Source organism: Mesoplodon densirostris, chromosome 2 (assembly GCF_025265405.1).
Source record: "Mesoplodon densirostris isolate mMesDen1 chromosome 2, mMesDen1 primary haplotype, whole genome shotgun sequence".
NCBI lineage: Eukaryota > Metazoa > Chordata > Mammalia > Artiodactyla > Ziphiidae > Mesoplodon > Mesoplodon densirostris.
In genome coordinates this window covers 111,038,003-111,166,103 of record NC_082662.1, presented here as the reverse complement: position 1 = coordinate 111,166,103, position 128,101 = coordinate 111,038,003, and the positions used below count along the sequence as shown (strand labels likewise).

Below are 128,101 nucleotides of genomic sequence, written 5' to 3'. Positions count from 1 at the left end.
GTTGTTTCTAGGTAAAGTGAATAATCAAAATGATGAAAAGTTAAAGGGTAAACGTGTACTGGTGTTATTTTGCTGAGCTTTTTCTACTGATCTCCTCTACTGGGAGCTCTTTTTGATGGTTTACTGCACCCGCTTTATCTCCAAAACTGCAGCAAGAGAGCCAGAGGTAGCAAATCTAGTTAGATTTTAAATGAAACTGAAATGAAAGTTCACTTCCTCATTGTGGATACCTCATGTGACAAGTTCCAATTTCTTTTTAAAGTCACTTTAACTGAAGTCTCTTTGCTGCCTTTGAAATCTTTGGAGAGAGCTCACCATCAAGCATTCTTAGTATGGGAGCACCTGCTGGTTCTATCATGTACGTACTGTCTGTTCTTTTTCTCCTACTTGGTCCTTAAATCCTTCATTTGTGTTTTTAGCTTGCTCTGCCTGCCAGGTTTTACATCGTTTTTTACAGGAAGTAAACTAAAAGAATCATTGTTGCTCAATTTGCCTCTTCTTTTTTTTGACTAAAAAGAGTCTATTTTTGAAAAGTTAATGTCTGCTTAAACATCTAAAGCCTGAGGCGGACACATAGCTTTCTTTGGAATATAATTTGAAGATTTACATGGTTAAAAATCCAGCTGTTTTGAATTAAAAAGAAGTGGAAAAGAAAATAGAATCCAGTTTGAGGGAGTTAGTCACTGAATTTCTGTTGAAGTCTCTTTGTATTAAATATAGAAGTGGTGTTTTCAAAAGCAGTTAATCTCTTCTTTTGAAATAGATATTTTGATTTTTAGGGGAAAAAAAGGTTAAAAGGTAAAAATGATCCAAAGATGGGAAAGCAATACGCAGGAGTTGTCTTTTAACTATCTCTGAAGGTTGTGGATAGACCAGTTAAGAGGAGCTCATGTATTCAAAAATTATGAAGATAAACTGATTTTTCAAAGGTATGCATTCTTCTTAAGGATTTTTTTTTTTTTCTGGAAAGGAGGAAAGAGGATTTCCCTTGGTTAGATTTGTTGTCAAATCCTGTAAAATCCCTGCTTCCTCATCTCCACATCCCCCCAAACTTAGATGTAAATTTGGCTTACCAGATATCTGGAAACTTTTTGAAAATCACTTTTAAAGTGCTACTAAGAATTGGAAGTGGTATTTCAGACAAAAAACTGCAGTTACTCCCTGTCACTATATAATCCAGAAAGTTTCCTGCATAATTCTGCTTTGTAATATTCTGTCCCTTTGACAAGCTCTGCATTCCTACTTTTTGTTGTGAAAAAAATATGGTCACAATAGATGCAGCTAACAGCTACTCTTCCTCTGTTACCTTTCCTTTAACAGAATGAAATGGCTGGTATGGGTGCTCCTGCTCTGCTCCTCTGTGATGGCACAGCAGCACAGAGATTCCACTCTGGATCATCACTGGGATCTCTGGAAGAAAACCTATGGGAAACAATACAAGGAACAGGTAGATGGGCTGCCACTTGAGCAATTTGCTTTTACTCAAGTACCCTACATATTGTGACAAGCAGTGTTTTCAATAAATGTTACACACTCCTCTCTTGCCAGATTCTGTTCTTGGTACTAGAGATACAACAGGAAACAAAATAAAGCTCCTGTTGGCTTTTTTTTTTTTTTTTTTTTTTTGCGGTACGCGGGCCTCTCACTGCTGTGGCCTCTCCCATTGCGGAGCACAGGCTCCGGACGCGCAGGCTCAGCGGCCATGGCTCACGGGCCCAGCCGCTCTGCGGCATGTGGGATCTTCCCGGACCGGGGCACGAGCCTGTGTCCCTTACATCGGCAGGCGGACTCTCAACAACTGCGCCACCAGGGAAGCCCTGTTGGTTCTTTTAAAATAAATTTATTTATTTTATTTATTTATTTTTGGCTGCGTTGGGTCTTTGTTGATGTGCACGGGCTTTCTCTAGTTGTGGCGAGTGGGGGCTACTCTTCGTTGCGTTGCATGGGCTTCTCATTGCGGTGGCTTCTCTTGTTGCGGAACACAGCTTCTAGGCGCACGGGTTTCAGTAGTTGTAGCATGTGGGGTCAGTAGTTGTGCCTCACGGGCTCTAGAGCTCAGGCTCAGTAGTTGTGGTGCACGGGCTTAGTTGCTCCACAGCATGTGGGATCTCCCTGGACCAGAGCTCGAACCCGTGTCCCCTGCATCGGCAGGCAGACTCTCAACCACTGCGCCACCAGGGAAATCCGAAAGTTCCTGTTTTCATGGAGCTTACATCCTAAAAGGAGAGACAGGAAAGAAGTAGAGAAAAACAAAGCAAGGAATGGGGGAGTTGGAAGGGTCCTGTGTGATGCCTGTGAGGGGTTGGGAGTGATTATTTTATACATCTGATAGAATGGTCAGGGAAGGCTTCACATATAAGTTGACATATGAGCAGAGAATGGATAGAAGCCAGGGAGCAAGCAAAGTAGAAAACGGGAGTGAAAGTCCCAGGCCAAGAGGGAAGGAGTGCATGTTTGAGGAACAAAAAAGGCCTCTTTCAGTCCCTGGCATAGAGAAGCACTGGCAGATATTATTTCTTGACTCTCACTTCCCAGTTTGTACTTTTATTTTTATTTCAAAACATACTTCTTGATTGACTTTAAGATTTTAACCCTGGTGCTTCAAATAACTAAGTCCTATAACTGTATAATATTTCTGAGTTTGTAAGCAAGGATTATATATTTACTTATTTGATGTATGGTTTTTGTATAAAAATGGTCTGAGTTGTTTTCTTAGTACTCATGAATTTCACCCTCATCCACTCCCCTTTAGGACCAGACCTTTAATTTCAACGTTAACTAGAGCTAGATGTGCAGTTAGCACCACTATTTGGTTAAATGAATATTATCTCGCTTTTTAATGATTCTAGTCCATCAGGAGGAATGAAAATGACTTTTGATTAATATCTTACCATTAAAATGTATCTCCAAGTTCTCTTCTTTTTTTTTCTTTCCTATACTTCATTAGATTTATTTTTTCTTTATTTCATTTTTTCCCTCTAGTGGTTTGGAAGTATATCTGTACATGTCCATTACTGGGGTAACAGTAAAATCTTGCTCCAAGACAGAGGGACTGCATCCAGACTTACTACCTAGAACCAGGGCCTAGGCCTGGGTTCTAATACTCAATGAAATGAGGCAGAAAAGAGTTATTGCTGACTGCTCATTGGGCTATGGCTTGTCGTAAACTCCAGCCTTGGGGGTGGAGGTGAGGGTCAGCGATTCTAGGAGGCACCATGTACATTGCATTCTATGTAAATGAAGCTCCTGGAGGGCAACAAAATCAACAGTCTGAATATGAATTCACTCTGGATAAAATTAGGATAATAGGACCAAAATTATTTTTAAAACTATGTATAATGGAATAACATCTGCATGAATGAACAAGAAATTGTGAAATGTATTAGAAATCCAATTAGAAATCTCAGAAATGAAAAAAATATAGTCATTGAAATAAGAACTCAATAAAAGGGATAAACTCCAGACTGGAAAGAGCTGGATAGAATCAGCAATCTGAAAGATAGTACTGAGGCATTCATCAAGAAGGCAGCACACAAAAATAAAAAGGAAAAACTATGAAAATGCAGGTAAAGAGATGAAAGAGAGTTTGTGGCTCCATCTGATGGAATGGTGGAGAAGCAATATTTGAAGAGATACTGGTTGAGAATTTTCCAAATAGGAAAAAAAATGTTCCTGAGTCCTCCAGTCAAAAGTGCTTTCCAATTTAAAGTACCCAAGAGAGTAAAATAAAGAAACCCACACCCACAAACATGTAATGAAGCTGCAAAACATCAAAGGGAAAGAAAATTGCAAAAGTTACCAAAGTTAAAAACATTACAACAATTAGACTAAACAGACCTCTAATCTGCAATAATAGATATCAGAAGACAATGGAGAAATATCTTCAAATAACTGAATAAAAAGAGCTAGAAGGCTTCCCTGGTGGCACAGTGGTTGAGAGTCCGCCTGCCAATTCAGGGGACACAGGTTCGTGCCCCGGTCCGGGAAGATCCCACACGCCGTGGAGCGGCTGGGCCCGTGAGCCATGGCCGCTGAGGCTGCGTGTCCGGAGCCTGTGCTCCGCAACGGGAGAGGCCACAGCAGTGAGAGGCCCGCGTACAGCAAAAAAAAAAAAAAAAAAAAAAAAAAAAAAAAGCTAGAAATTTATAATCAGCTAAACTATTTTTCAAGAGTGAGGGTAAAAAAGAAAATATTTTTAAAAGACCTATAATTAAGTGATTAAGTGAGTTTACCATTTACAAAGGATATACTTCAACAAACTGCAATTTCTAAAAAAAAACTTTTTAGCAAATTGAGGAAGTTCATTGTGTATATCTAAAATGATATTAATCACCATCAGAGCAATTAAGAGGAAGAGTTAAGATTACTGTGCAATTTTACCAGTTATATTGGATATATTCATTTATTTGTATGCTCCCAAACAGATCCACACTTAATAGAATGCTTCATAATATGTTTATTTTCATTATTGAACACACTTTTGAAGGATTCAGTATAACTATGTTCTTTTTCCTTATATTTTAGAATGAGGAAGTAGCACGGCGTCTCATCTGGGAAAAGAATCTAAAAACTGTGATGCTTCACAATCTGGAGCATTCAATGGGAATGCATTCATATGATCTAGGCATGAACCACCTGGGAGACATGGTAGGTAAATTATAAATAATCCTATTTTCATCTCTGGGTAAACAGGATTTCTGTCTCCCCAAAGGCAATTTGAAGGTATACAACAAAGGAGTGTTTTCTGTATGTGTATAAAATTAGAAAACAGAATTTAAGGACATAAGAATTTGTACAGATTCCTTCTTTGGTCCTACTGTGATCACTTTCCTTAACAAATCCCTTCTTTAAAGGAGTATTTTTAACTCGCAGACCACTGTTACTTTTATTTTTATTAATTCTAGAAAGCATTACCTAAAGGCTACCCAAAATATTTTAGAATGTTACCATAGTTATGTAAGTCTAAATTGATAATTTAATATGGTCCACTTGCTTTCTTAATGGGGGAGTGTGGGTATTTAATATCACAAATCATCTCCCATTAGTTATTAGATTCTGTTCTACCCTACAAAACTTTTTCACTGTGGCCAAAATTAAGAGTCATAGTACCCCTTGGAAAGGAACACCCTAAGTAGCTTAAATGCAGGAATCTCTTTTATAATTCTTTCTCACAAGGAAAACCAGTTTAGTCCACTTTTTAGACAACCCTTTTATAAAATTCTGCCTTGCTTTGAACCAAAAATCCGCCTCTCTGTAACCTAGTTTTTATCATCTTCTTCTTCTCCTTCCCAATGCCTAACTGTGATGTTAATGGCAAAGTGTAAGACTAAAGAGACCCAGATCATTCACCTACCAGATAGTTACCTATGTTAGTCACAGCTACCACTTGTTTCTCTTAGTTGTTAAATATATTCACAGTTACAGTTATCAGGATATTGAAAAGAAGGGTATAAGTGAAAGGAGCTATGTATATATCTTTGTAGACCAGTGAAGAAGTGATATCTTTGATGAGTTCCCTGAGAGTTCCCAGCCAATGGAAGAGAAATGTCACTTACAAGTCAAACCCTAATCAGAAATTGCCTGATTCTCTGGACTGGAGAGAGAAGGGGTGTGTTACTGAAGTGAAATACCAGGTGAGTATTGTCATCCCAGGCCCCAGTTCGAGATCTCTCTTCCTTAAATACTGAGTCTAGCTACCTAATCTGGCAGTGAATCTCATAGTCCCTTAGGTTCCTTTCTAAGTATGTTTGCTATTCTTGTCTTCCCAAGTACATTGTGAGCTCCTGAAGGGCCAGGACCACATATGATACTTTTTGTATTCCCCACAGTGCTGAGAACATCAAAGGTTAGAGCCATCAATATTAGACTAAGGAAAAAACTGTGAATTAAGCAAACAGGTCTTTAAGACAGACCTTTAGTGTTCATGCTATCCATCAACTGCGCTGGACCCTCCACCAAACCAATTACTTGAGAAATAGTATCATGTGTGTGAGAGAATTTCAATCAGGAAGTTTATTCCTCCATCTCACTTATGAATTTCAGGGTTGAAGGAGAGGAAAAACTAGAGCTAAGAGTGGCCTGTAAATTGTAGTGGTCAAGTTAATTCATGACTAGGCTTATGTTGTTAGAATAAGAAATATATGGACTTTATAAATTTGTTCCTATGTTTTTGTATTTCCTTTAATTTGCTTGTAAAGAAAAAAGAAAGAAAGCTACAAAATCCTAAATTAGTTAGGGACAACTAAGGATAAAACACATGTATCACCTTAGAGGTCAGGATAAGGGAAAAGAATCAGTGTCCTGGGCAGCTGCTCCAGCTTGTGACCAAAGAAGAATAGAAAAATTAAGAAGTGAATGATACTGCTAATCTCTTATTCTTTTCCACTTAGATATTTTTCTTTCAACTAGTTTTGGGTTTCTTACTGGAGCTTCCCTAAAACAAAAGTATAAGAAGACCCAATAAACTACATATCTAAGTGTTAACTATAAATAATTTAATGAAATACTTTCTCTGGGTGCTTGCATTTTAGCAGGTGATTTTGCTTTGGCCAAAAGTAAATTGAATTTGCTTCCTTCCTCTAGAGAGCAGAGTGGGATGAGGTGGAGAGAGAGAGAACAATTATGATGTGGCTTAGAACACTCTGCACCTTTTTAAACTAAAGCAACTTTGTGTTTTTCTGTTTGTTTATGCTTCCCTGTAAAATATCTTATGACCAAAAAAATTCTATAGCTAAAAATGTCTGAAAAATGCTAACCTTATGTTTCAGGCATTATTTGGCAGGAGGAAGAGTATTTTAGGTCAAGGGAATCATCCCAGTTCCTCTCAAAAATCACTTTACTATTAGCATTTATCTCCCTTACTATGGGGTAAAAATAGCTGGGATTTGGTACATGCTCAGTAAGTACTGTTTCTTAATATATTTGAATATGGCAATTATGCTCTGAGCTCAGCCATTCGTAAATATTTATTAAGGTTAGACCTTGCCCAGAGAACAATCAAGTATTTGGTCTTCATTGCCATGGCCGAAGGGAAGACGAAACTGTAGTTGGGGGAGCTCTTCCTAGAACTGCTGAAAGCGCTGACGTGTTGGGAGTTGCCCAGTTTGTGTTATGGAAGTCATCCTTACTGACTCTGTGATTGCCCTTGTGACTTTGTCTCTGTTTTAGGGCTCTTGTGGTGCTTGTTGGGCTTTCAGTGCTGTGGGAGCCCTGGAAGCACAAGTGAAGCTGAAAACAGGAAAGCTGGTGTCTCTGAGTGCACAGAACCTGGTGGATTGCTCAACTGAAAAATATGGGAATAAAGGCTGCAATGGTGGCTTCATGACAGAGGCTTTCCAATATATCATTGATAACAACGGCATCGATTCAGAAGCTTCCTATCCCTACAAAGCCATGGTGTGCCACAAGCAAACTTTTTGTGCTGCCCCTTGACCTCATGCTATCCCTCCAACTCACTGTACTAAACTTATCACCAAGCCAATTGCTTGAGAAACAGTGCTGCTTGGTGTGTGTGTGTGTGTGTGTGTGTGTGTATGTGTGTGTGTGTGTGTGAGAGAGAGAGAGAGAGAATGAACCTCCATCAAGAATTCTTAAATTCTCAAGAGTTCTCTTTCTTATGCAGCAGCCTACTTAATTTATCAGTGGCACAATGATTTTTAAACAAGCAAGCAGAGTTCATGATTAAAAATAGATTTTCGGGCTTCCCTGGTGGTGCAGTGGTTGAGAGTGCGCCTGCCAATGCAGGGGACACGGGTTCGTGCCACGGTCCGGGAGGATCCCACATGCCGTGGAGTGGCTGGGCCCCGTGAGCCATGGCTGCTGAGCCTGCACGTCCAGAGCCTGTGCTCCGCAACAGAAGAGGCCACAACAGTGAGAGGCCCGTGTACCGCAAAAAAAAAAAAAAAGATTTTCAGGGACCTCCATGGTCCAGTGGTTGAGAATCCACCTGCCAATGCAGGGGACATGGATTTGAGCCCTGGTGCAGGAAGATCCCACATGCCGCGGAGCAACTAAGCCCGTGCGCCACAACTACTGAGCCTGTGCTCTGGAACCTGCGAGCCACAGCTACTGAGCCCGCGCTCCTAGAGCCCATGCTCTGCAATAAGAGAAGCTACCGCAATGAGAAGCCCATGCACTGCAACAAAAAGTAGGCCCTGCTTGCCGCAACTAGAGAAAGCCCACGTGCAGCAATGAAGACCCAACACAGCCAAAAATAATAATAATAAAAATAAATTAATTATTAGAAAAATAGATTTTCAGCAAACCTTCCTTAAAATTCTTTCTGTATATCTGCCTGGTATTTAAACTTTTTTGTCCCACAACCTCCTATCCTCAACCTTATTGTCAGATCATCAACCATCTTTCTTCTACCTACTAAAAAGCTAAATAATGCTCTCCTCCTCCTTGCAGGTTCATCACACTTTTCTTCCATATGACAGAAAATTCAGAAAAGACAAAAAAATCATTCAAAAACTTCTTACATTAACCGCTATTTTTTTGGTTTATTTCTTTCAAGTTCTTTTTCCTTTTAAGCATTTTAAAAACATAGTTGTATACACAACAAACATGAATTTGTAAACTCCCCTTTCTCACTTGAAATATGGTGTTTTTAAACCAATATTTAAACTGCAGATCATTTTTTTAAGACTGGTTTATTATGTTTTGATTAAAATTTGTTATATTTAGATTTTTATTTTGAGACTTGTTCTGGCATTTAAAAAAAATTATGTTATTTATTTATTTATTTGCTGTGTGGGCTTTCTCTATTTGCGGTGAGTGAGGGCTACTCTTCATTGCGGTGCGCGGGCTTCTCGTTGCAGTGGCTTCTCTTGTTGCAGAGCACGGGTTCTAGGCGCACAGGCTTCAGTAGTTGCAGCTTGCGGACTCAGTAGTTGTGGCTCACGGGCTTAGTTGCTCCACGGCATGCGGGATCTTCCCGGACCAGGGATTAAACCCATGTCCTGCACTGACAGGCGGATTCTTAACCACTGTGCCACCAGGGAAGTCCCTAAACTGCAGATCATCTTGCAGGTATTATACCATCAAAAAGATCTTAAAGCTCTAGTCTCGAGTCTTGATGTAGTATGCCCCTAACAATCCACGTTAGAGTCTGAGAGACATTACCCTGGTAAATTTGTACATATGAAGATGTATACAATTTAAAGCAATAGAATGGTTCTGTATTTCCTCTTTTATTGGTGAAACATAGAACTATTAGGGTTTGGAAGATTTTATGTTTCTTTAAAAGGAAGAAGCAGCCTTAGACACTTGAAAAGACTAAATGAGGAAAGAAAGCATATTTGAAATCCAGACTTAAGATACTGTCAATTTATAAAGGAAGTTGAAGTATACTTCTTTATCTGATTTATCCTTTTCCCACAGGATGAAAAGTGCCAGTATGATGCAAAAAATCGAGCTGCCACTTGTTCAAGGTATACTGAACTTCCCTTCGGCAGTGAAGATGCCTTAAAAGAAGCTGTGGCCAACAAAGGACCTGTGTCTGTTGCTATAGATGCACGCCATTCTTCTTTCTTCCTCTACAGAAGTGGTAAAAATCCAGACATGTTATCCTCGTGCTTTTTACTGCCCTTGCACCATAAGAAAGAATATTCTTCTTCCCCATCACTATGCCTCTGGATGCTTAGATTAGGTTAAACGGAATCCTCCGCCTCATATCATTTCATATACATATTTTTATACCCAGTTCTAATTAGTAAAGTAACAGTTGTCAAAATTTACTAAGAGTACAGGCCAGGTACTATGCTAAATTCTTTCTGTGCATTATCTCATTTAATCCTTACAATAGCCCTATTTTACAGATGAAAAAATTAAGTCTTAGGTTAACTTGCCTAAAGTCATAGAGTCTGCAAGTGGTCAGCTGGAATTAGAAACCATGCTGCCTGACTCCACAGCCTGAGCTCCTAGCTGCTGTAGCCGCTGTGGTACAACACAGTAGTGTACAAGGAGGGCGCCCACTAAGGGTAGAGCGTTGTATTAGACAAACTAGAAAGTTATCATCTTTTTTTTTTTTCAAACCTCACCTTAAAGATCATTTAATTTAGTAAAGGATGAAAATGTATAGAACAAACAATTTAGGAATATATACATAGAAATACAACAATATAAATTAAAAAATAATTAGAAAAATGTGTCAGTTCATCAAAGAAGATTTCTGAGGGAGCTGTGATTAGACTGATGCCAAGCTTGGCTAAACAAACAAACAGACAAACAAAACAACAACAACAAAAAAACCCTGAGAAATACAGCATTGATGGCAAAGAATCATGAACTCTAAATAGTTTAAATGTGAGAGTATATGTTCCTGACATATACCGAAAACAGTCTAATAAAATAGCATTTTCAAATGTCCTTCATTGCCACACATCACTTACTCTTTTTCTCTACCCATATTTTATTCTCAGGTGTCTACTATGATCCCTTGTGTACTCAGACTGTGAATCATGGTGTACTGGTGATTGGCTATGGTAACCTTAACGGGAGAGACTACTGGCTTGTGAAAAACAGGTACTCACACTTGAACGTATATTTAAGTAAAATCAGGAATTTGAGGGAGCCTCAACCAATGCTTTCTTGTGATTATGGTCATCATGATATTGAAAATGGTGAATATTTATAGCTTCTTATAAAGTGACATTTTAAATTACTCAGAATTCTTCACTTCCTATTCTGTGGTCAGCTCTTGGTTTTCATGGTTTATCTTCTACAATACTTCTCTGATCATTCCTTGTTGGTCTCCTTTATGAATACCCATTCCTCTGCTTAGCCCCCAGTTATTGGTCTTTCCTCCAGGGCTCCATCCTCTGCCCATTACTCTTCTTATTCTACATCTTTCTTGGATACAATCATTCCATTCTTATGATTTCAGCTATAACTATATGCTGATGGCTTTCAAATCTCTAGCTCTAGCTCTGACCTCTGCCCTGAACTTCAGATTTATTTATCAGGACACATGCACTTCCATGTATCTTAGTTTCTCCAAACTCAGCATGTCCAGGGAACCCGGTGCCCTCCCTACCATTTTGTTCCTTCTCAGAACTTCCCATCTCACTAAAAGGCAACGCTACACAACATAGTTACCCAATTAGATACTATGGATTTGTCTTAGATCCTCCAGACCCAATCAAGCAACAAGTCGAACTAATTTTACCTCATATCTGTCCTTGATTTTGCCCCCTCTCCATTTCTTCTATTATTGTTCTAGTTGAGACATCTCTTGCCTGGACTCTCCCTGTAACCATCTAACTGGTCTCCTTTACTCTTTCTTTTTCTTTTTTAATTAAAAAAATTTAAATTATTTTACACAATTTTTAAAGGTTACTTTACATTTACAGTTATTACAAAATATTGGCTATATTCCCTGGCTTGTACAATACACCCTTGAGCCTATCTTACACCCAATACTTAGTACCGCCCACTCCCCCACCCTGCCACTGGTAACCACTACTTTGTTCTCTATATCTGTGAGTCTGCTTCTTTTATATTATACTCACTAGTTTATTGTATTTTTTAGATTCTACATATAAGCAATATCGTACAGTATTTATTTTTCTGTCTGCCTTATTTCATTTAGCATAATGTCCTCCAAGTCCATCCATGTTGCTGCAAATGGCAAAATTTTCCTTCTTTTTTATGGCTGAATGGTATTCCATTATATATATACCACATCTTCTTTATCCATTCATCTGTTGATGGACACTTAGGTTGTTTCCATGTCTTGGCTGTTATAAATAATGCTGCTATTAACATTCGGGTGCATGTATCTTTTTGAATTAGTGTTTTTGTTTTTTTTGGATGTATACCCAGGTCTCCTTTACTCTTAAATCTGTCTTTTATACTGCTTCCAATCTGGTTTGTCTAAAATATAAGTCTGGGCTTATACCTCTTATGCTTAGTACCATTCATTGTGAGATGAATGTTCCCTAGTAGAAAAGATGAGTTGCCTATGTCTGGTCCCTACCTGCCTTGCCAGCCTCAACTCCTGGCACTTGTCTCACATTTTTCATTCTAGTTATATTGAAACATACACAGTTATAGTTCCCATACATATCATTTTACCTTTAATATCTTCATATCTTGGTTATGCTGGCCCCTCTGCCTGAAACATCCTTTCTCCTCACTTGGTTTATTCCTCCTTTCCCTTCAAAACCAGCTCAGGCATTATCTATACCAGAAAGTTTTCCCTAAATTCTTGGGCTAGGCAAAATGTCTTTTTTTCTATGTTCCTAAAATATCCTATGCATACTGGAATATTTTACACATTATATTTAAATTGTATGTTCACCTAACTGTCACTCCAATATTCTGTATGTGCCTTTGGGGCAGAGATTATGTCCTGTCTTTGAATCCTCATCACAGTATGTGGCACCTAACAGCCCCTCAATACATGAATTAGCTGACATCCATAAAACCCATAAACAAAAGTAATGTAGCTTTCAGAGGGAAAAAAAGAGGAAATATGAAGAGATGAGACTTAAACGTGTCTCCTTGTATTAGTTTCCAAGTTTCTCCTTGTATTAGTTTTCCAGGGCTCCCATAACAAAATATCACAAACTGAGTGGCTTAAACAACAGAAATTTATTGTCTCACAGTTCTAGAGACTAGAAGTCAGAAGGGCTGTGACTTTCCTCCAGCTTCTGAAGTTTTGCTGGCAATCTTTGGCTTTCCTTGGCTTGTAGAAGCATCACCTGATCTCTGCCTTCATTTCCACATGACATTCTCCCTGGTGCATGTGTATTTCTGTCCAATGTTCTCTTTTTATAAGACCGGTCATATTGGATTAGGGCCCACCCTAATGACCTGTTCTTGGCTAATTATATCTGCATTGCTTCTATTTCCAAATAAGGTCACATTCTGAAGTACTGGGGGTTAGGGTTCCAACATATTAATTTGGAAGGGACACAATTCAACCCATAACCCCCCTCAAATCTTTACTGGAAGTACCTAGTCTACAGATCATAAGTAAACAAACAAAAAGGTACTTTCCTATCTTTTTCATGTTGTGGCCCACAAAGATGATAATATTTGCATGGCCCATTGGGAAAGTAGTTGAGGTGATTAATATCTTGGTTCATTTATAACCCATTCACAGTACTGATCAGCTTGGGTCTAGACCGGTGATAACTTTTTTAAATGGAGCAATACTTTCATATATATATATCTTGTTTACTCCCTACAGTAGGTATTGTAAATCCTCTTCTCTATTGAAGTTTCTTCTTAAAGATTATATATCTTTTAGGGTTTTAATTCAAAACCTCTTCTTAGCACTTACTAATTTAACAAGCATTTTCTAGGCATCTACAATGTGACAGACATTATCTAGGCCTTGGAAATACAAAAATTAATGAGAAATCATCCTATCCTGTAAGGGCTCACAGTCCACTTGGGAATTAGATGTATTTTTAAGCAATAAAATACAACACATCATGGTATAATATGTCTAAATGGCTATGGGGCCATAGAGGAGATGCCTAACTGCCTAAAGCTCCAGAGAGAAGGCACTACTTGCAACAAGTTTTCAGATGAAAGGAACTGCTCATGTGTTGGAGGAGGGAAGTAAGTTGCCCAATGACCCAAAAAGGATATGCAATGGCACAGAAATGTGAGAGACTTCTCTGCTTTATAAACTCTCTACTGCATTTAGTTCTATGACATCTATGACATATCACTCTCCTGGCTTGTTTTGCTATATCAGCTTTAGCCTCATTTCTTAGGTTATTTTCTTCCACCTGTCCCTTACACTCTAGCTCTAGCCATGCCAAAGCAAACTCCTCTGACCCTTGAGCTTCATCTATCACCATTATGTGAATGATACCCAGTTCACAATTTCTAAAAATTACCTTTCTACTAAGCAACAGACTTCTATGTCCAACTTCCAACTTTAGCTCTACTTTAAAAATCAAAATTCCCCACCCACCTGCCCTACTTCCACTTACAACACACATACACACACACACACACACACATATTCTCTCTCTCTCTCTCTCTCTCTCACTCAACAAATCTAAAATCAAATTCCCCCTCTCCCTATCCCAACTTGCCCTAAATCCCCCATCCATGAAAATGATTTCAGAGTAAGTTCAAGGGAAAATTATTCTCTATTTTGAGTAATACATCATCATCTTCAGATCATCAAAGCCTTGGTATCATCTTGGGCTCTTCCTTCTCTCCTTAAACCCACACAGCCCTGTCCTTTAGGCCTCTGAATCATACTTTATATGTATTTTCTCTTTTCCATTCCTAATGACATTAATTCAGATTCTCTTCCCACCCAGCTATGGAAGTATCTTCTTAAAATATGTATCATCCAAACCCAAGGTTAAAATTCTAAACAGTCTACCATTTTCATCAAAATAAAGTCCAAACTCCTGGCCAGGCGCTCAAGGGTCTCCACTAGGTAGCTTCCAACATAGCCTTTTACACTTTTCTTCCACTATATTCTCATGTACCCATACTCACACTCTGGCCACAGCAAACTACTTTCTCAGAATTCTTTAAGTTTAGAGACACTTAGCTATTTCTTTTTTCTTCTATTTTTTCTAATGATATTTTCTTTATTTAATTAATTAATTTTTGGCTGCATTGGGTCTTCATTGCTGTGCACGGGCTTTCTCTAGTTGCGGCAAGCGGGGGCTACTCTTTGTTGTGGTGCACGGGCTTCTCATTGTGGTGGCTTCTTGTTGTGGAGCATGGGCTCTAGGCGCAGGCTTCAGTAGTGTGGCACAAGGGCTCAGTAGTTGTGGCTCGTGGGCTCTAGAGCGCAGGTTCAATAGTTGTGGCACACGGGCTTAGTTGCTCCAAGGCAAGTGGGATCTTCCCAGACCAGGGCTCGAACCCGTGTCCCCTGCGTTGACAGGCATTGCACCACCAGGGAAGCCCTACTTAGCTATTTCTAATTTGTTACTTGTGCCGTTTCATCTTTCTGAAATGCCCTTAAAGCCCATTGTTCCCTACAGAAACCCCACTGTCTGTGGTGAAATGGGCACCCTTATACATTCTGGTGGAAGAGTAAAGTTTTACAGTCCTTCTTGAAAGCAGTTGGATAATATGAATAAAGAACTTTTTAAGTGTTCATATTCTTCATCCAATTATTTCCATTTCTTGTAATCTATATGAAGAAAATAATCCTAATTTGGGGCAAACTTCACACCTGACTTGTGTAAATTGTAGCATTCTTCTCCTTTAATAGTGAAAACTAGTAAGCAACCAAAAATGCCTAACAATAGAAATAGTGTTAAATAAATTATGAGATAATCAGTCCATGTGTTAGAAATTATGTTTATTCAGACCATTATTAATAACCTAATAAAATACTTGGAATATATGTTTAAATGAAAAAATACATATAAATACAACATTTATATACAGTATAAGTATTAAGTTTAAAATAGTATACACCATTTCCCTGATATATGTTATACTAAAGGACCAGAAGGAATTATACCAAATGTTAATAATGGTTGTCTTTGGGACCTCCCTGTCAGTCCAGTGGTTAAGACTCCGCACTTCCACTGTTCCACTGCAGGGGGCATGGGTTTGATCCCTGGTCAGGGAACTAAGATCCCACATGCCACAGCTTGGCCAAAAAAAAAAAAAAAAATCTAGGATCCCACCTGCCCCGCGGCACAGAAAAAACAAAACAAAACAAAACAAAAAAACCCAAAGGTTGTCTTTGTCTGCCTATACATATTTTCAAAATTGTCTTTAACAAACCACTTATTACTTTTAAAATAAAAAACCTTAAAAATCCATAAAATATCATTAAAATCCTATTCATTCTTCAAAAAAACCTACCTCAATGCTCTCTCTTCCATACCCCATTCATTTACTCAGAATTGTTTCTCTAACTTCTAAGCTTTAGCAATGCTTTATAAATTCTATTATAGCATTTAACAAATTGTACCTTCTGTTATAGCTATTTCTATAAATCATGTTCCATTCACTAAAATATAAACTCCTCAAAGGTAGAACAGTCTCTTGTTCATTTTTGTATCTTTGTTCATACATTGATTCAACAAACATATATTAGTACCTATCATGTGCCAAGCACAGTGCTAGGCAATGAAAAATACAGCCTTCCTATCATCCTTCAAGATACTCATAGTTTAGTACGTAGAGTCAAGGAAACAGGTGTGTGCATGTACAGACCATCGCAATAGAATGTAATAAATGCTAAGATGGAGGTATGCATCCGTTGCAGTGGAAGCACAGAATAAGAGTACCTGGCATAGTCTGGGGAGTCTGGGAGGGCCTTTTAGCCAGATTATTTGATTGAATCTTGAAGGATGAGAAAGAAATAACCAGACGAAAAAGGGCAATCAGAACAGACGAAGGTAAATGTGCCAAAGTCTAGAACTGAGAGAAAGTAAATGAGTTAAGGGAACTGCATGTTCTTTTATAAAGGTAGTAGTATAAGAAGCCTGTTAGAGAGAGATGTGAGATAGGAAGGGGACAAATTATGAACGACCACAGCGATTCTGACACTAAATCCCAGCAAGGACAGATTGGATATGGTCATGAATTTCAGGCTCCACAGAGGTTGACTCAAGCAAAACCCTCTTATATTATCAAACTTGCTCTTAATGATCTCTTAAAAGGTTAGATTCTATGTCATTCCAGTGCTACCAAGTTAACCTTAAGTAAAAGAATGTGGAGTCCTCCTCTATTTGGCTTCTTCTTTCTTATCTTCCTTTTGTTTACACTTAAACTTTTTGGTATATATATAACACTGATCCAATGTCCCTGAATTTTTCTCCCTTTCTGGACATGGGTATTTAGCTTCTTTTTATAATACAGTATAGCATAGCAAGTAAAAGCATTTACTTTGAAGCCAGGCAGAACTTGCTTAGAATCCTAGCTCCTTTACTGTCCGTGTGACCTTAGGCAGGTTACTTAATATCTTTAACTTTCAATTCTCCCATTTGTAAAATGGGAATAATAGTTTCAAGATTACTATAAGGATTTAACAAGATAATGTATATAAAACACTTAGCACATAGTGTCTGACACATAATATGTCCAATAAATCATAGTTATTATTTTTATTATTATTCCTCCTTTGAAGCTCTATAAAGAGAATACAATCTAATGCAGAAAACTATGCCCTTAGTAACATCCCAACCGTAAATGCAGCTAGAAGTTTTACAGAATGCTTTCAGAATGTCTAGCATATAGGCAAATGATTTAATACCAAGCATAACTGAGTAAAAATTATTTTATGGGGACCAAAATAATGCAAAATACCTTATTATACAACCCTCTGATGGTTTGACTTAATTCAGAAATAAAACTAGATCATCTAAGTGAGGAATGATGAACTACATATTTTTCAGGGACTTCTCCCTAAATATTAGGCAGTAGAGATTTTGAGGTTAAACTATCTGAGAAGATCCTTAAGTATTTGGATAGTCTATGTTTCAGTGATGGGCAGATCTATAAATCTAGAAAACTAGCTGAGCTAGAGATACAACTGCTATGTACTTAGAAAAGTTTAGGAGCCTAAACTTTGTCAGAAGGCCACCCCAGTCTAAGGGACTGCCCACAAGATGGGCCAAGATTGTCTTTGCGAAAAAAAGGGAGGAGTTTAATTTAACATACAGATCAATGAGTAATGCAGGCTCCACAGTTACTGGGCATGAGACAACTTTGGCCTGAGGAAAAAATATTAAAGGTATTAACTATGTGCCCATTAGAACCTTAAAGACACACACACACACACATGCATGCACACACACATACACACCCATGCATGCAAACACACACACCAAAAAACTAAGTAAGCACCCAGGACACCTTTAAGCAATATCTGGTGAACTCTCTAAAATAAATAGTTGCGAAATAGATGGGCCTCTAGGTCATGCGGTAAGTTGATGGATTGGGTTGGGGGTGGGTACAGAAATGACTCTTCTTCATCCATAAGTGGCATTAAGTTATTAAAATATAAGTTAGAAGAAAGAACATATTCCATTTTCCTTCACTGAAAACTGTTGAATGATCTTTCAAGAGAGCCGGATTTTTTTTTTTTTTTTTTTTTTTTGGCTGCGTTGGGTCTTTGTTGCTGCCCGCGGGCTTTTCTCTAGTTGTGGCGAGCAGGAGCTACTCTTCATTGGGGTGAGCGGGCTTCTCATTGCGGTGGCCTCTCTTGTTGTGGAGCACAGGCTCTAGGCGCGCGGGCTTCAGCAGTTGCAGCACGTGGGCTCAGTAGTTGTGGTTCACGGGCTCTAGAGCGCAGTCTCAGTAGTTGTGGCGCACGGGCTTAGTTGCTCGGCAGCATGTGGGATCTTACCGGACCAGGGCTGGAACCTGTGTCCCCTGCATTGCTAGGTGGATTCTTTTTTTTTTTCAATTTTTAAATTGAACTGTATTTATTTTTTTATACAGCAGGTTATTATTAGCCATCAGTTTTATAGACATCAGTGTATACATGTCAATCCCAATCGCCCAATTCATCACACCACCACCACCACCCCCCGCCGCTTTCCCCCCTTGGTGTCCATACATTTGTTCTCTACATCTGTGTCTCAACTTCTGCTCTGCAAACCAGTTCATCTGTATCATTTTTCTAGGTTCCACATACATGTGTTAATATACGGTATTTGTTCTTCTCTTTCTGACTTACTTCACTCTCTGTATGACAGTCTTTAGATCCATCCACGTCTCAACAAATGACCCAATTTGGTTCCTTTTTATGGCTGAGTAATATTCCATTGTTTATATGTACCACATCTTCTTTATCCATTCGTCTGTTGATGGGCATCTAGGTTGCTTCCATGACCTGACTATTGTAAATAGTGCTGCAATGAACATTGGGGTGCATGTGTCTTTTTGAATTATGGTTTTCTCTGGGTATATGCCCAGTAGTGGGATTGCTGGATCATATGGTAATTCAATTTTTAGTTTTTTAAGGAACCTCCATGCTGTTCTCCATAGTAGCTGTATCAATTTACATTCTCACCAACAGTGCAAGAAGGTTCCCTTTTCTCCACAACCTCTCCAGCATTTGTTGTTTGTAGATTTTCTGATGATGCCCATTCTAACTGGTGTGAGGTGATACCTCATTGTAGTTTTGATTTGCATTTCTCTAATAATTAGTGATGTTGAGCAGCTTTTCATGTGCTTCCTGGCCATCTCTATGTCTTCTTTGGTGAAATATCTATTTAGGTCTTCTGCCCATTTTTGGATTGGGTTGTTTGTTTTTTTAATATTTTAATATTTTTTTAATATTTTAAACAGCTGCATGTGCTGTTTATATATTTTGGAGATAAATGCTTTGTCCGTTGATTCGTTTGCAAATATTTTCTCCCATTCTGAGGGTTGTCTTTTTGTCTTGTTTATGGTTTCCTTTGCTGTGCAAAAGCTTTGAAGTTTCATTAGGTCCCATTTGTTTATTTTTGTTTTTATTTCCATTACTCTAGGAGGTGGACCAAAAAAGATCTTGCTGTGATTTATGTCAAAGAGTGTTCTTCCTATGTTTTCCTCTAAGAGTTTTATAGTGTCCAGTCTTACATTTAGGTCTCTAATCCATTTTGAGTTTATTTTTGTGTATGGTGTTAGGGAGTGTCCTAATTTCATTCTTTACATGTAGCTGTCCAGTTGTCCCAGCACCACTTATTGAAGAGACTGTCTTTTCTCCATTGTATATCCTTGCCTTCTTTGTCATAGATTAGTTGACCATAGGTGCATGGGTTTATCTCTGGGCTTTCTATCCTGTTCCATTGATCTATATTTCTGTTTTTGTGCCAGTACCATATTGTCTTGGTTACTGTAGCTTTGTAGTATAGTCTGAAGTCAGGGAGTCTGATTCCTCCGGCTCCATTTTTTTCCCTCAAGACTGCTTTGGCTATTCGGGGTCTTTTGTGTCTCCATACAAACTTTAAGACTTTTTGTTCTAGTTCCATAAAAAATGCCATTGGTAATTTGATAGGGATTGCATTGAATCTGTAGATTGCTTTGGGTAGTATAGTCATTTTCACAATATTGATTCTTCCGATCCAAGAACATGGCATATCTCTCCATCTGTTGGTATCATCTTTAATTTCTTTCATCAGTGTCTTATAGTTTTCTGCAAACAGGTCTTTTGTCTCCCTAGATAGGTTTATTCCTAGGTATTTTATTCTTTTTGTTGCAATGGTAAATGGGAGTGTTTCCTTAATTTCTCTTTCAGATTTTTCATCATTAGTGTATAGGAATGCAAGAGATTTCTGTGCATTAATTTTATATCCTGCAACTTTACCAAATTCATTGATTAGCTCTAGTAGTTTTCTGGTGGCATCTTTAGGATTCTCTATGTATAGTATCATGTCATCTGCAAACAGTGACAGTTTTACTTCTTCTTTTCCAATTTGTATTCCTTTTGTTTCTTTTTCTTATCTGATTGCCATGGCTAGGACTTCCAAAACTATGTTGAATAATAGTGGTGAGAGTGGACATCCTTGTCTCGTTCCTGATCTTAGAGGCAATGTTTTCAGTTTTTCACCATTGAGAATGATGTTTGGTGTGGGTTTGTCGTATATGGCCTTTATTATGTTGAGGTAGGTTCCCTCTATGCCCACTTTCTGGAGAGTTTTTTTTCATAAATCGGTGTTGAATTTTGTCAAAAGCTTTTTCTGCATCTATTGAGATGATCATATGGTTTTTATTCTTCAATTTGTTAATATGTTGTATCACATTGATTGATTTGCATATATTGAAGAATCCTTGCATCCCTGGGATAAATCCCACTTGATCATGGTGTATGATCCTTTTAATGTGTTGTTGGATTCTGTTTGCTAGTATTTTGTTGAGGATTTCTGCATCTATATTCATCAGTGATATTGGTCTGTAATTTTCTTTTCTTGTAGTATCTTTGTCTGGTTTTGGTAACAGGGTGATGGTGGCCTCATAGAATGAGTTTGGGAGTATTTCTTCCTCCGCAATTTTTTGGAAGAGTTTGAGAAGGATGGTTGTTAGCTCGTCTCTAAATGTTTGATAGAATTCACCTGTGAAGCCATCTGGTCCTGGACTTTTGTTTGTTGGAAGATTTTTAATCACAGTTTCAATTTCACTACTTGTGATTGGTCTCTTCATATTTTCTACTTCTTCCTGGTTCAGTCTTGGAAGGTTATACCTTTCTAAGAATTGGTCCATTTCTTCCAGGTTGTCCATTTTATTGACATAGAGTTGCTTGTAGTAGTGTCTTAGGTTGCTTTGTATTTCTGTGGTGTCTGTTGTAACTTCTCCTTTTTCATTTCTAAGTTTATTGATTTGAGTCCTCTCCCTCTTTTTCTTGATGAGTCTGGCTAATGGTTTGTCAATTTTGTTTATCTTCTCAAAGAACCAGCTTTTAGTTTTATTGATCTTTGTTATTGTTTTCTTTGTTTCTATTTCATTTATTTCTGCTCTGATCTTTATGATTTCTTTCCTTCTGCTATCTTTGTGTTTTGTTTGTTCTTCTTTCTCTAGTTCCTTTAGGTGTAAGGTTAGATTGTTTATTTGAGGTTTTTCTTGTTTCTTGTATAGCTATAAATTTTCCTATTAGAAGTGCTCTTGATGCATCCCATAGGTTTTGGATCATCGTGTTTTCATTGTCATTTGTCTCTAGGTATTTTTTGATTTCCTCTTTGATTTCTTCAGTGATCTCTTGGTTATTTAGTAACGTATTTTTTAGCCTCCATGTGTTTGTGTTTCTTATGTTTTTTCCCCTGTAATTCATTTCTAATCTCATAGTGTTGTGGTCAGAAAAGGTACTTGATATGATTTCAATTTTCTTAAATTTACTGAGGCTTTGGTGACCCAAGATGTGATCTATCCTGGAGAATGTTCCATGCACACTTGAGAAGAAAGTGTAATCTGCTGTTTTTGGATGGAATGTCCTATAAATATCAATGAAATCTACCTGGTCTATTGTGTCATTTAAAGCTTGTGTTTCCTTATTTATTTTCTGTTTGGATGATCTGTCCATTGGTGTAAGTGAGGTGTTAAAGTCCCCCACTATTATTGTGTTACTGTCGATTTCCTCTTTTAGAGCTGTTAGCAGTTGTCTTATGTATTGAGGTGCTCCTATGTTGGGTGCATATATATTTATAATTGTTATATTTTCTTCTTGGATTGATCCCTTGATCATTATGTAGTGTCCTTCCTTGTCTCTTGTAACGTTCTTTATTTTAAAGTCTATTTTATCCAATATGAGTATTGCTACTCCAGCTTTCTTTTGATTTCCATTTGCATGGAATATCTTTTTCCATCCCCTCACTTTCAGTCTGTATGTGTCCCTAGGTCTGAAGTGGGTCTCTTGTAGACAGCATATAGATGGTTCTTGTTTTTGTATCCATTCAGCAAGCCTGTGTCTTTTGGTTGGAGCATTTAATCCATTCACGTTTAAGGTAATTATTGATATGTATGTTCCTATGACCATTTTCTTAATTGTTTTGGGTTTGTTTTTGTAGGTCCTTTTCTTCTCTTGTGTTTCCCACTTAGAGAAGTTCCTTTAGTGGTTGTTGTAGAGCTGGTTTGGTGGTGCTGAATTCTCTTAGCTTTTGCTTGTCTGTAAAGCTTTTGATTTCTCCTTCGAATCTGAATGAGATCCTTGCCGGGTAGAGTAATCTTGGTTGTAGCTTCTTCCCCTTCATCACTTTCAATATGTCATGCCACTCCCTTCTGGCTTGTAGAGTTTCTGCTGAGAAATCAGCTGTTAACGTTATGGGGGTTCCCTTGTATGTTATTTGTCATTTTTCCCTTGCTGCTTTCAATAATTTTTCTTTGTCTTTAATTTTTGCCAATTTGATTACTATGTGTCTTGCCGTGTTTCTCCTTGGGTTTATCCTGTATGGGACTCACTGTGCTTCCTGGACTTGGGTGGCTATTTCCTTTCCCATGTTAGGGAAGTTTTCAACTATAATCTCTTCAAATATTTTCTTGGGTCCTTTCTCTCTCTCTTCTCCTTCTGGGACCCCTATAATGCGAATGTTGTTGCATTTAATGTTGTCCCAGAGGTCTCTTAGGCTGTCTTCATTTCTTTTCATTCTTTTTTCTTTATTCTGTTCCGCAGCAGTGAATTCCACCATTCTGCCTTCCAGGTCACTTATCCGTTCTTCTGCCTCAGTTATTCTGCTATTGATTCCTTCTAGTGTAGTTTTCATTTCAGTTACTGTATTGTTCATCTCTGTTTGTTTGTTCTTTAATTCTTCTAGGCCTTTGTTAAACATTTCTTGCATCTTCTCAATCTTTGCCTCCATTCTTTTTCCACAGTCCTGGATCATCTTCACTATCATTATTCTGAATTCTTTTTCTGGAAGTTTGCCAATCTCCACTTCATTTAGTTGTTTTTCTGGGGTTTTATCTTGTTCCTTCATCTGGTACATAGCCCTCTGCCTTTTCATCTTGTCTATCTTTCTGTGAATGTGATTTTTGTTCCACAGGCTGCAGGATTGTAGTTCTTCTTGCTTCTGCTTGCCCTGTAGCTTACTAGTGTTGGAGGGTCTCCTGCAGAGGCAGGGGGTGGCTGTGGCTCACTGCAGGGACAAGGGCACTGGCAGCAGAAGTTCTGGGAAGTACTCCTTGGTGTGAGCCCTCCCAGAGTCTGGCAGGTGGATTCTTAACCACTGCGCCACCAAGGAAGCCTGAGCCTGATCTTAAAGTAGAGTTAGGGTAAATGTTTTATACTAAACATTATAGGAATTTATATTAAATTCATACATACTGCCTCTTCTCCATGGAATTGAAGGCTGAAAAAAAGATGTAAAAAGAAAAAAAGTTATAGCCTAGTGGTTTTCCTTAGAGATTTCTCTATAAAGAGATTAAGAACGTGCATATTGGTTTATAACTCAGTACAGGTATTTATTACACCACTTCACTGAAATCACTCTTGCATAGATTGCCACTCACTTCCATCTTGCCTCATTAAACAGTTTTCAAAATCTCACCTTACCTGTCCTTAACATTTGATACATAATTACTCTCTCCTTTCTGAAACACTCTTTATTCGACTTTCAGGGGACCACATTCTCCTGGTTTTCTTCCTGCTCTACTTACTTCTCAGTCTCCTGAGTTCCTTAGTTCCTTTTATTACTTCTTGCTTATAAATATTAGACTGCCCCAGGCCTCAGTTCCCCCTCTCTCTAGGCTCACTCCTTAAGTAATCTCATTTAGTCTCATGGTTTTAAACACCAGGTACGTGCTGATGACTCTCACCTTTGTATCTTTAGCCCTAATCTCTCCCCTGAGCTCCAGATTCCATGTCCAGCAGTCTACCATCTGTGTGTCTATAGGTCTCTTTAACTTAACATGTTCAAAATAGAATTCTTGACTCCCTGCTACTGCCCCAATTTTCCGCATCTTAGTAAATGCCAATAGCACTTACCCCAGGCCAAAAAACATTGGAGCCATCTCTTCTTTCTTCATATGATAGCCTACATCTAAGCCATCAGCAAATCCTGTAATTTCTACCATCACTAATTATCCCAAACCTTATCACTTCTCAATATCTCTACTGTTACCACTCTAGTTCAAGCCACTGTCCATCTCTCTTTGTCTATTGTCAATCCTCTACACTGTAGCCAGAAGGAGGTTTTTAAAATCAGAAAGCAGATGTTATTACTCTTCTACTCCAGACCCTCTAATGGCTTTCCTTCACACTCAGAATAAGACCCACGTCTGTTAAAAGCAGGACATTATCTGGTTTCAGCCTGCCTCTCCAACCACCTCTCCAATTGCTTTCCCCTCTCTCACTGAGATCTAGGTACACTAGCCTGTTGTTGTTTCCCAGACACACTAAGCTTATTCCCAGCTCTTTTCCCAGAATTTTGCATCACTTGCACCTTCAGTTTACTTAGGTTTTTGCTCAAATATTTCCTCAGATAAGCATCCCCTGACTACCCCATCTAAAATGTAGCTCTGGGGACTTCCCTAGTGGTCCAGTGGTTCGAACTCTGAACTTTCACTGCTGGGCCCTGGTTCAATCCCTGGTTGGGGAACTAAGATCCTGCAAGCCATACGGCATGGCCAAAAAATAAAATAAAATAAAATAAAATAAGTAAAAAAAATTTTTTAAATGTAGCCCGGATTCCCAACACTCTGTATCCCCTTACTCTTTATTTTTCTTTATAGTACTTATCATATCATATCATATTATGTACTTCTTTGTTTATTATATGTTTCCCATATAGAATGCATAGGCTTTAAAAAGACTTTGTCTACCTTGTTTACTTCCATAATCCTAATGCCTAGAATAGTGTCTGGCACAGCCTAAGAAGTTCAAGGCTGCAATTTATTACAAAGGAAATTGGCATATATTTTAGAAAGAATATCTAATAAGTTAGTAGTCTATAATATGCAGAGAGAAGGTAGGGGGACAAACCATCTTGCTTTGTCACTGACTAAGGGGTTTCCCAGGCCATAGGACTTTATTTTTAAAACCAAGACAATCCTAGGGAAAGTGGAACTGTTGGTCACCCTAGAAAAACACTACATACTTTTAAAGGGTATGGACTCTACTTGAGTCAAATCAGATGGACTTATACTCGGATAAGAACAAAAATAGCTACCTCTACTTGTTGAGCATTTACTACAAACACTGTGCAAGCACTTTAAATACATTTTCTCATTTAATTTTTAAGGTAATCTATGAGATAGGCATTTTATCCCCATAACACGGAATAGGAAACTCCTGATACTGAGAGAGTTAAGAAACTTGCCCAGAATTGAACAGTTTGAGTGAAAAGGCTATAGAGTTGATAAAAATAAACAACTTGGTAAGGACTGAAATGAGCATTTGGAACTGACCTTGAACAGTTCTGAAGACAAGAATTTGTCCTCAAATATTTATTTAGCTTGAGATTTTTAATCAGCTGTATTTTTAAAAGACGGGTTAGCAGTACTCCGCCAAAAAAGAGGTCTGGGATCTACAAAGTTTGGGACAATTGATCTTGTCCAGATACTGAGTGGGATCTGGGACTCCTAGCTCTCACTGACTGAGTTCATATTACTACTCCTAAGAGCCTCAATTCAACTTTCATTACCAGAACTTAAGTCTAAACTCAGCTTATCTAAAATGTTTTACCTTGTTTTTAGGCAGTGAAATAACTATATAGTACGATATAGCAATATACTAATTATATAAGATCCTGGATGTTCTGGTTTGAATTTCATTCCCCATACTACCTCTCTCACAGGAAGATAGTATAAAAGTTACAGTAGGCTTTGGAATAAAACAACCCTAGATTTGAACGCTTGATTTACAATTAACCATCTGTGTGACTTTAGGCAAGCCACTTTACCTCTGCCAGTTTTTCTCTTTAGTAAAAAGAAGATAATACCTACCTCACAGGATGATGATTAAATGAGATAATATATGTTAAGCTGCTTAGCACAGAGAAAGTGCTCAATAAGTGGTGGCTATTGATATTAATAATAATAGCTTAGTCAGAATTTATTATTGCTTTCGCTTATCAAACCAGATATCAAAAAAACACTGCATCCATTGATGAGAGGTGACAGCGGAGTTTGGATTTTATTCTCAAGGTGTTGGTGAGGCATTAAAGGATTTTGAGCAGGGGAGTGGCAATAAATGAAAGGAATCAAAAAAGGAGCCCAGGGAATTCCCTGGAGGTCCAGTGGTTAGGACTTGGCGCTTTCACTACTGAGGGCCCTGGTTCAATTGCTGGTCAATCCCATAAGACGCTTGGTGCGGTCAAAAAAAAAAAAAGAAGGAGCCCATAAGAGAGTTTAAGAAAGAGTAACCAGAGAGAGAAGAGAAAATCAGGACACAGTAGTATCTTAAAGCCAAGAGAGAAGTGAGGTGAGAGTAGACAACTGTGTTAAATGGTACAAGAGAGAGAGAAATAAGACCAGAAGAGTCCAGTGAATGGCTGATACATAGAACATTTAAGGCCTACTGAAGCACCGTTATTTTAAATTATGCCACTTGTCTTCTTCCAGTAGTCCAGCATTTCTTAGTTTCTCCACTGCACGCAGAAACACAACCTTCCTTTGAGTCCTGAGCAAAAGTTTGCAATGGCTTCCCTCTGCCTATGGACTTAAACAAGTTCTTCAGTCTGCTGTTCTAAGCTCCGCACAATATGGCCCCAAACCAACTTTCTATCTTCTTTTCACACTACTCCCCTAAAGATGTTCAGTTTTCCCTTCAACTAAATTTCCTGATGCTCTCCAAATACAAACACAGTATTTCATGCTTTTATTTGTATACTAGTTATAGCACAATTCATACAGAATATGAATTCTGCCTCATATTATAATTATTTGTACACCTACAATTATAAAATCTCAGAATCATAAAAAAATTCACAAGTCATTTATCTTACAAGAATTTTGTCAATTTTTTCACTAGTATGTGAAAAATGGAGAAAAAAGAATATTTTGGTAAATCTTTCATAAATCTAAATTTATTTGTCTCAAAGGACTATACTTAAATTAGAGGTTATGTCCTCTTAAGTTTTGTTTTTGGTGTTAAACTGTCTTTTCTTTTACAATTTGATGGTGATAATAAAGGGTTTTGTTTTTTTTAATGTCTGTACTTGCTAACTTAAAAACTGGTAACTTTATGTCAATCTGCAAAATTTTTTGAAATTCTCAAAGTCCATGAAATGAAAAAGTGAGGAACCATTGATCTCCTCTAACCCTTATCTGACCCATGAATTCCCCCTGCAACATCTCTGACAAGTTATATACATCTCTAATTGAACACTTCCAGTGCCAGGGAGCTCATCTTTTCCCAAGGTAGCATATTCCATTTTTTACAGCTTTAACTATGAGCAAGTCTTACCTTATCTCAGCTCCACTTCCAGGTCAAAAAGGTGTTTGAGAGCTCTCCTTTTGAGAATCCCCTGCCGTGTGCCTTTTCCATAGTCGTCTCTCAAAAATCTTTCTTAATTGACACTCTCTAAAGAAATTGAAGTTTGACAGGGAATCATCACCTATGATCCCTATTATGCAAAAACAGTTAAAGATGGGGTCTTGGAAAGGATAATAAAACTCTTTCCCTGCAGAAATAGGAGGATTTAAAGGTTTAGGATGGACCTTATATTGTTTTCCTTAGGTATTAAATCTATTCATTAATATAGCATTAAAACCTACCAAACCATCCTTTGAAAATTGCCTAAAAGCCCTGGGGAAACTATTATATTATTTTGTTCTAATTTGGTTTTACAGCTTTTCATATATAATCTCTTTAGGAGAAAAGCAATCTAAGAGATAAAAGTTGATAATGTGATTTGATTATATTCATTTGTAATTTTGTGTTACTTCTTTTTCTAAAGCTGGGGCCTCAACTTTGGTGACCAAGGATATATACGGATGGCAAGAAATAGTGGAAATCACTGTGGGATTGCTAGTTATCCCTCTTACCCGGAAATCTAGAGGACCTCTTTGTTTTATAACAATTCAAGAAAGAAGAAACACTTTCTCACAATTTAATTTTACCTGCTGTAACCAGTAGAAATGTGTGTCATGATCAATGTATATTTACTGTACTAACAGAAAATATAGTTTGATTCATCTACTTTTTTAACTTTGCAGATCTTGGGTAACAGTTTGCTAAGTAAATTAATAATGTACTATAGATATAACTGTACAAAAACTGGTCAACCTGAGATAATCTGTCATGTTTTTCATTGTCTTATTTTATTTGTCCTTTTAAGTCCCCTGATATCCTGCTGAACCTCGATGGCATATAGATGCTTAATAAATAACTGCCTTTTCAACTTTGTATCAATACCATGAGTCAGGAGACAGATGGGCCCCCGGGGCAAATGGTTTGAGTTCTTTCCTTGTGGACTGATACTCCGACATGGGAATAACAGGACAATTGAGAGAGGAGGCTGGGCCCTGCCCAGACAGAAAATAAAAGACCACATATTTCTCATTCCTGAAGTCAGGAGACCTCCCGGACTACACATGCGCAGAAAGTCTCCTTGGAGGTCAAAAGGAGAGTGATGCCAAGTGGCCAAATCTACCCATAGGCCTCTTCGGTAGAATCCATCTTGGCTAAGAGATGTGCATGCACACATGGGAAAATCCTGAGCTATACCAAATTCAGACTTTGAACCAGGCAAATCAAAATGATTGGCCAAAGGAAACCTGGAAAGAATGCCCTATATAAGTGATTTAAACTGCCACCAGGGAGCGACTTTTTCTGAGCCCGCTCGTGTGTCTATCCACAAGTACTGCACTTTTTTCTGCAAATAAATACTTGTTTCACCACTTTCCATCTTTGTGAGAATTCTTTTTCTGCAACGCCACAGGGCCCGGACCTTTCACTGACCGCTGATCTAGTGCCTAGGATTTGGTGCTCTCACCGCCGCAACCCGACCTCAATCACTGGCGGGGAACTAAAACCCTGCTTCAAGCCGCTGCAGGCCGAGGCCACCCATACCATTCTTTTCTTATTCTTAGGTAACTATTATAATCTATCATGAGAATATAAATTGTAGTATGCTGGTGATATGCTATGACAACTTTTTTCTTTTAATAGATCTTTAACGGAGCATCATTGCTTCACAATACTGTGTTAGTTTCTGTAGTACACCAAAATGAATCAGCCATATGCATACATATGTCCCCATATTCCCATTCTCTTGAACCTCCCTCCCACCCTCCCTATCCCACCCCTCTAGGACATCGCAAAGCACTGAGCTGATCTCCCTATGCTATGCTGCTTCCCACTAGCTAACTATTTTACATTTGGTAGTGCATATGTGTCGATGCTACTCTCACTTCGCCCCAGCTTCCCCCTCCCACCCCGTGTCCTCAAGTCCCTTATCTATGTCTATATCTTTATTCCTGCCCTGCAACTAGGTTCATCAGTACCATTTTTTTAATATTCCATATATATGCATTAGCATATGGTATTTGTTTTTCTCTTTCTGACTTACTTTACTCTGTATGACAGACTCTAGGTCCATCCACCTCACTACAAATAACTCAATTTCATTTCTTTTTATGGCTGAGTAATATTCTGTTTTATATATGTACCACATCTTCCTTATCCATTCATCTGTTGATGGACATTTAGGTTGGTTCCATGTCCTGGCTATTGTAAATAGTGCTGCAATGAACATTGGGGTGCATGTGTCTTTTTGAATTATGGTTTTCTCTGGGTATATGCCCAGTAGTGGGATTGCTGGGTCATATGGTAGTTCTCTTTTTAGTTTTTAAAGGAAGCTCCATACTGTTTTCCATAGAGGTTGTATCAATTTACATTCTCACCAACAGTGCAGGAGGATTCCCTTTTCACCACACCCTTTCCAGCATTTATTGTTTCGAGATTTTTTGATAATGGCCATCTGACAGGCGTGAGGTGATACCTAATTGTAGTTTTGAATTGCATTTCTCTAATAATTAGTGATGCTGAGCATCTTTTCATGTGCCTTTTGGCCATCTGTATGTCTTCCTTGGTGAAATGTCTATTTAGGTCTTCCACCCATTTTTTAATTGGATTGTTTGTTTTCTTGATATTGAGCTCCATGAGCTGTTTGTATATTTTGGAGATTAATCCTTTGTCTGTTGTTTCATTTGCAAGTATTTTCTCCCATTCTGAGGGTTGTCTTTTGTCTTGTTTATGGTTTCCTTTGCTGTGCAAAAGCTTTTAAGTTTCATGAGGTCCCATTTGTTTATTTTTTGTTTTTATTTCCATTACTCTAGGAGGTGGGTCAAAAAAGATCTTGCTGTGATTTATGTCAAAGAGTGTTTTTTCTATGTTTTCCTCTAAGAGTTTTTTTTTTTTTTTTTTTTTTTTTCTTTTTGCGGTATGTGGGCCTCTCACTGCTGTGGCCTCTCCCGCTGCGGAGCACAGGCTCCGGACGCGCAGGCCCAGCGGCCATGGCTCACGGGCCCAGCCGCTCCGCGGCATATGGGATCCTCCCAGACCGGGGCACGAACCCGCATCCCCTGCATCGGCAGGCGGACTCCCAACCACTTGCGCCACCAGGGAGGCCCTCCTCTAAGAGTTTTATAGTGTCCAGTCTTACATTTAGGTCTTTCATCCATATTGAGTTTATTTTTGTGTATGGTGTTAGGGAGTGTTCTAATTTCATTCTTTTACATATAGCTGTCCAGTTTTCCCAGCACCACTTATTGAAGAGGCTGTCTTTTCTCCATTGTATGTTCGTGCCTCCTTTGTCGTAAATTAGGTGACCATATGTACATGGGTTTATCTCTGGGCATTCTATCCTGTACCATTGATCTATATTTCTGTTTCTGTGCCAGTACCATACTGTCTTGATTACTGTAGATTTGTGGTCTAGTTTGAAGTTGGGGAGACTGATTCCTCCAATTCCGTTTTTCTTTCTCAAGGTTGCTTTGGCTATTCGGGGTCTTTTGTGTTTCCGTACGAATTGTAAAACTTTTTGTTCTAATTCTGTGAAGAATACCAAAGAATTCTGTGAAGAATGCCATAGTTTGATAGGGATTGCATTGGGTAGTATAGTCATTTTCACAATACTGACTCTTCCAATCCAAGAACATGGTATATTTCTCCATCTGTTTATGTTAACTTTGATTTCTTTCATCAGTGTTTTATAGTTTTCTGAGAACAAGTCTTTCACTTCCTTAGGTGGGTTTATTCCTAGGTATTTTATTCTTTTTGTTGCGATGGTAAATGGGAGTGTTTCCTTAATTTCTCTTTCAGATTTTTCATCATTAGTGTATAGGAATACAAGAGATTTCTGTGCATTAATTTTGTATCCTGAAACCTTACCAAATTCATTGATTAGCTCTAGTAGTTTTCTGGTGGCATCTTTAGGATTTTCTATGTATAGTATCATGTCATCTGCAAACAGTGACAGTTTTATTTCTTTTCCAATTTGTATTCCTTTTATTTCTTTTTCTTCTCTGATTGCTGTGGCTAGGACTTCCAAAACTATGCTGAATAAGAGCGGCAAGAGTGGACATCCTTGTCTTGTTCCTGATCTTAGTGGAAATGCTTTCAGTTTTTCACCATTGAGTATGATGCTTGCTGTGGGTTTGTCATATATGGCCTTTATTATGTTGAGGTAGGTTCCCTCTATGCCCATTTTCTGGAGAGTTTTTATCATAAATTCGTGTAGAATTTTATGAAAAGCTTTTTCTGCATCTGTTGAGATGATCCTATGGTTTCTATTCCTTAATTTGTTAGTGTGGTGTATCATATTGATTGATTTGCATATATTGAAGAATCCTTGCATCCCTGGGATAAATCCCACTTGATCATGGTGTATGATCCTTTTAATGTGTTACTGGATTCTGTTTGTTAGTATTTTGTTGAGGATTTTTGCATCTATATTTATCAGTGATATCGGTCTTCCCTCCAAACCCTCCTCCAGGCCGCGTGGGTCCTGGGGGTATAAGAGGGAGGCTGAGGAGATCAGGAGAGGCAGGCAGAAGGGGCCCTCCAGGAGGAGCAGGAGAGGAGTGGATGGTGTTTGCCCCACCCACTCGAGCCCAGGAAGCCTGCTGGGCTGCCAGGTGAGGTCCCCCACCCTCTGAGACCAGGGGTGGGGGGTACACCTGGGCCCCTTCTGTTCCTGTTGAGCCTATGCCCCACCACCCACAGTCCCCAGCGCCTTTTCCAGCCTTGTGGGTCCCAAGCATAGGCCCCACCCACCACCCAAACCTCACCCTTGCTTAGGCCCTGCCCTCCACAGCCAAGCCTTCCCCCCCTGCTTTATTTTCCCCTCCTCCTCTTTTTTACTATTGTGGTACTGTTTTACCTTCTGGTTTTTGATTCATCTATATTTTTATTTTTATAGTTTTTCTAACATACCTGTTAGTTTCCTAGTCTAATTTTAGTTTTTACATTGGTATTGTTCTCTCTCTTTTTTTTTTTTTTTTCCTGCCCCACATGTCTTGCAGGATCTTGCTTCATGAGCTGTGGTGGGGCTGAAGCTCCTGTGGTGGGATCTCTGTGTCTGAAACACTGGACTAACAGAGAACTTCAGATCCCAGGGACTATTCATCAGAGTGAGGTCTGACGGAGGTCCTCATCTCAGCACCAAGACCCAGCTCTACCCAACAGCTTACAAACTCCAGTGTTGGAAGCCTCAGGTCAAACAACCAGGAAGAGAGGAACACAATCCCACTCATAAAAGAGAAAAGAAAGAAAGAAAGAAAAATGAGACAGCAAAAAAAAAAAAAAAGTGTTACAGATGAAGGAGCAAGGTAAAAACCTACAAGACCAAATAAACGAAGAGGAAATAGGCAATCTACCTGAAAAAGAATTCAGAGTAATTATAGTAAAGATGACTCAGAATCTAGGAAATAAAATAGAGGCACAGATTGAGAAAATACAAGAAATGTTTAACAAACATCTAGAAGAACTAAAGAACAAACAAACTGAGATGAACAACACAATAACTGAAAAGAAAAATACACTAGAAGGAATCAATAACAGAATAACTGAGGCAGAAGAATTGATAAGTGAGCTGGAAGACAAAATGGAGGAAATAACTGCTGAGGAGCAGAATAAAGAAAAAATAATGAAAAGAATTGAAGACAATCTCATAGACCTCTGGGACAACACTAAACACACCAACATTCGAATTATAGGGGTCCCAGAAGAAGAAGAGAAAAAGAAAGGGTCTGAAAAATATTTCAAGAGATTATAGGTGAAAACTTCCCTAACCTGGGAAAGGAAATAGTTACCCAAGTCCAGGAAGCACAGAGAATCCCATACAAGATAAACCCTAGGAAAAACACACCAAGACACATATTAATCAAACTAATAAAAATTAAATTCAAAGAAAAAATATTAAAAGCAGCAAGGATAGGGGCTTCCCTGGTGGCGCAGTGGTTGAGAGTCTGCCTGCCAATTCAGGGGACACGGGTTCGTGCCCCGGTCTGGGAAGATCCCACATGCCGCGGAGCGGCTAGGCCTGTGAGCCATGGCCACGGAGCCTGCGCGTCCAGAGACTGTGCTCCACAATGGGAGAGGCCACAACAGTGAGAGGCCCGTGTACCGCAAACAAACAAACAAACAAAAAAATGCAGCAAGGATAAAACAAAAAGTAACATACAAAGGAATCTCCATAACATTATCAGCTGATTTTTCAGCAGAAACTCTGCAGGCCAGAAGGGAGTGGCAGGATATACTTAAAGTGATGAAAGAGAAAAACCTACAACCAAGATTACTCTACCCAACAAGGATCTCATTCAGATTTGATGGAGAAATCAAAAGCTTTTCAGACAAGCAAAAACTAAGAGAATTCAGCACCACCAAATGAGCTTTACAACAAATGCTAAAGAAACTTCTCTAATCTGGAAACACAAGAGATGATAAAGACCCACACAAACAAACCCAAAACAATTAAGAAAATGGTAATAGGAACATACATATCAATAATAACCTTGAATGTAAATGGATTAAATGCCCCAACCAAAAGATACAGACTGGCTGAATGGATACAAAAACAAGACCCATATATATGCTGTCTACAAGAGACCCACTTCAGACCTAGGGACACATGCAGACTGAGAGTGAAGGGATGGAAAAAGATATTCCATACAAATAGAAATCAAAAGAAAGCTAAGTAGCAATACTCATATCAGATAAAAGAAACTTTAAAATAAAGACTGTTACAATGGATAAGGAGGAACACTACATAATGATCAAGGGATCAATCCAAGAAGAAGATATAACAATTAAAAATGTTTATGCTCCCAACATAGGAGCACCTCAATACATAAGGCAAATGCTAACAACCACAAAAGGAGAAATCAACAGTAACACAATAATAGTAGGGGACTTTAACACCCCACTTACACCAATGGACAGATCATCCAAACAGAAAATAAATAAGGAAACACAAGCTTTAAATGACACAATAGACCAGATAGATTTAACTGGTATTTATAGAACGTTCCACCCAAATTGGGAGAATACACTTTCTTCTCAAGTGCACATGGGACATTCTCCAGGATAGATCACATCTTGTGTCACAAATCAAGCCTCAGAAAATTTAAGAAAATTGAAATTGTATGAAGCATCTTTTCTGACCACAACACTATGAGATTGGAAATCAATTACAGGAAAAAAACTGTAAAAAACACAAATACATGGAGGCCAAACAGTGTGCTACTACATAACCAAGAGATCACTGAAGAAATCAAAGGAGAAATAAAAAATACATAGAAACAAATAACAATGAAAACACAATGACCCAAAATCTATGGGATGCAGCAAAATCAGTTCTAACAGGGAAGTTTATAGCAATTCAATCTCACCTCAAGAAACAAGAAAAATCTCAAATAAACTATCTAACCCTACACTTAAACAACCAGAGAAAGAAGAAGAAAACCCAAAGTCAGTAGAATGAAAGAAACCATAAAGATCAGAGAATAAATAATTGAAATAGAAATGAAGAAAACAATAGCAAAGATCAATAAAACTAAAAGCTGCTTCTTCAAAAAGATAAACAAAATTGATAAACCCTTAGCCAGAATCTTCAAGGAAAAAAAGGGAGAGGATGCAAATCAATAAAATTAGAAATGAAAAAGAAGAAATCACAACTGACACTGCAGAAATACAAAGGATTATAAGAGACTACTACAAACTACTATATGCCAATAAAATGGACAACCATGAAGAAATGGACAAATTCTCGGAAAGGTACAGTTTTCCAAGACTGAACCAGGAAGAATTAGAAAATATAAACAGGGCTTCCCTGGTGGTGCAATAGTTAAGAGTCCGCCTGCTAATGCAGGGGACACAGGTTTGAGCCCTGGTCCGGGAAGATCCCCCATGCCGCGGAGCGGCTAGGCCTGTGTGCCACAACTACTGAGCCTGTGTGACACAACTACTGAGGCCCACGTGCCTGGAGCCTGTGCTCCACAACGGGGGAGGCCACTGCAATGGGGGGCCCACCCACCGCAGAGAGGAATGGCCCCCACTCACTGCAACTGGGGAGGGCCTGCGCACAACAACAAAGAGCCAATGCAGTCAAATAAATAAAATAAATTTTAAAAAAAGAAAAGCATTAAAATATATATATATATATATATCTTAAAATATATATATATATATATATATATATATATATATATATATATATACAGACCTATCACAAGTAATGAAATTGAAACTGTGATTAAAAATCTTCCAACAAACAAAATTCCAGGACCAAATGGCTTCACAGGTGAATTCTATTAAACATTTAGAGAAGAGTTAACACTGATCCTTCTCAAACTCTTCCAAAAAATTGCGGAGGGAGAAACACTCCCAAAGTCATCTGACGAAGCCACCATCACCCTGATACCAAAACCAGAAAAAGACATCACAAGAAAAGAAAATTATAGACCAATATAACTGATGAACACAGATGCAAAAATCCTGAACAAAATACTAGCAAACAGAATCCAAGAACACTTTAAAAGGATCATATACCATGATCAAGTGGGATTTATCCCAGGGATGCAAGGATTCTTCAATATACACAAATCAATGAATGCGATACATCACATGCTATGGCAACTTAAAAAAAAAAACATTTATTTATTTATTTATTTATGACTGCATTGGGTCTTGGTTGCTGCATGTGGGCTTTCTCTAGTTTCGGCAAGGGGGGGGCTACTCTTCATTGCGGGGCGTGGGCTTCCCATTGAGGCGGCTTCTCTTTGTTGTGGAGCATGGGCTGTAGGCACATAGGCTCAGTAGTTGTGGTGCACAGGCTTAGTTGCTCCGCAGCACGTGGGATATTCCCATCCCAGGGCTTGAACCCATGTCCCCTGCATTGGCAGGTGGATTCTTCACCACTGCGCACTATGGCAAGTTTAATGGAAGAAACTGTTAGTTTATTCATGTCCTGAGATTGTATCTTTTCACATAAAAGGATTCAGTAAATGTTTTAAAATAAATGATGTCAAAGTAGACACATGCTAAAGAGACAATCTATTTTCAAGTGCTTTGTAATAATTATTTTAATGATCAACAATAATTATACTAATTCAAATTATTTTTATCTAGTCATTAGCAATGGGCCAGTACCTTCTGGGGACAAATTATTAGTCAACCTGAAAAAATAACCAAACTGCATTTCTTTAAAAATATTCCATTACTCATATTTTTATGAGTAATTCAGATTGATATTCCTCACAACTGCTCTAGATTAGTAGACAGGTTCTGAAGAGGTATCAGGAATTTTAAATTTTATAAGTTCATGTCTATGACATGAAAAATGTATGGGATGATGTCATTAATACATATTAAACTGAACTTAAACTAATTTTACTATCTTTGGTTCCCTTTCCACAAAGTACATTTTAAAGAACAAGAATTGCTCACTATAAAAACATGGTAATAATATATGAATATCATCAAAAGTGTAGAGAAATATTGTAGTTAAAAAGTATTTAGTTGGACTTCCCTGGTGGCACAGTGGTTAAGAATCTGCCTGCCAACGCAGAGCACACAGGTTCAATCCCTGGTCTGGGAAGATCCCACATGCCGCGGAGCAACCAATCCTGTGTGCCACAACTACTGAGCCCACGTGCCGCAACTACTGAAGCTTGTGTGTCTACAGCCCATGCCTCACAACAAGAGAAGTCACTGCAATGAGAAGCCCACACACCACAACGAAGAGTAGCCCCCACTAGCCACAGCTAGAGAAAGCCCGTGCACCACAGTGAAGACCCAATGCAGACTAAATAAATAAATAAATAAAATTAAGTTAAAATAAAAAGTGTTTAGTTGATTATTTTTTAATTTTTATTTTGCCCACAATTTTTCAAGCACTGTAAATGGAACAAAAACATACGTTCTTAACGTTTGTCAGTCTCATTAACCCTATGGACACCTTCTCAGAATAATGTTTGTAAATCCATAAAATAAAATACATAGAATTACAAAGGATGCTGATTATATTGAAATACAGTTATTAAAATTTTTAAATATAACTTTGTGCTATAGTAATAAACATGTTTCTTTTTTTTTTCAAGAATGCTTTCACCTTTATTTTTCTTGATATACTCAAGATATAGACATTTCATACAAACAGGGTTAAGTGACGTGTGTATGTTTTACATAAACCGGAGGCACAACCATGGCTAAAATAACACTTGGCTCAGCAACTTACATCACTGAGAAGAATCCTAGGAAGTTCACCATAAACATGCTTCTTTAAAAATGCATTAAATAACAAGAGTTAATAACTATCTTAAATTTGAAATAGTGACAAGTATAAATGATATTTGAAGATACCTGAAAAAACTGTAATGTGATACAAAAATATCTGAGTTTTCTTTGGGTGATAGAATTACAAGTATTGCTAATATTACTGTGGTTTATGAACTATGTTCAGAGTTGAAGGAAATGCTTTCAGTTAGAGGTTAATGAAAATAAAGATGTTATTGTCTTCCCCATAAAAATCCACAGATTTTCTGAATTCTATCCATGGATCCTTTAGGAATCCGTGGATCCCAGGTGAAGAACCTCTGAACTAGTAAGTAGAATAATGAAATATTTAACAAAAATCTTTATTGTATGTCTAATATAAGGAGAAATTTTTAGCCATAAGTAATTTCAAACATACAGAAATAAAAAGCCTTTTTTTTAAAAAATAAAAAGTTTACACAAAAAATAAAATAAAATAAAAATGTTAAATCAAAAAAGAAATTAACAAAAAGTCTTACTCTGGAAACTGTATATAGGATGATTTGAAGAAAATAAAAAGAAGAATACTAGCTTGAAGGTACTACAGCAAGTATATGTGTGGTGTTAAAACCTTGGACAAATTTTGTAACTGTGAAAAAAGGGAAAAAATTACAAACAAATCAAAAACAAAGAACAAATCTGGGAGACACCGGGCCTCCCTGGTGGCGCAAGTGGTTGAGAGTCCGCCTGCCGATGCAGGGGATACGGGTTCGTGCCCCGGTCTGGGAGGATCCCATATGCCACGGAGCGGCTGGGCCCGTGAGCCATGGTCGCTGAGCCTGCGCGTCCGGAGCCTGCGCGTCCGGAGCCTGTGCTCCGCAACGGGGGAGGCCACAACAGTGAGAGGCCCGCATACCGCAAAAAAAAAAAAAAAAAAAAAAATCTGGGAGACACCATAGAAGTTGACAAAACTTTTAACTGGATAAAAAAAAAGGTAAAGAAACAAGAGGACTTAAACATTCCAGAACTAGGAGTCCACTGGACAATGCCATCAAAAACATATAAGACTCTTTGGGGCTATTCAGACCCCGAATAGCCAAAGCAGTCTTGAGGGAAAAAAGCAGAGGTGGAGGAATCAGACTCCCTGAATTCAGACTATACTACAAAGCTACAGTAACCAAGACAATATGGTACTGGCACAAAAACAGAAATATAGATCAATGGAACAGGATAGAAAGCCCAGAGATAAACCCATGCACCTATGGTCAACTAATCTATGACAAAGGAGGCAAGGATATACAATGGAGAAAAGACAGTCTCTTCAGTAAGTGGTACTGGGGAAACTGGACAGCTACATGTAAAAGAATGAAATTAGGACACTCCCTAACACCATACACAAAATAAACTCAAAATGGATTAAGACATAAATGTAAGACCAGACACTATAAAACTCTTAGAGGAAGACACAGGAAGAACACTCTTTGACATAAATCACAGCAAGATCTTTTTGGTCCACCTCCTAGAATAATGGAAATAAAAATAAACAAATGGGACCTAATGAAACTTCAAAGCTTTTGCACAGCAAAGGAAACCATAAACAAGACGAAAAGACAACCCTCAGAATGGGAGAAAATATTTGCAAACAAATAAACAAAGGATTAATCTCCAAAATATATAAACAGTTCGTGCAGCTCAATACTAAAGAAACAGACAACTCAATACAAAACTGGGCAGAAGAGCTAAATAGACATTTCACCAAAGAAGACATACAGATGGCCAATAAGCACATGAAAAACTGCTCAACATCACTAATTATTAGAGAAATGCAAATCAAAACTACAATGAGGTATCACCTCACACCAGTTAGAATGGGCATCATCAGAAAATCTACAAACAACAAATGCTGGAGAGGGTGTGGAGAAAAGGGAACCCTCTTGCACTGTTGGTGCGAATGTAAATTGATACAGCCACTGTGGAGAACAGTATGGAGGTTCCTTAAAAAACTAAAAATAGAACTACCATATGATCCAGCAATCCCACTACTGGGCATATACCCAGAGAAAACCATAATTCAAAAAGACACATGCACCCCAATGTTCATTGCAGCACTATTTACAATAGCCAGGTCATGGAAGCAACCTAAATGCCCATTGACAGATGAATGGATAAAGAAGATGTGGTACATATATACAATAGAATATTACCCAGCCATAAAAAGGAATGAAATTGGGTCATTTGTAGAGACTGTCATGCAGAGTGAAGTAAATCAGAAAGAGAACAACAAATATCATATATTAACACATATATGTGGAAACTAGAAAAATGGTACAGATGAACTGGTTTGCAGAGCAGAAATTGAGACACAGATGTAGAGAACAAACGTATGGGATCCAAGGAGGGAAAGCCATGGGGGGTGGGGGTGGGGGTGGGGGTGTGATAAATTGGGAGATTGGGATTGACATGTGTACACTGATGTGTATAAAATTGATGACTAATAAGGACCTGCTGTACAAAAAAATAAATAAAATTAAATTTAAAAAACCCTGCTGTATAAAAAAATAAATTAAATTAAATTAAAAAAAACAGGGCCTCCCTGGTGGCGCAAGTGGTTGAGAGTCCGCCTGCCGATGCAGGGGATACGGGTTCGTGCCCCGGTCTGGGAGGATCCCATATGCCGCGGAGCGGCTGGGCCCGTGAGCCATGGCCGCTGAGCCTGCGCGTCCGGAGCCTGCGCGTCCGGAGCCTGTGCTCCGCAACGGGGGAGGCCACAGCAGTGAGAGGCCCGCATACCGCAAAAAAATAAATAAATAAATAAATAAATAAATAAATAAATAAATAAAACAACATATAAGAGACTCCCTCTTGCGAGAACACCAGCATCACAACTAACTGCTGAACAGTCATCCACAGGAAGACACTGGAACTCACCAAAAAAGATACCCCACATCCAAAGACAAAGGAGAAGCCGCAATGAAACGGTAGGAGGGATGCAATCACAATAAAATCAAATCCCATAACCACTGGGTGGGTGACTCACTAACTGGGGAACAATTATACCACAGAAGTCCACCCACTGGAGTGAAGGTTCTGAGCCCCACGTCAGGCTTCCCAACCTGGGGGTCCGGCAACAGGAGGAGGAATTCCTAGAGAATCAGACTTTGAAGCCTAGTGGGATTTGACTGCAGGACTTCGACAGGACTGGGGGAAACAGAGACTCCACTCTTGGAGGGCACACACAAAGTAGTGTGTGCATCAGGACCCGGGGGGAAGGAGCAGTGACCCCAGGGGAGACTGAACCATACCTACCTGCTAGTGTTGGGGGGTGTCCTGCAGAGGCAGAGGGTGGCTGTGGCTCACGGTGGGGACAAGGACACTGGCAACAGAAGTCCTGGGAAGTCCTCTTTGGAGTCCTTCCTATTGGACTCTGCTCCCTCTCAGGGCATGAGAACTCCCCATTCTGATCTCCCAACTCTATTTAATTGAGGTTTCTGTTCATTATTTACAAAACTCTAAGTGTAAGGGAAATATGAAGCAAAATAAATAGACCAGGGGATTTTCACTAATTTTGACCCTGAAAACAGGGTTCTGGTCTTCATTCCTCTCCTAACTGACTCTGGGAAAATCTTTTCATATCTGGGGTGGCTGTTTTCTAACTGGTAATGCAGACATACCAAAGTTTATGAGAAATTAATATATGTCTACACTACTAACACAACTTATATGCATGTATAACAATCTGCAAACTAAGAAGTTTGTATTACTAGACGATCTCCAACTACCTACCAGCTCTGAGTTTATTATTTTGCTTCTAAATGAGACATTAATTACAGTAAAGCTAACACTGTCCCCACAGACATAGCACAGTGGAAACATCTAGGTAGGAGACTGCTAGGGCAGCTGGTTTCCTGAAGACATAGGAACTGTAAAGCGTGAATGCAGTATGCGGTAGATCCAATAACAAAATCAAAAGTTAGAAAACAATCAGAAATTAATCTGACTAATTAAATGGCCGTTGAGAACACTTTGGTCACTGTAAGACGGCTATGTATATCGGGAATGCTTAGCACATGCAGTTAACCTTCCCCGGCTGACATGCGGCTTTTCTGGCTGAGACGAGTCCTTCAGGCTCTCGGAGTTCCCAGCGCACCTTGCGCTGCTCTTGGCGGGAAAGGTGACCCCGACCAAAGGTCAAAAGGCTACTGTCTCGCCTCCGCTGGCTACCGTTGAAGGAAGGCGCAAGCGCATTGGGCAAAGCGCGTGCCACGTCGTGCCTCTCTCCTGGTCGCTGCCGCCGGACCCTCAGACGGTACATAATACATGTTTGTTTTCTTTGTTAACTTTCTTTCCCTTTTCTTTTATTCTTTTGCTTTTTAATGTCTTTTCCTGTTACCTCCCACCTACTTTTAAGTTTCTTAACGTCTTAACGGTGAAACATTCGGGAGAGGGGGAAAATGTATACCTACTTTTCACAGAGGTTCTTGAGAATAGGTGAGCTCTGACGTCTGGTCTAGAATTATCACGATAAATTTGAATGTTTACAGTAAATAGACTCTTCTGTGAAGTCTTCTAGATGAATTGTCTGGTTAAGAAAGATGAAATTGGAACCAAAAAAATCGAAACTTACTTCAAAATATCAAAGAATTGAGAAAAATCAGTCCAAAATCTCTAGAATATTTTCTATTGCTCTTTTATGGTTGTTCCACAGAATAGGACAATGTGTTATATCCAGAGCTATGCTCAAGTTCAGGGGAGGAAAGTTACCTGATTTGGTCATTTTGAAACTACAAATTTAGAACAAAAATTAAGATTATTTTAAAGGATTTGGCAGGGGTAGTTTTTCATTACCTACCTGTGCAATGTTGTCAATGTTTGAATACTGTGAAGAAAAATAGAAGATTATGCTTTTTAAAACAGGTCTTTTAAAGAGCTTTCTTAATAACACTTTTATGTGAGGGTTGCTAATCAAATGGTTTAAAATTAGCACTTTACTCAAAAGAGTTCTATAGCAAAGTGAATCTGTTTTTGAAGATTCTATTTTAAGTTAAAAAAAATCCTGTCATTTAGTCACATAAAATGCTTTCTGACTTTACATATAGTAAACCAAATTAGTGATAAAAATAAGATCTGAAGTTAAAGCTTGTATTAGTGATAAAAATAAGATCTGAAGTTAAAGCTTGTATTTGTGTCACAAGGTTGAATTAAAGAAAATACTTTATCAGAGGATGGCCACTACGCAATTGCAGAGAACCCCCATGGTATGATTTCTTGTATTTTTTTTACAATCTTGTATTTTAATATATTTTAATTTAGCTAATTTTACTGTTTCTTGAAGTCTCACCTATTTTTATGTTTGAAAGTTAGAGTCAACTCTTTGAGGGTTTAATGATATCAGTAAAGTCAATGTTTTAAGAATGAAGATATTTGCTAAACTAAGTTGAATTAATGGAGAATTCTTTTGGATGCTTGATGCATTGTATTAAATTGCTGGTTCAAATTCAGTTCACATTAGGTATCAATGAATGCTATTGGGTTCCTTTGATGAAATTATCACTAATAGCAGTCCGCTCCTAGAAAATGAATTTTTATGCCCCACAGACAAAGATAAGATTGTCTTCCCTTCACAGATCTTGCATTACAGTTACCTGTGTTAAACCCAGTCAGTGACTAAAGAGAAAAATCAGTGTTACCTATCCATCCTATCCTATTATGCAGTTACAGTTAACCTGCAAGGGATTTCTAACACGATTCTTAAGCACTTTTTGCATGTTACCTTTAGGCTGCTACCCTGCAAACACCCTCACATTTTAGAAGCCACTCTGATTTTGGGGGGATTACTAACTGCTATGGTTAAGAATTCTTTGGGAAAGTACCATGCTTATGCAAAAAATTAGATCTACTTTTAAGTTCAGGAAGACTGTATTTTTAGTAAATCTAAATAAAATGTTTTAATTTCCCTTGAATTTAGAGTATGTTGGTATTTCCCAGTAAGATATCAACTGAGCAGCAGTCTTTAATATTAGTGAAGAGGCTTCTAGCAGTTTCAATATCCTGCATCACGTATTTGAGAGGAATATTCCCAGAATGTGCTTATGGAACAAGATATCTAGATGGTAATATAATGTTTATTTAAAGACTTTCTTTAAAGATGTTATTTTTATTTTGGCTTGCTCTAAAATGATAATTTTTGACTTAGAGATTTTGTTTTTATAATGACAGCTTTATTGAGTTATGATTCGCATATCTAACAATTCACTCATTTAAAGTACACAATTCATTGATTTTGGGTATATTCACCACAGTCAGTTTTAGAACATTTCATCACCTTAAAAGGAAACACCATACCCATTAAGTCACTCTCCACTTCTCCCATTTCCCAGTGCTAGACAACCACCCATCTGCTTTCTGTCTTTATGGATTTGCCTATTCTAGCCATTTCAAATAAATGAAATCATACAATATGTGGTCCTTTGTGACTGGCTTCTTTCACTTGGTATAATGTTTTTAAGGTTCATCCCTTTTGTAGCATGGATTAGTACTTCATTTTTTATGGCCAAATAATATTCCATTATATGAATATACCACATTTTATTTATCCACTCATCAGTTGATGAACATTGGGTTGTTTCCACTTTTTGGCTATTATAAATAATGCCACATTCCTGTACAAGTTTTTGTGTGGACATCTAAGTGATTTTTTAAAAGTATATTCAATACCTTTGAAAGCTCTTAATCATAAAAATTTCCCTTAATCTCTCAAGTATAATATCACCTGACATTATTCTTATAATGATGAAGTAAATAGTAAAAGCATCCTATTTATAGCCTCCTACAGTGGTAGTGTATGTTCTTGTGTTATTTTAAAGAAGTAAAAGTAATAGAGCCAGTTTATACTATAATACTAACTTATTGCCTAACACATAATGTATACCTAACATTGTACACCAACTCTGTGGGCAATATGTTAAGCACCATGTTATGTATGATATCTTGTTAGTTCACATTACAGACTTATGAGTTAGATATTATTCCTATTTTTCTGATAAGGAACCTGAGACTGAGAGACCTCATCCTTTCCACTATATTACTTGTTGCTTCCTTACAGGGCTCTGTCTGATAGCCTGTTAACTTCTTGGCCTTTTACAAGTATTTTACTGGGATAAGAGTCCATAGCAAATATGCTAAGACTCTTGGATAACAATGGCATGAAAGTGTTATATCTAAGTTTCTATAGCTTTTAAAATGGAAAAATTTTTCTACCCATCAACATGCATCCTAATCATTATGATGCCATTTTATAATAAGAATAAAAAGATTATTTGTTTCCATGTAAGCTTTCTTCCTTTAATTATATTAACATCAATCATCTGGAAGTTAATTGCCATTAATAATAAACCTATAACACACAGCTGAAGAAAATAATCTTCATTTAAATTTCTAGTTGTTTGCTAATCTTAAGTAGCTCTATATTCATATCATTATTTTTGCATTTAGATCTGTGTGTCAAAATTCTGAGAGAAGAGGAGAATTGTCCAGGATCTACACAGTTAGTGAAGTGGTAAGTGAAATACCTAATGAAGAAAATTATTTTTTCTTAAATCACATTTTTTTGTGCCTTGGATACCTTTAAGTGTTTAACCCAGTTTTAGCGATTCCCTCTTTAACTCTGGATACCATTTTTGCAGGTCTTTGGATTTTTGCGTTAAAATTTTACTTTGTTTCATGCTCCATGTGAGCAGGCTTCACTTTCCTATTATTGTTCCTCACAAATAGCTGCCAGATATTTTCTATCTTCCTTTCCTTCCATCCGCTATTGACATTTTATATTTCTGCCACATTGTTTTGTTTTATTATTTTAAGCTAGTTAATAAGAATGAAGCCTTAATAATAAAACTGTGTATTATTTAGTAATGAGATAATATGGAGACTTACTAAAAGAACTATTTTCTGGAAATGCATTCAGTCTAAAAATGAATCCTTGATTATTTTTCAGGCTGTTAGGATGCTATGATGCTTTACAGAAAAAATATGTAAGTCGGTATCTCCTTATCCTTTTTTTCTACAGTTTATATTCTACAGATGTAACAGCTGTTACATGTAGTAAAAGATTAACTTAAACTAACTTGGGCATAGGCCAGTCCAAAGCTGAAAATTTGAATATTTTATAGACTGATTTTCAACTCATTTAAAGCAAACAGAATTAATACTTAATGAATTTTGCCAAGTTTTGGTTGTTAACACTCATTTGTATTAATAACACATATTAACTTACAAAAACTTAATGAATTAAAAAGTCTTTTAAAATAGTTTATTCATTAGTTTCACATGCCTTCTATAATCATGTTTATACTAATAATTTAATAAATTATTTCTTCATGAGAGTTCAGAAATAAATTTACATGTAGTCTAGGTTAAATTGTGACAAGCCTTTTTGTATACTTACTTAGCTTATGTTTGTATCAACATATACAAAGAAGTCCAACTCTAAAAAAAATTATGAAAAAGATAAAATTTTATCCATGGTCACCAACCTCCCTCATTAAGACATAATGTATTTAATATTCATTAAATATGGAGTGCCTGCTCTGTGCTAGGCATGTATTCTAGGTAGGAGCTGGGTAAGCTAACAATGGTCAACAAGACAAAGAGGGTCCCTTCTATAATGGGAAAATAGTCAATAAAACAAGGAAATTAGATAACATCCAATAGTGTTAACTGCCATTAACATTTTAAGAAAAAGTATGTGGCAAGTGGAGAGATGGGGTAACTTTAGATAGGGTAGTCTGAGGAGCTTCTCTGAGGGGGTGATATTTAAGCTGAGACTTGAATTAGAAGAAACCAGCTAGGCACTGATTTTGGGAGAATATTCCTGACAGAGCAGCAAATGCAAAGAGTTGGAGGGGAGTATGGAGAGTTCAAGGAACAAACAGAAGGCCAGAATGATTAGAGTGTGATGAACAGTGCAAGAGAGCGGCAGGAGATGAACCTGTGGGGATGGACAGGGCCAGAGCATTCAGAGCTGTGTAGGTAAAGAGTTTGGATTTTGGGACTTCCCCGGAGGTCCAGTGGTTGTGGTTAAGACTTTGCTTTCCAATACAGCGGGTGCGGGTTCAATCCCTGATTAGGGAGCTAAGATCCCACATGCCTCTGGGCCAAAAAACCAAAACATAAAACAGAAGCAATATTGTAACAAATTCAATAAAGAGTTTAAAAAATGGTCCAAATCAAAAAAAAAAGGAAAAAAAAGTCTTAAAAAAAAAAAGAGTTTGGATTTTATTTTAGGTGTAAATAAAAGCCATTTGAAGGTTTTGAGTAGAAATGTAACATTATTTGATTTATATTCTAAATTAAAAGAAAAATCTCTCTGAACTGCTATTTAGAGAATGTACTGTAGAAGGACAATAAGAATGGAATTAAGGAGAATGACACTTAATCCATTACTACAGTACTGATAAAAAATAATGGTGGCTTAGACCAGGATGGCAAAGGAGAAAAATGAGAAGATTCAGGATATATCTGGCAGAACTGACTGGACTTGTTGACGATTGGTTCTGGAGTATAAGGAAAAGATCCAAATCAAGGATGACTCAGATTTTGGCAGATTACTTGAGTGAATGATATCCTGTGATTCTCTATTCCTATAGTCTCTAAATCCTCTTCCATTTACTAAATGAGCAGGGCCCTGAACTCTCTTTTTCTCTTTTCAAAATCAGTTCTCATATTGGTAATACTTAATGTGTTATTTCACAATATATATTTTCCTTGTAACTGGCAGTAATGCCCCTGTTTGCTTAAGTTAGTGATATGAATTTCAACCTTCAGTAAGTCAACTAGAAATAGATATTTTGGGGAATAGAGAAAGATATCTGAGGTACTGCTTTACCTGCATCATATGAAGTCTATTTAATGCAAGATTATTTTTATTAGGAATAAATGTTGAAATAGGACAAAGAATTCTTATGGTCTATCATGCACAAATATTTTATAGAATAAAAATAAGATTCTTATAAACTACTATGTATAAAATAAATAAGCTATAAGGATATATTGTATAGCACAGGGAATATAGCCAATATTTTATAATAACTATAAATGGAGTATAACATTTAAAAATTGTGAGTCACTATGTTGTACACCTGAAACATATAATATTTAAACTATGATAATAAAAATTTAATTAATTTAAAAAATAATAAGATTTTTGTTCTTTGTTATGTTTCAGCTAAGATTGGTTGTTCTAGCTGTAAGTATTTTTAAATTGTATATTCTTTTTTAAAGACTGTCAAATTCAGCCTTGCTTAATAAAATAACATTAAAACCACCTATTGATCATGTCACTTGATACAAACTACTGATCTATTCAATGGAAAAGTAGCTAATATTTTGAGGGGGTCATTTTGTATTTTGTTTTACTGAATTCATTTAATATTTTAGTCTAAACATCCAATTTAGTTCTCCTTGAATACTTAGCCTCTACAATTTACTAAATTATAAATTATTTTTAAATAGGTATACACTAATCCAGAAGACCCTCAGGTAAGTATGCTTAAGTTAGTAAAAAAACATAATGCCAAAAATAAAACCATAATGCCTCTAATATCTATAAGTAACCTAAAAATATAATATAATAATATCCAGTGCTTTTAACTGTGCTTTTATCAATGCACTTTCACATATATTTTCAAAATTTGAACCTCATAAAGACTTTTTTTAGGTAAGACAAGGCTTGTATTGTTATCTTTAAACAGATTAATACACCTACCACAAGAGAGATTACGTGACTGAGCCTAGGCCACACAGACAAACCATTAGAAATAACCTAAATCTCCTGACTTCTGGTTCTTTGCAATATTTTTTAATTATATTCTTTTTTTAGAATTATAAAATGTTTGAGTTTGAGAAAAATAAGATACTCATCCTTAATCTTTGAATATTCACCCCAATCCAGTCACATCTACCTGTTCATCTGACAATTAAAGGAAAGAAAGGGTTATAATAAATGAAAGGGAAAACCAGAGGACAAGAAACAAAGGGGAAAGATCTACTGAGTGCTTACTATTCCTAGGCTCTGTTCTTTGGGGTTTCATGTGCATTATCTCATTTATTCATTATAACCATCATGAGGTAATATATCATTATCATCTCCACTTTATAGATGAGGAAACCTAGACACAAGGTTTCTTGTGTAAGGTCATAGTGGCAGAACCAGAATTTGGACCTAAGAAGGCCAGTTCATGATCTGAGTGCTTACCCATTACACTATAGCTGTTACAATATCGTGTTTCATTCAGTCATGGAGAAGCAGATTTTTAAAAAAGAAAGAGAAAGCTAACCCCATCCCTAAGTGAGCAATGGAATATAAAGAAAGCAATAAAAGTATTAGAGCTTCAAGAGAGCTAGGAATATCTTTTCTTTGATACTACAAATTAAGCCTACAATTAATGCTTAATATATGCCCATGGTGACAAAATCATATGGGCAAAGGCTATGAATTATTTGATTGCTCAGAAACTAACTGTTCAGAAAATGTACAGAAAATGTACATCTGAAGATGTTTTATAGTTGCACATTTTTTCTTTCAGTAAAAGAGCAACATTGCTGGTGCACTAATATTTATTGAATGCTTAGTGTGCCAGATACTTTATTAAGGGCTCTATATAAATTATCCCATTTGAGAAATATTCATAGGCACCAATGAGATAGGTACTATTTTCAACCCCTTTTATTAGCTGGGGAAACTGAGACTTAGGGAGCTTAAATGACTTGCTTGTGGTTACCAAGGATTGAAGCCCTGTGCTTAGTCATTCTGCTGGAGGAAGAGATGTGCTGCCTCTCTCACCTGCCTGCTAAGGAGTTCCTTCCCTCTGGTATGTAAAACATACATTGCAATGACTGAGGGAATAACTATCTCTCCAACACTGAAGCCCCAAATCCCAGACCCTTGGAATTGACTATTAGGACTGGAAAATTTCAATGGACGAATAGGGATTAACATGCAGAAAAAATTAGTAAATAAATGGTGAGTCATACAAAAGCTATATATAGCTACTTGGCCACTGGTACTGTATATCAGATTCATAACTGCAGTATTTTCTATTTAAGACAATTTCAGAATGTTACCAGTTTAAATTCAAGTACACCAGTAATGGACCAATCATGGACTTCATAAGGTATTGTTCTATAGTTTTATTTTTGTATTACAGATTACCACTTATTAATACTATATAGCTAAACTTCAGGAATAATTCTGAAACTTCTCAAACATCCCCAATTAACCATCAAGGATACAAAATATCCTTGGAGTGGCTGCAAGCCAGAATTCTGTGGCTAATTATATACTGTTTTGATTGTGAAACAGAGCCAAAGAATAGGAAAGCGACTGTATGCTTAAGTTATTAGAAATACAATAAAGGGCTTCCCTGGTGGTGCAGTGGTTAAGAATCCACCTGACAGTGCAGGGGACACGGGTTCAATCCCTGGTCCAGGAAGATCCCACATGCCGCGGAGCAACTAAGCCCATGCGCCGCAACTACTGAGCCTGCTTTCTAGAGCCTGTGGGCCACAACTACTGAGCCCGCGTGCCACAACTACTGAAGCCTGCGTGCCTAGAGCCCGTGTTCCACAAGAGAACCCACCGCAATGAGAAGCTCATCCACCGCAACGAAGAGTAGCCCCTGCTCGCTGCAACCAGAGAAAAGCCCGCGCACAGCAATGAAGACCCAGTGCAGCCAAAAATAAAACAAATAAATTTTTAAAAATTAAAAAACAGAAATACAATAAAAGTCCATCATTTGTTTCCTTTAAACGTCTTGTATAAAATGCATATTAATTTAATATATGTAAATTAGTTTATAATAATATTAACAGTGATATTAATTTTTATAATAGTGGCATTAAAACACATTATATCACAATTTTTAACTTAACAACTTAATGCTTTAATGGGAATAAGAATCTCAAGTAGTAAAATGTGAAGTTATGTTATTAGAAGCCATGGGTACTATAAAAGAAATTAATGTGCGATTCTCTTCCAGTAAAAACCAAAGCGGTGAATCTAGTATGTCATCTGCTGACACCAAGAAAGCAAGTATTCTTCTCATTCGCAAGATTTATATTCTAATGCAAAATCTGGAACCTTTACCTAATGATGTTTGTTTGACCATGAAACTTTTTTACTACGATGAAGGTACTATTTCCAGTTCATCCTGTTTCAGTTGGTATCTGTATATTTTCTTGTCATTGAAACAGTTTCCATCCCAAATGTTTGTAAGCACCTAAATTGTTATATATTTTTTGAAATTATAAAATTTATATTTAATATCAGTATTTGAAAAAATATACACAACTTCTCCAGTGGTCTGAACATGTCCATGTGAAGTTCAACCTCATTCATAACTAAGGAAGTGAAGCAATGAGATACCATTTTTCAGTTATCAGATCAGTAAGACTTGTAAAATCATTGTTGACAAGGGTGTGGGAGTAAGCAGGTATTTTTGTATACTCTTGAGGGAATGTATATAGGTGCCATGTAACATTTTAAGAGGACAGTTTGGCAGTATCAAAATTTGGCACATTCTCTTTAATCCAGAAATTCTGTAGCTAGAAGAGTATATTGGAAATATACTTAGACAACCTTGCAAGGTTATATGTTTATGAGGATTTTCATAATGTATTGGTTAAACTAGGAACAAACTGGAAACAACCTTGAGTTGCTTATTGGAGAACTGAGTAAATAAATTGTGGTGCATCTATATAATAGTGCTGTGCAAGCTATTTAAAAGAATGTGCTGATAAATTGTTATCCAAAAAATATTAAAAACAGATTAAAGGGGCTTCCCTGGTGGCGCAGTCGTTGAGAATCTGCCTGCTAATGCAGGGGACACGGGTTCAAGCCCTGGTCTGGGAAGATCCCACATGCCGTGGAGCAACTAGGCCCCTGAGCCACAACTACTGAGCCTGCGTGTCTGGAGCCTTTGCTCCGCAACAAGAGAGGCCACGATAGTGAGAGGCCTGCACACCATGATGAAGAGTGGCCCCCACTTGCCACAACTAGAGAAAGCCCTCACACAGAAACAAAGACCCAACACAGCAAAATTAATTAATTAATTAATAAACTCCTACCCCCAACATCTTAAAAAAAAAAACATTAAAAAGTGATGTTAAAGGGCTTCCCTGGTGGCACAGTGGTTAAGAATCCGCCTGCCAATGCAGGGGACACGGGTTCGAGCCCTGGCCTGGGCAGATCCCACATGCCACGGAGCACCTAAGCCCATGCTCCACAACTACTGAAGCCCGTGTGCTGTGCTCCGCAATAAGAGAAGCCACTGCAATGAGAAGCCTGCACACTGCAATGAAGACCCAACGCAGCCAAAGATAAAAATAAATTAAATAAATTTTTTTAAAAAAGTGATGTTAAAAACAGCTAGGTACAGAAGAGTATGATCTCATTTGTGTTTTTTAAGGAGATATACATGTATTTATTATATAATGTAAATATTTATTATATATTTATTATATAAATATATAAAATATTATATACTTTACATGCATCGTATCTTCTAGAAGAACATAAAGCATCAACAATAATAACTAACATTTATTGAATACTTAACTCTGTGCCAGTTCTGTTCTGAGTATTTTACAGACTTTAAACCACAGTGACCCTATGAGGTAGGTACTAGTATTTACCCCACTTGACAGATGAGGAAACCAAATCAAGAATGACAAGTAGTTTCCTCAAGGTCACGTAGTCAGTCAAGTGTAGGGAAAAAAGTTTACCTTTAAGGAATAAAATAGGAACTTGGAGATAGTAGGAGAGTGATTTTTACTTTTTATTATATGTCCTTCTATACTATTTGAAATTTCTTTAATCTGCATATATTTTATAATAATAAAAATTAATGTATTTTCTTCAATTTCATGAACAGCACAGTTTATACTTACTTTTCTGCAGTTACACCCCCAGATTACCAGCCTCCTGGTTTTAAGGATGGTGATTGTGAAGGAGTGATATTTGAAGGAGAGCCTATATACTTAAATGTGGGAGAAATCCCAACACCTTTTCACACCTTCAAAGTAAAAGTGACCACTGAGAAAGAACGAATGGAAAATATTGATTCAACAATATTATCACCAAAACAATTAAAAACACCACTTCAAAAAATTCTTATGGACAAAGATGATTTCAAAGATGAACAGGAGCATTACATAAGTGTAAGTATATTCAAAGAGTTATGAAGAACAAGAGTAATGAAAGTTTGATTCAATTCTGAGGACTTTAATAGCTATAAATATTTATTACAATCATAAACTCAAGTTTGGAAGGGACCTTAAAGAAGGTTAAGGTTTGTGGTTTTAAAACTTTTTACCTGGATGCAAACAACATTATTCTCAGAAATTTAAAAGCACAACTACTGTGAATGAAGTAGGGAATGGTCCTAGAGGCCCAGCCACTCACCACCTCACCTACCCTCATGGTGGACTCTGAGGAAACCCCTTGGTCTGGAGCGTAATTTGAAAACCACGGAATTCCCTGGTGGTCCAGTGTTTAGGACTCAGCGCTTTCACTGCCAGGGCCTGGGTTCAGTCCCTCGTTGGGGAACTAAGATCCCGCGGCGCGACCAAAAAAAAAAGAAAAGAAGATCAATGAACTACTCCAATCCCCCAACTAATGCTGGAATCTTTTCTACCATACAATACCCCTACTAGGTGCTCATGCTTGAATTTCTTCAGGACCTGGAAATTCAGTGTCCTGAAGCAGCTTGGGAGTTCCTGGAAGGCAGGAAAAGTGTCTTATCTTTTTAATCCTCCTGTCCCTAACGCTTAGATTTACGGAATTCATTCACAGTATTGGTTGAATGAATGAATGAATTGAAGTATACAAAAAGCTTTTTTTGTTATAGCCTCACTCCCAGAAAATCTTTCATCATTAATATAATTTTTCTTTAATCTCATCTTTGTTATTTTCTCTCATCTCATTTTATTCTAAATTATGACCACAGTTCTTATGTATAGAGACTGACTATTCTGATTTAGGCTCTGTGGCCACATCCTTACAAGTAGAAAATTCAGTTTTTAACCAATTCAGTCAAAGAAGAAGGAATTTTCTTCCTAAAACCTAAATCCCAGTCTTGCCTTATAAACAAATATGGCTGGGATTTATGAAGCATTCTTTAAAATATTTAAAGCTCTTTGACAAATGTCACAAAGGGAATAATAATTATAGACATTAAACCTTTGCTATTTCTACCATACCATAACTGTGCTTATCCTTCCCCAACTCCCTGAAGAGGGTTGGGTCATATTCAGAGTTTATGCTAATATCTATACAGAAATTCCAGAGCTACAGAAGCAGTAACTTGTTGTGTGACCATGTCTAATTCAGTGCTCTCAAACAATAGTAAGAACTAAGTGTTCTTAGAACCATCATACATTTTTGAGAAAGTTGTATATTTTTATCATCTGCCTTAAAGCAACCCTGCAAAGTAAAAAAAAAAATAGGATTTTATACTTTGGATAAATAAGTTACCTTATTATAGTAATTATAGGGCCACTTTATTTCTAGCAAGTGTAAGGTCGTTGTAGTGTTATGTTATATTTAACCTTCACATAAAACAAATTTGTTCGTAAATATTCTACCCAGTTGTTTTAGTTTCTTTTTGAAATGTGTCCATCTTTTTCCTTCATGTAATTATGTAGGATAATTTTGACATTGAAACTAAAATGGAAGAGCAGAAGAAAAAACCTGGATCTTCTGAACTTGGAGGTGAGGAGTTAATGAAAATGTAAATTAATTCACTTCCTATTCAATCTTATACCATTTTAAGTTTTTTTTTTTTTAACAGAACCAGGTGTAGTTTGTGAAGAAGATGAAACTATGAGGTCTAAAGAAAGTCCAGATCTTTCAATATCTCATTCTCAGGTATAAATTTGACAGTTCTATCTCACTTCTAATTTGATTTTTTTCAAAAGACAGGTGCTTATATGCTTATTTAGTTATTTCTCAGATTTTCTTATATTCTAGGTCTTTTAGAAGAAAATTAGGTATTAAGAATGCTTATTAATAAAATTTGAGAATTATACATTGAAAAGTTTTGAGTATATTATTGGTTGATTTGTTTAGTAATGAACCTAAATACTGTTCAGAGAATCTCAGAATTTCAGAGCTAAATAAAATCTTAAGCAATTATTAACTCCACCACTCTTTGTATTTACAAATAGGCTATATAATACATTTTTGTTGCCTTGGAGCAGAACATGTTTAATTTTGTTTTCTACACACAGTAAAATCCTGAAATAACATTTAGATGAAATCAACATGAAAATAATGGGACTGATGATTGTCTGCCTTCCTTTGCGCAGCCCTTCTCCAATGGGGGTGGGCTGAAGTTCTTATCTTCTGGAAGAGTGGTGCCTAGTGATAATTTGGGACTTCCTGAATTCAGTGAATTGTCAATTGTGTACAGTGCCAGTTTCACTATCTTTACCTTTGCACTTTTTATGACAGTAAGAATCAACACAAAATTACTGGTTTTCATTAACTCAACATAGCAAGACCCTAAATTTATGTGATTGAATTTTTGACCCCCATTATTGTTATGAAAAATTTTATTATATTATTTTATGTGGTTTTGTGTAATTATTTTCTTTTCTAGGTTGAGCAGGTAGTCAGGAAAACATCTGAACTTGATGTGTCTGAAAGCAAAACAAGAAGTGGAAAAATCTTTCAGAATAAAATGGTAAAAGCATCTCTTTAGATTTGTTTTCCATTCTAACCTTGTAATTTCCCCCCATATTTGAGGTTATTTTGCTTTTAATACTTCATTTATTGGACCAACGTTTGGTAAGCACATACTATGTTTCAGGTACTTTACTAGGTGCTGGAGGTATAACTTGTTCTTAGATGAGAGTCTAGTAATTGGAGGTCAACAAGCAGTGATACAGGGCCATAACAGCAGTCTGAATAGGCTACATAGAGGTACAAAGGAAAGAATGGTTAATTTTACTGAAGGTACAGTAGAGAGAGGAGGGACTTCCCTGGTGGCGCAGTGGCTAAGAATCCGCCTGCCAATGCAGGGGACACAGGTTCAAGCCCTGGTCCAGGAAGATCCCACATTCCCCGGAGCAACTAAGCCCGTGCACCACAACTACTGAGCCTACTCTCTAGAGCCCGCGAGCCACAACTACAGAGCCTACGTGCCACAACTACTGAAGACCGCGCGCCTAGAACCCGTGCTCTGCAACGAGAAGCCACCCTAATGAAAAGCCCGCATGCCGCAACAAAGAGTAGCCCCCGCTTGCCCCAACTAGAGAAAGCCCATGTGCAGCAATGAAGACCCAATGCAGCCAAAAATAAATAAATTTATTTAAAAAATAAATAGAAAGGGGAATCCAGGAAAGGCTTTGAGAAGTGATGCTATCATCCAGACTCCCAAGGAAATTTCCTAGAACACCAAACTGTTCCCGTGTTCTATATTGTAAATGGACTATCTTGTTAATAAGACATTAAAAATGACTGTTTTATGTATATCTTACATAAAGTGAATCTCTTATTTTTTAAGAAAAAAAAACCCACTGCTTTATTTTAGTTTTTGGTATGAGTTGTACTGAATAGAAATTTGTATTTTATTTAGACCCTTAAGTTACTCTCAAAGGTTCAGAGGTGAAGAAAAAGCATTCTGTAAAATGTAAGGAAACAAATAGCACACTCTAACAGTGGTATGCTGGAGCATTTGTTTCCAACTCTTTATTCAGTGACATCATGTTGACAGCTTGAAACTGGACATGATGAGAGATTCATAGCATGGAAATCAGCAAACGCCTCAACCCAGGATTTCTTTCTCCCAGAGAACTGGTTGTTAAACATTTACCAGAACACCACTGATGATAGTGCCATTTTTAGGTGTCCTTTTTTTCCACATTCTCGATGGGAAGTTAGAATTGGTAGAAGGCAGCGTTCAAACTAGTGTGCTGAGAAAAGCAAGAGATAAAAGAATTTCAAAAATTACTACCTCTAGCAGCAAAATGTTCTTCCTAGGCAGCTTCTGTTTAGGATGAGTATACTTTACTATCCTTTACTCCACCAAAGTACTTCTGTATTTGAGAATAATGACTGAATTATGGTTAGAAAAGGGCAGGAAATGAAAATATTTAATAATATATATACTAAGGAAGTTATCGTTGAAAAGGACATTTCAAGCATCAGAAAATAAATATGTACTTTTAAAGAATAATACTATGACAGCTAATAATTTGTCACCATCTAATATTCATTTTAAAAACTGCATATGTAGCATTATTCACAATAGCCAAAAGGTGGGGAAAAAAACCTAAATGTTTGTAACAGATGAATGGATAAACAAAATGTGGTATTCATACAGTAGACTATTATTATTCAGCCATAAAAAGGAATGAAGTACCAGTACGTGCTACAACTTGGATGAACCTTAAAATCATTGTTAAGTGAAAGAACCCAGTCACACACACACACACACACACACACACACACACACACACACTATATCTATATCTATATCTATATCTATATCTATAGATATATATATAATATGGTTCCATTTATATGAAAGTCCAGAATAGGGATTTGTATAGAAACAGAAAGTCTTAATGCTGGCGGGAGGATGGGGGAATAGGGGAGTGATGGCTATAAGGGTATAGGATTTCTTTTGGAGGATGAAAGTGCTGTAAAATTGACTGTGGTGATGGTTGCACAACTCTGTGAATATACTTAAAATCACTTAATTTTGTACACTTTTAAATGGATGAATTGTATGGTATCTGAATTATATCGCAGTAAAGTTGTTTTTTTAAAAACCACATATAGCTGCCTGCGGTTGAAAAAGCATGTTGGTTGTTCTTTGAGAAATAACCAATTAGTAATTATTCTATCTTTTTGGAGGCTAATGGAAATCAACAAGTAAAATCTTCTAAGGAAAATCGGAAGAGAAGTCAGCTTGAATCTGCGAAAACAGTAAGTCTTATAATAATATATAGGCTGAATAAAATAGCAAGTATCAGAATATCATCACTATAGATTAAATTTAATGATAAATATGATTATATTCCTGGATATACCTCAGAGCTCTGGTATCCAAATCTTGTTTAAATATATTTGATTCTAAAAAATGGGGTGATTTTAAAATAAAATATGCTATATAGTTTATTAATTTTTCCATGTAAACATTTACTATCTTATTCCATGAATGATTTGAAATAGTTGGAGGAATTTATAAAATAAAAATCAATGTCAGGGGACTTCCCTGGTGGCACAGTAGTTAAGAATCCGCCTGCCAATGCAGGGGACACAGGTTTGATCCCTGGTCCGGGAAGATCCCACATGCCGCGGACCTAAGATCCCACGTGCCGCGGACCAACTAGGTCCGTGCGCCACAACTACTGAGCCTGCACTCTAGAGCCCGTGTGCCACAACTACTGAAGCCCGCGTGCCTAGAGCCCGTGCTCTGCAACAAGAGAAGCCACTGCAATGAGAAGCCCGCACACTCCAACTAGAGAAAGCCCATTCGCAGCAACAAAGACCCAATGCAGCCAAAAATAAATAAAAATAAAATAAAATTTTAAAAGATCTATGTCAGGAAAAATATGAAAAGAATGAGAAAATGAGAGTACAAGAATATCCAGGCCATTTTATTTATATAGAATTAAAATTGGGCCACAGATTTGATCTGAGCTTTCTAGAGAAAGTAGAAACAAGGTAAGTTACCAAATCCACATGTTCTCTAAAACTATAGCATCTCCTCCTAGTACCTTAGAAGAAAGAAAATTTTCCTGACCTAAATCTTGTAACAGTTGTCTTATATTTGGAACCTTATTTTACCAAATCAGATAATGTATTTGTCATTTCTGAGATAAATATTTATATTTTTTCAACCAGAATTTTTATTATTAGTAGTAGGTTAAAATTAGATAACTGAAAACTTAAGATTATTTTTAGAAATCAAGTGTTAAAGGGGTAATCTCAAAAATATACTAGTTGGTTAATACTGTTTTCAATTTATATATCTTAAGAAGGGAATGGAATAACCTGATATATTAGGTTCTTTAATTTTTTCCCCCAGTGTATTAAGCCTTGATTTTTTTATGCAAAATCATAATCCAATTTGTATCATTAGTGAGTTTTACCAGAAAAATAAAAGTTTGATAACTCAGAAACTTGTTAGCAATTTTCCTAATTCACCCTCCCATTCATTCAAGGGTGCATTGAATTTCTAAAATCTATCAGGCACTGCTAAGCACCATATACAAAAACAAAACATGATTTAAATCTTACATGATGCCAAAGTGGAATGTTTCTCTATTTGCAGCTCATTTTTTAATCTCTCCCCCCTCATTCCCCTCAAAATATTTTACTATTTTGAGAACATAATGTCAAATCTATCTTTCTAACTACTCCAACATCCCTAATGAAAACCTTATAGTTTGTAAGGCTATACTTTCAGCAGTCATCAGGATATATAAATATGTCAATAATAAAATTTACCTACTTTTAGAGAACCCAGCTATCCTATCTTAGGAAATGGTATGTTAGTTACAATTTTTTAAAAGAAGAAAGGAAAGAAGGAAGGAAGGAAGAGACCTTAGAGATATGAAAAAGCTCAAAAATTAAAGACATTTAAACTGGAAAGTATCTGTTCTTAGTAGTTGTTTTCTTTTGACAGATCCTTCGTCACTTTGATTCTTCTAGTCAAGAGTCAGTGCCAAAAAGAAGAAAGCTTAGTGAACCAAAGAAAAATACATAAAAAAATTTTTCTGCATGTTTGCCAAGTTCTTCACAACATTTAAAGGACATTATATTACTGTTTTAAGTTGTGTTTGCCCTACCTCTGAAAACTTACATGTAGTCTTAAGCAGTTAGTACACTAAAATTAATCCTTAGCTGACTATCATATTGTGATCCTTAATCTTATCTGAGACAAACTCAGGAGAACTTTTGAATAAAAAGTACCAGTGTCATAATTTATTCTGTTAATTATCTACTCAATATTGATCTATCTTCCATTTTGGTGGACACTTCCTTTTAACATATATTAATGTTTAAGGTCCTCTAAAGCCATTTTTTGAAGTAAATAATGTTTATTTGGGTATTAAATTTTGATAGTAATTTACTTTTTATTTATGTTAAAACTATACAATTTAACTGGCTATGTCTGTCATGTTATTAAAACAATGTTCTTCAGTACTTTGATATAGTGTATTAACATGATAATATATAATGTACAATTAAAAATTGGTGCTTTAACTTTTTTAACATTTTTTACTACAAGACAAAATGATTTTAAAGTCTGTCATTTTTGGCAGCATAAATAAAATATTGTTCAGCATCTAGACTCTTTCATGGCTTCTAATTTTTATTTAAATAGCAGAAAATTTTTAGGCACTAATTTTGAGATCATTTCAGTAGATGTTACTTTGCAAGAGTTGAGCACACTTTCTAGAACTTTTGAGTGGTAGTGAAAGATACTGTGCTTTTAGTGAGAAACCTGGGACCTGGTTCCAGACTTGACTGTTTTCTGTGCTCTAGAAAAGGAAAGCTTAAAACTTGGTCTGTTTGCCTCTTGCATTTTCAGCAGCCATATTCTAAAAACATACATTATCCATGGGCTTGCCAGTAACAAGCACTAATAGTGAATGTTAGAATGAATGCTATGGTAGAAATGTGCCTATCCTGTTTAATGTAAACCAAGTAAACGTCCACAAACTGACCCAGATCGGGTTTTTCTGGAAAAGGAAAGTTAGGGATAAGCTAACTGTCGAAAACAACCAATTTTTAAATGTTTATGTATTCTTAGCTTTATTGGATCCCAACCCATCTCACCTAATTGTCACAGTACAGTATACACTGCTACAGTAACACACCTGCTACACTGAGGTTGACCAACAGAAACCTTTGTAGATCGGCAGCTGGTGATAGCTCATCGAACGCTTTGATTGGCCGATTTAATGGGGGTGGGGAGCGCAGCCCTGTTTCCTTTCTCTACCAAGGTTCCTTCATTGGATTGACCAGCTGTCAGGTTGAGCCCAAACCTGCCTCCTTTTGGTGGTGTTTGTCTGGATCGCAACGCAATAGCCGGGCCGGGGGAGAGCCTCCCCTCGTAAGCTCCGATTGGCTGAACTCAACCTTGGAGGTTTCTGATTGGTCCAATGAAGAAACCAAGGTAGGTTGCCTAGTGATCCTGAGGAAGCTGATGTGTTATTCCTTCTGTGCATCGAAGGATTAGGAAGTTTGTTCTCTCTGCGTGGCTGAGAAGTTTTTCACCTACTCGGACGGGGGTGGGGGGTGGGGGTGGGGATAGGTGTCCCCCTGAAATAGAGCGCAAGCTGCAGCCTGAGTTTAGCCGTAACCCAGGAAGTAACGTCAGGTAAGCAACGGGGGAAATATCAATACATTTTCTAACGTCGAAAAAAAAAAAAACCTCCAAATGTTTCATTTTGTGGGGAGAGGGAGGTTTTTATTTATTTAATTTTGGGGCCCTTGGGTTTTTTTTTCAAATAGGGTCTTTAACTAGTAAATGTCCAAGGGCGATTAATTTTTTAAAGAAAATGCCCCATTATTTTTTTGCCCTGAAGATTTAAAGTTTCTTGGATTGGATTAGGATATAAGCTCTATTCACCGTGCCAGATAGGGTTAGTGCCTTTAAGCATTTATTTCATGCTTCTCTTCCTCTTTCACTCTTCTTCCCACCTCCCGCCAAGAATTATTTGAAATATAGCCTTGTACAAAGAATCTTTTGTAAGTCACTTCATTTGTATTTCTTTTTTAAATGTTTACATGTATTTCTGAGTATTCATTTTAATCAGTATATATTTATCGAGCAGTTACAACGTTAAAGACATTGTGCTAGTTGCTATGGAAAATATAAAAATCCAAGAAGACAATATCCCTGCCCTCAAGAAGTTTACAGTTGAGAGACAGCCATACCAAAAGAAAGACTATAATAAATACTTTAAAGGAAGTAAGTATAAATAAAGTTGTGTGAAAGTACAGCTGAGGAGAGACCTATTCTGGCTATGGGACATAGGGGTAATGGAGAAGCAGATTCACTGAAGGCTTTACAGTGGGTCCTCAATAGGACTTTGAAGAATGTGTAGAATTTAGAAAGGAAGGGGAAAGGGAGAGAACTCCAGCCTGTACAAAGGAGAGAGGTGGAAAGCATGGACATGTTTGAGAAATGGTTTAACAGTACATAATTGGGAGTAATGGAAGATATTGCTAGAAGATAGAATGGAATCCAGTCACAGAGGCTCTTGAATGCATTCTTTTGGTCTTGAAAAAGCTATTTTCAATAATTGCTGATTTAAAATATTTATTGTATTTCATCTTAAAAACTGACATTTAGATTTATCTAAAGTATGCTAACTTTAAAGTTTATCACACATGGTAGTGCAATTTCTCTTGACTGTAGATTTTTAAAACAACTATAGTGCATGATATAAAAGGGCTTGTGCTCTGATTTTTTTTGTACTTGAGAAAGAATCTGCTAATCTTTTAACATTCTCTTACCAGTGCTTTTTGTTGTCAGCTGTTTGTGTATTTGCAAGGTGGCTAGCCTAGGGATAGAGATGAAAGTTTTCTAGCTATATGGAATTACTACACATGATCTTCTGAGTGTTATTCTCTAGACTGGTAATCTCAAAAGTGAATGCATGAAATGAGTCATTAGGGTTTGGGAAGGAAATATTAGAACATATATTTCTATTTAGTTTTTCTTAATTTTTTTTTTACTATTTTTTGTATGTTTTATAATGAACTTGAATATTTATAGAAATTGCACATAAATTAATGTATGCTCTTTGGAGCTGGATGCTCACAATTTTTTGCTGTTCCATATAATTTAACTTGGGGAGAATCCATTTTGTGAAAGGAATCACAATGATTATGTGATTAGGTTATGCACAAGAAATCAGCAGGCTTAAAAGTGGGTCCGTTCTACTGGTCTTTAGAATTAATGATTTGATTTCTTGTCAATGCCTCCACTGGAGTTCAACCTATTGTACTTTGGAAAAGATATTGTTATCCACCTAATTTTTTCTGGCCATTACTCTTTCCTTTCTTTATTTAAGTTTGTAAATATTTCTTACCTGTATACATTTTTAGTATGCATGTATGAATATCTAGATGTTTATTTACATAAGCACACGTATAGATATTTTTTCATCACCCCCTCCAGAGACAGGTAAGAATGACCACTTTAACTCACCGGGCCCGTCGTACAGAAGGAGGGAAGAACTCTGAAAAGAAGGTGGAAAGTGAGGAAGACACTAATCAAGACAGAAGTCAAGACAATGAGGACACTGAAGACTCTAAGGATATCCGCCTCACGCTTATGGAAGAAGTATTGCTCCTGGGACTAAAAGATAAAGAGGTAATGCAATTGGATTTGCTAGGCTGTCTCAAAGACTTAAATATTGGAATGTTTTTAGGAAGTAATCTGATAAAATATTTTCATTAATACTAAATTGGCCTTAGAATTGTGCTTCAGCCATCTAGGGGATGGGGGAGTTTGGGAGGGTGGTTGATACTTGGAGGGTAAAATCCAGAAGTATAATTACTTGAAGTATAATTTAATTACAAAATTACTCCAGAATTTTAGAAGATATAACACAGTGTAAAGTGTTTGTACTTGTAGTTTCCCAAGTGAGATTGATGGTGAAATAACCTCTTATTAAACTAAGAAAGAGGGCTCAACATTGAAGTCTTCTTGAGCTTTGGGGAGAAAAGTCTTTTAAATGAGAAGACAAGGAACATGTATGATTAGCTGTCTTACAAAAATAAACAGGGGTTGGTTTCTTATAATACAGAAGAATAACTTTTATTCTATTCTGTGTATCTTTATTCTTATTTTTATTAGTTGTTTTGGACAAGCAGAACAGCAATTTTTTTAAAAAATATTTATTTATTTATTTGGCTGTGCCGGGTCTTAGTTGCAGCATGTGGGATCTTTGTTGCCGCCTGCAGGATCTTTAATTGAGGGCATGTGAGATCTTTAATTGCAGCATGAAAACCTTAGTTGTGGCCTGTGGGATCTAGTTCCCTGACCAGGAACCTGGGCCCCTTGCACTGGGAGCGAGGAGTCTTAACCACTGGACCACCAGGGAAGTCCCTCTATTCTGTGGATTTTTAGAAGTTAAATATCAACAATTGATGAGGATTATTTTAGAAAATGTTTTAAAATTAATTACAGCTTTCCCTTTTTCCTAATTTATTAACAGAACATCTATTTTATAATGAAATTAGTCGAGATAGCAAATCTTGTGATACAACCAAATATTTTCTTGGCTTTTCTACTAGTTTAGTATACATTATCCTTCACTTGTAATTTAACTTTTTTTTTTTTTTTTTTTTTTTTTTTTGCGGTATGCGGGCCTCTCACTGTTGTGGCCTCTCCCGTTGCGGAGCACAGGCTCCGGATGCGCAGGCCCATCGGGCATGGCTCACGGGCCCAGCCGCTCCGCGACATATGGGATCCTCCCAGACCGGGGCACGAACCCGTATCCCCTGCATCGGCAGGCGGACTCTTAACCACTGCGCCACCAGGGAGGCCCGTAATTTAACTTTTTATTGTGTTTTCCCATCACTTTCTTCGCTAATGAAGAGGTTATAAAAATATACAAATAGGGGCTTCCCTGGTGGTCCAGTGGTTAAGACTCCGCACTTCCAAAGTAGGGGGCGAGGGTTTGATCCCTGGTTGGGGAACTAAGATCCCACATGCTGTGCAGTGCAGCCAAAAAAAAAAAAAGGATATACAAATAATATTTTAAACAATCTACTTCCTTGTTAAGAAGACTTTGGTGAGTACAAAAAGAGGCATATTTATTATTGGCCTCAGTTTTGAAAACTTATCAAATTAAAATGTTACTTTATATTAAAAAAATACTAAATGTGGCTTTGATCATTGTTCTTAGAAATGAATTGTTTACATACATCTAGTAATATCTCTTCTTTTCTACATTGACTCCTCAACTTGAGAATACCCTTATTTTAGTTTAGTTTAGTTTAGTTTTTCTTTACCACTTTTCCCTTCTCTGATTTTTGTCATGTCAAATTACCAACTTAAACAGAAATTACAAGACTTGTTATAGCCTGTGTATTATTAAAACTAACGTTAGAGGGCTTCCCTGGTGGCGCATTGAGAGTCCGCCTGCTAATGCAGGGGACACGGGTTCGTGCCCCGGTCTGGGAGGATCCCACATGCCGCGGAGCGGCTGGGCCCGTAAGCCATGGCCGCTGAGCCTGCGCGTCCGGAGCCTGTGCTCTGCAACGGGAGAGGCCACAACAGTGAGAGGCCCGCGTACCGCAAAAAAAAAAAAAAAAAAAAAAAAAACTAACGTTAGAGACATGCCCATGTGTACTTGGCCAAGATGCAAATATATCATAAAATCTTGCCCGGGAGTGTATTTTCCTGTTTGCTGAGAAAGTTGATGAGGCTCTAGTTTTATAAAAGTCAAATAAATGAAAAAGCAAAACCGACTCTCTAAGAGAAAGTCGGAGTAGGTCTGAAGATTAGGTGGTATAAATACTATTTTGAGATGTTTATACGGTGCCTAGGAAACATTCACTCACTAAAACAGAAGAGCATACTGTATCTAAAAAGCTGTTTTGTTTGTTTTAGTTTTGAATAGGAATGATTAATTTCCTGCTGAACCTAGGTACTAGAATTTCTGCTCCTGTTCTGTAGCGAAACTGCCTTTGGACTTGTCTTTGTGTGTTTCTAAATTTATAATAGTTAATATAAGCTTAAGGAAATAGGATAAAAAAATAAAGGAGCTTGTTTAGAGCTATGATCATAGTGCGTATTCAACATATTGGTGAAATACTGTATAAAGATGGGTAGATAATATCCACCTTTTGAATTGTTTGAATTTTATTTTTGGTGATAGCTGATAAAATTAAGTTTTTAGCTTTCAGTTGGCTCAGAAAGAATGAGAAATGATAAATCCTTAGGCGTACATAAATAGGAGAGGTCAAACCTTCTGATTTATTAAAGTAGTAATAGTTGTTACAAAATGCCAGTTACATAACTTTCTCTAAAAAATACTACATTGATTTCCAGCTCAACTTATTTTCTTCTTATTTCTCAAACCACTTGTTGATTTATTTAATCAATGTTTAATGTGCTTAGCATTATACAAATACTAAGGTAAATATAAAATAGTATAATATATTGTCCCTGTCCTCAAGAAACTTGCATTCTAGCTGGGGAAACAAATAATACATCTTTTTAAAAATTAAGTAACCCAAAGCTCCATCAGCAGAAGAGTGGATAAAAATGAATCATTCATTTATTTAAATGAGTATAAATATATTTTCTATATAGAATGAAAATGAACATTGTTAGAAAACATGTATGATTCTCATATATGTTCAATAAAGGAAGCCAGACACAAAAGAATACATATTGTATGATTATGTGTATATAAAATTCAAAAAGCTAAACTGTGTTATCTGGGATTGCATATTTAGGTGGTAAAACATACAGAAAAGCAAGAAGGGGATTACCATAGTTGTTAGGGTAGTGAGGAGCAGGTGAGGAGGGGAGTTTTAGTGATTAGACAAGAGCATGAAGGGGTTTCTGGGTGCTAACAGTTTTCTATTTCTCTACTTGGGGAACGTTTCATGGATATGCACTTAGGGATAAATCACTGAGCTTTTCACTTTTGTGTACTCTTCTGTGTGTGCGTTATATTTCACAATTCAAAAGATTTTTAAAGAAGTAAACGACAACTAAAAAACAGCAAGTGTTTCCAAGTTAGAACAGTAAGAGCAGAGGAAGTTAGAGGGAGGAGAGATCATCATAAGTGGAAATAATCTGGGGAAGAACAGAAGGCAGTAAAACCAGCTGGGCTTGTAAGAATGGATAGGATTTACATAAATGGAAGAAGGGAAAGGAACACATTCTGGATGAGTGAGCAAAGGTTTCATGAGCTTGATGAATTTGGGAGATAATTGAGTACCAGTATGACTGAAGTAGATGGTGTTTTTAGAAAACCATGAGATTCAGAATTGACAAATTAGACTCAGATCAGAGTAGGAATGATTTTAAGTGCCAGACGAAACTTAGATTCTTTCCTTTAAGTAAAAGGGGATCAGCCTGATGAAAACAGCAACGTCCATTTCATTTTTGTATCCAATTGAAGGATATTTTTGCTCTGTGTTCTTTGTGAGTATATGTTTTGATATGTATGTAATTTCTTGTTTTTTCATGGTTTATTTGTGACATGTCAAAAAAAATTGCCAAATGTTAAACTTTGCATCCCAATGTCTCAAAGTTAACTTTTGCTGAAGAGTTTCATAAAGTTTAAAGTATAGAACCTAATGCTATAATTTTTTAAATTATGTTTTAAAAAGTCTATACGTAGAAAATAACATAATGAGACTAATATTTCAAGAATTGTAAGCCTAGAAAAAAATGACAGCAGGTCATATAGTCAGATTGCTTGTGAAATATTACTGTCATCCTTTCTTAAGAGTCTTCTGAGTAGTAGCTGCCAGAGACTGGTTTAAAATATTAAGCTTCATTGTCTTGTGAAATAATCAAGAAATTTTTATGATGAAGAGTCTAACCTTTCAAATACATTTAAAATTAGATGTTACCTCAGTTCAATAACACTGACCTCAACTGAGAAAATTAAACTTGAGCACCAGCCTGACCAAAATAAAATAGATTTATTTCCTGTTGAAATCAAGATCCTGTTTATTTGTCACTATTGCCTTTGTTAAGAGTTTTGATATAGATATTTGTATTGATTCATGGACAGTTAATGCTTTAATTAAATTACTAATATATTTAAAACTTCTTCTTTATGAAAATCTTTATAATTAAGTTACCTGTAATAGGAGTGAACCTACTAATGCTTTTGACTTTTGGCCATAATCTTTTAAATTTGGATAGTGTTTTTTAACCCTCTTCCCTTCCTTGCAAAGCTCTTGCTTAATAATGCCATTTATTGAGTGCTTACTAAGCACTGTGACATAAAAGCTTTTCGCCATATTTCTCATGTCACTGGAGTAAAAATCAACAAGAAGTATTGTTCATTGGTATTAGGGAAATATATTTTCATTCATTTGTTTAGTCACCAAAAATTCATTGAATGTCTCATATATGTCAAGTGCTGAATATTAGAAGAGAACAAAAACAATAGTCCCTGCTTTTGAGATTACTTATAGTCTAGTGGCTGGAGAAGTTAGGAGGGGGTCAGGAAAGTCAGTGGACTGTTGGAGTACAGTGCGATATATGCATAACTGTGTTCTGAGTACTGAGGGAACAAAGAAAGGCATCTAACTTGAATGGGTGTGGAAAGTAGTAGGTGGGAGAGAGAAGGAGAAGAGATACTGGGAAAGACTTCTGGGAGGGGATAACTCTTAACCTGAATTCTGAAGATAAGCAAGAGTTAGTCTGTGAAGAGAGACAGTTTCTAGGAAAAAAGAACATGAGCTGGATGTTTGTAATAATTTCAGTGATTTGCAGCTAGAAAAATCACAAATATTTAAAAGCATCCCATCTCCTTTAAATGAACTCATGTTTTGAAACAAGTACCAGAGCTGGACATCCAGTTGTGTGTTTTATTGTTTAACTTTTCAAAAATTGTGAAATATAGCACATTCAAAAAAGTTTATAAAACACATATGTAGGGGCTTCCCTGGTGGCGCAGTGGTTGAGAGTCTGCCTGCCGATGCAGGGGACGCGGGTTCGTGCCCCGGTCCAGGAAGATCCCACATGCCGCGGAGCGCCTGGGCCCGTGAGCCATGGCCACTGAGCCTGCGCGTCCGGAGCCTGTGCTCCGCAACTGGAGAGACCACAGCAGTGAGAGGCCTGCGTATCGCCAAAAAAAACAAAAACAAACAACAAAAAACACATATGTAAAATTTAACAAGCAATTTTAAAGCAAACACTCATGTAACCACCATCAGTAGAACATTGTCAGAATCCTGGAGGCATCATGTTTTGCCCTTCCCTAATCACATGCTGTCCTACCTCCCTGTAGTTTTAACATGTGATTATATCCCTAAACAATATATTTTAGTTTTGCCTGTTTTTAAACTTTATGTTTTGGGATTAATACTGTCATGTATTCTTTTGTCCAATATGTTTGAAATTCATCCATGTTGTTGTATATAATTTAATTCAGTTTATTGCAATATAGTATTTCATTATATGAATATATGACCATTCATTCTACTGGTAGATGGACATTCAGGAGTCCATTATGAATAGTGCTGCTAACAATACACTTGTACTTACCAATTATGTTCTTTCAAACAATGTCACTATTCATACATATATAAAAATGATAAACTGAATAAAACTTTCATTTTAAATTATAAATATAAAATATGTTAATGCTAAGCTTTTCAAGCTTACTAATGATCCTTCATCAGTTATAATTTATTCATTGTAATTTATTAGCAATGGGAGATTGGAAGTGCAAACATTTTTAAAGCTGGTAAAAAAAATCTCAGTGAACAATCAGTAAGTTAAAAAAAAATCAGTCACAATAAGTCAGTAAACAACTTGTGGATGAATAGCTATAGAGGGAGAAAATTGCTCCTCTTTGAAAGTTGTTCAGTTCTAAAACATTTTATTAAAATCAAAAGATTAAAAGTGTAATTTATAATTTAGGTCACGACCTGGTCTTTTAGTTTCCTGATAGCACAAAATGAACAATAAATCTCTTGTCACTAGTATTGCCATTGTGAATAGGGCAAGTGTATCAGAAAGACTGGTTTGTCAGGTTTTGTGGTTTTTATTAACACAGGCTGTTATTAAAAAAGAAAAAAACTTTGTTTTGCTTTTTAAAAATTATATCTAGTCATATAACCACAAAGAATTATTTACTCTTGGTACAAAAGGAAATAAACTGGGAGACCAATGTCCTATTTTAACAGTAGGAAAATATAGTTTAAGCTGTTTCATTGAGAGCCTGCCTCTCTGTATGCTCCCCCAACCACGAGTTGCACACTGTTGTCTTCTGAAATATCTGGTATTGATATTAAGACAAAACCCACCCACTTAAATTTGGACTTCTGGCAGTAACCACTGACTCTTGTAAACTTGATGGGAGCCATTTCATCTCTTTTGTCTCCCTCTTCATATTTTATTAGTGTAACATAGAGTTTTCAAAACATTTTGCACTTTCTCTTGCTTGATCCTGTAAGGCAAATATTATCCTCTCTTTATGGGAGTCAAAGTTAAACTGGCCAATAAATTGTGGAATTTATGTTCAAACCAAACATAAATATACTGAAATGTTTTAATTCTCTTCTCATTTCCTTTTCTATATATTCTGTAACTATTTTCTTTGTTGTTACCATGGGGACTACATTTAACATCCTAAAGTTAGAACACTTTAATTTGAATTTATACCAACTTAACTTGAATAAAATAGGAAAACTCTGCTTCTGTATAGCTCTATCCCACCCCTTTTAGTTCTTGATGTTACAGAATTACATCTTTATACATTTTGTGCCCTGAAAGTTAAACTAATTATGATGCATTAGTCTCTTAAATTATGTACAAAACAGAATGTAGAGTAACAAACCAAAGTTATACTAATACTAGTTTTTAGACAAATGTTTTAAAGTGTATTAGTCTCAAAAAAAAGAAAGTATATACCTCATTGGGAAAAAAAATAATAAAGTGTATTAGTCTCTTAAATCATGTAGAAAACAAAAAATGGAGTTACAAGCCATTTTTACTATAATACTAGCTTTTGTAATTGCCCATATGTTTACCTTTACTGACATCTTTATTTCTTCATACTGCTTTGGGTTACTGTCCAGTGTCCTTTCATTTCTACCTGTAGGACTCTCTAGCATTTCTTGCAGGGCAGGCCTAGTGGTAAAGACTCCCTGAGCTTTTGTTTATCTGGGAATGTCTTAATTTCTCCTTCACTTTTTTTTTTTTTTTTTTTTTCTTTGCTGTACGCGGGCCTCTCACTGCTGTGGCCTCTCCCGTTGCGGAGCACAGGCTCCGGACACACAGGCTCCGCGGCCATGGCTCGCGGGCCCAGCCGCTCCACGGCACGTGGGATCTTCCGGGATCGGGGCACGAACCCGTGTCCCCTGCATCGGCAGGCGGACTCTCAACCACTGCGCCACCAGGGAAGCCCTCTCCTTCACTTTTGAAAGATAGTTTTGCCAGATATAGAATTCTTGGTTGACAGGTTTGTTGTTTTTTTTTTCTCTTTTAGCACTTTGAATATATCAGCTCATTGTCTTCTGGCCTCCAAAGTTTCTGATGAGAAATTTGTTGATAATCTTATTGAGCATCTCTTGTATGGGACAAGTGGCTTATCTTCTGTTCCTTTCAAGATCTCTCTGTCTTTGACTTTCAACAGTTTGATTTTAATGTGACTCAGTGTGTGTCTCTTTGAGTTCATCCTATTTGGAGTTCATTGAGCTTTTGGATATTTATACATATATCTTTCATCAAACTTGGGAAGTTTTTGGCCATTATTTCTTCAAATAATCTCTCTGCCCCTTTTGCTCTCTCTTCTGGAAGGCCCAAAATGTGTACATTGGTTCACTTTTGTTGATATCCCACAGTTCCCTAGGATCTGTTCATTATTCTTCAATCTTTTTTCTTTCTGTTCCTCAGACTCAATAATTTCAATTTGTCCTGTCTCCAAGTTTGTTAATTCTTTTGTCTGCTCAAATCTGCCTTTGAATCCCTCTAGTAAATTTTTTAATTTCAGTTATTATACTTTCAGCTCTAGAATTCCTTTTTGGTTTCTTTTTAGGTTTTCTACCTCTTTACTGATATTTCCATTTTGTTCATACATCATTTTCCTGACTTTCTCCACATCTTCCTTTAGTTTTTTGGGAATCTTTAAGATAGTTGTTTTAAAGTCTTTGTCTACTAGGTCTGCTGTCTGATTTTTCTGGGACAGTTTCTGTCATTTTTTTTTTCCTTTGAGTCAGCATACTGAACTGTTTCTTTATATGTCTTATGATTTTTTTGACTGAAAATTAGACATTTGAATCTAATGATATGGTAACTCTGGAAATCAGATTATGCCCCTTACCCAGAGTTTGCTGGGTTTTGTTTTGTTTTGTTTTTATTTTTTCAGATTTATTTAGGTATAACTGACAAAATTGTAAAATATTTAAAGTATACGACATGATGATTTGATATATGTATACACTGCGATAAGATTCCCCCCATCATGTTAATTAACATATCCATCACCTAACATATATTTACCTTTGTGTGTGTGTGAGAAAGAACATTTATGATCTATTCTCTTAGCAGATTTCAGTTGTACAATATAGTGTTATCAGATACACATCACCATATATAAAATAAACAAGTATTTACTGTAACAGTGCAGGGAACTATATTCAGCATCTGTAATAATCTATAATAGAAAAGAATCAGAAAAAAAGAATATATCTATCTATATCTATATCTATCTAACCAAATCACTTTGTTGTATACCTGAAACTAACACAGTATTGTAAATCAACTCTACTTAAAAAAAGTAGATAGCAATACAGTGTTATCAACTATAGTCACCACGTTGTACATTAGACCCTCAAACCTTATTCATCGTGTAACTGAAAGTTTGTACCCTTTTACCAACCTCTCCCTATTTCCCCCCACCCCCAGTCCCTGGCAAACATTTTTCTACTTTCTGTTTCTAGGAGCTCAGTATTTTTAGATTTTACATGTAAGTGATACTATGCAATGTTTGTCTTTCTCTCTGGCTTATTTCACCTCCAGGTGAAATATCTCCAGGGCATAATGCCCTCCAGATTCTTTTATGTTGTCACAAATGACAGGATTTCTGTCTTTTTAAAGACTGAGTAACATTTTTTTTCCTTGATCCATTTATCCATTGATGGATACTTAGATTGTTTCTATACTTTGGCTACTGTGAAAAATGCTGCAATAAACATGACAATACAGATATCTCTTTGAAATAATGATTTTTTTTCTTTTGGATGGACACCCAGAAACGAGGTTGTTAGATCATATGGTAGTTCTATTTTTAATTTCTTGAGAAACCTCCATATTGTTTTCCATAGTGGCTGTACCACTTTACATTCCCACCAACAGTGTACGAAGTTTCCCTTTTATCCACATTCTTGCTAGCATTTGTTATCTCTTATCTTTTTGATAATACCATCCTAACAGGTATGAAGCGTTATCTTATTGTGGTTTTGATTTGTATTTCCCTGATGATTATTGAGGTTGAGCACCTTTTCCTATACCTGTTGGTCACTTATATGTTTTCTTTGGAAAAATGTCTGTTCCGGTCCTTTGCCCATTTTTAAATTGGGTTATTTGGTTTTTTGCTGTTGAGTTATTAATATGTGTGTTCCTTGTGTATTTTAGATATTAATCACTTATTGGATATGTGATTTCTAAATATTTTCTCCCATTCCATGTGTTGCTTTTTCATTTTATTGATGGTTTCCTTTGCTGTGCAGAAGCTTTTTAGTTTGATGTAGTCCTGCTTGTTGATTTTTTTTTGCTTTTGTTGCTTGTACTTTTGGTGTCAAGTCCAAAAAAACATTGCCAAGACCAATGTCAAGGAGCTTACCCTCTGTTTTCTTCTTGTAGTTTTACTGTTTCAGGAGTTACGGTCAAGTCTTTAATCCATTTTGAGTTGATTTTTGTGTATGGTATAATGCTTTTTTTTTTAATTGTTGTAGGCTATTTTTGTGCTGAGGATCAGCCTAAAGTGTAAAATTAAGGTCTTCTGAAGTCTTTTCTGAGCCTGTGCCTTCCTTGGGCATTTACAACAACCTTCTAATTTCCCTTGTGTATGTAGTTACTTTTGAATGTCCTAGTCTTTGGTATCTGGCTCCAAAAAGAGGGGAAAGGAAAATGAAGAGGAGGGAAAAGGCATAAGCCCTTTAAATCACCTGGAAGTCACCAGAAGGGGAAGGGCTTGCAGCAAACCAGGGAGGTTACAATAATGGCCTCTGTGTCTGCACCTCCATGATCAGAATGCAGATCACTGATATCTGCTATTTGGAGGACAGAGTCCTTATTGCCCATCCTAGCTCCTAGTAAGGGGCATGTAAGCTGCTCTAAGAACACATGCATGGCTGCCTGCCATGGGGTGAGGGGATAGGAGATGGGTAGCCTCTGCTAAACTAAGATTTCAAATTGACTGGAATTAACTGTAATTTATGATCCACATCTTCCCCTGGAAGTTGCAAGCCTTCAATAGCCTCCAGAGTTCCGAAATAGTTATGTCAGACATATTCTACTGATACAGTTGTCGTCTAGGTGGGAAGACAAATTTCTGGTGCTTCCTACTCTGCAACTTCCCAGAATCCCCACATTTGTTTTTTACATATTCCTACCATGTTACCGTCCCCATAGTTTGTTTTAATTTAAATTCTACATTTCCTTTCAAAGCCTATCACAAATCAAACAGTGATCTTTCCATTCTCTAAATTCCCTTGCATTTATCATACATCTCAATGTGCTTAGTTACTGCATTTTCTAATTTTCTTATAGGCAGTGTTTAAAGACACAGGCTTTGGGGGCTTCCCTGGTGGTGCAGTGGTTAAGAATCCACCTGCCAGTTCAGGGGACATGGGTTCGAGCCCTGGTCCAGGAAGATCCCACATGCCGCGGGGCAACTAAGCCTGTACGCTACAACTACTGAGCCTGTGCTCTAGAGCCCACGAGCCACAACTACTGAGCCTACACGCCACAACTACTGAGCCCGCATGCCTGGAGCCCGTGCTCCACAACAAGAGAAGCCACTGCAATGAGAAGCCCACGCACCACAACGAAGAGTATTAGCCCCCACTCACTGCAACTAGAGAAAGCCTGCATGCAGCAACGAAGACCCAATGTGGCCAAAAATAAATAAATAAATTTATTTTTAAAAAAACAACACAGGCTTTGGAAGCAGACATAGCTACATTAAAATGCAAAGTCTACCACTTACTAAATATTTGACTTGGCCTCGTTTTCCACATTATTTCCTTATACTCATTTTATAGAGATAATAATATTGACTTCATAGTGCTATTGTAAGAATTAAATTACTTCTATAAAATGTTTAAATCGGCCTGACACATATAAATACTCAATAACCAAAGTGAATTGAAATAAGTCAGACAAAAGATACTGTATGATTTCACTTATATGAAGAATTAAAAAAAAAAAAACTCATAGACACATAGAACAGATTGATGGTTGCCAGAGGTGGGGATTGGTGGGTAGGTGAAATGAGTGAAGGTAATCAAAAAGGTACAAACTTCCAGTTATAAAATAAATAAGTCCTGGAGATGTAATCTTTGGCATGATACCTATAGTTAATAATACTGTATTGTATATATTAAAGTTGCTGAGAGAGTAGATATTAAAAGTTCTCATCACAAGAAAAAATTTGTAATTTACTATGTTTGATAATGGATGTTAAGTAGATTTATTGTGAGGATCATTTCACAATATATACATATATAGAATCATGTTGTACACCTGAAACTAATATAAAGTTATATGTCAATTATATCAATAAAAAATAATAATAGCCATATAAATTTATAATTTAAAAATTGGGAAGTCAAGGAATAAAGATGGGAGAAAGCATAGGAGAAATATTAACTTTTATTTTTTATAGTAAGAAGTCAATTAGATGTTGTCTAATATTGAAACATTTACTTTAGACAAAAAACTCAACCTCTTAATCTATTTTCTTAACCTTAGAAATGAGTCTTTTAGGAAAATCTCATGTAATAAGGAAATGTTTGAAGTTCAGTTATTCCTTCAGTTTCAGTTCATTTTCTTTTTATGTTAAATTTAAGTAAAATTATATTTATTACATTTTACTTTAAAAATAGCATATGTAGTATGATTTACTCCATTTTTTAAAAATGTTGAGTGTAATGTTACTTGAATTTGACATAAAAGGGAAATTGAGGTTAAACTGAATATTGCTTTTCTTCATCACAAGATATCATTTACTAAAAGGCCCCACTAAGGTTAAAAAAGAGCTTACGAAAAAAATAAGACTATGTGTGGACCTTGTTTGGCTCCTAATTCAAGCAAACCAGGTATTCTAAAAACGCATTAAACAATTGATGGAATTTGAATGCTTACTGAATATTTTGATAGTATTAAGGAATTATTGATTTTTTTAGGTGTGAAGTATTGCATTTTTTTCCTTCATCTCTTGGGGAGAGTATTATAATATTTTATGGATGATATGTTACAGCGGCTGGGATTTGCACTGAAATAATCTGGAATTGGGGTGAGAGGTATAGATGAAAGATTGTACTGGTAGCTATTGACGCTAGATGATGGATACATAGAGGTTAATAATCTCTATAGTTTGTGTATGTTTGGAAATGTTAAACCAAAAATGCGTTTAGAAAATGGTGTTGGGGTCATGTTTTCTTAAACCACATGATTCCAATTTAGGCAATATCCTATTGACTCCCTGTTATGAAAGATTAAGAAATTACCTCTCTCACAGTTTCTTTTACTTCTACTCCCCAATATTTTATGAAAATTTATAATGTATATGTTCTGTTCCATAATTTACACAAAGCTGTTCTTTGAAGGGAAGCCCCACGACTGGGGTGGGGGGAGAAGCAGATGGGAAAATTGGTGGGTATGAGAGAAGATATGTGTATTGCATATATAAAGAAAAATCTAGTTTTACATACACCAAAATGATAATAGGATGATAGAATTATGAGCAATTTTTATTTTATTTTTTATGATTCTTTTTTTCTTTCCATATTTTCTAAAATATATGTATATTACTTTTTAATCAGGGAGAAAAGATCTATTTGAAGACAAAAGATATATCTGCATTCACGTAGTTTGGCTCTTCTGAGGTTTGAACATACCATAAATGCCTTTATGTGTTTCTAAATCTATTTTAAATCATTTGAGGAATTGTAGGGAAGTAGATTTAGCGCCTTAGACACATTTTCAGATTTTTTACTCCCCCTTTTCAACTTTCTTTGGATGGTGTGTAGCAATGAAAATTCCATTTTCTCATAAGTAACAGATTGTGGGAAAAGAAAGGCATGTAAGTTACTGTTACTGTTTTTGGTGCTACCATCATTTAAAATTTTTTTAGAATTAAAAATTGAGGACATTTTTACTGGCCAAAATGAGATTTAAAGCTTATGTGGGAATATTCAAAGATTACCAGTTGCTTTCCTTTATTTTGTATTTCCTTTTCACTGACAAGGCATTTCCATGTTGTTTTTATTTTCTGAACTTTTGATAGTGGTTTTTATTTTAAAAAGGGCGCATGGGGAGTTCCCTGGTGGCCTAGTGGTTAGGATTCCTGGCTCTCATGGCTTGAGAAATTGTATCCATTTGTCTGGGTTTATAATCCATTCTTCCCAATCATGCTGAAATCATCTGTTAAACCAGAATAACATCGAGGTCACAGTTCCTTATTCCCCATTATGACTAAGCAGAGTGAACTTTTATTAATGCTTAATCTCTTTTCTAAAATGTCTCTTTTGACATGGATGGACCTAGTGACTGTCATACACAGTGAAGTAAGTCAGAAAGAGAAAAACAAATGTCATATATTAATGCATATATTTGGAATCTGAAAAAATTGGTATAGATGATCTTATTTACAAAGCAGAAATAGAGACACAGACCTAGAGAACAAACGTATGGATACCAAGGTGGAAGGTGGGGATATGAATTGGAAAACTGGGATTGACATATAGTATAGCACAGGGAACTCTACTCAGTGCTCTGTGGTGACCTAAATGAGAAGGAAATCCAAAAAAGAGGGGATATATGTATACGTATAGCTGATTCACTTTGCTGTACAGTATAAGCTAACTCAATATTGTAAAGCAATTAGACTCCAATAAAAATAAACAAAATGTCTCTTTTGGCTCTGTGGACATAGAAATATTAATCGGTGTTAGAATGAATCACATTAATTTATAAAAGAGGAATTTAGATCAAATCCTGGAAGCCACTCTTTTTATAGAGCACTTCAAAGGAAAAGAGTAAATTAACTCTTCTTAAAGTAATTTTTAGAGGAAAAAAATGAAATAAAATTCGTTTTGCTTGTAAAACTTTTTTTTTCTTGTATAATTTTTGATAACCCTGGAGATCATCATGCAGACTTTGGAACTGGGCATATAGAAAAGGCTTCAAGAAGACACAGTAAAATTCTTTCTCTCATGGAAAGTGAAGCAATTTTTATGTTGAATCTTCAGATTTGGTCGGGGAGAAAGATTTTTTTTTCAGTGTAGATAATTTGGAAAAATTAGAAAACCACTTTTTTGGTTGGTTTGTAGACAGTATTTTACATAATTGTGATAATCCTGAATATACAATTATGTATTTGCCTGTTTTTCATTCAAATTTATCATAAGGATTTTCTAACCATATTTTAAAAAACTCCTTTTAATGATGCTTTAAGTTTCTTTACTTTCTTTCCTCTTTTTACCCCAAGCAGGCAACTTTAAAATCTTTAACCTTCATTGTTGTTTTAAGGTGTGTCTTTAAAGAAGTTTGAATAACGAATACTTCACTAGGCAGAAATTCAGTGCAAAGTGTTGACTGTCTGAATTTATTGAAATTTTATTGTCCAACCTTTTACAAGAATAAAATAGCATTATCAAAAATTTCTATATGTATAATCTTTGACTCAAAAATTTCTTCTAGGAATTTATTCAACAGAAATACACATACAAATGAATATTTCTTTATAGCATTTTTTTTATAATGGCAAAAAATTGTAGGCAACCAATACATACATCAGAAAGGACTTGGGTAGATAAACTATAGGGCATTTACGGGCTTCCCTCGTGGCACAGTTTTTGAGAATCTGCCTGCCAATGCAGGGGACACAGGTTCGAGCCATGGTCCAGGAAGATCCCACATGCCATGGAGCAGCTAAGCCCATGTGCCACAACTGCTGAGCCTGCGCTCTAGAGTCTGCAAGGCACAACTGCTGAAGCCCGTGCGCCTTGAGCCCGTGCTCCGCAACAGGAGAAGCCACCACAATGAGAAGCCCGTGCACTGCAACGAAGAGTAGCCCCCGCTCACCGCAACTAGAGAAAGCTCACAGGCAGCAACGAAGACCCAACACAGCCAAAAATAAACAATTAAATTTACTAAAATAAAACTATAGTGCATCTAAAATGCAGTACTGGGCTTCCCTGGTGGCGCAGTGGTTGAGAGTCCGCCTGCCGATGCAGGGAACACGGGTTGGTGCCCCGGTCCGGGAAGATCCCACATGCTGCGCAGCGGCTGGGTCCATGAGCCATGGCCTCTGAGCCTGCGCGTCCGGAGCCTGTGCTCCGCAGCGGGAGGGGCCACAACAGTGAGAGGCCCGCATACGGCAAAAAAAAAAAAAAAAAAAAATTTAAAATGCAGTACCATGCAGTCATAACAATGATTGAGGTAGCTCTGTGTTTAGTGATGTGGAAAGATATCCAAAATAATGGCTAAGTGGAAAAGTTGCCACTCAGTATGATCTTATTTCTGTATGTAATATTAATAAATATATAATAGACTATGTATGTAAAATCTAGAAAATATCCACTAAACTGTTATGTGGAGATGATAAGATTATAGGAGACTTTTACTTTCTAAATTATACATTTCTAAAATATGATCTTTCTTTTCTTTTTTTTTTTTTTTGACAATCATCTATTACGTTTAAAATCAAGACAAAAAAAATCTACTATCCAAAGATCTCATTCTGCCAATCCTCCAATAGTCTCTGTTGGTCATGAAGTAGTGTGCAATTTTGGTATTTTTAGTAGATCCTAAAATTTTTCTTTTTCTCTTTTCCCTCATGTATATAGCCTTTGGTAATTAAATTTAATGACTGAATGGTGAATTTCAGTATACATGTGCTAGATCATCCTGCATACTAAAGCAGTGGCCCTTTAACACAGCATCTTTATTATAGATGGTTTGAGAATTTACCAAGACAGCTCCATATATTTAGAGCAAAATGGACTTACAGTTATAATCATTTTTAAAACTCTTCATGTATATTTTTATACTTTTTTCTATTATGGCATATGTTTCAATAAAAAGAAAGTTAAAAAACATTTGAAGAGTTTTATATAATATGGGATACTATGATGGGAAAGGGTGATATTGAAAAACATACAGTTTATACATCCTGGTCTCCATTGCTTCTTTTTTTTTTTTTAATTCATTTTTGGCTGCCTTGGGTCTTCATTGCTGCGCACGGGCTTTCTCTAGTTGTCGCAGGTGGGGGCTACTCTTCCTAGCGGTGCGCCGGCTTCTCATTGTGGTGGCTTCTCTTGTTGCAGAGCACAGGCTCTAGGCGTGCGGGCTTCAGTAGTTGTGGCACGTGGGCTCAGTAGTTGTGGCTCGCGAGCTCTAGAGCACAGGCTCAGTAGTTGTGGCACACGGGCTTAGTTGCTCCACAGCATTTGGGATCTTCCCGGACCAGGGCTCGAACCCATGCCCCCTGCATTGGCAGGCAGATTCTTAACCACTGCACCACCAGGGAAGCCTCCATTGCTCCTTTATTTGCAGGGATTCTCATTTATAGTTCTGTTGACAATCTGACATCATTGTTACTAAAACAGAAGTTATATGGTCAGGCAGAAATGAAAAAACAAGAAAAACTTTCCTCTGATTGCATTAATACTGCCTGAAATGTTTGCACACCTGTTGAGATTCATAAAGTCATCAGGATTATATAAAAGTTATGCCTAAGTATATTATATATTGTAAAGTAAAGTTATAGTTTAACCTTAACGAGGCAGCTAACTTGTATAAACCAAGTATTAATTGGGTAAAAAAAGGCTTACTCCCTCCTTAAAGAGGAGTTACAAGTATTACTCCTGAAGTAGCCACGAGGCGGGCAGTGGAGAGAATTAATCCCAGGTTTTAGTCTAAGATCAGGCCCTCAGGAAATTTGGATATATCTAGGGATGCTTATGATTCAAGCTGACCTTTTGCCAGGTTAACATATTTACTCTCAATCATAAATATATGCTTTCAAAAAACATTTATTGAGAAATACTGTATATCAGTCATATACTCTCTCCCTAAGGAATTTATAGTCTACTGAGGACAAGCAGTTGGTTGCAATGTGATATAATAAATGATAGGGGAGAAGTAGACACACAAACACACACCCAGGTGAGGAATCTAACCCAAAGGATGGAGTGGAGGGAAAGATAATGTTGGAGAAGGTGACATGGAAGATGTGACCCTTGTACTCAATCCTTAAGAACAAGGAGGAGTTGAGTAAAGAAGGGTATTGGTTCTTCTAGACAGAGAGAACTGTGTGTGCAAAGGCCAGTAGGCAAAAATGATGCATTAAGAGTACTTAAAATGGTTCCAGAAAGCTGGGGCATAGTGTTCTAGGGGAAAGAAGCCAGAGAGAGACTAGTAAGCAGCCTCCTGATTTAAGTGCTATTACTAAAAAATTTGGATTTGACTGGGAGGAGCATTTGAAAAATTTTTAAGCAGAAGGGAAGGGAGTTATATGATTAGCTTTGAGCTTAAAGATCATCCTGGCTGTGGGAAAAATGGAATTAGAAGACCTCTACTTCTGGCAGTACAGTGGTAAGACTTAATTTTTAATGTATTGTTGGGCCTTTGGAATGGAAAGGAAATCTTCAGGGCCCTGAAGCAAACACCAAAATTAAAATCCTAGACTTGAGCAAAAAACAAACATGAAAACCATATTGCTCTGGGGCAAATTACCAGATCAGTCCAGAGATTCAGGAATTAGGTGGTCAGGAATAAACTTTTGGGTTGAAATAAAATGGAGAAGCTAGGTTTAAATGTGGTCCCTGTTGTGTGGCAGTCTCCCAGTCCACCATGCCTTACTCTCAGCAGAAGCAAGTGCAGATCTTCCTCTCTAGAGGAAAATACCCTAATTTAGGCCTCCAGAATCTCGTAGCTTCAAAAAAAAATTAGCGGCGGGGCAGAGGAGCAGCTTCGTCAGTTGAAGGACACCTGCAGCGGGGTCTGTGCGTCTTGGAAGATTGAAATCATGGCAGGTCCAGAAACTGATGCCCAGTACCAATTCACTGGTATCAAAAAAATATTTCAACTCTTACACTCTCACAGGGAGAATGAATTGTGTACTGGCCACATACAGAGGTATTGCTTTGATAGTTTTATACTTTAAGTTAAGGTCTAAAAAAACTCCAGCTGTGAAAACAACATAAACGGATTCTCAACTGTACCTCATCTGTTACGTTCCCGTGCCTGAAGAAGCTAATGTCAACTCATCATGTGATACCCAATTTGTACAATAAATTATGAACCTGGAAAAAGAAATTAAATATGGACCTCTTAATCAAATATCATCAGACATACAAAGAAAAATACACATGAGAAAGAATCAGCAGAAATAACAAATAATAGGTCATTCAAGGACCTTAGATATTAAAATGATCAACCAATATGAAGTATCAATGATATTTTTAAAGAAATATAAGAATCACAAAATGAACAAGAAGAAATGATCACAAATGACCAGGCAAATGTGAAAAATAACTAAATAAAACTTTTAGAGATGAAAAATAGTTGAAATCAAAATCTCAGGGATAGTTTAACATATTAAATATAAATGGAGAGAGTAAATTGGAAGCCAGATATGAACTAACTCTTGTGAAATCAATATAGAGACAAAGGAAATGGAAAATATAAAGGAGAGATTAAAAGACATGGAGGTTAGAATAAGAAAGATTGAAAGAAAGAAAAAAAGGAAATGAAGGAAAGCCAAAATTCTTATAAGAATTGAGAATTTTTGAGAAGTAAAAAATGAACGTACAGACATAGGAAGCATATTACCAAACAGGATGCATAAGTTCACACACAGTCATGTTGTAGTCAAACTGCAAAACACCAAGAGAGAAGACCTTAAAGGACCAAAGGGAAAAGGCAAATCGCCTACCACAATCAATAAGAGTGATAGATTTCTCACTGCAACAGTGGAGGTTAGGAGGGCATAATATCTTCAATGTGATAAAGAGAAAACTATCAACCTAGAATTTTATGTCCAGAGAAGAAGTATTTTAAAAACAATGGTAAAATAAAGACATTTCACATAAACAAAATAAAGTTTGTCTCCAACAGACTTTCATTTAAGGAAATTCTACTTTAGGAGGAAGGAAAATGGTACCAGAAAGGAGGTCTGAGATGCACGAAGGAATGGTGAGCAAAGAATTTGGTAAGCAACTGAGTAAATCTAAACAAGGGCTACCTGTATAAAATAATGATGATGCTAATAATGATGTCTAATTTGTGAGGTTAAAAAAAAGATAAAATATTGGCAAACTAGGAGAGTGATTAATATATTTATTTGTTTTAAAAATAAATTAGATCTTGTATGAATTTTAAATGATCATGCATGTTAAAATTTCAAAAATAACTTCCTAAAGAAAAGTGAATGTACAACTTCCAAATCAGTAAAGAGGAAAACTGGAATTTTTAAAAGATGTTTTTTAATTCTTTGCCACCACTTAGGTTTGTGACCTTTATCATATTACGTAACCTCCATAAGCCTTAATTTCCTCATCTTTAAAATGTGGATAATAGTAATACCTCCCTTATAAGACTCTTGTGAAGATGTAATCATATAATGCATGCAAAAAAGCTTAGCACAAATCTACTGCATAATAACTGTTCAACAAATATTAGACTTTACTGTTATTACTAGTGACTTAGTCTTGGTGATGCTTTAAAGCCATGCTAGAATCTGCCAACATCACACCCACCTTCTCTCCAGTGAGAGGGAATGCTACACACAAAGATAGCTAAAGAGTGTTAAACAGTTCTGATAACATTGATGGGTCTTCCTTGTGTTAATCATAACTCCTTGTTCAGAACCTTCAGAATTTAATATTGCCTTTCAATAAAAAGTTCAGAGCATCAAGGCTTTCCACAGCCTAGCCCAACCAACTTGATCTCATGAGTTCTCTTTAAATTCTTGAGTTAAATCTGTAAACATATTTGAGGTCTCCTTCCTTGACACTTTTACTTGGAACACCTTTTGAAGAACAGGTAAAATTTGGATGACTTCCTTCATCTGGAAAAGCCACCCTCTCTGCTAAATTCCACCTATTCTTCAAACCCCAGCTCAAGTCCCATAAGAGTTCCTGACTACTCTAGCCCAAAAGTGATTTATAATTTGAAAAACTATCATCTAAACCAAACTTCCGGGACTTCCCTGGTGGTGCAGTGGTTAAGAATCCACCTGCCAGTGCAGGGGACATGGGTTCGAGCCCTGGTCAGGGAAGATTCCACATGCTTCGGAGCAACTAAACCCGTGCGCCACAACTACTGAGTCTTCACTCTAGAGCCTGCAAGCCACAACTACTGAGTCTGCACTCTAGAGCCCGCAAGCCACAACTTGAGCCTGCGTGCCACAACTACTGAAGCCCACATGCCTAGAGCCCATGCTTCACAACAAGAGAAGCCACTGCAATGAGAAGCCCACGCACCACAACGAAGAGTAGCCCCGCTTGCTGCAACTAGAAAAAGCCTACACGCAGCAACAAAGACCCAACGCAACCAATAAATAAATAAATAAATAAATAGATTTATTAATTTAAAATAAATAAACAAGCCAAACTTCCTATAGTGATTTATGCCTCTCTTCTACTCCATTTTCGGTTGAGCTTTTATTTAAATTTTATATTATCACAGAAAATTTTCCTGGAGTTTGCATGGTCTTTCCAGCTACATTTTCAGCTCCTTAAGACAGTGGCTATTAACTATATACCTTTGTATTCCCTATAGTTCCTAGGGAAAAGAAACTAACATTTAAGTGCCTATGATATGCCAGGTACTATACTAAATGGTTTCTTATATATATCTCACTTATTCCTCACAATAAACTTATAAAGATAGATATCAGTGCCCCCATTTTACAGATGAGGACATTGCACTTGAGAAAGGCTAAGTAACATACCCAAGGCACTTAACTAGTCAGTGGCAGAGCTGACTATACCACCCATCAAAATAGCTTGCAAATAATACATGTCTTGGAGGCGTAAAAGGCTCAAATGATTTATACATTTTTCTACTTGACTTATTTGTATCCCACTCTGAAATTTAGAGTGTCATGGAAACAGATTTCAAAGAAGCCAGAAGTCTTCTCAAAAATTAAAATTTGGCATGCCAATTGTTAACTAACAGCCAAACCACAGGAATTCACAAAGACCTTGAAGTTAGACAGAAAGTCATACTTTGGGGCAGGGGGTTAGATTAAGGGACTTAAAGAGATTTTTTTCATTTATTTTATACGTTGCCTTGAGTTCATGTAATGTGAAGTGAAATGAATCACACAACAAAGTGGACCATTCTTTGAGTGCTTGCTGCAAGTCCATATCCCTTTCAGAACATTCTTTCTCTTCTCTTTCCCCTTTCCTAGGGTTACACATCTTTCTGGAATGACTGCATATCATCTGGCCTGCGAGGGGGCATCCTGATAGAGCTGGCCATGCGAGGTCGAATCTATCTAGAACCTCCCACCATGCGTAAGAAGCGACTACTAGACAGAAAGGTAGAGCGTCCTCTGCGAACATCCTCTTATGAAAGGGCAGATAGCAACAGTCCACTTTGGATGAATAGGAAGATTTGAGTAGTGAGACAATATAAATATCACTTATTCAGTTGTCCCATTGTCTGGCAGGTTTAATTATCCTGTAGCAGAGAAAGAAATCCAAGTATCCATGGTCAAAAGAGTTATAAGAAATTCATGATTTTGTCTTCCATTTTTATGCAGAAAAATCACATTTAGGATGGTGTTGATTATTTTTCTCTCTATATCTGTACCTATAATATTATGAAATAGAGTATTGTATATGAAGAGGCAAACATGTGGGTCAGGTACAGTCTTTACTTAACTCTGGTCATCCTCAGATAACCATTCAATTTCCCTCCTTCCAAGTATTTTGCAAGTTCTCTCTAGCCTATGAGGTATACCGCCCTCTCCATTTTCTTACTACTCATTTTTTCCACTCACAACTTCATTGTCATACTCAGCACTCTACTGAAACTACATTCTTAGGTGTCACCAGCTAATTTTCAGTCTTCAATTTATTTTTCTCTTTTAACCTATATGTGGTGTTCAACACTTTTGGCTACCTCTTACTTGAAACTTTCTGTTCTTTCTAAAAAATCTCTATTTATTTATTATTATTTTTTTTTTTTGGCTGTGTCGGGTCTTAGTTGCGGCATGCGCGATCCTCATTGCAGCGTGTGGGCTTCTCTAGTTGTGGCGCATGGGCTTCTCTCTAGTTGTGGCACATGGGCTCAGTAGTTGCAGCGCACGGGCTTAATTGCCCCACAGCATGTGGGATCTTAGTTCCACGACCACGGATCAAACCTGCATCCCCTGCATTGGAAGGTAGATTCTTAACCACTGGACCACCAGGAAAGTCCCATCTGTTCTTGACCTTTGCTATATTACATCCTCTTGCTTCTCTGGCTGTACCCTATTTCCTTTACTTTTCCATTCCTTAACATCTAAGTCTCAGTTTGTATCACTCTGTATAACTTTTGGAGAAATCATTTACTTTTACAGCTTCATCTATCACCCCCATGATATATTAACTCCCAAATTTCTAGGCCTGTCTTCTTTTTCCACCCCCAGGAACATACTTAAGTATTGTCCAGACATTTCAACTTAGCTATCCCATATCAGTTAAAACCAAATGTCATCAACTTTTCCTGACTTTCCTATCTTTATTAATTGTTTCACAAGTTGGTTTTCCAGGCTCAAAGAGTTATTATTGAATCTTTTCTCCATCATCATTTATATCCAATTTGTCATTGGGGCCCACTTCAAATTTTTTTTATCTCCCTATTATCACCCCATACTAGATTTTAAATTTCTGAGGACAGAGAAAATATGTTATGCTGCTTTGCATTTCCTATGACTTAACCAATAATATATGTATAGCATATTGAATAACTTTAATTTGAATGAAGTATATCAACCAGGGTCTCTTGTTTCTTCTTTTCTGAAAGGTACTACTAAAGTCAGACAGCCCAACGGGTGATGTTTTACTGGATGAAACTCTCAAACACATCAAAGCAACTGAACCCACAGAAACTGTCCAAACATGGATAGAGCTACTCACTGGTAAGACTCAGAATGATTTAAAAATCCCACATTTTATCATTTTTATCCTACTCTTAAGGTTGGGAGAAGAAGTATAGAAGGTCAGGGTGCTACGTAAGATATATATGGTTCACTGTTTAACTGTACTAATGAGGGACAAAAAAGACATGATTAATCAGTACATAAAGTTTTCCAAAGCTTCATCTTACCTCTGTCCACCTCATAAGCTCACAAGAAATTTTTTAACAACCATGTTGATGTATAATTCACATCCCATACAGTTGACCCATTTAAAGTATACAATTAAATGGATTTTAGTATATTCACACAGTTGTGCAACCATCATCACAACCTAAGTTTAGAACATTTTCATCATCCCCAAAATAAACCCCATACTCATTAGCAGTTTTCCCCACATTTCCCCAACCCTCCTGCCCAGCTACAGGCAACCACTAATCTACGTTCTGCCTCTGTAGATTTGCCTATTCTGGATATTCCATATAAATGAAATCATACAACTTATGGTTTTTTGTGACTAACTTCCAAGGATAATATTTTCAAGGTTCATCCATGTTGTGGCATGTATTGGCACTTCATTCCTGTTTTTCTCAAGGTCAAGTTCAAAAACTAATATGAATAATCAAGCCTAAGGCATAATATTTTAGGAGAATATTCCACAGGGCACTTTGAGATCACAACCAGTGTCACCTTCTGGAACAATTTTTTTTTTTTTTTTTTTTTGTGGTACGCGGGCCTCTCACTGTTGTGGCCTCTTCCGTTGCGGAGCACAGGCTCCGGACGCGCAGGCTCAGCGTCCATGGCTCACGGGCCCAGCCACTCCGTGGCATGTTGGATCCTCCCAGACCGGGGCACAAACCCGTGTCCCCTGCATCAGCAGGCGGACTCTCAACCACTGCGCCACCAGGGAAGCCCTGGAACAATTTTTTTAACTGAAGTTCTTATTGAGACATTTGTATATTCACATGCAGTTGTAAGAAATAATACAGAAAGATCCCTTTATATGCTTTGTCCAGAATCCCCCATTGGTAACATTTCTCAAAATTTTAATATATGACAACCAGGATACTGAAATTGATACAATCCACCAATCTTATTAGAATTTCCCCCTTTTTTTTTTTGGCCACACTGCATAGTGTGCAGAATCTTAGTTCCCAAACCAAGGATCAAACTTGTGCCCCCCTGCAATGGAAGTGCAGAGTCTTAACCACCGGACCACCAGGGAAGTCCCAAGAATTTCCCCAGTTTTAATTTGACTCCTTTTTATTGCCAAATAATACTTCATTATATGCTTATACAACTTTAATTACTTATTCATCAGTTGATGGACATTTGAGTTATTTCCACTTTTTGGCTATTATGAATAGTGCTGCTATGAACATTCATAGACAAGTTTTTGTGTGGACATGTTTTAACTTTGGGGGGTATATAGTTAACTTTTTATTGTGGTAAATGTACATATTTATTATCTTAATCATAAGTGTACAATTCAGTGACATTAAATACAGGCACAGTATTATATAACCATCACTTCTCTCTACACTCAAAGCTTTCACATCATCGCAAACACCCCCCTTCCTCCCTCCCCTCATTCCACCTACTTTCTGTCTCTATGAATTTGCCTGTACTAAGTAACTCATATAAGTGGAATCATATAATATTTCTCCTTCTATGTCTGGCTTATTTCACTAAGCATGTTTTCAAGGTCCATTCATTTTGTAGCATACATCAAAATCTCATTCCTTTTTATGGTTGAATAATATTCTACTGTATGTGTATACCACATTTTGTTCATTTCATCTGTTGATGGACACTTGGGTGTTTCCATCTTTTGGCTATTGTGGATAATGCTGCTGTGAACATTTTTGTACATATATCTGTTCAAGTCACTGCTTTCCATTCTTTTGGATGTATATCTTGGAGTAGAATTACTGGGTATGTGATAGTTCAATGTTTTGAGAAACCACCAAACTGTTTTCTACAGAGGCTGCACTCTTTTACATTCTTACCAGCCAAGTGTGAAGGTTGCAATTTCTCCACGTCCTCATCAACACTTTTTATATTCTAATTTTTGTTTTGTTTTGTTTTTAATTATAGCCATCCTAGTAGGTGTGAAGTGGTATCTCACTGTGGTTTTGATTTGCATTTCCCTAATGATTAATGATGTTGAGCATCTTTTCATGGACCATTTATATATCTTCTTTGGAGAAATGTCTATTCAAGTCCTTTGCCCATTTTTGAATTGGCTTCTGTTGTTGTTGTTGAGTTTTAGAAGCTCTTTCTATATTCTAGATAGTAATCCCTTATCAGATATATAATTTGCAAATATCTTCTCTCATTCTGTAAGTTATCTCTTCACTTTACTGATAATAACTCTTGATGTACAAAAGTTCTTAATTTTGATGAAGTCCAACTTATCTACTTGTTGCCTGTACTTTTGGTGTCATATCCATGAAATCTTTGCCAAATCTAATGTCATAAAGATTTTCCCCAGTGCTTTCTTCTAAGAGTTTTATAGTTTTAGTTCTTAAATTTGGTTCTTTGATCCATTTTTACTTAATTTTTGTATATGATGTAAGGTAAAGGTTCAGCTTCATTCTTTTGCATGTGGATATGCAGTTTCTCAGAACCATTTGTTAAAAACACTATTCTTTCCCTCTTGAATGGTGTTGGCAGCCTTGTTGAAAAATCAGTTGACCATATCTGTGAGGGTTTATTTCTGGGCTCTCTATTCTATTGCATTAATCTGTATGTTTGTCCTTATGCCAGTACCATACTGTTTTACTTACTGTAGCTTCGTAGTAAGTTTTTTGTTTGTTTGTTTGTTTGTTTTGCATTACGCGGGCCTCTCACTGTTGTGGCATCTCCCGTTGTGGGGCACAGGCTCCAGACGCGCAAGCTCAGTGGCTGTGGCTCACGGGCCCAGCCGCTCCGTGGCATGTGGGATCCTCCCAGACCGGGGCACGAACCCGTGTCCCCTGCATCGGCAGGTGGACTCTCAACCACTGCGCCACCAGGGAAGCCCAACAACTGTTTTTTTGTGTGTTCATCTTGTACCCTGCAACTTAGCTGAGTTTATTAGCTCTAGTAGCTTTTTGTGTACTTTGGGGGATTTTCTATGTATAGGATCATGTCATCTGCAAACAGAGATAGTTTTAGTTTTTCCTTTACAATTTAGATGCCTTTAATTTTTTCTTTCTTGTCTACTAGCTCTGGCCAGAACTTCCAGTAAATTGTTGAATAGCAGTGGTGAAAGCAGGCATCCTTGTCTTTCTTGTTCCTTGACCTTTGGGGATCTTTCAGCCTTTTACCATTGAATATGTTATTAGCTTTGAGGTTTTCATAAATACTCTTTATCATGTTGAGGAATTTTTCTTTTACTCCTAGTTTCCTATAAGTTTTTCTCATGAAATGGTGTTTGTTTTTCTCAAGTTGCTTTTCTGAGTCAAGTGAGATGATCATGTGAGGTTTTTTTCATTCTATTAAATGATGTATTACATTGTTTGACTTTTTATTGAGATATAATTGGCATAAGCATTATATTAATTTCAGGTGTACATCATATTGATTCAATATTTGTACATATTATGAAATGATCACCACAATAAGTCTAGTTAGTATCCATCATCACACATAGTTAGTTTTTTTTTCTTGTATGAGAACTTTTTTTTTTAATATTTATTTATTTATTTATTTATTTATTTATTTGGCTGCACCGGGTCTTAGTTGCAGTACACGGGATCTTCATTGCTGCATGCAGGATCTTCGTTGCGGCATATGGGACCTTTTAGTTATGGCATGTGAGCTCTTAGTTGTGGCATGTGGGATCTAGTTCTCTGACCAAGGATCGAACCCGGGCCCCCTGCATTGGGAGCATGGAGTCTTAACCACTGGACCACCAAGGAAGTCCTGAGAACTTTTAAGATCTGTTTTCTTAGATCTTTCAAATATATAATACAGTGTTACTAACTATAGTCACCATGCTGTACATTACATCCCCAGGATTTATTTATTTTATAACTAGAGTTTTGTATCTTTTGATCTCCTTCACCCATTCTGGCATTCTCCCGCTTCCTGCCCCTAGCAACTACCAATCTGTTCTCTGTATCTATGATTTTGGAATTTTTTATTTTTGTTTTACATTCCACATATAAGTGAGATCATAATAGTATTTGTCTTTCTCTGTCTGACTTTTTTTTATATAGATTTATGTGGGCATTCAGCCTCACTTATTTATTTTATTTTATATTTTTTTAATATTTATTTATTTATTTGGTTGTGCCGGGTCTTTGTTGCAGCAGGCAGGCTCCTTAGTTGCAGCTCGCAGGCTCCTTAGTTGCGGCTCGCAGGCTCCTTAATTGTGGCAGGCAGGCTTCTTAGTTGCAGCCCAAGGGCTCCTTAGTTGCAGCATGTAACTCTTAGTTGTGGCATGCATGTGGGATCTAGTTCCCTGAGCAGGGATTGAACCCAGGCCCCCTGCGTTGGGAGCACAGAGTCTTCACCACTGTACCACCAGGGAAGTCCCTCTGTCTGACTTACTTCACTTAGCATAATGCCCTCAAGGTCCATCCAGGTTGTCATGAATGGCAAAGTTTCCTGTTTTTTATGGTTGAATAATATTCTGTTGTATGTATATGTGTGCATATATGTATGTGTGTGGTGTGTGTATATACATATACCACATTTTCTTTATCCATTCATCCATAATTGGTACTTAAGTTGCTTCCATGTCTTGGCTATTATAAATAATGCTGCAGTGAACATGGGCTGCATATATCTTTTCAATTCTACTCAGAAGTAGAATTACTAGATTATATGGTAGTTGTAATTTTAAGTTTTTGAGAAACCTCTATACTGTTTTCTTTTTTTTTTAATTAAAACATTTTTTAAATTTTATTTATTTTTTTGGCTACATTGGGTCTTCATTGCTGCACGTGGGCTTTCTCTAGTTGCAGTGAGTGGGGGCTACTTTTCGTTGCAGTGCGTGGACTTCTCATTGCAGTGGCTTCTCTTGTTGCGGAGCACGGGCTCTAGGTGCACGGGCTTCAGTGGCTGTGGCATGCAGGCTCAGTAATTGTGGCTCATGGCCTGTAAAGCACAGGCTCAGTAGTTGTGGCACACGGGCTTAGGTGCTCCGCGGCATGTGGGATCTTCCCAGACCAGGGATTAAACCATGTCCCCTGCATTGGCAGATGGATTCTCAACCACTGCACCACCAGGGAAGTCCTATACTGTTTTCTGTAGTGACTGGGCCAATTTACATTTTCACTAACAGTGCACAAGGGTTCCCTTTTCTCTATATCCTCACCAACAGTTGTTATTTTTGGTCTTTTTAATATTAGCCATCTTAACGAATGTGGAGTGATATTACACTATGGTTTTGATTTGCATTTCCTTGATGATTAGTGATGTTGAGCACATTTTCATGTGTCTTTTGGCCATTTGTATGTCTTCTTTAGAAATATGTCTATTCAGATCCTCAGCCCATTTGATTTTCTGTTACATTCCTGGGATAAATTTTACTTGATCAAGGTGAATTATCATTTTATGCTGTTGGATTCAATTTGCTAATATTTTATTAAGAATTTTGCATCTATATTCATAGGACTTATTGGTCTGTAACTTTCTTTTCTTGTGATGTATTTTTTAAAATTTATTAATTTATTATTTATTTTTGGCTGCATTGGGTCTTTGTTGCTGCGCGCGGGCTTTCTCTAGTTACGTCGAGTGGGGGCTACTCTTCGTTGCGATTCACAGGCTTCTCACTGTGGTGCTTCTCATTGTGGAGCACAGGCTCTAGGCGCACAGGCATCAGTAGTTGTGGCACACGGACTCAGTAGTTGTGGCTCACGAGCTGGGCTTAGTTGCTTCGTGGCACATGGGATCTTCCCGGACCAGGGCTCAAACCCATGTCCCCTGCATTGACAGGCAGATTCTTAACCACTGTACCACCAGTGAAGTCCTCTTGTGATGTCTTTATCTGGCTTTAGTATCAGGATAATCCTTGCCTCACAGAATGAATTAGGTGTTCCCTCTTCAGTTTTTTGGAAGACTTTGAGAAGGATTTGTGTCAATTCTTGTTTAAATGTTAGGTAGAATTCACTGATGAAGCCGTCTGGTCCAGGACTTTTCTTTTTGGGGAGGTTTTTGATTACTGATTTCATTTTTTTTTTTTTTCGGTACACGGGCCTCTCACTGTTGTGGCCTCTCCCGTTGCGGAGCACAGGCTCCGGACGTGCAGGCTCAGCGGCCATGGCTCACGGGCCCAGCCGCTCCGCGGCATGTGGGATCTTCCCGGACCGGGGCACGAACCCGTGTCCCCTGCATCGGCAGGCGGACTCTCAACCACTGCGCCACCAGGGAAGCCCTGATTTCATCTTTTTACTTGCTATAAATCTGTTGAAATTTTCTATTTCTTCATCAGTCAGTTTAGATAATTTGAGTGTTTCAGGGAATTTGTCCATTTCTTCTAGGTTATGTAATTTGTTGGCTTACCATTATTCATAGTATTCTCTTATAATCCTTTTTTTAATCTCTGCAAGGTCAGTTGTAATGTCCCCACTTTAATTTCTCATTTTAGTTGTTTGTAGCTTTTCTCTTTTTCTTTGGCAATCTACCTAAAGGTTTGTGAATTTTGTTGATCTTTTCAAAAAACCAACTCTTTGTTTCTTTGGTCTTCTTTGTTGTTTTTCTGATCTCTCTTTTTGTTCATCTCTTCTCTAATCTTTATTTCGTTCCTTCTGTTAGCTTTGGGTTTACTTTGCTCTTCTTTTTCTAGTCCATTAAAGTGTAAAGTTAAGTGATTGATTTGAGACTTACTTTTTTTTTTTTTTTTTTTGCGGTACGTGGGCCTCTCACTGTTGTGGCCTCTCCCGTTGCGGAGCACAGGCTCTGGACGCGCAGGCTCAGCCGCCATGGCTCACGGGCCCAGCCGCTCCACGGCATGTGGGATCCTCCCGGCCCAGGGCACGAACCCGTGTCCCCTGCATCGGCAGGCGGACTCTCAACCACTGCGCCACCAGGGAAGCCCGAGACTTACTTTTTTAATTTAGGCATTTACAGCTATAAGTTTCCCTCTGAGCACTGCTTTCACTATATCCCATACATTTTAGTGCATTGTGTTTTCCTCCATTTCTAAGTATTTTCTAATTTCCCTTGTAATTTCTTCTTTGACCCATTGGTTGTTTAAGCTTGTTTAATTTACACATATAGGCAAATTTTCATTTTCCTTCTTTTACTGATCTCTAATTTCATCCCACTGTGGTCAGAGAACACACTTTGTATGTATCTTTTGAAATCTATTGAGATTTATTTTATGGCCTGACAAGTGGTCTGTCCTGGAGAATGTGCCTTGTACACTTGAGAAGAATGTGTATTCTGCTGTTAGGTGGAGTGTTCTGTATATGTCTGTTAGGCTTAGTGAGTTTATTATGTTGTTGAATCTTCTATTTTTAAATTATTTTCAGTCTACTTGATCTAAGCCTCATTGAAAGTGGGGTGTTATAAAACTGTCTACTTCTGACTGTTCTGCCCATTTTGCTTCATATATTTTGAGTCTGTTCTTAGGCGTGTAAATATTTATAGTTGTTATATCTTCTTGTTGTACTGAAACTTTTATTAATATATAATGTCTTTCTCGGTCTCTCTTACCTTATATGATTTTAAATCTATTTTGTCCAAAATTAGTATAGCCACCCTGCTGTCTTTTGGTTACTATTTGAGTGGAATATCTTTTTCCATCCATTCACTTTCAGCCTATCTGTGTCCTTTGATCTAAAGTGAATCTCTCATAGACAGCATATAATTGGATCATGTTTTTTAACCCATTCTGCCAATTTTTTTCTTATTATTAAATAGTTTAATCCATTTACATTTAAAGTAATTACTGATAAGGAGACAGTCAATTCTGCCATTTTGCTATTTGTTTTCTTTTTTTTAATTAAAAAATTTTTTTAATTAATTTATTTTTTTATTTATTTTATTTTTGGCTGCATTTGGTCTTCATTGCTGCACACAGGCTTTCTTTAGTTGTGGCGAGCAGGGGCTACTCTTTGTTGTGACACAGGAGCTTCTCATTGCAGTGGCTTCTCTTGTGGAGCATGGGCTCTAGGCCCACGGGCTTCAGTAGTTGTGGCACATGGGCTCAGTAGTTGTGGCTTGCAGGCTCTAGAGTGCAGGCTCAGTAGTTGTGGCACCTGGGCTTAGTTGCTCCACGGCATGTGGGATCTTCCCGAACCAGGGCTTGAACCCGTGTCCCCTGCATTGGCCGGCTGATTCTTAACCACTGCGTCACCAGGGAAGCCCTGGCTATTTGTTTTCTAATACTATATAGTCTATAGATTTTTGTCTGTACTTCCCGCATTACTGTCTTGCTTTATGTTTGGTTGATTTTTTGTAGTGAAACATTTTGATTCCCCTCTCATTTTCTTTTGTGTATATTCTATGGACATTTTCTTTATTGTACCATGGGGATTACATTTAACATCCTAAAGTTAATGACAACCTAATTTGAATTTATACTAACTTAACTTCAATAACACAAAAACTGTTCCTATATAGCTTCATTTCACTCTGTCTGGTCTGATGTCACAGATTATACCTTTATAAATTGTGTGACCAATAATATAGATTAATAATTGTTTTTTAATGCATTTGTTTTTTAAAGTATATAGAAAATAAAAAATGGAGTTACAAAATAAAACTAGCTTTTATGGTTGTCCATGTATTTAGCCTTTATTGGATATCTTTATTTCTTCATACTGCTTCAAGTTACTTCTAGCTTCCCTTCATTTCAACCTGCAGCACTCCTTTTTATCATTTCTTGCAGGGCAAGTCTAGTGGTAACAAACTTCCTCAGTTTTTGTTTATCTGGGAAAGTCTTAATTTCACTTTTGAAGGACACTTTTTCTGGATATAGGATTCTCAGGTGACAGATTTTTTTTCTTTCAGCTCTTTGAATATATCAGCCCGCTGTCTTCTAGCCTCCAAAGTTTCTGATGAGAAGTCTGGTGATAATCTTATTGAAGACACCTTGCATGTGACAACTCACTTCTCTCTTCCTGCTTTCAAGATTCTTTATCTTTGTAAACTACATATACTGCTGGCTAGGGTGTGGAGAAAAAGGAACCCTCCTACACTGTTGGTAGGATTGCAAATTGGTGCAGCCACTATGGAGAACAGTATGGCGTTTCCTTAAATACTAAAAATAGAGTTACCAAATAATCCATCAATCACATTCCTGGGCATATATCTGAGAAAACTCTAATTCAAAAACATACATGCACCCCAGTGTTCATAGCAGCACTATTTACAATAGCAAAGACATGGAAGCAACCTAAATGTCCATCAACAGCTGATGAATGGATAAAGAAGATGTGGTATATATACATAATGGAACATTACTCAGCCATAAAAAAGAATGAAATAATGCCATCTGCATCAACATGGATGGACCTAGAGATTATCATATTAAGTGAAGTAACTCAGATAGAGAAAGGCAAATATCATATGATATCACTTATATGTAGAATCTAAAAAATATATACAAATGAACTATTTATAAAACAGAAATAGACTCAGACATAGAAAACAAACTTATGATTACCAAAGTGGATAGCAGAGGCAGGGTGTGGGGGAGATAAATTAGGAGTTTGGGATTAACATATACACACCATTATATATAAAATAGATAAACAACAAGACCTACTGTATAGCACAGGGAACTATATTCAATATATCATAATAACCTATAATGGAAAAAAATCTTATAATAACCTATAATGGAAAAGAATCTGAAAAAAGAATATAGGTATATACATGTAACTGAATCACTGTGCTCTGTACCTGAAACTAACAAAACATTGTAAATTAACTATACTTCAATTTAAAAAATGGTTAAGAAAAAGATTATTTATCTTTGGCTTTCAATAGTTTGATTATGATATGTCTCAGATGTTTTAGTCAACATTGAGCTCATTAAGCTTCTTAGTTCGTAGATTCGTGTCGTTCATGAAATTTGGAAAGCTTTCAGCCATTATTTTTTCAAATATTTTTTCTGCCCTTTTTTCTCTCTCTTCTCCTCTGGGATTCCTACAATGAAAATATTTGTCCATTTGGTGGTGTCTCAGAGGTCCCTTAGGGCTCCATTCACTTTTTTTACTGTTGTTCCCCAGACTTTATTACTTCAGTTGTCCTATCTTCAAATTTGCTAATCTTTCTTCTGCCTGCTTAAATCTGTTTTTGAACCCATATAGTGTATTCTTCATTTTAGTTATTGTATTTAATCTCCCGACTTTCTTTTTGGTTCCTTTTTATAATTTCTGTCTCTTTACTGGTATTCTAATTTTGTTCATACATCATTTTCCTGTCTTTGCCCATGTCTTCTTTTAGCTATTTGCTAAAGGAAGCATCATAAAGGAACAACTCTAAGACAGTTGTTTTCAAGTCTTTGTCTAGTAAACTTGACACCTGGACTTCCTCAAGTGCAAATTATGTCATTTTCTTTTTTTCCTTTTTCTTTCTCTATATGCCTTGTGATTTTTGTTGTTGTTGTTGAAAACTGGACATTTAATCTTATAATGTGGTAACTCTGGAAATCAGATTTTCCCTATCCCCCAGGCTTTGCTGTTTTTGTTTTTTCCTGAGGTTATACCTTTTCTTAAGCAAGCACAGTGGCTTTCTAAAATACCGTGTACATGTAGTTGTTTTTGAATGTAAAAAAAAAAAAAAAGCTGCTTTTTTAAATCCCCTGGAAGCTGCTTCAGCTGGTGGGAATTGGGACAATGGCAGCCTTTAGCTGAATGTCAGCCATCAGAAGCTGCAGTCCATAATCAGAACACTGTTCCTGATATTTCAGAGACAACGTCCTTATTGCCCACCCTGACTCAAGCAAGCTACACCAAAACAACAGATTGCTCTCCCCACGGCTGCCTATCTTAGGGCTGGGGGCTGAGTAGTCACTACTGCACTGAAGGCTGAAATTGACTGATATTAACCACAATTTGCCAGCCTAGCCTTTCCCTGGAACCTACAAGTGTTCACAGAAACTCCAGAGTTCCAAAAATAGTTCTTTTGGATAGATTCTACTAGTATAATTATTGTCTAGGTGGAGAGATGAGTTTCTGGTGTTTGTTACTCTCCCATTGTCCCAGATGTAATATCTCAGTGATTAACATTTTAAAGACCCTTATCGGGGGCCTCCCTGGTGGCGCAAGTGGTTGAGAGTCCGCCTGCCGATGCAGGGGATGCGGGTTCGTGCCCCGGTCTGGGAGGATCCCATGTGCCGCGGAGCGGCTGGGCCCGTGAGCCATGGCCGCTGAGCCTGCGCGTCCGGAGCCTGCGCGTCCGGAGCCTGTGCTCCGCAGCGGGGGAGGCCACAGCAGTGAGAGGCCCGCATACCGCAAAAAAAAAAAAAAAAAAGACCCTTATCGGGCTTCCCTGGTGGCACCATGGTTAAGAATCCACCTCCCAATGCAGGGGACACGGGTTTGAGCCCTGGTCTGGGAAGATCCCACATGCCACGGAGAAACTAAGCCCATGAGCCACAAGTACTGAGCCTGAGCTCTAGAGCCTGCCAGCCACAACTACTGAGCCCACGTGCTGCAACTACTTAAGCCCGCACGCCTAGAGCCCGTGCTCCACAGCAAGAGAAGCCACTGCAATGAGAAGCCTGTGCACTGCAACAAAGAGTAGCCCCCTCTTGCCGCAACTAGAGGAAGCCTGTGCACAGCAACAAAGACCCAACTCAGCCATTAATTAATTAATTAATTAATTAATTTAAAAGACCCTTATCAACTATACCCAGTTTTTCTTTAGGGCCCACTTCAAATATTATTTTTGTGTCCCCACTTTCACCTCATTCTAGATTGTAAATTTCTTGAGGACAGAAATAGGGACTGTTTTTCAAAGTGGCTATACTGTTTTACATTCCCACCGCCAGTGTGTGAGAGTTTCAGTTCCTCCACATCCTCATCAATACTTGTTATTCTCTGTCTTTGTAATTTTATTTTAGCCATCCTAGTGAGTATATAGTGGTACGACATTGTGATTTTTATTTGCAATCCCCTAATGACTAATGATGTTGAGCATGTTTATATGTGCTTATTGGCCATTTGTATATCTTCTTTGGAGAACTGCCTATTCAGATCCTTTGCCCATTTTTAAATTGGATTTGCTTTTTACTATTGAGTTGTACTGTTAAAATATGTTCTAAATACAAATCTGTTCAGATACATGATTTGCAAAATTTTTCTCCCATTTTGTGGGTTGTCTTTTCAGTTTCTTGATTGTGTCCTTTGAAGCATAAAAGTTCTTGATTTTGATACATTTCAACTAATCTTTTTTTCTTTTGTTGCTTGTAATTTTGTTATAATATCTAAGAAACCATTACCTAACCCAACATCATAAAAATTTATTCCCATGTTTTCTTCTAGGAGTTATATAGCTTTAGCTCTTTCATTTGTGTCTATTATCCTTTTTGAGATTCATTGTTTTATATGATGTGAGGTAGGGCTCTAATGTCATTCTTTTGCATGAGGATATATATAGAGTTGTCCTACCGCTATTGTTAAAAAGACTGTTTCCCCATGAATTGTCATGGTACCATTGTCAGAAATCATTTGACCATAAATGTATGGGTTTATTTCTGGACTCTTCCACTGATCTATATGTCTGTCATTATGCCAGTACCACACTTCTCGATTGTTGTAGCTTTGTAGTAATTTTGAAATCAGGAAGTGTGAGTCTTCCAACTTTGTCCTTTTTCAGGATTATTTTGGCCATTCTGGGTCCTTTGCATTTCCATACGAATTTTGGGATCAGCTTGTCAATTTCTGCAATAAAGCAAGCTAGGATTTTGATAGCGATTGTGTTGAATCTGTAAATCAATTTGGGGAATAGTGATATCTTAATAATATTAAGTGTTCCAATACATGAACATGGGATAGCTTTTCATTTATTTAGATCTTCTTTAATTTCAACAATATTTTGTAATTTTCAGTATACATGTCTTGTACTTCTTTTGTTAAATTTATTCCTAAGTATATTCTTTTTGATGCTCTTGTAAATGTAGTTGTTTTCTTAATTTCTTTTTCAGGTTGTTCATTGCTAATATATAGAAATTAGGTTCATTTTTGAGTATCAATCTTGTATCCTGAAACCTTGCTGTACTTATTAGCTATAATACTTTTAAAGCAGATTTCTTAGATTTTTCTGTACACAAGATCATGTCATCTGAAAATAAAAATAGTTTAACTTGTTCCTGTCTAATCTGGATGCCTTTTATTTCTTTGTCTTACCTAATTACCCTGGCTAGAACCATCCGTACTAGGAGTGATGAGAATGACTTCCTTGTCTTATCCCTGATCTTAGAAGGACAACATTCAGTCTTTCCCCATTAAGTATTATGCTAGCTGTACGTTTTTCACAAATTCCCTCTATCAAGTTGAGAAAGTTTCTGTCTATTCCTAGCTTGTGGAGTGTTTTTATCATGTAAGGGTGTTGGATTTTATCAAATGCTTTTTTGTGTGTCTATTGAGATGATCACTTCATTTTTGCTTTTTATTCTATTGACATGACATATTACTTGATTTTTATATTTTAAAGCAACCTTGCATTTCTGGTTTAAGTCCCCCCGATCATATTACATAGTTTAGGAGAGTTTTTTTTTCTTTTCTTTTCTTTTCTTTCTTTATTTTTGGCTGCATTGGGTCTTCGTTGCTGCACGTGGGCTTTCTTTGGCTGTGGTGAGCAGGGGCTGCTCTACGTTGCAGTGCGCGGGCTTCTCTTCGTTGCAGTGCACGGACTTCTCATTGCGGTGGGTTCTCTTGTTGCGGAGCATAGGCTCTAGGTGCACAGGCTTCAGTAGTTGTGGCACGCGGGCTCAGTAGTTGTGGCACACGGGCTTAGTTGCTCCACAGCATGTGGGATCTTCCCAGACCAGGGCGCGAACCTGTGTCCCCTGCATTGGCAGGCGGATTCTTAACCACTGTGCCACCAGGGAAGTCCCATTTTTTTGTTTTTTGTTTGTTTTTTCCTTCAGCCTTGCCACACAGCTTTCAGGATCCCTGACCAGGGATTGAACCCACACCCTTGGCAGTGAAAGCATAGAGTCCTAACCACTGGGCCACCAGGAAATTCCCTACATAGTGTTTATTATATGTTGCTAGATTTGTTTGCTAGTATTTTGTTGAGCATTTTTGTACCTATATTCATAAGGGATATTGGTGTATAGTTTTCTTGTGAAGTCTTTGTCTCCTTTTACTATCAGTGTAATACTTACTGTGTAGACTAAGGAAGTGTTCCCTCCTCTTCCTCTTCTTTTTTTTTTTTTTTCGCGGTACGCGGGCCTCTCACTGTTGTGGCCTCTCCCGTTGCGGAGCACAGGCTCTGGACGCGCAGGCTCAGCCGCCATGGCTCACGGGCCCAGCCGCTCCGCGGCATGTGGGATCCTCCCAGACCGGGGCACGAACCTGCGTCCCCTGCATCGGCAGGCGGACCCCCACCACTGCGCCACCAGGGGAGCCCCCTCTTCTTTTTTTTTAAGCATTTGTGAAGGATTGTCATTAATTCTTCATTAATGTTTGGTAGAATTACCAGTAAAGCCATCTTGACCACACTTTTCTTTGTGGGAAGTTTTAAAGTTACTATTCAGTCTATTTACTTGTTATATATATATATTCAAATTCTCTCTTTCTTGTTGAGTTGGTTTAGGTAATTTGTGTATTTCAAAGAATTTGTCCATTCTTCTAGGTTGTCTAATTTGTTGGCATCCTGTTTTTCATAGTATTTCCTTATAATCCTTTTTATTTTTATAAGGTCGGTAGTAATGTCTCCTCTTTCATTCCTAATTTTAGTAATTTTGAGTCTTCTCTCTTTTTTCCTTGGTCACTCTAGGTTTGTCCTTTTTTTTATCTTTTCATTGAGCCAAGTTTTGATTTTATTGATTTTCTCTGTTTCCTCTCTAATCTTTATTATTTCCTTTCTCCTGCTTGCTTTGGGTTTAGTATGATCTTCTTTTTCTAGTTTTTTAAGATAGAATGTTAGGTTATTGATTTGACATCTCCTTTTCTAATATAGCATTTGGATCATAAATTTCCCTCTTTGTACTGCTTTAAGCTGCATCCCATAAGTTTTGGTATATTGTGGGGTTTCTTTCATTCAACTCAAAAGTATTTTTTAAATTTTCCTTGTGATTTCTTCTTTGACTCATTGGTTATTTCAGATTGTGTTGTTTAATTTCCACATATTTTTTAATTTCCCAAATTTCCTTCTGTTATTAATTTCTAGTTTAATTCCATTGTGATTGGATAGCATACTTTGTATGTTTTCAGTCCTTTTAAATTTATTAAGGCTTGTTTTATGGCCTAGCATATGGTCTATCCCGGAGAATGTTTCATGTGCACTTGAGAAGAATGTACATTCTACTGTTATAGGGTAGAATATTCTATAGATGTCTTCTTAGGTCTAGTTGGTTTATAATGTTGTTCAAGCCTTCTATTTATTTTTCCCATAGGTGAGACCTGGAACCCTTTCAAATTACAGTACCAGCTGAGAAATGTAAGAGAGAGAATTGCAAAGAACCTAGTAGAGAAGGGTATTCTAACCACTGAGAAGCAGAATTTCCTCCTGTTTGACATGACTACTCACCCAGTGACCAATACAACAGAGAAGCAGCGACTAGTGAAAAAGCTTCAAGACAGTGTCCTAGAGCGGTGGGTAAATGACCCTCAGCGTATGGACAAGCGAACACTAGCACTACTGGTGCTAGCCCACTCCTCTGATGTGCTAGAGAATGTCTTCTCCTCTTTGACAGATGACAAGTATGATGTGGCAATGAATCGGGCCAAGGACCTAGTGGAACTGGACCCTGAGGTAGAGGGGACAAAGCACAGTGCCACAGAGATGATCTGGGCTGTGCTGGCAGCCTTCAATAAATCCTAAAGCCAGCAGGTGGGTTTCTCCTTTTCCCTTGCTGGCCAGTGACTGTCAGAGACACCATCAGCAAGCTTTGTGTGATGAGATGTTTTCCATCATGTTTTTTCCTTCTCTTGAATCAATCTCGTTATTTGGGGAGAGCAAGTTCAAGGCTCCTGTATAGACCTTGACTATTATAAGCAGACTTTATATTTCCCTATACTTCCACTCCAGAGGTGAATAAACTGGGTGAACCAACACCCACCCAATAAATAAACATTTTCTCTCATTTCTTGGTTTATTTCCATCTAGTGTGCTTTTGCATTAGCAGGAATATCTAAGTGAGATTTGGATTTCTCTAGCCACATAATGTGAATGAGATGTAGAGCAAACCATTTATCATATTTTTAAATTTTTATTTTCCATTTTAAATATATGTTTTCAGTCTGTCTCTCAGGCTCTGCTAAGTAATGTAGCTTGTTGAAGTAACCATCTCTTTGAATAAGGGGCAATGGAAACAAAACTAATTTTTGGAGCATATGGTCTCTGGGATATAAATGCATGTCCCGCTAGTGGTTTTCTCATTTTTCCTTTTCTAACCTAATGAGAATATTCCAAATGTGATTACCTGGTTCTCACAGTCCTAGAGCCAGAAATATATTCTCTACTCTCTCTCAGCATTATCCTACTCCATCATTCACTAGAACAGAAGTCTAAATGAAAAAAATGTATCTCTCAACCACCTCCTTTAAGCAGTCAGCAATACAATTTGCAAAGGGAGGTGGCATCAGAATTTCCACTCTTTAGCACATAACTATCCTGATTCCTCCTGACTACTTTAAATGTCCCTACTCTGATTGAATTTAGGGAGTTATAAATTTCAATTGCATAAAGCAGCATCCTGAGTCCAGACAATATATCTAAACTCTAAATCTTCTTGTTCCCTATTTTGGCTTCCTACATAAATTGATAGATTCTGTCTATATTTAAGGGTTCTGGAGGTAGTTTTATCTATATTTAATCCACAGATACCCTTCTAGTCATTAGTCTTGTCTCAACACAACCATCTGTCTAACCAAATCGCTAAAACATTTTTTAATTCTGTAATTAATGCAAACAGGAGCTTATTAAGAAAAATCCTGTTTAGAAGGGCAATTTGATCTTAAAAGCATCCTGATATAAAGTCCAGTATTTGGGAATATAAAGAGGATAGGCACCAAACTGTGCTAATGTCATGCATTTGTTATGCTGATACTTTTAATGGGTCTTGCCTCTTGACAACTAGAGAAACCAGCTATCAAAGGGCTAATACAGATGATCCAGACCTGATATCAAATCTTCCTGATCAGAAGTAATTAAATGAATGATTGTAACTTTCACCTTCTCCCCTAAACCTGTCTAGCTCCACAAAATTCCCAACTCAATTAACTTTCTTTTTTCACTTTAGGTATCACTTAGGTGACTAGAGATATAAATTTTAAAGTGAAACAAATACTTAAATGTGAAGCTGAGTAGAGCTTCAATTCAGTCTGGCTCTCTAAAAGTATAAAAACCAGTACCTGGTTGTCTCTACCTGACTTAGTTTTTTCTTTCCATATGAAAACAATTCGGCATGAATTGAAACCAGGTTTTCCTGTGGAAAGTTTCAGCTTGATTGGGAGAGTAGAAGTTGAGTTCTTTCTAGCAACTCTTGGTCAGTGTTTATTTTTATATTGTATCTCAATAAGATGAAGATGTCTTCAGTTTGAATCTGCATAATGTTCATTGCAAAACACCTTTTCATTTAATGCATATGGCCTTCACATTTCTGTATAATAAAGATCAATTATTGTCTCTGGTATCTCTGTGCAGTTTTACAACTTCAGTTATTTTAACTGGAAATAAGAACTTTTCACACAGGGCCAGTAACACTCCCCGTTTACACTAGGATACCAGCCTCTGTTTCATCCTGTGTGGAAAATAAGGCATACACAAATATTATAATTGTAACATATATATACTGGAGGGCAGGGCACGTTAAGTCTAACCCGAACACCAGCTAATGTAAAGTCTGAATAGTGTCTCCATCTCGAGCAAAATAAGTTACCCAATTACACCATTATTACCATGAAGATAATGAGTATATTCTGTCCTATTAATAACTATTTGCACGTGACACCTGAACTTACTGAAGAGCTGAAAGTCTTAGGTTCCAAGTGTAGGTAACATACCTAATTATAACAGAGTTAACAACGTGTGAAAAGAAAGATAATTGAGCTTGTAATTGGCTTATTGTTCTTCACTTCTTTTATAATGTCTACAGCATAAAGGACAATAAGAAATGTGTTTACTAGGATTGTTTATACTTGTTATTTTTATCTCAGAAAAAGTATTGTTTTCCCATAAGTCATCCTTTGTAACAATGTTTCTCAAAATGTGGTGCATCAAAATAACCTGTTTGTTAAAATTTGATATCAGAAAACACTCATGCAAGAAGAGAGTACGGTGAAATATTTAAAGTGTTGGGGACTTCCCTGGTGGTCCAGTGGTTAAGATTCTGCACTTCCAATGCAGGGGGCCTGGGTTCTATCTCTGGTCAGGGAACTAGATCCTGCATGCCGCAACTAAAAATCCCTCATCTGGCATGCCACAACGAACACCCGGCACAGCCAAATAAATAAATACATATTAAAAAAAATAAAAAATAAAAAAGTATTGTAAAACAAAAACAAAAAACCACCCAGCAATCTAGAATTCTATATCCAGTAAAATTATCCTTCAAAAGTGAAGGATAAGGGCTTCCCTGGTGGCACAGTGGTTGAGAGTCTGCCTGCCGATGCAGGGCACACGGGTTCGAGCCCTGGTCTGGGAAGATCCCACATGCCGCGAAGCAACTAGGCCCGTGAGCCACAGCTACTGAGCCTGCGCATCTGGAGCCTGTGCTCTGCAACAAGAGAGGCCGCGATAGTGAGAGGCCCGCGCACCGCAATGTAGAGTGGCCCCTGCTTGCCCCAACTAGAGAAAGCCCTCGCACAGAAACGAAGACCCAACACAGCCAAAAAGTAATTAAGTAATTAATTAATTAATTTTTAAAAATTTTAACAAAACTATAAAGAGAATTCTAATTGAAAGATTTTTTAAATGTTCTTTTCCTTTTCCATACAGCTAAAATGCACAGATTATATATTCATATAATTTCTAAGAAGTGTGTTTTACTCCCTAAAGAATAAAAATAATTGCTTTAATGCTGAAATAAGTTAAGTAGAATGGATTTTTAATATTTTCCTATTACCTATTACATGTGTACATGAATCTTTGTTCCTGTGTCCTCAGTTCTTCTCAAGGCCTTGGTCTGCCTTCCTTTTCTCCTCAGTGAGTTCCAGGTGGGTACATAATTTGGAAAGAGACAGACTAGACATGACTTCTTATTGATAAGTGAGAAAGGGAGCCATCCCTCCCAGAACGCAATAAAATTCTCATGGAATGCAAGTCAGAAGAGCAAGGGTCACTTCTTGGCAGAAATATTTTTCTAGCAGCCCAACTCACTGCTGTTAGTTTTTCTTTACATTCCAGATTGTAAAAAAGTAGATTCAATTTGGGTGGAAGGTGGGGAGCAAATACTCCATAAGAACTCTTCAAATAGATGTGTTTTGTGTAGATTTTTGTTCCCTGAATATCAATACTCTGCCCACCACTTTGTTTTTCTCAACTAAGTGAACATCCCCAAGAATAATAGCATATTTTATCTGAACTTACTTTAGAAACTCAGCTAGGAATCTAGAGGCTTCTGCCCCGTCAGAAGGACTGCTTGACCAAATCGCCATGTTTCTGCCACATATGCAAGCCCAACAGATGTATGTTATTCTCCTGATTTGATGGGAAAAAATTCAAAGCCAAAGTTTTTCTCATATTTCAGAGATGCTGAGATCCCACTCCCAATCTAAAGATGAATACTTCTTCAAAGATTTCTGGACATTTAAAGCCATAATACAACACCTCAAAATACTTATGGGTTAGCCTTAATAATAATTTTTTTTAAAAAACTTTTTCCCCCAGCTCTGTCACTCCAGCCTTTCTTAACTCCCAAGTGGAGGCCAGAAGGGTCTTAGATAACTTAGTTTAAACTGATTTATATTAAACTAAATTGGATTCCTTTCATTTGAGAGCAGGGAGGAAGAGATGTTTATGATCAAAGAGGGGAAGACTAGAGAAGGTAACAGAATAGTTGACTAGATTCTTAACATTATGAACATTTAAAAGACTGAACAAATACTTTTTATTTTAAAATGTTCATGTTTTAAAAATTAGATGACTTAATTCAGTCTTTCACTTCTCTCCTCCATCTTACTCTTCACATTAGATATCTTTTAAAACTTTTTATGGAATCATAACCAGAGAAAAATGCTTAAATCAAAATAAATAAAAATGTATGACTCAGTAATGAATAGTGAGCATTCCTATGTAACCAGCACCCCAGTCAAGAAACAAAACATTACCAGCTCCCCAAAAGCCCCCTTCATGCCCTCTCCCAGTCACTATATCCCTCCTAACTACAATCCTGACTTTTAATACAGTAGATTGGTTTTGCTTTTGAACTTTATATAAATGAAATCATCCAATATGTATTTTTTGTGACAGTTGATTATTTTATTTTGAACATTTGGGTTGTTCTAGTTTGGAGCAATTATAAATAGAGCTGCTGTGAATACTTGTTTTGGTGAACATGAGAATGCATTTCAGTTGGATATATGTACCTAGGAGTGGAATTGCTGGGCTATAGGATTTGAATTACATTTAGCTTTAGTATATAGTGCCACCAGTTTTCCGAAGTATGGTTGTACCAATTTACACTCCCACCAACCATACTACAGAGTTTTAAATTGTCAAATCATAAATTTGGGGCACATAACTGAACACAAATCTGAATAAATGAAGGCCACTGTAAATTCCTGTGACAATGCTTTAATTTATGGAAACAACTTCTCTGGTGGGCTTCAGTGGGTCTCTGTACACCCTGAAAATATGTACAATATTTTTGCATGCATGCATGTGTGTATACATGCACTTTGAGGAGAGAAGAAACACAGCTTGTATTAGATTCTCAAAGATCAGATTTTCCATACTTTGGAAAACTGGTGGCTGTGTATACTAAAGCTAAACATAATCCAATCCTTCACACACACACACACACACACACACACACACACACACATTAAGAATGATTGCTTTATGGGAGCCCAGCAGTCAAGAAGCTATTTGCTTGCTATTAGCAAACTGTTCTACGTTGGTTATGGTGCATTGACATAGACAGTCTGAATAGGCAGGTTTCCTGTGGTTAACAGAGAAGGATTAGCACCCTTGACCACTTAATTTTCCTTTTATTTTTAGCAGGTTAAAATCCTTTATTAAAATAGCTTCATAATGTTTTGATAACTACATATTTTGATAAATTTTTTTCTTTTTTTTTTTTTTTTTTTTTTTTTTGCAGTACGCGGGCCTCTCACTGTTGCGTTCTCTCCCGTTGCGGAGCACAGGCTCCGGACCCGCAGGCTCAGCGGCCATGGCTCACGGGCCCAGCTGCTCCGCCGCATGTGGGATCTTCCTGGACCAGGGCACGAACCCGTGTCCCCTGCATCAGCAGGTGGACTCTCAACCACTGCGCCACCAGGGAAGACCCTGATAACTATTTTTATAACAGCTTTATTGATATAAAATGCACATACCATATAGCATACCTACTTAAAGTGAATAATTTGATGGTTTTTTAGTATATTCACAGCATCTTGCTATCACCACAATCAATTTTAGAACATGTCATCACCCTAGAAAAAAACACATACCCATTAGCAGTCATTCCCCATTTCCCTCAGTCCTAGGCAAACACTAATGTACTTTCTGTCTCTGCAGATTTGCCTATTCTGGACATTTCATATAAATGGAATCATACAATATGTGTCTTTTGTGACTGCTTCTTTCACTTAGCATAATGTTTTCAAGGTTCATCCATGTTGTAGTATGTATCAGTGCTTCATTTATTTTTATTGTCAAATAATTTTACACTGTATAGAAATACCACATTTTTGGACTTCCCTGGTGATCCAGTGGTTGAGACTCCATGCTTCCACTGCCGGGGGCACGGGTTCAATCCCTGGTCGGGGAAGTTCCACACTCCGTGTGATGCCTCCAAAAAAAAAGTGCTCTCCTCACCAGTGTGTCAAAAAATAAATAAATAAAGCAATGTGGATATATTTTTTAAAAACCTCTTTCAAAAAAAAGAAATACCACATTTTAAATGATGTCTTTAGAGAATATAATGTGTCCAAAACAAAATCTATATTTCTTCTCCTAAACCTCCCACTTTCATATTTCCCCATATTAGTAAATGGTGCCATCGTTCACCTAGCTGCTCAGGCCAAAAGCTTTGAAGTTATCCTGGATTCTCATAACAGCAAATTCTGTTGGCTGTACCTTCAAAACTCCACATCCAGCCATTTTCAACCTTCTCTGTAGCTACTACCTCCTAGTCCAAACCACTGTCATCTCTCCTAATTGGTGTCCTGCTGCTGCTTCCACTTCAATGCAGTGTATGGCAGAGGTGAGATATTTATGAGAAGAGAGGCTTTTCTGTTCTCGGGGGAAATCATTTAAAAAACTTTGAAATGGGCAAAAACATTATTGGGTATTGTCTAGAGGAGTCTTTGGCATAATCGATCTATGGCTTTCATTGTCTTTGAACTATTTTACAATTTGTAAATTGAGAAAACTGATGGCAGTGCAAATGATTCTTATACATAGAGAGACAAATGAATTTTGGCCAGTGAGATACAATTTCCACCCTGTGAAAAAGGTAACTCCAAACATAATATTTTATGCCCTGTAGATATTGGCCAATTTTATATCTATTAGCAATTTCAGCATTCTTTTTTTTTTTTTTTTTTTTTTTTGCGGTACGTGGGCCTCTCACTGTTGTGGCCTCTCCCATTGAGGAGCACAGGCTCCGGACGCGCAGGCTCAGCGGCCATGGCTCACGGGCCCAGCCGCTCTGCGGCATGTGGGATCTTCCCGGACCGGGACACGAATCTGTGTCCCCTGCATTGGCAGGTGGACTCTCAACCACTGCACCACCAGGGAAGCCCAATTTCAGCATTCTTAATTGCCTATATATGTGTCTGTCTTCAGATTCTCTTTTGAACCAGTTTAACATCTTACTAGTTCCCTCATTTGTATGAGTTATGATTTTACTTTTTTGAAAATTATCTTTAACACTGTTATTCTGATCATTTAGCTACTTTTCTTAGGCTACACTTAAGGCCAGCCCTAAGAGTATACCTTTCTAAAAGAGACAAGGAGAGGATTGAGCTTGGTTAATTCCCTGGTATTCTCAGTCTGGCCCATCAGAGAGTGCTAATGGCATGTGTCTTAAACCCAGATATTTCTGCAGTTTTCTGGCCACGCTGTGCGGCATGTGGGATCTTAGTTCCCCGACCAGGGGTCAATGAGGGATGGAACCTGTGCCGCTGCATTGGAAGCATGGAGTCTTATCCAGTGGACCACCAGGGAAGTCCCCAGTTTCACTTTTTATATTCTTTTTATATTCCATTCTTCTGTAGAACCTTGCTTAAGCACTGATGAATTTTACAGTGTTATTCCAAGATATTTCATCTCTCATACTCTGAAAAGATTTAGGTCTTCCCCTGAAAAATTCAAATATAAACAAGAAAAAAGACCAACAGACTAGGAATAAACAAGAAGTTCAGGTCCTCTTCTCTCCTCACTTTCCTCACTCCAATCTACTTTTCTCCCTCTATTTGCTTTTTGGTAAATGGCACCACCATTTACTCAGGAATTTGGGATTCATCCTTAATTCTCCGTCACCTTCATTCCCTGCATCCAATATCATTTGTCTCTTCAGCTTCTCTTCATTCACTCGGCCCTGCCTTTGATCAGGCCTTTCAAGTCTTGCCTGGATTTACTGCAATCCTGGAGTCTCCCTCTCCACTTCAGTCCAGTCTCCACATGGCTACTGTTGTCAAAAAACCTTGGCTCTCTGTGCACCGACGCTGAACAGAAATACGGAGATAGAGATTTTGAAGGATAAGGCTTTGAAGGCTTTATTCCTCTGCCATGCAAAGGGAAGACAGATCAGGCTAGCGCCTCAAGAACTGTGCCCCCCTCCCTGGGGAACTGAGAGAGGTTATATAGCCAGGGCTCATAGTCTATGGTAGGTGATAAGGCTCTAGTAATGAAGCTTTTGTATTCTTCTTCCTGAGTTAGTTCAAAACAGTCACAGCTGGCTCAGGCAAGCCCGGTAATTGGGTCCGTTTGTCTCTGGGTTATTGGCCTGCAACCTTCTTTCTGAAATGCAAATGCTACAAAGGGTGATTTGCTACAGGGGAGTGCAGGGTGTAATTCACATAGTGTTAAGGAGTGATAGGTTAGCTTCATGAAGTACAAATCTAGTTACAGACACTATAGATTAGTAACAGTTAAAATAAAACTAGGAGTGATTGACTCTTTCAGGCCAGTCTGTTTCTTCTCTAGCCTGTTCACTGTTCCCTTGTTTTCTTTTTTAAAAATTAATTAATTAATTAATCTGGCTGCATCGGGTCTTAGTTACGGCTCACGGGCTCTTTGTTGTGGCATGCAGGCTCCAGTGCGAGCAGGCTCAGTAGTTGTGACACACGGGCTTAGTTGCTCCGCGGCATGTGGGATCTTAGTTCCCGGGCCAGGAATTGAACCCGTGTCCCCTGCACTGGAAGGCAGATTCTCAACCACTGGACCACCAGGGAAGTCCCCTCTTGTTTTCTTTGTTTATCAGAAAAGTCTCATTTCTCTTCTTGCTGCAACACTACCACAGTTATATCTTTCCAAATCCCAAGTCTAACAATACCATTTCCCTGCTTGAAATCAGAGGTTCCCCCTTTGGCTTCATGAAACCCCAACAGTTTAGCATGACTTACAAGTCTCCCCTGACCCCAGCAACCTGAACAGTGTCATGTCTTGCTGCTCCACAGGGGTTCCAAATCAGCCTTATTTGCAGTCTCTCCTTAGGGAGCTTTTTAAAAGTATAGATTTCCAGGCCCCAGCCCAGAGATGCTGATTCAACTGGGGTGAAAGAGGGCTGAGGAAATCTGTATTTTTATAAAGTTCCCTGGGAACTTCTAATCAACCGAGTCTGAGAACCAAGGATCCAGAACATGGAGTTTCTTATGGCTCTATGTCTTTTCACATGAGGCTTTTTCTGCTTGAAAAGGGCTTCTCCACACTCCCTTTTTTTTTTACCTTGAGTATTCCTATACTTCCTTAAATGTCATCTCCTCCAAGAAGCTGCTTTTAATAGTCTTCGCCGGTGTAAACCATCTTCATCTCTTATCTTCTTACTCATCTGTGAACAGCTTGAAGGCAGGGACTGACCTTATCTTTGCATCCATCCATGGTGCCTGAAATCGAGCAGGAACTTGCAGGGCCTTCTCAGGAACAGATCCCGCTGTGTCCCTCAACTCTTGTTTATAGAAAAGCTTTAGCCTCCTAGGCCTTCCCCAAGTTCCAAAGAGCAAATTTAATCAAGAAAAGTGAGAAATGCAGAAACAGGATCAGTCAAGCAAGACAAAATAATAGTTTAGCCATAAAGTCAAGGACCTTTAGTTCCTCCTCAAGGGCTGTAGATAATATCCTGAGCCATATCCTTGAGTTCTTTTTCAGATACTAAAATCCCCACCAGGCAGAGAAAGTTAACTGCATGCTGACCACTAGCACACAGACCCCAGACCAGTTGGAACCAGAAGGTTGATGACAGATTCACAAAACATCACCCTGTTACCTCACCATCACCAATTAGAGAATTGTGTAGGAGCTGATCACACAACATATGACCCTCTCCCTCACACTGGCATTAAAACTCTTCTCTGAAAGCCATGGGGGGTAGGGAGGTTTGGGTCCTTTGAACACTAACTACCCATTCTCCTGTGTAGTGCCCTGCAATAAACACTGTACTTTTCTTCATCACAACCCAGTGTCAGTATATAGGCTTTGCTGTGCATCCCAAGCACAGCAGTCCCGAGTTTTGTTTGGTAACATGCCCAGCACAATACATAACACGTAATGAGTGCTCAATGAAATTTGTTGGATGAAAGAGGAGTCTTGCTGGGCTAGCAGGATCTCACTCCCTCTAGAAACTCTTGCTATAGATACTTTCTCCTCAGTCAGGGGTCTAAACTTTTATAAGATAGGGTGGTCCTCTAAATTGTCTTCCTTTCCTCCCCCCTCCTGCTAATCTCCAATTTTTCTATTCATCCTCATAGTCCCAGTTTAGGTTCTCTAACATCTAAAACATTCCTTGACCAGCTCAGCCAGAAATGATCTTTGAAACACTTATAAATACAACTCATTTGGTATCATACATTACCTAATATTATAGTTACTTCCACACAATGTGGTACCTTATATACTTAAATACACGTATTGGTGACCTATAGCTCATTCCAACATATGGGTCGCAGACACCCTGTCCTAACCACCTTCCTTATCATGCTCTGGAACTTCAAATTTTGTGACTTCATATTTGCTTGATTGTATCAACAGTGACTACTATAGCCATATCTGACACCAATTATAATTATTATAGGCTAGAGCTCATCATAACCTACAATGTCTCCACCTTCCCAGATACAAACTGAAATTTCCCTCTCACTGCAGCTTCCTATTCATCTGCCTCTCAGTCATTCCCACCAAATCTGAGCTTCATCTGTCTCATAACCAGTTCTTCAACTCTTTTCTACTCCTCCCAGTTCATCAATCTCATTCTGTCTTTCCTAAAGAGCCTAGATGCCACAGTCAGCTATTTCAACAAACAGGCAAACCATTCTAGACTTCCTCATTGTCCTCCCTCCACTGTTCCTTCTTTACCAGTCCTTCATCCTGGTTAATTCACTCAGGCTGTCTGTTTTCTCCATCCCAAGGCAGCCAGGAGTTACTGACCGAAGTCACAAAGCCATGCTGATTAAGACTACTACACATTCACTCTTATCTAATCTCAGGTAGATCTTTCTTGCTGTTTTGCATCATTGCCATTTTCTATGGCACAGTTTCTACCCCATTTTTCCTAGATCTTCTATCCCACCCATCATCCTTTTTATTCTCAAAAGCTTAACCTCAGAAAAGCAAGTCCATTCAATATGACTTCTCTAAATGTTTAGCCACCTCAAAATCTCTCTGTACATTTCCTTTCCCATTCTTTCTTTTCAGTGGCCAAAGCCAACCTTTCTGCCTCTCTCTCTCCTGATCTAATGATCTCCTCTGAGACTTTAACTTTTTTTTAAATTGAAGTATAGTTGATTTACCATGTTGTGTTAGTTTCAGGTATACAGCAGAGTGATTCAGTTATGCATATGTGTGTGTGTGTGTGTGTGTGTGTGTGTATTCTTTTTCAGATTCTTTTCCCTTATAGGTTATTACAAACTATTGAGTATAGTTCCCTGTGCTATACAGTAGTTCCTTGTTGGTTATCTATTTTGTACATAGTAGTGTGTATATGTTAGGCCCAAACTCCTAATTTATCCCTCCCCCCTCTTTCCTCTTTGGTAACTGTAAGTTTGTTTTCTATGAGACTTTAATTATTTATCTCCTCTTTAAGTAGTTAATTATATTTTTAGTTTTTCTTTCAATTAGCCCTTCCCCTTTTCTAAAACTTGCTTAAATCTTTCCTACTCTCCAAAAAAAGAAAGTCCTCTGCTGCTTCCTCTTCTGTTCATTGTCCTCATTCCTTTCTTTGCTTTATTGTTAAATATTGCTACCACCTCTTCACTCTTTAACCACTTGCAATTAGCTTTTGTCCTCTTCAACTTTAACTTCTCTGTTACTTCTCTCTTCTTACCACTCTGATCATTTTCCTCTGGGTCCCTTGCCAACTTTTCCCCAGGTTTCTGTCTTGGGACTTCTTTTTTTTTCTACTTTCTCCTTGGTTGATCCCATCTAATTCCACAACTTTACCTATAGTTATGTGAAGAAATCCAAATTTCATTCATATTTGGCTACTACTTTTATTCCAAACTCCAGATTTATATTTCCTAGAATGCTAAAATTTCAGCTATGGAGATCTCAGAGGTCATTTATCCTAAGTCTTCATTGCTTGGATATCTCCACCAAATGGCTCACTGGCTTTTAAAAAGTCAATGATTTCAAAACCGAACACCTCATTTTCTGTCTGCTTCCAATTCCATTTAAAAATCGACTCCTTTTCTTGAATTTGTTTCTACAAATAGTCACCGTGAGGCACATGGTCTCCTCATTCCCTATATTCAATCAGCTGCTAATCTAGTAGATTACATTGCCACAGGCTCTCTCAATTAGGTTCACTGTTTTCCATTCTAAACTATCACATTTCTAGTTTAAATCCTAATTATCTCCTACCCAGAGTATTGCAGTGGACTCCTGGCTAGACTGTCCACCCCCAGTGTCTTTCTGCTTGGAATTCTGAATGATTTTTATTCATTACCACTAGATTAATCTTCCTAATGAACAGTTCTGATCTGCCACTCTCTGGCCTAAAATCCTTAAATGTCTCCCCTGGATAACTAAATTATTCATTAGTTCCTTAACCTGGCATTCAGAGTCCTCCATGTTCTGGACTCGGTTCTATTTTTCTAGCCTTCATGCTGACCCCATCACCTAGAATACCCTTCCTTCACCTTTACCTGGCAAACCCCTAAATTCTTTAAAGCTGATTTCAAATACCCACCTCCATCACAGTCTATTTTTGTGGGGGGGACCCTAAACTGAATATGAACCTTCCTTTGAACCCCTATATCACTTTATTAATACTTTTACTTCAATGCTGACCAGATTTTGCCTTGTATGATAATCATCTGTGTACTCTATGCTTCTCAAACTTTTCCATTAGAAGTGTACCTAATTATACAGGAAAATGAACAGCCCCAAGGCTATCTGTCACAACAGGCTGCCTGGAAAATTAAATTTAATATGAATTTTTCAGTGTTATTAGTATTAGGCTGTTTTAATATGAAAATGTAGTGCTTTTTGACTAACACTCTAGGAAGACGTGTCTATTTAATCTTGAGGATTTAAGGTACACCTGGCACACTGTGAAAACCCTCCCTACAAGCCCACTAAACTTTCTATGGCAGAGACTGCCTTACTACATATGTATCCCCTGTAAAACTAAAACAGTTCGGTCTTCAAATAGACGCTCAAAAAATATTGAACTGTGACTCAGGATACGTTAGCAAGTATTTACTAAATGTTTACCGGGTACCTAGACCTGTACTGTTTCAAGGAGCTCAGGTCTCCATGGGATGACTGTGAACAAGTAAAAAACTGTCCATGAGTTAAATCATGAAACGTAAACCATTTGTGTTCCGCAAGATGACTCAGTCTCTCCATTACACACCCCAAGTGACACATTGGAATAGTGTGTCTGACCTCTTAATTATTTTCTGGTGATTGATAATTTTCTGCTACCACTGCGCAAAGCTTAATCCTCTTCACCTGGAAATAAAAGGTTTCCACCATTTCGCTCTCCAATTTGAAGCTCAGCAAAGCCTAATGGGCGCGGGGCGGTGGAGCCGAAGGAAGTCTGACCCCATTAAAGGAGCAAAAATGCCAGAGCTACCAGCACCACCCCCTCACATCCCCCAAGGGCTTCCAATTGGTCCTTGTCGGTCACTCTCTTTCCAGGTTGGCCTTCCAGCTTGCCCGTCGCCTCCATAGAACCCACATTTAGCCAGCAACTATTGGTAGGTCGTTACGTCATTGCCCTATCTACCCCGCTCCCATTGGCTCCCATAGGAAGGGGCGGCCGCAACGTCACAGGCAAGAGCCGCCATTTTGACTGAGCAACCCTAGTGACAGGAGCTGCGGCAGCAGCGCAGGTTGTCCCGTTTCCCCTCCCCCTTCCCTTCTCCGGGTGACTTCCTGGGTCCCCTACACTCCACAGTCCCGGTCCCGCCATGTCCCAGAAACAAGAGGAGGAGAACCCTGCGGAGGAGACTGGCGAGGAGAAGCAGGTGAAATGGAGGGGGTGCGGTGGGCGAGCTGGGGGCGACCGTGTTGGGGCGGGAGACGGTCTCCCGCCAGTGCGGATTGGTCGCCATGGTCTCGGGCTCTGCAGGGGTTGGCCACTTCTTTCGTCATGCAGGGTGAGCTTCAGTACGGCCTGCTGCTTTGGCGCTGGTTAGCTGGGTGGATTGTCAATCAATGCGGTTCTCTTCTTGATTGGCCAGTAGGCCTACCGCTCAACTCATTGAAGTTGTGCTATAATTGGCCAAGCCTGGGCGCGGGGCGGGTGTTTAGAAAGACTGGGTGAATGAAAGGGGTTGGTGGTCCCGTGATGAGATGTGTGTTATTGGTTAGTAGGGGTAAGGTGACCGAACCACTAGGCTGGGGCTCGCATTCTAAATCCCCAGAAAGATACAAGTCGAGGTAAAGACGTTTAAAAAGGACCAGCACTGGGGGAAGGGAGAAGAGTAATTATTATCATGGCTAGTTTAAGGCGGCAACTTTCTCAAAGAGACCCGTTTTGACCGCTGGAGATGGTCTGTTGCCCACCTTCAAAGAGGACCTTACAAAATTGAAGAGGACTAGAGTTCCAAACAGAATAGTGGAAGTTAAACCTAGAAAAGACGCCGACAGAGTCGTGACAAGAAAGACGCCACCATAGTCCCCCCAGACTTCCAAGGTAGTGGGACTTAGTTAACCCGCAATTCTGTGATGAAAACACGCCACCCTCTTTGGGGGTTTGTATTTGACTTATAACATTTAGTACTGGATTCGGGTTCATGAAATACACCTGGTGTTATGTCTGTGCCAGGTTTTCAAGGGAAGGGAATGTAATTCCACTAAAAAGGGCCACAAATTGGCTTCATGTCCTTTTTTTAAAAGTCAGTAAAGAAAAGGGCAGCAGGGCCTACAAAAAGCAAGCAGAGAGTAACAGCAACAGTAAGAGCCCCCGCAAGCTAATTGAGCTCTTGGCATGTTCCCCAAACTTCCGTCACTAGGGAAGGTGTTGATTTTTTGGCAAAACTGGTAGGTAAATACTAGTGAACCCACTGTACCTTAATTTTCTTGAGGTTAAAAAGTGTCATTTTAATCTGTTTACCTGTCACCTTCCTACTACAGTGTTTATGGAAGCAATGCTGTCCCATTACTAAGGTGGAGATGTCTGGAGATGGCTACATAGCTAGCCTCCTCCGTAGAGAGACTTATCTGCTGACTAGCTCAGGAGGGAACATCTCAGCAGTTATCCCCCTTGATTTCCCATTTGACCTGTACCGTGTTTTAGGGACAGCTAGGGAACTTTCCTACTAATTTTGTATCACCAGAAGCCCTGCTAGCTCTTTTCTCTGTCTTTCTTAGCTTCTGTTATGAGTGAGATATCGCTTGCTCTTTGAGTGAAGTATTGTGTTTAGGTATAGGTCACTCACAGGTCACGGGGGTGGTTCCCTGGGTTTCGTGAAGCAACTTATCTTTTCTTCTCACAATACAGTCATCTTGAGCTTTAGGGATCTGAACAGAAGTCTAGCTTTATTTAAGAACAGAGTGGAAATGGCATGTTTACTAATGGGTAGACCTCCAGGAAAAGGTAATAGTATAAAAGTTATCAGATATTAGAAGCAGTTGCTTCTTAGTGTTTAATCTTGTTGGCCCGTTTGTTTCCTCCAGGACACACAGGAGAAAGAAGGTATGCTCCCTGAGAGAGCCGAGGAGGCAAAGCTAAAGGCCAAATATCCAAGCCTAGGACAAAAGCCTGGAGGCTCTGACTTCCTCATGAAGAGACTCCAGAAAGGGGTACGGGGCACAATCTCTTACCCTCTTACTTCGGAGCCAAATGGGGCCTTAGGGATGAGATCTGTGGAAGTTCTACTGAACACCGATATGAAGGGGCAGTAGTAGAGAAAAATTAGAAACTTGTAAAAAGCAAGGCGAATAGTGTAAATCCCTGAAATGGTATCTTATCTTCTGATTTCCCACGTAGGATATTAAGGCTTAATGTAGGGGCATTTGGGTATGGGGTTGGGGGAGTGAGGGAGGGATGTTAGAGTCTGGAATGCTGACAGCCTCCAGACATTTGCCTGTTTGAATGGTGGGAGTTTTAGGATTGCACATTTAGGATTAGAGCTAAATTTTGGGGTGTGTCATTTCAGAAAAAGATCAGCCATCTGTCCTACAGATTTCCTCAACTTGAAATGAATAGTAGATGTCTTTAGACCCTTGAAGTTAGCACCAACTATTAACTATGCTCCCTGAAGAGACTTATTTTTCCTGTCCAGAATGGTCTTTCTCCCAAGGCAGAGTCTTACCTTTATAGCCATCTAGCTCCTGATCAGGTTTCTCAGTCCTCAGAGGTACTGAAAGCTGACTGAGGGATTGTATGTCATTAACCTGGAGTGTGTTTCTCTATGTGGATGAAATGGAGAGGGAAGCAGATCCCTCTGGAGAATCCCGGTTACTGAGTCTTAGTCACAGATGATGATGTGATGCTGATTTGCAGTTTACCTTGCTGTAAGCAAGGCAGGCGTGGGCAGGCTGTCAGAGCCATGGAACATGTGTGGGAGTGCTTGCAGTCAGAGGAGAGTACATTCTCATGAACAAGCTCAGTTTCTATTCATAGTCTGAGAGAATAATTTTTAATTTTGAGGTTGTTAGCTTGAGGTTGATCTCCTGCTGATAGCCCCAGATCGACCCTTCTATGTATCTTATTTCTGTTTCCCCAGCACCAAGCCCATTGGAGGCTAATAGGTCCTCATAAGCCTTAGTGAATAAAGTCAGTAATTTGGTTGAACCATCCTGTACTCATGGGGCTACAAAAGATGTGGGTACAGAGGATGTAGGAGCTATCTCTTAACTCCAAAAATAACACCCTAGCTGGGAAACTGCTTCCATACCTGAAAAAGTCAGAACACACTGGGGAGAAGACATAAGTAAATGTAATTAATGCTAAGCTCTGTAGGCATGAGACTAATCCAAAAGAGACTTGAAAGATCTGAGCGTGGATGAAGGTTTATAGTGGATGTGAGTCTCCTTGTTTTTGAGGAAGACCAGAGCTCCTCACTCACCTAAACCTCCCTCTTATCTCTTAGCAAAAGTACTTTGACTCAGGAGACTACAACATGGCCAAAGCCAAGATGAAGAATAAGCAGCTGCCAAGTGCAGGACCAGACAAGAACCTGGTGACTGGTGACCACATCCCCACCCCACAGGATCTGCCCCAGAGAAAGTCCTCACTCGTCACCAGCAAGCTTGCGGGGTAACCGGGGCCCCCTTCTGCTCCCCTTCCTCACCCACTGGACTTTTGTATATCATAGGCAGGGATGGAATGGGCACCTAGTTATATCTTCTCAGCTTGCTAGCCAGAAATGACTGTGATTCTCCTGGGGGCTGCTGAGAAGTTAATGTGGGCTGAAGAGAGGCTCTGAGTTCATTTCTTTGGATAAATTGAGATTTCCACACCCTCATGTAGCCCAGGTAGGGGCTCAGAAATAGGAGACTAGGATCGGATAATGCTGCAAACTCTCTTTTTCTTTTGTACAAGAAACTGGGGAGATGTGACTTCTCCTTTTGGAAGAGAATATCCCAAAATTGGTTAGGCTAGGCCTTGGGAATAATATAACAGGTTTAACATCCCAAGGCTAACCTGACATGGTTGGGAAAGGTAGACTGAATGGGATCTGTTTTCTGTGCTTTAAGTGTTTTGTCCCTTGGGCTGCTACTGCTTCATGTTTCCATTATGGCAGGTTCAGAGAAGCCTCAAAAAGAAAAACTGATTTGCTTGCCTAAAACTATAATGCCCACTTAACCTCCTTTACTGAGTCTGTCTTTTACACGCCTTGGTTCTTAAACAATGTAAAGATTGGAGGATGTAATTCACATAAAATGGGCACCTTCTCTCTCTCTTCCAGCATGTTGCTTTTTGAAAGTATCATGGGATAGTGGAAAGAACACTGGGTTAAGAGTCAAGATATCTGGGTTCTAGTTCCACTCAGTCTAGGCAGAATTGACGTGTAACCTTGGTCAAGTCATTTAACCTCTCTGGATTTCTATTTCCTCCTCTGTAAAACAGTTGAATATAGATAAGATTGATCCTGATTCTAAAATCCTGAAAAAAACTGTGCTGTTCATTGTAAAGCCAAAAGTGAGGAAGGCCCATAGGTGAGCCTACAGAGGGGAACTATTTGAAGACTACATGGGGAGAGAAGTTGAGGTTTGCAGGTTATAAATTCAGGCAAGAGGGCCTTATAAGTATCATGGTCTTGAGGGTCAAGAAAAAAAATTCTAAGAAGCTAGCCATGAAAGCTCTTGCCTCTGCCCTCACCTGCTTTCCTACAATCTGGGCCCTTGCTGCTAAAAAGCTGCTCTGGCAGCCAAGCTGTGGGCCTGAAGAAACATGCTCAGTCATGCACATTTGGAGTCCCATATTTCAGATGTTATCAGCTGCCAGGTGTATTGTTAGGGAGACAAGAAGAAAAGGGATGAACTGAGTGAGCCTCCAGGGCTTAGTGCTACTGCAGGGCTGGAGCAGCAGGTTCTCAGGAGATGAATCACCTTGGAGGAAGCTGGGGAAGGTGGTTAGGGAGAAAGAGAAGGAGCACTGAGAAGTCTCTGCCTTCCTAGAGCTCAGTAACCCAGCTCCTGTGCTCTGAGAATTAGCAATGCTGATCGTGAACCAGATGGAGGAAAGGGGCTGCAGGTGGCCAGCATCATCAATCTAGTTATCACTGGTTTGGCCTGAATGTTACTGAATGCAGCCTGCTAGTTATCACAGAGAGAGCAGGGTGAGAACTAGCTGTTCAGGAGGGGAAGATTCTATAATCCTCTCTTGCCCTCTCAGCTCACCAGTTATGATGTACCACACATCTGGCCTGATGAGAACGACTGATGAACTTGCTAATGCACATGTGGGGGGGTTAGGGTGTGTCTCTACTTCTTTCCTGACCAGCCGTTCGCTTTTCAGGCCATCATTCAGATTGGATAGGAAAATGTTGGTGAGGAGGGAATGGAGAGAGCAGGATCCTGTGATTCCCTGGCCCCCAAACTCCTTGGCTGTCATTTGTAATTGTATATAATTTTTGTGTTTCTTGCTCCATTTCCTCATGCTGTCTTCCTTAGTCTAAAGTCCATGTGGGAAGGGGAAAATGCTGAACATCCTTGTATAGTTTCCTCAACTGTCCCAGACATGTTGTACATAGATATGTCATGTTATTATATATATAAATATATATATAATTTTGTACGTTTTCTTCATCTCCGATCTTCTCAAATTTTGTATTCTTTTCTTTTCTGTCTGAGCTGCTTTCTCTATCGGTCCGTATGAGTCCTCAAGACTGAGGCCACAGTGAGTCTGGTTTTTAGGAAGGAATAGAAGAAATAGGGAAATCAGAAAAACTGTTGCTCTCTCTCCACCTGGTCATCTTCAAGGCTAAGAAAACAAAGAAGCAAGCTACGTTCTGTATATGCCACCTGTTTCCACAGCGTGAAGTACATAGCTTCCATGGCAAAGAAGGGTCATTTCAAAATCCAAATCCAAATTGCTTTGATTAAACCTAGATTCTTAAGTCCACTCAGAAGAGCATGTGTGCTGTCTGGCCCTGCCCTCCGTGCAGTTCCCACCTGACCACCGTGTGCCCCCGTCAGCCCGTCTCCGCTGCTGCGAGCGGCTCTGGCCATGCCTCGGAAACCAAGCCTGCTCTGAGCCAGGCAGCTTACACCCCTGAAAACCTCCAGTTATTTTGATCTTGTCTAAAGAATTTGTTTTTGTTTTTGTTTTCATGGGTATCTCCAAAAAGACAGAGAACATTTTGTTTTGAAGACAGGAAAAGACTGAAATTCTCTTTTTTTTTTTTTTTAAACAACTCGCTGGATAGGATTGAGACATGTGCCAGGTAGCCCTAATGATTGTTAAGTGTGGAAGAGTGATGGGGTAGAGACTGGGGTGGAACTTAGGGTTCTTTCCCTTACTGCTTGACAGTGTTTTCTTTTTCTTCTGTGTTCGTCCGCAGTGGCCAAGTTGAATGATGCTGCCCGGGGCTCCGCCAGATCCTGAGACGCTGCCCCCCTGGGTCCTGTGCTGGCTCCTGCCCCTCCCTGCTTTTGCAGCCAGGGGTCAGGAGGTGGCTCGGGCGCGGGCTGGAGAGGCAGAAGCCCCTGCCCGTCGGTGTCCCAGCGCATGGAGCCCCTTGGGCTGAGCACCAAGACCTTGAACCCTTTTTGTTTTTCCTTTTTCTCCAAATAATTGTTGGGAGATATCTCAGTGAAATCCTGGGGGCGGGGTGGGGGGTTGGGAGGGTGGAGTGGGAGATTTGGGGGAATATGAATTAGGGCTTGGAGTTGATAAAAACATTCTTGACTATCCTCCTTAACCATGTGGCTGGTGTGGGGTGGGTGTGAGGAGGAGGAAGTAAAATGGACAAAAGATGAGAGGCTCTAATTCAGCTCTGTAGAAGAATGCCTTGTTTGCTTGGATGTGGCTGGGGACCTGGTGTCAGATAAAAGAAACTGACCGTCTAAATATGAAAGATGCAGACAGCTCCCCTGGTTCTGCAGAGCAAGCTGAGAACTCAATTATTCATAAAAAAAAAAGTGCTGTCCTTGAAATAGATTTGCTGCGGGAAGAAGGGCAGTGAGTGTGGGAGAAGGGGGCCATGAGCGTGGGGAGGCCCACAGAGCCCAGGGGACTTTTTCAGTTTGAAATAAAAAAAGAAGATCCACAAAAAAAACCCAACCCAGAAATACTCTGAAGCAGTTGGTGTGTTTTATTGGGGTTTGGGGAAAGGGAAGAAAACAAGACTGAAGACACCATTCAAGGGGAGAAGCCAGTGTGGGGCCCTAAGTTTCTAAGGAACAGGGGCCCTTCATGTGGGATGTGTCTGGGTTCCCCGTTTCCCTAATTTACGGAGAGGGAGCAGGGACGTTGGCATATAGACCAGGACTTTTCCTGACTCCTGTCCAAGCTACTGTTTCTGTAGCTAATGCAGAAGATGCAGCCACCTCGGGTTTTGACTCACAAAATAAGGGGTTTGCGGTATTTGATCTAAATGGTTTATTGACACCTAAAGCTCAGTACAGGCTAAGCAAAAAAGGAAGCCTGCTCTTCCTTTTCCCTTTCAGTCTTCCATTCCTTCACAAGCTCTCATGTCTGTGAAGGAGAAATGTGATCTCTAGTAATAAGCCAAAAGGAACGCAAGCCTTTCTGCTAGTGGCCAGCAGGGGGCAGAGTCACTTCTTTCCTCATGATGTCCTAACCATCACTGGAATCCTGCCACTGAAAAAAGTTTAAAACTACTTGTGAGTGTAATATACAAAAGAAATGTTACCCAAGGAGAAACAAACTCACTTGTCTCCTCTCACACGCACACCAATCTACCATGTGTGAAGATTGAAACTTGCCCATTTGCCCAAGTTTGATTAGGAGAATTTATCATGGTATTTTCCCAAATGTGATTGGCTTCTCAAATGAGTATGCATCAAGGAAGATAAACAGGGTCCAGGAAACATAGATATTCCAGAGAAATCTCTATCATTGAGGGGGAGGAGTACTAAACTAGAGAAGGAATGTTGTTCTCAGTATCTAACTCATTCTTCTTAATCAGAAACTTTCCAAATAAGTTTTCAGCTACTCGGGATGTTACACTGACTTGCTCTCTCCTGATTTAGCCAGCGGATTGTGATGCCTCCTAACCATCAGCCTTTCTAAACAGCATGCTAGACACTAAGTGAGCCAGGTGGTTTGGAGAAATAAATTAAAGGCATTCCCTACCTTTGTGGGTTTATTGTCTAACTGGAAGAAAATATATGAAAAAGTTCATATACTTCAAAAGGTATAAACTTTGTATCTTTTTTTTAATACAGAGAACATTTAAAATTTTTATTTAGTGATTAGAGCCATTTTTCTCTGGTCTCCATGTTTTGGGGTTGTTTTTAGATACTTCTTCATTTCTTCATTTCATTTTTTTCTTTTTTTTTTTTTTTTGTGGTCACGCGGCACATGGGATCTTAGTTCCCCGACCAGGGATCAAACCCACGCCCCCTGCATTGGAAACACGGAGTCTTAACCACTGGACTGCCAGGGACTTCCCTAAACTTTATATCTTAAAGCTAGGAGATATATGAATGTTTATTGTGGTGGGGTTTCTGAGCCTTCTCATCCTTATTCCCCTTAAACGAGTCCCATGACTTCTTTTTGAGCATGTTGTCCCTAGTTTTATGTTTGCCAGGTGGCTACAGCTGGGGAATAAGGCCAGCAAGTCTCAAGATGTGGAATCATCTAGTTAGTGCAGTTTCATTTAATAAACAGGTAACGGAAGTTGACATATAGAAATAAGTTACTTACAAGGTGGCAGTGCTACTTTAGTGAAGAGCTTGAGTTAATATCTGGGCTTTTACATGATTTTTCCATTATTCTTGGCTTCCCTGGCCCTTAGGTTTAAGCATAGCATTAGGGATCCTGGGGTGCTAAGAAATGTTTGTTCCTATTTCTGTTTCAGTTTAAAACTTGCCATTCCTTTTCCTTCACTCCCATGCTATAGGGCTAGGCAGTCAGGGAAGACTGATTCTGCAGTGCTTCAAACAGCTGTTCCTGCCCATTATTTTAGCTCGGTATTTTCTAAAGTCTTTATTCCAAAGAGTGGATTCAAGCGTTCTTCTACTCCTCCAGCATGGTTGAGTGATAATTGTGCTGACAAGCCTCTCAGTTGAGCCATCTGATATGCAGGGTGGAAGTCACCATTTTTATTGTCCAGCAGCATTTATTTTAAGCTGTTGTGGCCCGAGCATGGAAAACACAGGCAAAAGAAAAATAGCCCGGAGAATTGCCATTGACGATATCTACAGTCAGCCAGTGGCACCCACACTAGCAGCCCTTGTGTGTATAGTGCCCTCTACTGGGCCTTGAGGGAGGTAAACAAGGAAAGGGAAGATTTCTTCCCTTGGAAGCTAAGACATGACAGTGGCATACAAATAAAAGCAAATTAATGTAAGATCCCGAGTGGCGGGAATTTCCCTGGTGGCGCAGTGGATGAGACTCTGTGCTCCCAAGGCAGGGGGCCCAGGTTCGATCCCTGGTCAGGGAACTAGATCCCACATGCATGCCGCAACTAAGAGTTTGCATGCCGCAATGAGAGTTTGCATGCTGCAACTAAGGAGCTGGCGAGCCACAACTAAGGAGCCTGCCTCCGGCAACTAAGACCCGGTGCAACCAAATAAATAAGATCCCGCGTGGCATGCGGCATCTTAGTTCCCTGACCAAGGATTGAACCCATGCCCCCTGCAGCGGAAGCGCAGAGTCTTAACCACTGGACCTCCAGGGAAGTCTCCAAATTAATGTAGTTCTAAGCAGAATTCCCACAAGCTAAGAGAAGGAGGGTTAGGAGATGAGTTGTTAGCTGAATTTTCTTAGAGACAGGTGACTTGCTAATAAAGATAAGATGAGGCTGCCCATGCTTGAGCAGCAATATTTTATTTTATTTTATTTATTTATTTATTATTATTATTATTATTTTTTGCAGTACGCGGGCCTCTCCCGTTGCGGAGCACAGGCTCCGGACGTGCAGGCCCAGCGGCCATGGCTCACAGGCCCAGCCGCTCCGTGGCATATGGGATCTTCCCGGACCGGGGCATGAACCCGTGTCCACTGCATCGGCAGGCAGACTCTCAACCACTGCGCCACCAGGGAAGCCTGGGCAGCAATATTTTAATTCACAAGTATTGGGTTGGCCAAAAAGTTCGTTCAGGTTTTTCCGTAAGCTCTTTCGGAAAAACCCAAGCGAACTTTTTGGCCAACCCCAATAATTGTTGAACTCTAACTTTGCGATTGGAAATATTAGCAGTTGGGCAGATAAACAGTGTAAGAAATGGTGTCTGCCCTGAAAGAACTTGAAGCCTCATTGAGACAACACTTCTACATATAATACATGTCAGTGGTAAAAGAATTCTGAGAAGGGGAAATTCAGAGGGCTGGAATAATTAGGTAAATATTAGTGGAAGAAATGGAGATTGAACTGGGCCTTGAAAGATGGGTAGTATTAAATTGTCTAGTTCAATTATCAGTTAATAAGTGCCTATAATATGCCAGGCATTGTGCTAAAATATAAATGATATGTGGGTGCTTCTTTCAAGGAGATTCCACTCTGGTGGGGAAACTACACATGAGGAAATCATATGCAGTGTTAAACTTGCAGCAGTAGAAGCCCAGCTACATAGAGGAATAGGAACAGGTATTTAATAGTAATTGCACCTAGCTCATTGCTAAGTACTCAATTGACATCATCTCATTTAGTCCTCACAAAAATTCTACAAAGTAGGTAGTCTTAGTCTTGCCATTATACAAATGAGAAAACTAAATCAGTAACTTGGCCAAGTCACAAAGCTTCCAAGAGTGGAGGCAGGATTCCACTGCCTGCAATGGGATGGGGAAAAGAGTGATCAGGAAGCACTTCCACTGCCGGGCCGGTTCAATCCCTGGTTGGGGAACTAAGATCTCACAAGCTGCATAGTGCAGCCATAAAAACAAACCAAAAAAGAGTGATCTGGGGACTTCCCTGGTGGTCCAGTGGTAAAGAATCCGCCTTACAATGCAGGGGACATGGATTCGATCCCTGGTCAGGGAACTAAGATCCCACATGCCGTGGAGCAACTAAGCCTGTGTGCCACAACCACTGAGCTCGCACGCCACAACCAGAGAGAAGCCCTCGCACCACAACGAAGAGCCTGTGCACCACAACGAAGACCCAACACAGCCAAAAATAAATAAATAAATTAATCTTTTTAAAGAAAAAGTGATCAGGAAAGGTATCATGGAGCAAATTCTGAAGGAGGAACAGGATTTCTCCAGAAAGGTAAGGTGAGAAAGGGCATTTTTGTACAGGGACCAACACTTAGAGAAGGATGAAACTGTGGAATCTGTGGTGATTCTGCAGTAGCAGTATCAAGTGGGTCCTGGGGAGTCACTGGAGACCAGGCCAGGAAGGTAGACAAGGATATGGCTTGCAGGCAGGCATAGGAAACACTGAGGGGATTACAAAGAAGAAATCTTGTCAGTTCTGTGTT

General features: G+C 38.1%; 4 protein-coding genes and 1 pseudogene across 8 annotated transcripts; all 5 read left to right on the top strand.

Moving 5' to 3' along the window:
- The first annotated feature begins 240 nt into the window (after positions 1-240).
- Positions 241-29,172, top strand: CTSS (cathepsin S). Of its 2 annotated transcripts, none has more exons than XM_060087239.1 (8): positions 241-358; positions 1,321-1,447; positions 4,525-4,647; positions 5,484-5,633; positions 7,168-7,395; positions 9,382-9,547; positions 10,422-10,524; positions 28,266-29,172. In XM_060087239.1, the coding sequence occupies exons 1-8, from the start codon at positions 333-335 to the stop codon at positions 28,363-28,365; spliced, it is 1,023 nt and encodes a 340-aa protein (XP_059943222.1). In that variant the 5' UTR covers positions 241-332; the 3' UTR covers positions 28,366-29,172. The 2 variants fall into 2 exon arrangements, with proteins under 2 accessions (XP_059943222.1, XP_059943229.1); XM_060087246.1 differs by lacking the exon at positions 241-358 and adding an exon at positions 852-929.
- A 14,115-nt stretch (positions 29,173-43,287) lies between these two features.
- HORMAD1 (HORMA domain containing 1) lies at positions 43,288-59,835 on the top strand. The gene is made up of 14 exons (XM_060087228.1): positions 43,288-43,320; positions 44,031-44,175; positions 45,557-45,620; positions 46,056-46,092; positions 48,285-48,305; positions 48,572-48,598; positions 50,165-50,232; positions 51,097-51,248; positions 53,016-53,275; positions 54,761-54,827; positions 54,907-54,983; positions 55,717-55,800; positions 57,978-58,049; positions 59,755-59,835. Exons 1-14 carry the CDS (start codon positions 43,288-43,290, stop codon positions 59,833-59,835), a joined length of 1,188 nt encoding a protein of 395 aa, XP_059943211.1.
- A 1,432-nt stretch (positions 59,836-61,267) lies between these two features.
- Positions 61,268-103,346, top strand: GOLPH3L (golgi phosphoprotein 3 like). 3 transcript variants are annotated; one of them, XM_060087207.1, is made up of 6 exons: positions 61,268-61,455; positions 61,913-62,049; positions 63,265-63,459; positions 85,445-85,576; positions 87,046-87,160; positions 102,669-103,346. In XM_060087207.1, exons 3-6 carry the CDS (start codon positions 63,277-63,279, stop codon positions 103,094-103,096), a joined length of 858 nt encoding a protein of 285 aa, XP_059943190.1. In that variant the 5' UTR covers positions 61,268-61,455; positions 61,913-62,049; positions 63,265-63,276; the 3' UTR covers positions 103,097-103,346. The 3 variants fall into 3 exon arrangements, with proteins under 3 accessions (XP_059943190.1, XP_059943185.1, XP_059943198.1); XM_060087202.1 differs by lacking the exon at positions 61,913-62,049; XM_060087215.1 differs by lacking the exons at positions 61,913-62,049; positions 85,445-85,576.
- On the top strand, positions 81,985-82,262 carry LOC132482123 (ATP synthase membrane subunit K, mitochondrial-like; annotated as a pseudogene).
- Positions 103,347-116,884: 13,538 nt separating the features above from the next.
- ENSA (endosulfine alpha) lies at positions 116,885-123,787 on the top strand. Of its 2 annotated transcripts, XM_060090485.1 has the most exons (4): positions 116,885-117,069; positions 118,724-118,849; positions 120,142-120,308; positions 123,058-123,787. In XM_060090485.1, exons 1-4 carry the CDS (start codon positions 117,013-117,015, stop codon positions 123,071-123,073), a joined length of 366 nt encoding a protein of 121 aa, XP_059946468.1. In that variant the 5' UTR covers positions 116,885-117,012; the 3' UTR covers positions 123,074-123,787. The 2 variants fall into 2 exon arrangements, with proteins under 2 accessions (XP_059946468.1, XP_059946469.1); XM_060090486.1 differs by lacking the exon at positions 123,058-123,787 and having other exon boundaries at positions 120,142-122,302.
- The last annotated feature ends 4,314 nt before the right edge of the window (positions 123,788-128,101 follow it).

What these genes read in the sequence shown, in the direction of transcription:
- GOLPH3L (XM_060087202.1), top strand. Translation starts at nt 63,277, where the DNA reads ATGACCACTTTAACTCACCGGGCCCGTCGTACAGAAGGAGGGAAGAAC. An exon ending in AGCGACTACTAGACAGAAAG is followed by an intron (nt 85,577 to 87,045) that starts GTAGAGCGTCCT and finishes CTTTTCTGAAAG; the next exon opens with GTACTACTAAAGTCAGACAG. An exon ending in ATGGATAGAGCTACTCACTG is followed by an intron (nt 87,161 to 102,668) that starts GTAAGACTCAGA and finishes TTTTTCCCATAG; the next exon opens with GTGAGACCTGGAACCCTTTC.
- CTSS (XM_060087239.1), top strand. Translation starts at nt 333, where the DNA reads ATGGGAGCACCTGCTGGTTCTATCAT. An exon ending in GCACCTGCTGGTTCTATCAT is followed by an intron (nt 359 to 1,320) that starts GTACGTACTGTC and finishes TTCCTTTAACAG; the next exon opens with AATGAAATGGCTGGTATGGG. An exon ending in TTACTGAAGTGAAATACCAG is followed by an intron (nt 5,634 to 7,167) that starts GTGAGTATTGTC and finishes TCTCTGTTTTAG; the next exon opens with GGCTCTTGTGGTGCTTGTTG.
- HORMAD1 (XM_060087228.1), top strand. Translation starts at nt 43,288, where the DNA reads ATGGCCACTACGCAATTGCAGAGAACCCCCATG. An exon ending in TCTACACAGTTAGTGAAGTG is followed by an intron (nt 45,621 to 46,055) that starts GTAAGTGAAATA and finishes ATTATTTTTCAG; the next exon opens with GCTGTTAGGATGCTATGATG. An exon ending in AAATCTTTCAGAATAAAATG is followed by an intron (nt 55,801 to 57,977) that starts GTAAAAGCATCT and finishes ATCTTTTTGGAG; the next exon opens with GCTAATGGAAATCAACAAGT.
- ENSA (XM_060090485.1), top strand. Translation starts at nt 117,013, where the DNA reads ATGTCCCAGAAACAAGAGGAGGAGAACCCTGCGGAGGAGACTGGCGAG. An exon ending in AGACTGGCGAGGAGAAGCAG is followed by an intron (nt 117,070 to 118,723) that starts GTGAAATGGAGG and finishes TGTTTCCTCCAG; the next exon opens with GACACACAGGAGAAAGAAGG. An exon ending in TGAAGAGACTCCAGAAAGGG is followed by an intron (nt 118,850 to 120,141) that starts GTACGGGGCACA and finishes CTTATCTCTTAG; the next exon opens with CAAAAGTACTTTGACTCAGG.